At 49.4% G+C, this 121,896-nt stretch overlaps 5 protein-coding genes and 2 long non-coding RNA genes across 7 annotated transcripts; 5 read left to right on the forward strand and 2 right to left on the reverse strand.

Annotated features, from left to right (window-relative positions):
* Window positions 1-12,943: 12,943 nt before the first annotated feature.
* LOC128779583 (uncharacterized) lies at window positions 12,944-19,209 on the forward strand. Its single transcript, XR_008425626.1, has 4 exons — window positions 12,944-13,017; window positions 15,939-15,971; window positions 18,685-18,825; window positions 19,092-19,209. It is a non-coding gene; the product is annotated as an uncharacterized lncRNA (long non-coding RNA).
* Window positions 19,210-46,635: 27,426 nt separating this feature from the next.
* On the reverse strand, window positions 46,636-48,242 carry LOC139440467 (tetrapeptide repeat homeobox protein 2-like). The gene is made up of 3 exons (XM_071220093.1): window positions 48,134-48,242; window positions 47,703-47,872; window positions 46,636-47,238 (listed from the first exon to the last, which is right to left on the reverse strand). Exons 1-3 carry the CDS (start codon window positions 48,240-48,242, stop codon window positions 46,636-46,638), a joined length of 882 nt encoding a protein of 293 aa, XP_071076194.1.
* Window positions 48,243-49,806: 1,564 nt separating this feature from the next.
* On the forward strand, window positions 49,807-55,527 carry LOC128779746 (DNA ligase 1-like). Its single transcript, XM_053915862.1, has 6 exons — window positions 49,807-49,899; window positions 51,557-51,637; window positions 53,346-53,399; window positions 54,026-54,169; window positions 55,174-55,266; window positions 55,393-55,527. The coding sequence occupies exons 1-6, from the start codon at window positions 49,807-49,809 to the stop codon at window positions 55,474-55,476; spliced, it is 549 nt and encodes a 182-aa protein (XP_053771837.1). The 3' UTR covers window positions 55,477-55,527.
* A 2,412-nt stretch (window positions 55,528-57,939) lies between these two features.
* On the forward strand, window positions 57,940-65,853 carry LOC128779692 (calcium-binding protein 5-like). The gene is made up of 6 exons (XM_053915524.1): window positions 57,940-58,119; window positions 59,741-59,771; window positions 60,289-60,432; window positions 61,368-61,477; window positions 63,626-63,773; window positions 65,724-65,853. Exons 1-6 carry the CDS (start codon window positions 58,057-58,059, stop codon window positions 65,747-65,749), a joined length of 522 nt encoding a protein of 173 aa, XP_053771499.1. The 5' UTR covers window positions 57,940-58,056; the 3' UTR covers window positions 65,750-65,853.
* A 3,521-nt stretch (window positions 65,854-69,374) lies between these two features.
* LOC128779724 (epididymal sperm-binding protein 1-like) lies at window positions 69,375-91,765 on the reverse strand. Its single transcript, XM_053915767.1, has 5 exons — window positions 91,696-91,765; window positions 84,340-84,477; window positions 74,714-74,860; window positions 71,690-71,848; window positions 69,375-69,602 (listed from the first exon to the last, which is right to left on the reverse strand). The coding sequence occupies exons 1-5, from the start codon at window positions 91,763-91,765 to the stop codon at window positions 69,445-69,447; spliced, it is 672 nt and encodes a 223-aa protein (XP_053771742.1). The 3' UTR covers window positions 69,375-69,444.
* Window positions 91,766-100,553: 8,788 nt separating this feature from the next.
* Window positions 100,554-105,395, forward strand: BSPH1 (binder of sperm protein homolog 1). The gene is made up of 4 exons (XM_053915863.1): window positions 100,554-100,694; window positions 102,443-102,623; window positions 104,442-104,573; window positions 105,158-105,395. The coding sequence occupies exons 1-4, from the start codon at window positions 100,554-100,556 to the stop codon at window positions 105,301-105,303; spliced, it is 600 nt and encodes a 199-aa protein (XP_053771838.1). The 3' UTR covers window positions 105,304-105,395.
* An 8,816-nt stretch (window positions 105,396-114,211) lies between these two features.
* Window positions 114,212-120,482, forward strand: LOC128779801 (uncharacterized). Its single transcript, XR_008425876.1, has 4 exons — window positions 114,212-114,285; window positions 117,212-117,244; window positions 119,958-120,098; window positions 120,365-120,482. It is a non-coding gene; the product is annotated as an uncharacterized lncRNA (long non-coding RNA).
* Window positions 120,483-121,896: the final 1,414 nt, after the last annotated feature.

Raw genomic sequence — 121,896 nt, forward strand, 5'->3', positions numbered from 1 at the left:
TTATTGTTTCTAGAATATAATTTGGTAAAGTTTTCAATTTTATTTCCAAGGCTAAAACTAGTGAAATAAATATTTGTTTAAAATTATGTCTTTCAGGTGATGGTATGTCAAATGAAGGTGAGTCGATCAAAACTCTTTTATTATAATTTCTTTTTAAATTTTAGACTAAAATGTGAAGGTGTTGAATACTATCCTTCCTTTCCTGGTAAGAAATCATATTTTTCATGAAAAACTGCTATTTTTATGTCCTTGTATATAAGAAAAAGTACATCCTATGTTAAAATAGTTGAAGAAAAAGAAGAGAGCAAGTATAATGTCCCTGTAAATGTTACTGTAACTATTTTCGAGTGAGCAACTATTTCATTGTACACAACTTTACAATGGGATTTCCTCTTTGCAAAAAATAGTCCTCATAGAACATAATGAAACAGAAAATGTGTTTTGTCGCCTACAGATGAAATGCAGAAATTTCCATGTTCATTCATATCTCATCGTTATGAATGCCTATGTGATATTATAAAGCTATAGTTTATTTCAAAATTCCCTGGGTCATAGATATTTTTGGACTGATCTTAATTATTTTACTATTATGGACCATGCTGAAGTGAACATTCTTAACCTCTAAAACCAGGAAAGTACAGAGGTCAGAGGTATCTATTTTGACTAGTACAGGTTAACATTACTGGGGGAGGAGCTATTCTGACACATGTGATATTGCAAAAGGAAATAATCCCTAAGCCTGCAGAAAGTAACAGACAAATTATTTTATGATTATAAACTTAAAAATTCCTAGGAACACTAAGAAAGATTACTAATTTTTTTAATTAGTAATCTTTGATTTGAAACCCGAGGAGATGTTTATTGATTTGAGAGACAGAGAGAGAAACATTGATTGGTTGCCTCCCATATGCACCCCAACCGGAAATTGAACCCAAAACCCAGGTAAGTGTCCGGACCAAGAAATCCAACCTGCAACCTTTCGGTGTGTGGACGACCCTCCAGCCCACTGAGCCACCCGTCCAGGGCAGTAACTAGTTTGAATGAAAGAATCTGACTGTGTGGCTGGGTCTAAGACAAGTATACACAGCCACTAGTTCTTCTCTCTGCTGGTAAGAACCTACCACACGTTGACGAAAAGGGAAGCGTTCCACTTCACACCCGCGACAAAAACCATTTGGGGGTTCAGTCAGCGAGAAACGTGCAGGACTTCCGTGAAGTAACCGATAAAGTCGAGTTGAAGAACTTACAGCAGGTTCTGAAAGAAGATCGTGCCGTCTTCTTGGATGGAGGACATAAGAATAGTAAAATCAATGTCAGCTTCCAATTTTCTTTTTCAGAAATTACGGTTTTCTTTCCAGAAGACAAAAGTAAGTTGATCATAAAACTTTTACTGCTAAAATGCGCTTTCTTTTCATGTTGTGAAAATGAGGAAATCGGTCGGTGCGTTTTCTTTTTTTAGTAAAAAAAGTATATATCTTTTTTCTCCTTTCACAAAATGTACTAGACATACCGTGTCAACAGATAAAGAGAACTGACAAGTAGAAGTTTTCTTGCATCTCACTGTTGCTGTTTCTACACTTTAATTTCTGCCAACCTGTTAGAGAATACTTAATGTGGAAGTTCATAGAAAATATGTCCAATAGTAATCAGGGAAATTCTGGAAAAATAGTGCTGAGGTGGAGAAGCACTATTTAAACCAACCAGAAATATAGTGTATTAAATAGCATGGTCCCAGCCCAGCAAGATTCAAAGAATAATAAGTGATATTTTCTGACGGGTCGTTGGCTGCTGACCCTGTTCGTTTCACCACCTTTCATTTCTTTCTTGCCAATAATTTCAATAGACTTGACAGAAAACGTAGGATGGACCTCAGGATAAGGTACTGGAATCTAATCACGGTTTTAAATGTATGGACATGTAAATGAAGAGTTACTTTATCTTTACTTAATTTGCACCAATTTATCTTTACCTAATAGCTACTCGAAAGAACATTAAGTTGCATTCCCCTCTTGCATCGTATGGAAAACTGAGTTGCTCTCTAATTAAATTTTCAATGTGAAGGAAACAAAATCATTGAATTTAAGAAGAAAATATAGGAAATGCGGGTGTGTCCTAGGACCAGGAGAGCTTTTCAAGCAAAACAAGAATCATCTGTTATCAAAGTAATATTTAAAAAGTGTGTAAATGTTTCATGCTGGTGAAGACTCCGGTAAAAGAGCCCATTCGTGGGCAAGAGGAACGGCTAGATCCCTAGAGAGAGCAATGCCGCCGGTGCTGCAAATTCACCTGCGCTTTAACCCCATAACCTTGGCTCTGGGGCTTCCAGCCTATAGAACCAAATGCTTCCGTGCAGAAGGACTTACGTACACTGTGCTCGTTTCGGCCACGTTTACAGATCGAAAAAGTCTGAATGTGACAAGTATTGAGTAAACTGTGGCAAGACCCAGATCACAGAAGGGGACCCAGCATCAGAAAGGAGATAGAGCTACAGAAGTTAGACGCATGCGTGGAAAAGGATCTCTATGATATATTACGTTAGAAACTGAAGTTATGGATGTAAAGGAGCATTCATTTGGGGAGAGAACAAAAATCTGTATGCATGTATATTATGTGTGATTACACATGCAATATATGTTGCAGGGATGGAGATACATGTCATCTATTACAGAAATAGATGGGAGACAGAGATGCCCATCTATCTGGAAAAACGTGTGGGATGCTGCAAACCAGGCCATATACATTCAGTGTGTCTGTGTGCACGTGTGTGGCAGGCATGTCTCTCTGTGTGCACGTGTGTGTGGCGTGTGGGTGGGTGGGTATGACGGTGGAAGAGAGTGAAGAGAAGAAATACAGGGGGAAATGGTTTAATAGATAAATGCCCACATTTATGTGTCTAAGCTGAGGGTAGATTTCTGGAACGGGGGCCAGATACTAACTAAGCAAAATGCTAAGGTCGTGCACGCCGGGGGAGAATGGGACAAGGCTGGGAGTCTGCCCCCAAAGCCTTTCTGGACGGAGGCCCCCAGCTCTGCTCCCGCACAACACCCCCCTCCACCCCCCATAGCGCTCGGTAGAACCCAGGCAGTGGCTCTGGCGGCAGCGAGCAACCGCCCTTGGGACAGAGGCAGCTTTGTTCCGTCCCGCCCAGCAGTCCCAGAGCTGGAGGAGATTTTGTTTTTCCCTAGATGGCAAGTGCGTCTTTCCCTTCCACTATAACAAGGGCGTGTTCTACGACTGCATCAACTTCAAGGCCAAACACAAGTGGTGCTCCTTAACTCACACTTTTAAAGGACGTTGGAAGTACTGTTCTGAAGATGGTGAGTGTCCGCCCTCTGAAGCCCTCCAGGTGGTCGTCCTGGGGGCTCGCTGAGGCTCTTCCGGGGGCCCAGCAAATGGAGTGCCCAGTCCATGAAACTTCAAAAATAGGTCAGGGCAGGCGTGAACATCCCATCGCACCAAAGATGTATTGTGAGTGCTTCCACCACATGACCTTGAAAGAAATCTTTTAGCTCTGGCTGGTGTGGCTCAGCAGACTGAGCGCTGGCCTGCAAACCAAAGGGTCGCCTGTTCGATTCCCAGTCAGGGCACATGGCTGGGTTGCAGTCCAGGTCCCCAGTAGGGGGCACGTGAGAGGCAACCACATGTTGACGTTTCTCTCCCTCTCTTTCTCCCTCCCTTCCCCTCTGTCTAAAAATAAATAAATAAAATCTTTTTTAAAAAAACAGATTTCAAAAAAATATTAAAGAAAAGAAATCTTTCAGCAGAACCTCAATCCCCCGCCAGTACTGTTGCCGTATGCTTTTAGTGGAATACAGCAGACTGAGAAACAGGTGTGTGTGAGAGATGCCGAAGAAGCACAGAAAGGAAAGCCTTCTTCTGACTGCTTCTTTCTTCTGTGTAGACTTGGCAAAATGCGTGTTTCCCTTCTGGTACAGACGCATGATCTACTGGGAGTGTACCGAAGATTCAGAGGCATTTGGGAGAAAGTGGTGTTCGCTGACCCAGAATTATAACAAGGAAAAAGTTTGGAAATATTGTGATCCATGATGAGATTCAGGGGGGCGGGGCTAAAGGGGTTGCATCGTTCTTGTGGCAAAGAATCCTCAGTTTTTATTGGGAAAGCAGGAGGGAGGGTTTGAAGGTGGTCTGGCTGTAAATAACTTGGGTTTTGATTATGGTTATAGCGTTTCTAGCCTCGGCACTCTTACTTCTTAACTGTGTAAAATTTGGCCCTTAAAAAAATAGTGTACGGACTGGGGGTGATCAGGAGGTGCCAACGCCATTGACTTTAACAAATGTCCCGGTCTGGTGGGGAGATATCGATCACGGGGAGACTGTGCTTACATGTGGGGTCAGCGAGGATGTGGGAGCTGTGTCTCCTGCTGGATGTTGTTGTGAACCTAAAACCACAGGAAATAAAGTCTGTTCTAAAATGCGTTACCCTGATGAAGACTTGTTTTTTTAAAGCTTTTATTTATTTATTTTTAGAGAGAGGGGAAAGGAGGGAGAAAGAGAGGGAGAGAAACATCAATGTGAGAGAGAAACATTGATTGGCCACACCCTGACCGGGGCCCGAACCTGCAACTCGGGCATGTGCCCTGACCGGGAATCGAACCAGCAACCTCTCTCTTTGCGGAACGATGTCCAGCCAACTGAGCCACACCAGTCGAGGCTGTTATTATTAATCTTTCTAGCAACCCCATGAGGTAAACATTGTCGCCATTTTCAGAAATTATGAGTCAGGTGGATTAGCTAATTTGGGGGCAGGGGGTGGGAATTAACTAACTTTTAAAGAGTCCATAGCTTTAAGAGTCTTATGATATAGCCCTGGCTGATGTGGCTCAGTGGATTGAGCACTGGCCTGCAAACCGTAGGGTCACCGGTTCGATTCCCAGTCAGGGCACATGCCTGGGTTGCAGGCCAGGTCCCCAGTAGGGGGTGTGCAAGAGGCAACCACACATTGATGTTTCTCTCCCTCTTTTTCTCCCTCCCTTTCCCTCTCTCTAAAAAAATAAATAAAATCTTTTTTAAAAAAGACTTTTATGATGTAAAATGGTGGTAAAAGTCAAAAGCTAAACAGCATTACCACATGACCCAGACATTCTACTTTTAGGCACATGTTCAAACGAATGGAAAGCGGGGACTCGAACAAATATTTCTACATCAGTTTCCTTCTCAGCCCTATCCACAATAGACAAAGGAGGAGGGAACCCAAATATCCATCAGCAGATGAGGGGGTGAATGGAATGCGGTAGAGCCATGCAGTGCAGTATTATTCCGCCTTAAAAAAGCAATGAAGTGGAGCCCTGGTCCGGCGCTCCGTTGGGTGGAGCATTCATAGTCCCGTACAGCAAAAGGCGGCAGGTTTGCTTCCCGTCAGGGCACATACCTAGGTTGTGGGTTTGATCCCCAGGGGGAGCACATACAGGACGAAACCAGTCTCTCTCTCTCTCTTAAAAAAAAAAAAATCAATTAAAAAAAGCAATGAACTTGATACATTCTACCACATAGATGAACCTTGAAATCATTACACTAAGTGAAATAAGCCAGACGCAAAAGACCACACATTGTATAACTCCATTTCCATAGGGAAATTCTTAGAGACGGGCGGTGGATGAGAGGTTACCAGGGGCTGGGAGGAGGGGAGCATGGGGAGTTATTGCTTAAGGGCACAGAGTTTCTTGCCGTTCACCAGAATAACAGTCTCGTTCTTTCCCGTGGCCTTGCACAAATACTGACCTGCTGTGGGCTCTCACTGGGTACCAGTATGTGCCCTGACTAGGAATCGAACCCTCAACCTTTTGGTGCACGAGATGACATGCCAACCAACTGAGCCACCCAGCCAGGGCTGGAGGGATATGTTTTGAATTCACTTATGACAGGTGATTTCCCCGAGCTCTCTAAGCCTCAGTTTCCTCCAGTGTAAAATAAGATTAGGGATGATAGACGTCTCGTGGCTCCATGTGCAGATAAAATAATATGTGCAATTCTTATTACTTGGGGTAGTTACGTTCTATAAAGTTGCTGCGAGCACTGAGTTAGTGAATACTGAACTATTGCTCGTAGGGGCAATACAGGGCTAGGCTCCTGCCAGCAGCGTTTTAACATTTGCATCAACTTTGTACGTGTGTTTCTGATACCTGTGTAACATATATTCTTGCCCTGTCCAGAGTGGCTCAGTTGATTGGGCGTCGTCCTGAAAACCGAAAGGTCACAGGTCGGATTCCCGGTCAGAGCCCCCAGTCCGGGCAGGTGCAGGAGGCCACCAATCAATGTTTCCCTCTCACGTGGATGTTTCTCTCTCTCTTTCTCTCTTCCCTTCTTTCTGGAATCAATAAAAAGAAAAAAAATACATATATTGTTGATTCATTAACACGGAACTCACAGTCAACACATCATGTAATTGGTGCCTGAACGGAACTTCTCTAACGCGGAGATTTTCTCCGCCGGACACAGCACAGCCTTCTTGTGCCGTGGGGGCATCTTCTTGTGCCGTGGGGGCATCTTGAACAGCAAAGTCACCAACAAAAAGCACCAGCCACCCCCCGCCCTCCCTCCCACACCAAATTACTCACAGGATGAAAGCTGAACATACACACTGAAGAGCTCAAAAGTTTTGTTGCTCTGCGCTTGTTTGAATTTCTGTCAGGGTGGACGGTTTGCAGTTTGTAAGATTCATAACTCACGCGCACCCTCTGCCGTCCAGGTGGGGAAGGGCAGTTAATTTCAAGGATAGCTTTGCTTTGTGTTGGGAGGAAGGGTGCGTTGGGACGGGAAGGTTTGTTTTATCCTATTGTGGAATGTCCTAACGTGTCTCCCTCCTTTTCCTCTTCCCAGCCAACCTCCAAAGGAGATCTTTCTCTTCCGTTTACCCCTTTCTCCTACAGAAGTGGTGCTTTCTAAGTGAACCACCTCACACACACGCACCTCTAAGTGCCCGCAACCATCCCGCCCCCCTTCTCTGACCTACGAGAACTCCTTCTCAGTATTTTCTCAGGGCGAGATGTCTCTCCTGGCGGAGATTGTCGCCATAGCTTTGCCTTTTCCAAGACGTCACAGGGTTTAAATCATACAGTACAGTCATCCCTGGGTACCCACTGGGGACTGGCCCCGGGATCCCTCACCAAAATCTGGAGACGCTCGTCTCTTACATAAAATGCTGTGGTATCGGCCTATAACCCAAGCAATCCTCCCGCGTTCTTTAAATCACCTCTAGATTACTTGTAACGCCTAGCGCAGTGGAAATGCTACGTAAATGGTTGTTAGCCCGTGTAGTTTAGGGAGTAATGACAAGGGGAAAATTCTCTACATGTTGGGCATAGATGCAGCCATCACCCATCATAGGCCTAACTGCACACTACACGTCAGCGACAATGTAACGTTTTATTTTGTTTTTATTTTTTGAGTATTTTTGATCTGCAGTTGGCTGAATCAGCCTATGTGGAACCCACAGATCCGGGGCGGGGGGGTGACTTAGGTAGCATTTCACACAGGGTTTCTTTCACCTTGCAATATGTATTCAACATTTCCCCACATCTTTTCATGGCTCGAGAGCTCCATCCCTTTCTGGTTTTGATTTCTAATTTAATTCCTTTGACATCAGAGAATGTGCTTTGTATGAATTGAATCTTTTTGAATGTATTGAGACTTGCTTTATGGCTAAACAGGGGTGTCCAACCTTTGGCGTCTCTGGGCCACACTGGAAGAAGAAGAGCTGTTTTGGGCCACACATTAAATACATAAACACTAATGAAAACTGATGAGCCAAAAAAAAAAAAAAGGCTTTAAGTAAATTTATGATTTTGTGTTGGGCTGCATTCACAGCCTTCCTGGGCTGGTCTCCAGGAGGGGGCGCTCCAGAGGCAACCACACGTGGATATTTCTCTCCCTCTCTTTCTCCCTCCCTTCCCTCTCTCTAAACATAAATAACTAAAATATTTTAAAATTAATTAATTAATTAATTAAAAAGATTGTTTATCTCGTGGCACGTTTGGCTTCCCCACATGTCTCACAAACCCTCACACCACACCCACGAGGGAGGCTCGGCCTACTCACTCAACAATGGCTACTAACTGTTCCTAGTGGACAGGCAACTGTTTTCTGTTAGCAGAGATAAGAATTGAACGGGAGAGAGTGCTCGCCGCCAGAGTCTGCCATGGACCCAGGGAGGAAGATAATAAGCAAATAAAACACCCACGTTCATAGCTATGGGTTTAGACAGGGGCGTGAATGTGGAATGTCAGAGGTCAGGTCAAGGAGGGGCTTTGGCCCAGGTGTCGGGAAGGCTATCAAGGATCCTCACCAGAGCAGCCACGCTATCTCGCTCTAACTACCGAGTGGAGAGGATGGAGGGGAGGCAAAGATGAAGGGGGGGCGTGGGTTAGGCAGGTGTCATGTACCCGGGAAGGATAGTGGTCGGATGAGAGAGCATTGGCAAAAATCAGAAGCAGCTGGATTCAGGATATAGTTCCATGGTAGAGTCTGTAGGATTGGCTGGCGGACTGGACTTCGGATGGGAGAGAGGACCCAAGGGTGACTCCTGTGTGACCCATGCATGCAGGTGAATGGTGGTGTCACCTGCTGAGAAGGGCCACAGGATGAGCAGGTCTGATGGGGAAATAAGGAGTATTTTGACACCCCGCCCCCCGGGCTTAGATGAGAAAAACGAGATTGACAGAGGTTAAGCCAGCTGCCCACAATCTCCCCGCGAAAAAAAGGTGGGCATTGAATTTAAACCCAGGTGTGGCTCAGTTTGTCGGGCATTGTTCCTCAAAGCGAAAGGCCTCAGGTTCGATTCCCAATCAGGGCACAGGCCTGCGTTGGGGGTTCGGACCCTTAACCCTAACCCCAGTCAGGGTATATACCATCGATGTTTCTCCCCCTCTTTCTCTCCCTCCCTTCCCCTCTGTGTAATAAATAAATAAATCATTATTTTAAGTTAAAAAAAATTTAAACCCTTAACAAAAGGCTCATCCACTCTCTCTTTGTTAACTTCTTTGTGTGCCCATGAATTTCCACGTCTCTAGCTCTCTCCTGAAACCCTCAGCTCCGTGAGCTATAGATAAAACTCTGAGCACGTTTTCTACACGTACGTGCAGTTTAACTTTCCCAAGAATCGAGACATCTTGGCTCTTCATGCTGGCTCTCAACTCATGCCTGTGATTCAAGGTTTAAACACGCGACAAGGCTGAGATCAACAATCTCATTTTGCAGAGATGAATCAGGGTGTTATGGATTGAACTGTGTTCCCCATATATTCATATATTGGGGAACAATATATATTCATATTCATATTCAACAATATATTCAACAACATATTCATATATTCCCCAAATTCATATATTGACACCCTGACCCCCCAAAGAGACACCAGAGATAACTCTTCACTTGTGCACGGAGGAAAGCTCATGTGAGGACACTGCAAGAAGGTGGCCGACTACGAGCCATGAAGAGAGCCTTCGCCAGAAATTTTGCGGCGCCTCGGTCGTGGACTTCCAGCCTCCAGAACTGTGAGAAATCAGTGCACGTTGCTTAAGCCACACAGTCCGTGGCATTTTGTTCTGACAGCCCTAACGGATGCGTGCAAGGGTCTCGGGAAGGCACATGTATCTTATGTGCAACACTCAACTCCTACAAAAGACAAGGGCCAGTGAAGGTTGAATGCCTGGTAATGACCTTGTGCTATGCATCTAGACATTAAATCACCCCCCTGAAAGGACAGTGGGTAAGTTATGTAGCCACCCTTCCCAGCGAGTAAGTAGGAAATCCAGGATTTGGAAGTTAGTCTATTTGATATCGACGCTCATGTATTTTTCCACTGGTTCCAGAGCCAGCATCAGAAGTTGGGATTCTGAGTCCTAACCCAGGGCTGTCTATCTTTTTCATTTTTGCAGCAGGTAAAACTGAGCTCTGTTTAGTCCCCTCTCTGCTGGAATCATCGGTCACTTCTGCCTAGTGACCTGTGATTGATGTTCTCCATGGAAAGCACTGGAGTCTACATCCAACTCTGCCACTGGGTAGGTCTATAACTTCGGTAGATTTTTCTCTTCCATTTTCCCCCAGCCCTCCCAATACTGTTGGCTAGATACCAACTTCAGTTCTGGAAACTTTATCACAGTGGGTTGAGTGCCTTGAGACTTAATGACTATTCAGTTGAACGAGAAAGGACTGATGGGTTCTCTCTGATGTCCCCGGCCACCCTGCCGGGGGGAGGGTGTTCTGGGTTCTGCTTGAAGTCTCCTGGCCATGCCTCCAGGGTGCGGGGTGGGTGAATCTCCAAAACGCCTCGCCGACTCAGCACATGCTCAGCGCCGCCTCCGCAAGTCGTGAATATTCAGGAATATAACTTCCCATTGTCTTCGGGAGAACTTACAATTAGAATTAAGGACATTGTGTAAAATTCACCACAAAAGAGAGAGAGAAATCAAAGATGCACTATCTTTCCTACTAAATAACAAAAGCTCAAACACCAGCCACAAATTTTACTTTACTAAATAAGAGGCACAGGAAACCGGTCTCACATCCTCATCGATTTTGTTTGTATGCACCCTGGATATAGTGATTGTTGTTACTTGGATACTGTGGCGTGACGGGAAATAATTAACTGGAATTAACTCAAAAAAAAAAAAAGAAAGAAAGAAAGAAAAAATATTTTCTGAGCGCTCAAACCCATGCTTGTAGCCCAGACATTTTAGAGATTTGCCTGCAGGCTTAGAAATCAGAAGCAACTTTCCCCAGTCACTGAGCTGGCAAGTGTCAGAAACCGGGGCAGTTCTGTCTTGGGGACCAGTAGGAGTGAGAGTTGAGCCTGTGACCCTGAGAAGACCGGCTTCCTCTGCTGGGTCTTTGCCTGTGAGGCCTCCGTGACCATGCGGTGAGGAGAACCAGGAGTCCTGGCATCAGACCCCCTGATTGAGTCTGCGCTGCCACACTTTCATTCAAGCCACGTAACCTGGACGGATGCTGTGGCCTCTCTGAGCCTCAGTTTCCCCAGATAGCACACGGGGGACACGATTCCACGTCTTGAAGCTATAGGGGACTTCTCCCAGCTCTCGCAGGGGCAGCACTGACGCCGACCCACGGGATTGCTCTGGGGCCCACTAGGTTCCCCGCCTGTTTGTTGGTTCTCACTCTCCCTACCTCTTCTCTCTCCTATAAGGCGCTCTCACCTCTTCTGTTCTCCCCAGGCCCCTCTGTGCGTTCCACGCACCGGCTGACCGCAGCCACGGAGCTTGGCCTTTCTGGGCCTTACGTGTCCAGGAAGCTAACACTGGCTTTGCCTTTCTCACTGGACTTCCTTTTCCTTTTTACTTTTTTAGTCTTCCCTCAAGGATATGTTTATTGATTTTTAGAGAAAGAGGAAGGAATAGAGAAAGAAGCATCGATCGGTTGCCTCCCTTTTGCACCCCAACCAGGCAGCAAACCCACAACCTCGGTACGTGCCCCGACCGGGAATGGAACCCGCAACCTTTTGGTGTACGGGACGATGCTCCAGCCAACGGAGCCACCTGGCCAGGGCGGACTCTTGTTTTTAAAGACTAATCAAGCCCTGGCTGGTGTGGCTTCATGGACTGAGCATGAATTTTCTCTCCCTCTCTTTCTCCCTCCATTCCCCTCCACTCTAAAAATTAATAAATGAAATCTTTAAAACAAATTTTAAAAATAAAAAATAATGAAGGGAGTCAATGAGATGAAGTGGACATGAAAGTACTAAGCCGGAGCGGTGGTTCTCAAACTTCGGCGAACATCGGGCTCAGCTGGAGGGCCCCTTACAACCCCAGGCCTGGCCCAGTCTCTGCCCCAGAGTTCCAGCAGCTCTGGAGCCGGGCCTCAGTATTTGCATTTCTAGCGAGTTTGCAGGTGAGAGGGGTGGAACTGGTCCAGGGGCCTCGCTCTCAGCATGCTTCTCAGAGGGTTGTCCCTAGTTTCTGTGTGCACCGGAGAGTCGGGGCACCGCATCGGACAAAGCGCTCTGGGGTAAGTCTGTGCGTGGTGGAGCAGGTAGAGTGGGAGGGGCAGGGATCAGAGAGCATAAAGTCAGAGGCAGCCTCTCCTCTGGCCACCTGTGGGTAAATGGAGGTGATGAGAAAGCTGGCCGGATGGGTGTCCCTGGTCCTCTGTGTGCATGGGCTGAGAGCAGGTGAGAGGGCCAGGGGAGGGGAGAGGAGGGGGAAGGGGAGGGGAGGGGAGGGGGGAGGGGAAGGAGAAAAGGGAGATCTAGGAGGCAGTGGTTTGGGGCAAGACAGGCGGGAAACAGGTTCTACTCACTGTCCCTAACATCGTTTAAGTACAGCACAGGGGGCGGTGTGGAGCAGAGGGTTTGGAGAGTCATGAGTTCAAAGCCTTGCTCTTCCTCCTCTCGCTGGTTGGGTGAGCGTGAGTCGCTTTGCCTCTCTTTAAGCCTCGGCCTTCTCACCTATGGAGTGGTTGTAGCTGTGAAGACGGAGGAAGCTTCAAAGCTGTGACAACATAGATGAACCTGGGGGACATTATGGCAGTGAAGTTAACCAGCTACAGAAGGACAAATAGGGCATGACTCTAGCCCCGTGGAGTGTCTCAAATAGTCAAACTCGTAGGCAGAGAGTGGACGGCGGGTGGCCAGGGGCAGGCGGGAAGGGAAGAGGGGGCTGTGCAAGGGGCACCCGTGTCAGGCACGCAAGATGAGCAGGTTCTAGAGCCCTGCCCTGTGACTTGCGTGCCCGGAGCCAGCGATGCCGCGCTGAGCGCCCCATTTCCTAAGAGGGTAGATCTGTTAGGTGTTCTTACCACAATTTAAAGAAGAAGAGGAAGAGGAAGTTTGATAGCTATTGTGTGGGAAAGTTCTCCAAGGTCTTTCATTACAGGATCAAGATTCAAAATAAACAGTGTGGAGGCTGGGCTATGCTTTGTGTAAAATAGAAGGAGTGAATCAGACCTGGCCAGGCAGCTCAGTTGGTGGGGGCGTCATCCCAATACGCCAAGGTTGGGGGTTCAATTCCCGGTCAGGGCACGTACAAGAAGCAACCAACGAATGCATCAGTAAGCGGGAAACAAATCGATGTCTCTTTCTCTTTCTCTCTCTCTCTTTCTCTCTCTCTCTCTCTCATCTCTCTCTCTCTCTCTCTCTCTCTCTCTCTCATTCTCTCTCCCTTTTTTTCTCTCTCCCCCTTTCTTTCTCTCTCTAAAATCAATTTTAAAAATACTTTCCTTGAATATTCATAAATTGCCTCTGAGGGTCTCACCGGAATGACAACACCTGTTATCTGTGTGTGTATGTGTGTGGGGGGGGGGGGACAGGGTGGTGGGGGTCAGGTATGGCTGGGAGGACTTTTATGATTTCCCTTTTATAACTTCTCTGAAGTTTGAGCTGTGTGAATTGCGTCCCCAGAAGGCAAATAAATTCAGCCAAGAGAAAGTGATCTCTCTCTCGGTGTCATTGGAAGGGTCGGAGTAGGAAAGGTGGGCAAACCCAGGGATGGTCACTGCCCCACACCACGCAGATTGGTGCAAGTCGGGTTTACCCCTCCCTGGAGTCAAGAAGACCACGCATCTTGGGGTGCCATGGAGCACCTCGGAGTTCTAAACAGACAGCGTTAGAACAGATTCTAGGGTTTGGGCTCTGGTTGGGAGGTTTGGGGGAATTAATTTAAGGAAGACGGGTTCGCTCAACAATGGACGTGGTCAGAAAGCGGGGGTGACCCCGGGATCTCCATGGGTCTCATGGGGAAGACAGACCAGAAGGAGAAGGCGTCCTCGCCACCCGTGAGGAAGCAGCAGTCACAAACGGGGAGGAGGCGTTTGCTAGTCTGTGACACGGCGACCTTGTTTTTGACTGTGTTTAGGCAAAACCCTGAAGTGGACTTGCTTTTTGTCTTGTTTTCTCACGGCCTGCGGAGCCGGCTTGTCCAGGTTGTGATTCTGGGGGAGAGCTTATGCCCAGCAGCTGGGGTGTCAGGTCGGCTTTTGGATGGGGGTGGGGGTGGGGGCAGGGGGAGGGCTGCCTTCTGTATTATCTGTCTCAGAGCCCAGCGGACAGGCTGTTAATCCTCAGTCAGAACTGGGGGTGGCGTCTCTTCATCCTCGTTAGCTGGAGGGGAGGAGGGAAAGAATCAAATGGTAAAAATCGCAATGTTTGGCGGGAGGTGCGATGTGGTAGCAACATAATGGGCGAGGAGAGAAGACCTGCGAGGATTTGGCCGTGTTCCGCGATATCAGTAAAGGAAATGGCAAAGGACCATTTCTGGGGGCACCCGGGTCTGAAATAAGTAGCTCATTCCTTGGAACCAGAGGTCCCCGGAGTCCAGGCTGCGCCCGTTTCTGGCCAAGCAGACAGCGTTTCAGTGGAAGTATCTCTCTGCTCTTTCATCTGTAAAACGAGGAGAAGGCTGTGGGGAATACAGAGAGTAGAGACGGAGGTTTTAAAGACTCACCGCTGTGACAGGACAAAGCAGAAACCCATCCAGAGCCGGCTAGCCTGTATAGCACGGTGTAAGTGCCCATGCGTTTACCCTAAACTGACCCTAACCGCAGGACCAGGAGGCTCGGCTTGGCGGCAGCACAGCTGAAACAGTTTCGGGGTCAGAAACAGTGCCACTCCCCCACCCCCCAACAAAGGCAGAGTTATTTTAGAGGCTCAGTTTCTGGAGCCAGAAGAACTGAACTACTTCTTTTCTTTTCTTTTTTAAAAATGCATTGATTTTAGAGAGAGAGGAAGGTGGAGAGAGAGAGAGAGACAGTGAGCGTGAGAGAAATGACTTGTTCTACTTATTCATGCACTCACTGGTTGATTCTTATCTGTGCCCTGACAAACCCACAACTTTGGCCTATTGGGATGAGGCTCTAACCCACTTAGCTAGGCAGGCAAAGCTAGAAAAAAAAATTTTTTTAATGTTGACATCAGCCCCCGCTGGTGTGCCTCAGTGGACTGAGTGCAGGCCTGAGAACCAAAGGGTCTCAGGTTCTATTCCCAGTCAGGGCACATGCCTGGGTTGTGGGCCAGGTCCCCAGTAGGGGGCGCACAAGAGGCAACCACACATCGATGTTTCCCTCCCGCTCTTTCTCCCTTCCTTCCCTTCTCTCTAAAAATAATTAAATAAATCTTTAAAAAATGTTTAAAATTCTTATAAATGTTGACATCTTGTTAGCTACTTTCTCAAGAGCAGGGCCACTATCAGCTAACACGATGCCTAATCACCACCTAGTAGCTCCCAGTTCAAGTCTGACGCAAATTCTACATTAACGTCACATGGACGAGGAGGAAAGTGAGACACAGGCTTTCGGTCACCACACGGGTGTGTGGCAGTTCCGACGTCACGTTAATGCTGCGTTCCCATCGCAGTCTCCGAAGTCGGACTCCTAGAATGCAACCTCGCTCCCACCAGTCAGGGGTCACATCACTTCCAGTCTTTCTCAGTTGCCTGTGACCTCTCAACTGTGAACCTCTGAGGGATGGAAGGAGAAGAGAGCCCTCAATTATAATCTCTCCTCCATGGTGCGGCGGTGAAGGTCCACTGAGGACAATGACTGGAACAGAGGAATGGCTCTCGCACTGAACAAATAGGTTGTTTTCCTGAAATGTTGATATGGGCAAAAGCTAGGACGGTCCCTCTAACGTGCAGACTTGTGGCATTTCAACCATGGGTGGGGGGGCGGCGGCGGGAGTTGCCTGACATTGGGTTTATTCTGACTTACTCAGAGAAAGACCTTTGGATGGGTCGGAGCTCATACTGAGCTAATGGGCTGTGTTGTAGGTGGATGTGAGATCCGCTCCCCCCCCCCCACCAACTCCTTTACCAGTTAGAAGGAATCATAAGTCATCCAAAATGTGCCAGCAAAACTTTTTCTGCAACAGGAGAACAATTGGCTGCATGAACTTCAAGGTACTTTTAATAGCCATTAGCTTAGGAATGGAGTATTTTTGGGAGTGGTCTTAATTTTACCCATTTTTTTTACTCTTTCAGAATTTATTGAACGTTCAAAACCTCCGATTCCAGGTAGGAATATATTTCTTTTATTTTTTTTAACTTAGGATCAATAATGGGGAATATCTTCTGTCTAAATCTTCCTCTCTCTTTTTTTTAAGTTTTTATTTATTTACTTTTAGAGAGGGGAAGGGAGGGAGAGAGAGAAACATCAATGTGTGGTTGCCTCTCACGCGCCCCCTACTGGGGACCTGACCTGGCCCGCAACCCAGGCTTGTGCCCTGACTAGGAATTGAACCCGCAACCATTTGGTTCTCCGACCCGCACTCGATCCACTGAACCACACAAGCCAGGGCTATTTCTTTATTTGTCAGCGTTTCAAATGTAAGCCCCCACCGATGAAACAATTTTATATTCCTGAAAGTTGCTTGCACTTTTCTGCTGTCTTACGCTTTCCTTTGCTGAGGACAATGACTGGAACAGAGGAATGGCAAACGAAAGGCCCTCCCTGGCCCAGGCAGCCACATCCTGCATTTCAAGACCCATTCCAGCCAGCTCCCCACCCCCCCGACTTCCTCCCCTGCCCTTTCAGAAAAGATCTCTCTTCTCCTGTGGTACTAACATCAATATTTGCGGCTCTTGTTGTTTGGTTGGTTGTTTCTTTTAGCAGCCTTCTGTGCAGAGGTCTAACCTACGTGGCATAAAATTCATCCATTTTAAATGTACCATTTGATGATGTTTTAATAAATTCTCAGAGTGGTGTAAACATCAGCTCAGTCCAATTCTAGTACATTTTCGTCAACCCCCGGAAGATCTCTTGTCTTCATCTGCTGTCACCCCTACCCCCACGCAGCCGCTAGGTTGCTCGCTCTTTCTTTGGATTGGTCTTTTCTGGACACTGCGGATGTGTATGATCTTTGGTGTCTGTTTTTCAAGTCGAAACGTTAATCACGGAGCTCATGTGGGTTCACCATGGATTACTGTGTCTCAGCATCTGTTCCTGGAAGACGTGAGCGATATGTGTATATGGACGGCTGGTGCTCAACTTTAACCTATTCAGCTCTCATGACGCTGGGAGTTTTAAGAGAGAAGTAAAGATGTCGGAACACTTTATGGGGATAGTAGTCAAGCCAGTGAAAGGGGAACTTTGGTTACAGAATGTGTTGCGTGGCCCCGGCTGGTGTGGCTCAGTGGATTGAGCGCCAGCCTACAAACTGAAAGGTGGCGGGTTCGATTCCCAGTCAGGGCGCATGCCTGAGTCGCAGGTCAATGTTTCTCTCCCTCTCTTTCTCCTTCCCTTCCCCTCTCTCTAAAAATAAATAAAATCTTTTTAAAAAACAGAGTATCATGTAGCGAGGTCACTGAGTGCCAGAAATAGGCCTGGATCTTTAAGGAGAAATATGTTGATTGGTTCTTAAAGCTATTTCAATCAGCAATCACTTGTGTGGAGTTAGGCCATTAACGTCTGGAGCATATGGTGGGGAAATGTGGCACGTCAGCGCCCTTGCTTTTGGGGTCAGAAGGAAGCTATTTTCAGAGCAGCGGACGTGAGGATTTCTCGGTGTATAAGGATCACATGCTGGGGACCAAAGTCGTCCCTGGGAAGAGCCTGTGACAGCACCCAAGTCAGGGGACTGATGTAAGGACACCCCTAGACGTGCCAGTGTTTGTAAGCTGTGCACAGAGTGTCCAGGAGAGTAAGCCCTGTAATCGCTTTTTCCACAAAGAAGTCATAGCTAATGAATAATGAACATCGTAACAACTGATGCTAATGAAATGATTAAATAATAATTTGACCTATTAAGTGATAACTATTTTAACAATATAGTTAAATAAGAGAAGAATAAAAGTTCTGACATAATTGTTAAAAATTATAATACCATTACTATTCAATAATTAATGTATACTGATAAGTAATAAAAGTTGCTAAATAATCATAACAATAAATGAATCTCATATCAAAATGATTCCAGGCTTAGGAAGGACCAACGAATATTTATTAAGCTTCTGTTTCTGTACCGGTTCCTACCAGTCGATACCCTGGGTTTAGCTTTGAACAGGTTGCCAGTGGTCATTTCTGACAAACCAGAAAAACTCTGAACAGGTCCTCACGCGTTCAGTAAGCGGAAGAAAAGGGAACTAGTGAGGAAGCTCAGCACGAATGGATCTAGCATGGTCTAGGTGTTCGAGGAAGTCCCGTGAAGGTTCACATGCGGGCTGAAGGGAAGAGGAGCAAAACAGGCAGCGGGGAGGTGGGTGTTGTTCCGCCAGGCAGAGAAGGTCCCGCCTGTGCGTCAAGACAAGCATTACGGCCACACACTCGGAGCCTTCCGAGGCCTGAGCAGAGAGAACACAAGGAGAGGCGCTCCCTGGTGAGGTGTTTTGGGGAACCAGATCGAGCAGGGCATCATAGCCACTTCAATGCTATTTGTTGTCCTGAGAACAACAGGTCAGTGGCAAGGTCAGGCTAGTATTTAAGAGAGAACATCCCGCCCTGGCTGGGTGGCTCGCTTGGCTGGAGCGTGTCCTGTGCACCAAAAAGTTGAGGGTTCGATTCCTGGTCAGGGCACATACCCAGGGTGTGGGTTTGATCCCCAGCCCAGATGTTTTCGGGAAGGCACGCAATCATGTTTCTTTCTCACATCGGTGTCTCTCTCTCCTTCTCTACCCCCATCTCTTAAAGCAATGAAAAAATGTCCTTGAGTGAGGATTAAAATAAAAAAGAAGAAGAACGCCAATTCCCTTTGTAAGCTTGCCCCCGCTCGGCATGTTTGCTCTTTTCCAGAATTCGTTTACACTCCCTGCGTCTTTCCATTTACGTACCACGACGCGACCCACTACAACTGCATCTCCGCCCACAGCGACTATGCCTGGTGTTCCCTGGACGAGAAATTCCGAGGCCGGTGGCGGTACTGCACGGGGCAGGGTGAGCGCTCCGACTGGCCGCCGTGTCTGGGATGCCTCGGACCGAGAAGCAGTTGACAGTAGCGGCGGCCTACGTGATTTGGGGGACCTGATTTGGGGGACCGCGTACACCTGAGTCCGAATCCTGACTTTTCCACACGTTTTAACAGCTTCGAACATAGTTTCGGGCAGTCGAAAAGGCACGCGCTGTTAGCTTCCCGGGGGTCATCCGTGAGACTTACATTTCTCCATTCACGTTGCTCCCTCTGCTCCTCTCTTTCCCTGCAGACCCCCCCAAGTGCATCTTCCCTTTCACCTTCAGAGGAAAACACTTTCAGAGTTGCACGAAGGAGCACTATATTTTCAATCGTAGTTGGTGTTCGCTGACCAGAAATTACGATGCGGATGGAAAATGGAAACAATGCTCCCCTTACAAGTAAGCTGGCTGGGGAAGGATGGAGTTGAGTGGGGGCCGGGGTGGGAGGCGAATCTTAGAGATCTCTTCGAGTGGGGGGCCCTCTGGATCAACGGAAAGGGAAGTTGGGGTCTAGACGACCTGTTGATGGGTTGATTAGATCAAGGGCCAGCAAACGTTTCCTGTAATGAGTTCAATAGTGAGTATTTTAGGCTGCAAAGACCATAGGGGTCTCTCACATACTCAACGCTGCCCTGTGCCATCAAGGCGACCCCAGCAATTAAAAAAAAAAAACGCACCACAAATTAACGTTACTGTGCTCCAACAGAACTTTATGTATAGAACTTTATAGCAATTTGAAATCTCATCATGTCAAATTTCAGGTGTCACAGAATAGTTCTTGTCTTTTGATTTTTGTTTTTGTCAACCGTTAAAGTATGAGAAAACCATTAGCTCCCAGACCGTACAGAAGCAGGTGGTGTGCGGGTTGGATTCAAACTCTGGGCTCTGGTTTGCCGGCCACTGGCTTGAATGATCTGCCCTTGACCCCGTGCCAATAAAGGAGTTCAGTTTCCTTTGAAAAGAAGATGTGGGAAGGGGAGAAGGCCTGGGCAAGAGACGCTGTAGAGTTCCTCCGTCTCCCTGCTTGAATTATAGGGAGGGTTTTCATGAGTACACGCAGTGTCTCGTTTGACCTCCGTGATGACCCCAGGAAGTGATTGTAGGCGTCATTATGCCCATAGAGATATGAGGAAACTGAGGCTTAAGAGGCTAGATTGTGTCCTAACCCAGTGTCACATTTTATCATCTTAAAGACACTTGGTGAAGAGACCACCAACTAACCAGTTCCATTAAGTAGCCCCGATGGTAGGCTCTGTGGTGAACTTCCCACCCCTTCTCTCTCTCCCCATCAAAATTGCCATTTTGTGGGTGTGCGACCAGACACTGGGGACTCGAGCATCGTAGCCAATCCGCCAGTGAGACGCGAAGCCCCCAGCCCGGCTCCGACTCGGTCATGGCTAAAATCAGCATTCATTTCTGCCCCACTCCCCACGGCTCTATGTAAGCATTTGTCAAAATGCATACGCCCACTCATTCGGAAGCGCCTTTGGGGTCACTGTCTGCAACATCAGTGACACCCAGATAAAGACCCTTGTGGGACATTTTCTTCTAATCTGGGCTGAGTAACTGCTTCTTCCCTCTCTGCCTTGAAACCTTTCTGGTCGGGCTTCCAGGAAAGTCTCAGCCCTATTAGGGACCCAGACACAGCAGCTGTGTTGTTCTGTACAGGCAAGCAGTTCTACTTCCTCCCGGAGCCTGACCCTGACCCTGACCCTCCAACCCACATCTGCCTTTGTTGAACCTGAACCTTCTCTGGAGCTTGGCCAATAGTCAAGCCCTGAGCTGGTCTGCACATGCGCTCCTCGGTAAGACGCCAGGAAGGGTCTGTGGCCTCCACACATGCCTTTCGATTGCCTGTTACTCACCTGAAGCCTTTGATTACCTTAGGGTATCAGTGGTGCTTAGCTACAGGCAATCAATTCATTATATAGTTGCCGTTTCCTGGGACTTCTCAACTTCCGGAAACACTGGACCAGCTTGTGGGTATCCCTTCACTGGGACACCATCCAGTTCAAGTTCAGCGAGAGTGTTAACAGTTGGACCACCTCCTGGAGCCAGGGCCTGTGTGGCCTTTGCCTGCCCCCAGGGATGGGGTCTCCTTGCCACCACAGGTTGGGAGTGACCCAGCTCCGAGTCCCCATCATGTGCCTCCTCTCCTGGACCGCTCCCAGAACCGCCACACGCTGGATTCTCAGCAGTGGACATGCCACCTCTCCCTCCCTTCTTTCTTCCCTCCTTCTTTTCTTTTTTACTGCTTTGGCCCAGAAAGTTTAAGGCAGCTGATGAAAATAACTAGGTAATAATAATAAAATGAGTAGATTAAAAATCTAGGAAATTCAGAGTAATATAGCAAGAGGTCAAGTTAGCAGTGCACACTTTGTACAGGGTGAGACTGTACAGAGCTGAGCTTCCTAGCAGCCAAGTAAATATGAATACATGTTTAGTTCCATTAAATACATTGTCCACAATGTTGAAATCCTACTTTGTAGAGAAGACTTTCAGGGGGATTAGTTGTTTGTTGATTTTAAAGAGAGAGGGAGGGATGAGAGAGAGAGACAAACACATCATTTGGTTGCCTCTCCCATGCCCCCAACAGGGGACCCAGCACACAACGCAGGCATGTGCCCTGACCGGGAATTGAACCGGTGACCTTTCAGTTTGTAGGACGACACTCATCCCACTGAGCCACACCAGCCAAGGCTGTCATATGTTTTGACCTTCATTATGGAGAGTTTTCCATGTGAATGCAGAAATCTACCTCATCTTTCCTCATGCTTTCCCCAAATTTCAAACTATGGATATACTATTCCCCTATTAAAGCATACTTCGCCCTGGCTGGTGTGGCTCAGTGGATTGAGTGCCGGCCTATGAACCAAAGGGTTACAGGTTTGATTCCCACTCAGGGCACATGCCTGGGTTGTGGGCCAGGTGCCTAGCAGGGGACATGTGAGAGGCAACCACACACTGATGTTTCTTTTCCTCTCTTTCTCCCTCCCTCCCTCCCTCCCCCTCTCTAAAAGCAAATAAATAAAACCTTTAAAGCATAATTTGATGGGTTTTAATACTTTGATACGACCATGACCAAAGGGGTACCTGCCACACTGATTTTTGAGTAACCGTGTGAGGGTGTTTTTGTCTGATTTTTGATCATCTGAGTGAAGTCACCAGGTCAGTGGATATGTACAGTTAAGTGTACGTGCGTTAGATTTTAAATTATTCTAAATCATCCTCAGGCAACATATGAGACTGCCCACTTTTAACAACTTCCTTGACCCTGACAACGAAAATTTAATAAATTTGCTCCAAATAACGGACGGCATAGCTTATGTTAAAATGTTCCATTTTAAAAACCAAGCCATACAATAATCAACAATGACGTGTTGTATTTGAGAGAAATAAATACTTCCACCGTCCCCAGGCCACTGCTCCCTAACGCCCTTCTGTCCCTCCCCTGTTCCATGCACTCATGCTTGGTCCTTGGGGGTAGACCAGATCTCCCACCAAGGAGAGCGGCTCATCCTGGAGGCTGAAAGACTGGTCCTGACCCTCACGCCTGTTTTTTCTTCCACAGTCTGTAGATCAGTCTTGGCATTCCTGAAGGGTCAGAGGTTATAGGATTCCTCAGCTGCCTGTCAAAACAAAGCCTTTCCCTGACCACTCTGGCCAGTGAAGAAGTGATTGCTCTTCACGTGGGCGACGCCTTTTCTCCAAACAAGGCGCAGCCAAAGCTCCATGGTGACCGATGCAGCGCTGGACGTGGTGGGGACCCAGCAGGGCATTTGTGGGGAAGAACTTGCATTCAAATCCAGGTCCTGGTGAATCGCTTCCAGTATACGGGGTCCGGCAGAAGTCCCGCCTGCTTGAGTGTGGTTGCTAGGGTGGTAAGATGGGTATAATAATTTATAGATTCCATTTGAACATTTCACCGAAAATGTCACATGATTGTTGTTACAGAATTTCACACTTATGATTTTGTAAAAAAAGGGGGGCGTTATTTGTGCCAGACCCTGTAGATAGTCTTTGGCAAGTCAACGAAATTCTCAGAGAAACTCAAGCTTCCCCTCATACATATAATCCTTAAAATTTCTAATTAAAGTACGATGTAGCCCTGGCTGGTGTGGCTGAGTAGATTGAGCGCTGGCCTGCAAACTGAAAGGTGGTCAGGTTAATTCCCAGTCAGGGCACGTGCCTGGGTTAGGGGCCAGGTCCCCAGTAGGGGGCGGGCGAGAGGCAACCGATTGATGTATTACTTACACATGGATGTTTCCCTCTTTCTCCCTCCCTTCCCGTCTCTCTAAAAATGAACAAATAAAATCTTTTTGAAAAGAATCTATGGTGCTCTGTGTACTGATGAGAGCTGTTATGAATGTCCTTACATTCCAGAAGGTAGGGAGCAGTTTGATGCCTTGTTTGAGCTCTCAGAGGCCTGAACATTCTGTTCAGAGATGGGACTCTCTCTGCGCGGACCATTGAACGGCCCATCACGGTGCCCTGGGGGCGGACGACGGCCTCCGGCCTGGTCTCTGCTCCACTGGCTCCCTGCTCTGACGTTTGCGTGCACTCAGTCTCCCCGACAGGGGTACTCGCATATCCTGCAGGTGCTGGGGCGGGGCTGTTGGAGTAAAAATATCTGGATTTTTTTTCAGACTCAACAGTTTTGTGCTGTAAACATCAATATAAGCAGAGCCACTTTAACATGGAGCCAGAGCGGCCACCTTAGAGGAACAGGTCTTGTGCCTCAAACCTCTGGATGTTAAAACTGGGCAAAGCGACCTAGAACAGGGCCTGAAGCAAACAGTTCTTTGCAAAGGTAACAAGAAAGCAGATATTATGACTCCTGGACTGATGACTACTGGACTGAATATTTAAAACATTGTTTAGAAATAAGATCACTACACCCTGGCTGGTGTGGCTCAGTGGATTGAGTGCCAGCCTTCAAACCAAGGGGTCGCCGGTTCGATTCCCAGTCGGGGCACATGCCTGGGTTGTGGGCCAGGTCCCTAGTAGGGGGCACATGAGAGGCAACCACACATTGATGTTTCTCTCCCTCCCTTCCCCCTGTCTAAAAATAAATAAATAAAATCTTTAAAAAAATTAGCATCGCTTTTAGCTTATAGATGCCAAGAGATACCTCATTGTCTTTTGTCTCCTACTCAGAACACTTTTTTTGCCTTCTGCCTGAATCAATGCTTCCCCAGTAGCTATTCCTCTTTTTGTTCGTTTGATCTGAAATAAACGCTTGTTGGCCCTCACTTGGAAAGCCCTTTTGTTTTTAGGTTAATGGTGTGTTAGTTTTGTATGTGCGGTTTGAGGATCGTACGGAATAGAAGCTCTGAATTCTGCACTGAGAACTTGCTGTTCCTGGAGGATGTCCTTCCCTCCCAGCTCCTTACACAGCCTAGACTCCGAGACCTCCACCCGGGTCGTGTGAGATTCTGAGTGGTGTCAGCTTCGGCTCTGCACGTCGGAACTGATGGGCGTTACAGGGCGAGGAAGACGCCTGTAGCTCCGGAGGGAGCCATGTGGCGTGGGATCAGAGAGCACTGTGTCCGTGGCCAAGGCTGCTAGTACCAATCGACACAACCTTGGGGGCGTAAATCAACAGAAGCTTATTCTCTTACAGTGGTGGGGGCCGGAAGCCCAAATCAAGGTGCACGCATGTGTGTGCCCCCTCTGAAGGCCCGAGGGGAGGGTCTGTCCGTGTCTCTTCCAGCTTCTGGTGGCTGCAGGCATTCCGCGGCTTGTGAATGCAATCCCGGCCTCTGTCTCCACATGACTTTCTCCTCTGCATGTCTGTCTTTTCCTCTTCTGTCTCTCCCTTTTAAACAAGGATTTTATGTATTTATTTTTAGAAGGAGGAAGGGAGAGAGAAAGAGAAGGAGAGAGACACTGCCTCTCGCATGCCCACAGCTGGGGACCTGGCCTGCAGCCCAGGCATCTGCCCCGACTGGATTCATGTGTCGTTGTCCTGATTTTGTTGAATTTTCTTCCTTAAGGATGTGGGTTCCATCCCCAGCTGGGGTGCATATGGGAAGCAACCAATGGGTGATTGTCTCTCACATCGATGTTTCTCTCTCTCTCTCTCAACAGCAGTAAAACATATCCTTGGGTGAGGACTTAAGTAAATAAATATCACCTCCTCTTGGCACTTCGCCTGTCTCCTAAGTCTTAGTGAGCTGCTCTTCCATGTGTTTTTATAGGTCCCTTCACTTTCACCTTCCTGGAAGTTAATACACTGTTAAATATCGTCTGGTTTCTTGTCTTTCTCCCTCAAAGGCCAAAAGGAGCCTAAGGAGACATAACAGACAACTTGATGTAATGTGGTGTCCTGCAGGGGATCCTGGGACAGAAAACTGACATTTGGTATAAGCTAGGGAATTCTGAGTAAAGTATAGATTATGCAAATTGTCTATACTATCTTTGCAATTTTTCTGCATATCTAAAACCGTTCTGCCCTGGCTGGTGTAGCTCAGTGGACTGAGCGCCAGCCGGTGAACCAAAGGGTCGCTGGTTCAATTCCCAGACAGGGCACATGCCTGGGTTGTGGGTTGGGTCCTCAGTGGGGGGCGCTCCAGAGGCAACCACATATTGATGTTTCTCTCCCTCTCTGTCTCTCTCCCTTCCCCTCTCTAAAAATAAATAAAATCTTTAAAAAAAAAACCCTGTTCTACAAATAAATTCCATTAAAAATATTTTTAATTCGCCCACATTTCTACATCCTTGCTTGGGCTTGTTGAATTCCTGCTTCCGTCCCATGAATTCAAAGCCAGGTTACCCCATCATGATGTCTTCACACTTGCTCGATCTCATTGGCCTTGCGATCACCCCTCGTTACAATATCCGCTCCTCTTTATCATCAGGCAACTGCTCAACAAACCCGGGAGGTTAATGGTTATTTTCTCTTTACTATAAAACGTGATGTCTCGGCAGCTGCCGCAGGCTCTCACTGTGGCTACGGCTGGAACTCTGAACGCCAGTTTCAAAGAGCTCGCTGTAATGTCACACGGGTACACGTGGTTTGAAGGGACCCCTTCCCTGTTGTGGGTTACACAGGGGAGCACCCGAGAGCACTGCAGAATTCTGTGTTTAAGGATGAAGGTGTCTTAACACTGTCTTTCCCCAAATCAGGTGAGGGAGCGGATCAGACGCCGAGACAGGCCGTGGCTGCCTCCCCCATCCATTCGCAAGTGCTTTCTCTTCGTCAGCCCATGTGCAGGGCTTGGGGGGCGAAAGCTGGGCCCTAATACCAATCGCATTCAGACAAAAGGAGTTAGCGAGGCACTTACATGGTAGGAGGAGTGTTCAGAGGGGGTAATCGAAGGTGTTGGGGAACCCGGACGAGCAAATCCCAAGGCAGATCTGGGCGCTTGTGTGGAGAAGTGGAGGGCGATGACCAGCCAAGTCCCCACAGAAGAGACAGGAAAGGAAGTAATTACGTGGGATGATGGGTCTGTTCATTAGCTTGAGTGTGGTAATCATTTCACAACGTATACATACAAACACCAACTCACCGAACCGTACTCTTTAAATGTGTGCCATTTTCATTGGTCAGGTACCTCTGAATGAACCTGGGAGGAAGGGGTGAATGAAACACATCCACCAGAGCCAAAAAATAAGGAGTAGATTAAAAAAAAAAAAAAAGCATCTCAGTCGAGATGAAAACAATGAATGTGACACTGTGTAGTGCAAAGAGGGATTTTCAGTAAAGGCTCAGCATGGACAATGGGCAGGAGCTGGAAACGAGCCTGGCCAATTCGAGGGCCTGAAAGGGTGTGGATCGTGTCTCTAGGAGAAGAATGGGGAGCAGGAAAAACTGCAAGATGGGCACGGACTGAGGCTGGAGACGCTGGAAGAGGCGCAGTAGTGGAAAGTCAAGGGTGATGGATTTAGGCAAATAGCCAAAAGGTGGGAGAAACCTAAATGTCCTTTGGCAGATGAACGGATGACCGAAACGTGGTGTATACACACAATGGAATACTATTCGGCCTGAAAAAGGAGCAAAGTCCTGACATAGACTTCAACATGGGTGAACTCCGAGGACATCAGCTAAGTGAAATACACTGGTCACAGGAGGAGAAATACCACCCGATCCACTTTCATGAGCTCTGGAGAATAATCACACGCTAAAGAGCAGGAGGGTGGAGGTTGCCAAGGCCTGAGGGGAGGGGAAAATGGAGAGTTGTTGTTTAACGGGTACAGAATTTCGGTTTTGCCAAATATAAAGTTTCTGAAGATCGGTCGTGCACCAGTGTGAACATGCTTAACACCCCTGGACTGTGTGCTCAAAAATGGTTAAGGAGGCAGTTTATGTTACATTTTATCATGATATTTTTTAAAAAGTCAGATTAGCTCTGGCTGGTGTGGCTCAGTGGATTCAGCTGCGAACCGAAGGGTCGCCGGTTCGATTCCCAGTCAGGGTACATGCCTGGGTTGCAGGCCAGGTCCCCCCCAGTAGGGGATGTGCAAGAGGCAACCCCACATTGATGTTTCTCTCCCTCTCTTTCTCCCTCCCTTCCCCTCTCTAAAATAAATCAATAAAATCTTTTTTTAAAAAAAAGTCAGATTCCAAAAATGAGTGACCATCCTTTTTTCTTCTTTATCCAGGAACAAACTGATTGATTGAAATTCTCTGCCTGATTCACTCCAAGGGGGTTTCCACATAGATCCCATCTGTGCCCATTTGGGAATGCTCTCCCTGGTTGGAGACCACGCACGGCTGCAAAGTCCTAAAGGACAAGGGAGGCCCGCGCCTCATCACCTCCCACGCCCCGTCCAACTCTTCCCCAAGTCTCTCTTCAAGTCCAAGACCAAGGTCAGTGCACAATGGTTAAGATATGTTTGATTAACGCTTTTCAAATGTTAATGAGCCTGGGAATCACCTGGGGGTCTGGCTGAGGTGCAATCTCACTCAGTAGGTCTGACGGGGGGGGGGGGGGGGGGGGGGGCGCGCAGACCTCAGATTCTGCATCGGGCGACGCCACGGTCCAAACCAGAAGCAAAGCGAAATGGTAATGCCAGAGTCTTAGAAAACTATGTTTTAAACCCAAGCAGAATTTATAACGGTGTTACATACCAGATAACCCCCCTTTGTTGCTGTAAAAAATAATAATAATTAGCCTGTTTTAATTAAATAAATACCTCCTGCCTCTCAGGCAGATGAGGCAGGCATAGAGCTGGCCATTTGGGAAGCAGAAAATTCAAAAATCAAGACTGAATCCAGGGTGATTGCTTCTTCATCGTGACTGGTTTCACTCAGCACTGTGCTTTGTTTAGGGGACAAAGACAAGAAACTACACCTAGCTGTTTGTTGAGCTTAGCAGCCCCATGAGCCTCTCCTGGGGCTGTGGATGCCCCCGGAAGGGATCTCGGAAATCTTAGCACATCTCAGATGCTGTTTAGAAGCACACTGCCCTGGAAGGTGCTAACTGGTTTGTGGGGTTTTTTAAAAAGTGTTTTGTGCTTCGATTAGATTGCCAAGCTTAGAATAATATTCTCTTCTCTTGGAAATTTCACAATATGTCACAGCACGGGGAAGATTTTTTGTCAATTTTATTTTTCAATTACAGTCGGTATTCAATATTGTATCAGTTTCGGGTGTACAGCCTAGTGCTAGACATTTGTGTAATTTATGACGTGATCCCCCAGTAAGTCTAGTACCCACCTGGCGCCATACATAGTTATCATAATACATTGACTAGACTCCCTAAGCTGTACTGCGCATCCCCAAAGAAATCCAAAACACGAATTTGAAAAGTTACGCAAATCGCTACGTTCACTGCGGCCAAGACAGGGAAGCAACCTGAGTGTCCTTCTATAGAAGATTGGATAAAGAAAATGGAGGGGTTTTTACAACCCATCGCTTCTCAAGCTTATTTATAACACACCTATTGTAGTGTTACTCGCATTCACATCATGATTCCTCCGTGCTCTTTTGAATCCCTGCGTGAGGAAACCGAGGCTTAGAGAGTTGAAGCCTAGGATCATGTCAGGAAGAAAGTTGGTGCAGAATCCAGGGTGTATCTTCAATGTTCAAATGCCGAGGTTCTTGCAGGTGTGTGTATATTTGCACTAATCTGGAGTATTAGGTTGTCGAATCTTTACGTGTGTGCACGACTGGGCAGCTCCCTTCCAGATGCTGGTTTAGGAGATTGTTGCCCCCTGACAACATTCCCTCGGCACCTTCCCAGTCAATGCTCACCCACAGAGGAGATTACTCCACTGACTTCTAACTCAACAGATTATTTTTCCGCATTCTTTTTTTTTAATCCTCACCAAAAAATATGTTCATTGATTTTTAAATGATTTTATTTATTTATTATTTTAGAGAGAGGGGAAGGGAGGAAGAAAGGGAGGGAGAGAAACATCAGTGTGTGGTTGCCTCACATGCATCCCCAACTGGGGACCTGGCCTGCAACCCAGGCATGTGCCCTGGGCTGGGAATCACACCTGCAACCCTTTGGTTTGCAGGCCGGGAGTCAACCCACTGAGCCACACCAGCTGGGGCCCATTTCTTACAATCATTCTCTTTACAACACTTGATTCTTCTCTCTCTCTCTCTCTCTCTCTCTCTATCTCTCTCCCTCTCTCTCTCTCTCTCTCTCTCTCTCTCTCTCTCTCTCCGTGGATTCTGCAAAGGGATAACCTGATAAAGCAATTTTGAATTTTCTATTCACAAACTCCACTCTTGGTGTGGTCTTCATGCTGACAGCTCTGTGTCTACTGAGTATATCTGCTCCTCAGCAGAGCAGTGACTGAGGTTTGCATGTAGGAAGGAATCCCTTCATTCTCACTCCCAGAGACCCTGCTGAACCGGCCTGGGGCATAAGAATATTAAAAAGACAGAGGACAAAGTCAAAGCCCATGGCATCTGAGATGAAGCAAATGGCTAAACCTGAAGGTCCCCTGTGGGGTGCATGTCCTCTAGGGAAGAGCCTGGCAGACTTGGAGCTTGGAGGTGCCAGGTAATACGTCTGCTTGGAAGGGGCACCTGTGAGCAGACTCCAGGTGAGGTGTCCAATGCCCACCTTCCCCCTCGCCAGGATGAGAAGCAAGCACCCCTGGGTTTCAGACAGTGATTCTGTCTACTTCAAACAGCTCTCCATCCTCGGCACCACTCAAGGACCCCACTTGTCACTGCTGGAAAAAGGCTTACCTCTTCAATTTTCTCCAGTTGCCATCTTTGCATCCGAGAAACACAAGCTAGAAGCTGATCATCTGCCTGCCTGGCCCTGCAGTCCCTCGGATCTGGCTGCCTTCTTACAGTCTGGTCCAGATTCATTCCATCTGGAGAGTGGGACACCCCCTATCTCCGGGTCCCAGTCCATACCACGCTGTTCCCTAGCTATTTCTGCTGACTCAGACCTGCTGAATTCAGAGACCCTTCTGGCCCCTTCTGCCCCCTCATTCCTGGGCTCTCCGGATTTCCCTTTGGCTTCCTCCTCCCCTCTCTGATCGTCTGACCAGGCAAGGACCCTTCTACCCGCACCACTGCCCTCTCCACCCCACTCACCCAGAACGGCCTTAAGCTTGAACTTCACCCGTGCGTTCAACGTACAATGAACTCTCTTCCTATATGCCCTGAGTCTAAAAGCTTCACTTTCTCCACAGCAAAACGCACAGATTCACATCTTTACCATGGATGCCATGGAGACCACCTATAGGTCTGCAAGGACTGCCGTGGCTACCATCAGAGACGGACCTGTGTGGTGCGCAAGGTCCCCGGTAGGCGTCAGCAACTTCAACAGGGAGCCCATAGCCATGTGACTGAGGGCGCAATTTTTTTAAATTAATTAATTAATTTTGCTACAGCTAGACAAACAGAAATTCTTGCTCTGGCACTACCCTGGAAGACACAGCTATGGGGAACTTAAGACCTGAACTGAGGGAGAAGCCCAGGCATTGCTATTGGGAATGGTCGGGGCACAGCCTGGGCTTGTGAGGAGACCCAGGGTGGAGCTTCCTAGGAGTTGGTATTATCCCGCGTGCAGAAAAAGGGTGTGTGGGGGGGAGGAGGGTTGGGGAAGGAGGTGGAAAGGAACTGAGAAGATGAGCAAGGGACGTACCCTGTTTCACTTAATCCACTTACTTTCTACTCGGTCAGTCCGGACTTCTGCAAACTCTATCTCCATTCTTTAGAAAATTAATCCGGTTTCCATCCACGCCTGGTCGTTGCCTATCTGCATCCAGCTGTGGGCTCTACTCTCCCTCCCCCACCCCACCCCCGCCTCTGCCTAGGGTGCAAATCCGAAACTCAGATCCTACCTCCTGCCCTCAAGAACTTCCCCAAGGACTCCCCCACCTGAGCTCCCTCTAGAGGGATAGATGGGAAATTCTTAGATTTCTTCCTGCGCCTCCTACGATGTCACGGTCAAAATGGAGTTGTGGTTCTACTGGTGTGGGTGTGTGGGTGTGTGTCCTTGCGCGTGCGTCCGTGCGCGCTCCAGTGGAACCCTACCTGGGTCTCTCTGGTAAGCGGGAGGGGCTTTCGTTGCATCCCGCCAGTCCGCCTGTCCCTCCCGCACCCCCAGCACTCCCCGCCCGCAGTGCGCCCGAGACCGGCCGCCAAATCTGATCTAACTGTCTCTGTGCTCCGACGAGGCTGGCCTGGCCTGAGAGGGTTGGAGCGTTTGCTGTGTGGGACCAGGACCGGGTCAGGGAACCGGCTGGGGGAGACGCAGGGGCCAGCACGGCCACAAGGAGGCGGCAGAGGAAGCGGGAGGTGAGGCAAAGGACCAGAGACAAGGGGTCAGGGGCGCTCCCACCCTGCTGGACTGGGGGTACCCGAGGAGGAGGCAAACTCGCAGTCCCTGCAGGAAACAGTGTTTACAAGGTAACCATGCACTTTATTAATTTTCAAATCACAAATCCCCCCGCAATGTCCAGGTAAGCCATTAGCACTTGAACAATTGGAGTCAGGTCCCTGCCTCAAAATAATAGTATCAACTGATAACAAAGTCGGTCAACTGAGTCCTATAAATAGGGCGTATTTGAAAATACCTTCCAAAAAGTCAGGCAATAATCCAGCGCTAGAACTGAACCCACATAAATCTGTGCCTAAGCCCATGACGATTAAAATCAAAACACTTTGTAGGGAACCTTTGTAAAATTCTAATGAAGAAACAAACGATACACTTAGATTGGGTTTTAAATTCTTTTTATGAATTTATTTACTTGCTTATACACACAGGGGAGGGAGGGAGAAGGAGCCAGAGGGATACATCCTTGTACAAGAAAACACGGGTGGGCTGCCTCCTGTACGCCCCCACGTGGCCCTCGACCCAGGCATGGGCCCTGACACTGAATCACACGGGCCACTCATCAGTTCCCAGGCAGGCTCTCAATCCACTGAGCCACACCAGCAAGAGCTGAATGTGATACTTAGACTGTAAATCTCAGCAGCGGATCTCTAACTCCCAAAGTTAGAGAAATACAAGTGGATTCACGCTGCACCAGAGTAACCCACCACCAAGCCCCGCCAGCCCTGCTTCCCACACCCGCCTGGGCCCACGGTGCTGGAACAGACACCCTGGTCACTTCTGGTCCCACAGGGTCTGGAGGACTTCGCTGGGACAGATGCCCCGTTAGATCCAGGGACATCCTGGGGTCAGAGTCCTTCCCATCCACAGAGTCCATTCCTGGGTGCCCGGATGGAGGAGGCGAGGAAGAGGGTCCCTTCAATTGGTTTACAGGGAAAGCAGATTCATGAGATCACGGTCTTGCCAGAGATCCCCGTCGTTTGAGTCCTCAAGACTGACTGGGACCTCGGCTGGAGCTGGAACTGGAGCTGGAGATACAGCTGGAGTGGATGCGGCAGGGACCGGAATCTGGGCGTCCTGGGCAGGAGCCCCCCAGGTCTGCAGGGGGCTAGAGGCACTGGTCTCTGCTGCTGCGACACCTCCCAAGGTGTTGTGGAAACCTGAGCCCCCAGGAAGCATAGAGCCCCCGGAGGACTCGGGATCCTCGGGAAACAAAAGGTCCAAAAGGGACTCCAAGTCCTCAGTGAACCCGGGACCTGAGGACAATACCGGGTACTCTGCAAACCCAGGACCCGAGAGCTGTACTGGGTCCTCAGCGAACCCAGGACCTGAGGGCAGTACCGGTTCCTCTGGGAACCCAGGACCCACAGCTGCAGGTGCGGGCCCGGGGACTCCTGGGCCCTGGGACGAGGTGGGGGCTTTGGAGCCTGGCTGCCTGGTTCTGGTTCCTCTCTGCAGCCTAGTCTGTTTGGCCCGGCGGTTCTTGAACCACACCTGGGGTGAGAGGGCACAGGAGCAGGTGTAAGAGGACAGGGCCTTGGAGGACCCTGTTGTGCCCAGGGGTGAGGTGGCCCAGGTGAGGAAGGCCATGTGGCCTCACACGTCTCCCTCCAACCCCAGACCCAGCATTTGGCTCTGGGTTTCAGTGGCCACAGGAGGGGACACCCAGGGGCCAGGATGAAGTCTGCCCCAGAGCACCCCGGGTTCAGAGAGGCCCTGAGGCCCAGGCATGGGGAGACTCCAGGGCATTGCTTTGGGGATAGTTGCGTTGGCCGGTTTGCACCACACAGGGTGAGGTGGGCTTGGGGCTGGGCCCTGGGTCCACACGGGTGATCCCTTGCTATCGGGGTGACCCCGGGTGCACTGGGCTCTCTGGCCCCTCGTCCGCCCCACCTGCGGCCCAGAGAGAGGGCAGGCGGCCTGTGGTCTCGACGCCCTGGGAGCGGGTCGGGTGGTACCTGCACTTGCTGTTCCTGGAGGTTCAGCCTGGCCGCCAGGGTCTCGCGCTCGTCGTAGGATGGGTAATGGTTGTTCTGGAAGAACCTCTCCAGCTCATCCCGCTGTACCACGCTGTACACCGAGCGCTGTTGTCGCTGCCGCTTTGGGGGCTTTAGGGGAAGCGAGAAGCCTGGAAGAAGAGGAAAACAGGATCAAAGGAGCCTCACAGACAGCCCCCAGGTAACCCCACCTGGGCCAGGCCCTTGACAGCAGGTGAGGATGGGAGTGGGGGCCGAGGCCAAGGTCGGGGCCGCGCTGTGGGTGCAGCCTGGCATCCAGACCAGCCGCCCAGACCCTCCATCTTCCTGACACAGCCCCTCACCCGTCTATGCCTCAGTCTCCACATCTTCAAAATGGGCACAAGAACAGCGCCCGCAGCCCGCACAAGCATGCAGGGACCCAGGCTCACGAAGCCTGGCGCTAGGGGGTTCCTGCCTCAATCGCTTCACCACCCTCCACTCGCTGCAGGGAGCCTCCCGCATGTGCAGGAGGCCGCAGGATCCAGGCCCTATTCTCATCACGCTGCTCCCAAATATCCTTCCTGCCCCAAACTCACTAGGCCCTCCCAGACAAGGGGTCCTCTTCTGCACATACAAGAGCCGGCTGGCACAGCCTCGGCCCTCCGCCTCTTCTCCCTTCCTGCCTCGGTAGGCCCAGACTCACCCTCCGAAGACCTGGGTTCTTTCATCCTGGATGCTGCTGAGTCTGCCGTGTTTGATGCTCTGTCTTCCAGGTCTGGGCTTTAAATACCCCCGAGTGGGACCTCAGGGTTCTCGGAAACCACTTTCACCCTTGGCCACGCCCCCTCAGGAGCCGCATTCCTGGACTAATCCTTTTATTGAGGACCTACTGTGTGTGGGGCCTATCTAGGGGACAGGAACCTGAGAGTCCAGATAGCCTGGGGCTGTAGCTCGGGAAGGGGGTGGAGTAAGGTAGGGTGGGGTCAGGTGGGGTGAGGAGTGGCGGGGACCTAACCATTCCTTGGCGGGGGGTAGGCATTGCTGGAAGCGTCCCCCCCGGGGTCCAGCCAGGGCCGCGGGCTCACCCTCTCCCTGGCCAGTCCTGGGCGTCCCACCTGCCCCACCACTCAGCAGCCTCCTCCCAGGTGCCCAGAGCCCACGGGCATTTCTCCACGCTGTTGTCCGGTGGTCCCCAGGCCCGGGAGACGGGCAGGGTTCAGACACACTGGCCCTGACCGTGGCGTGAATTCGTAGGGGCTGGTTTTCCTCCCCGGTGGCAGTGCGAGGGGGCCAGGTGGACAGTGAGCCGATGTCGGCCGTGAACGAATGAACCGGGTCTGGTCTGTGTGTCTCTGTTCACCGCTTCCAGCCCCTGCGAGCGGTGCAGACCTGCGTGGAAACATCAGGCCGGGCTCCTCTCCTGTCCAGGGTCTGCTGGGGACTCGGGTCAGGAGACAGTTCAACTCACAGCGCTCACCCCCTGGGGACTTTTATTATCCTCGGTGCGAGTGGCGGCTCACTAGGGCTCAAGTACCGAGAGAGAAGCGGCGGAGCGATCTGGTGGCTGGGGTCACCTCCCGCGCCCAACCGCGGCTTCCCGGCTCAGGGCGGCTTTCCTAGGTCCTCCCACGGTTCTCCCGCTTCTCGGGAGCGCGCTGGTCGCCAGACCCGAGGCGGGCCCTGATGGCAACGCGGGAAAACCGAGCAATTTCCGTGGTCTGCAACGTGTGACGAGAGGCCCCCTCTCGCTGCTGTCGAAAGGAGATTAAGTGTAACGTCGTGCTGATTCGATGGGCAAAGATGAGGAGAGGGGTCCACCCTGGGCTTGGCGGCTGAGGGGGTGGGGAGGCGCCAGTAAACCTCCCTCTGTCATATTTGGAGGGTGGGTTGTTTCTGCGAGGGACTCGGTGGTATCTGTCCGCGTCCCTCCGCCAACGACTATCAGGAAGACAGCGGAGATGAATCTGTTCTGGCCAGACCCCTAGGCGACCTCATCTTGTGGCAGGACCCTGGTGGGGCCTAGGGGTCCATTGTCAGGCTAAAGCCTGGCTCACAAGGCTCACCGTCGGCGAGCTACAAATTTCTCGGGAGATCAAATTCAAACTGAATAAACCATACAGACATGTTCATTGAGATTTCGCTCCTAATTTTGGCCTGCTACCTCACGCTCTATGCTGGCAAATTCCGCAAGCCATGGCCAGTGCTCGTCAAACAGGTTGACACGCCTATGACCCTGTAACCAGGCTGGAGGGGGGAGGGGCGGGAAAGCCCTCAGGGATTTGGGAGTGCAGCACTGTAATGGGCAGGGAAAGGTGTGGGTGGATGGACAAGTTGACAGTTCACAATCGCCAGAAAAGCAAAAACAAACCCAAACCACTATCAACTGGGGAAGGGAGAAACCAAGCCTCGTGTATTCACGCAAAGGAATATTAGTCAGCCATGAAAAGGAACGAAATGCTGACCGATTCCGCAAGGCGGGCGAGCCTTCCAACAGATCACAAAAGGGCGTATAGTGTCCGGCTCTGTTCGCACAAAATCCTGGGACAACTCCCTAGAGGCGGGGGTGGGAATGGTTGCCGGAGGCTGGGAGGAGGGGAAGTGGAGAGTAACTGGTGACAGGTGTGGTTGGGTTGGGTTTCTACCTGGGGTGACTGAAACGTCTTATCGTTGCTGGTGGTGGTGGATGGGAGACTCTGCGGGTGAACTGAAAAACTCTGAATTGCGTGCTTTAAACGGGTGGCTCTTGCGGCAGGGGCATGTAGCAATACCGAGGAAAAGCGGACGTCACGCTCCTTTTCCTGTCCACTGGGCTGATCGGGGTGAGAGCAATGGGTTGCGTGCAGACCCGGCGGGGTGCGGGAGGAGGGAGTGGCCTTCGCTTCCCATCCATGGAGTGTAGGCTGGTGGGGGAATTTCTTCAGGGATGTGGGAGCCTGAGTCAGTTAAGGGGGGATGAAGGATCAGCTGTGGATAGTATCTTTGTCCCAACAGATTTATCATCAAAAGAAAAAATTGCTCTGGGAGAATTCCTGTCCACTGGGAACAGGCACAAATATACATTTTTCGACATATCAGTGAACTGCGTTCATTGAATTAATTCATGTCCGGGAGCAAGAGAAAAATTAAATCATGCTTGGCAACGCCAGACTAATGAAGGGTTAAAAGGCGTAAGAGGAGGGACTTTTAGCAACAACTGAAGATTTTCCGCGTGCTGTTTGGGCTGTGCGCCTGGCGGAGGAGGTCTGACTTCCTGTTTCCAGCGGGTTCTGGGTCCTTGGGAGACTTTTGCTCCCTAAGTCCGTTGTTTAGAATGAGAAAAGCTCCAGGTGACCGCTAATGATGAGTTGTTGCCAGCGAGTAATGTCTCATTTCTGAGAAGGGACACATTTAATTAGCACATGCAAAAACAAAAACAAAAACAAAAACGCATGTACGCAGACACACCTAAGGTATTTGTGCGCACTCCTGGATTCTGCGCCACCCCCATGGTTGACCCACCTCTTGCCCCCAAGATGCAAACCTCCAGGAAAAGAGCTAAGGGCAACGGAGATAAGCAATCTATCAGATGCAGAGTTTGAAATGCTGTTTATAAAGATTCTCCAGGAACTCAGTGAGGACCCCAGCAGCATAAAAAAGACCTAGTCAGAACCCAAGGATACACTAATTGAACTAAAGGACCATATACAGGGAAACAACAGTAGAGTGGATGAAGCCAAGTATCAAATCAATGATTTGGAACATAAGGAAGCAAAAATCAACCAATCAGAACAACAAGAAGAAAAAAAGAATCCAAAAAACCTGAAGACACTGTAAGCATCCCCTGGAACACCTTTAAGAGGTCCAACATTTGCCTCATAGGAGTGCCAGAAAGACAAGAGAAAGAGCAAGAAATTAGAAATCTCTCTGAAAAAAACAGTGAAAGAAAGCTTCCCTAAGTTGGTGAAGGGAATAGACATACAAGTCCAGGAAGCACAGAGAGTGCCAATTATGATGGATGCAAAGAGGCCCACTCCAAGACACATCATAGTTACAAAACCAAAGGTTAAAGAGAAAGAGGAACTCTTAAAAGCAGCAAGAGAAAAGAAGTTAGTTACTGGAAGGTTGCCAGCTGTGAGGTGAGAGGGGCAGAATGGGGGAAGAGGTGAGGAGATTAAGAACAGATAGGCAGTTACAGAAGAGCCAGTGGGAGTGTAAAGTGCAGTGTAGGAAATGGAGAAGCCAAAGAACTTCGATGCACGACCCAGGGACGTGAACAATGGTGGGGGGATTGCCTGAGGGAGTGGGAGGCACTGGGTAGAGGGAGGCAAGGAGGACAAGTCAGGACAACTTTAATGACATTATCAATAAAATATACTTTTAAAAAAGATCTCATAAACCTCCATTGGTATTCAAATGTTCCTTATGACGAACCATGTTCCTTGATGGGACATTCAGCATTTGAAATCAACCCTTTACGTCTTTGTCAAGTCCTCCCTAAACCTCCCCTCGCTTAACCCACCTCGTACTTGTCCAGACGACGTTCTAAAAGTCTCGTAAGAAAACCTACGCCGCCCTATATTTTACTGGCAAGGTGTCCCGAATTCAGTTACACTGGGAAATTCATGTGGACTCGGCCTTTTACATAGTTGTTCTCTTTCTGTTTCCCTTCTTCCCTTTCTCCCTCCTGGTCACGTCCAACTGCACACTTCTGTGCTCTCCCTCTCCTCCTCTCCCTCCTTCTGCTCCTCCTCCTGCCATTTCTCCTTCCCGTCTCCTTTCCTTCGCCCTTTCCCTTCCCTACCCTCTCTTTGGCATTTTCTTCTTCCAGGACACAAGAAGCACTCTACAGAACATCTGCCGATGCCTGGGCAAGACATTAGAACCAGAAGAAGTTAACTTAGTCCTCAAGAATAGCCCCTTCCTGGTCATGAAGGAAAAACAAGATATCCAGTTACTTTCTCCCGCCCAATTGGCTTTTAGATGGGAAGAAGGGATCACTTACTCGAAAAGGCCAATGAAAACGGCCCTCCTTCAGAAGGCAGCGGAGTACGCACAGGGCATTCTTGTGCTCAGAGTAGGGCACTAACAGTCGGGACCAGGGAGTGTTTGAACTTGTCAACTTTAACTGCTCATCCCCCCAGAGAATTCACGTGATTGTTTTAAAGATTGTATTATTCATTTATTTTTAGACAGAGAGGAAGGGGAGGGAGAGAAACATCAATGTGTGGTTGCCTCTCTCGTGAGCTCCCTGGAGACCCGGCCTGCAACCCATTTGCCCTGACTGGGGATCGAACCAGAAATTCTTTCCTTCTCAGGCCGGTGCTCAATCCACTGAGCTACGCCAGCCAGGGCTCTTCATATACTCTTATCAGGGGGTCTCTTTTCCAAGGACTGGTGTGACCTGCAGACACTTGGAGGGGGTTGATTAGACCTGGAGTGGTCACCTGACTTTGCAGGCCATTCAGATTCTGTCTCCTGTGATTCTGGCGTGGGGGTGTCCGCTGTACACAGTGTCCGGGTGAACTTGCCACACCTGCCGACTTGCCAGCTGGGATTGACCAGGGAGGCGAGGACAGGAGTGGGGATGGTCGTGTTGGTGCTGCCGCGTTGCTGAGTTAGCACAAAGTCCCAGCCTGCACAGGGACGTGTGTAAACAATGACTCAGCTGGACAAAGGAGAGAGGAGAGACCTTGCACGCAGCTGAGAGCCGGTGTTGCTGTCAGACACTGTGGTGAGCGATTACTCACATCCATGCCTCTGGGCTAAAGGTGAATGAAGAGTGTCCCCTGCACCGGATAGGAGGAGCCTGAAATTCCCAGAGCCCTGAAATTCAAGACCGTCCAGGATGACCCATGGAAGGAAGAATGTAAATGATTCAAGAGACCACAAATGGTGGGGGCTGCCCCTCAGGGCAGATGGGATGCGGGCCACCACCCCAGTGGGCCAGAAGGTCAGAGCAGCGGGACAAAAAGGCGAATTCCCGATCCTTAAAATCTAGAGGGAGCCCCAGCGGGTGTGGCTCAGTGGATTGAGTGCGGCCTGCAAACTGAAAGGTGGTCGGTTCGATTCCCAGTCAGGGCACACGCCTGGGTTGCAGGCCAGGTCAGGCCCCAGCTGGGGGCGTGTGAGAGGCAACTGCGGTATATCCAGTCCATCGACGTTTCTTTCCCTCTCCTCCCCCCTCCCTTCCCCTCCCTCCAAAAATACACAAACAACACCTTTAAGAGAAATCTAGAGGGTTACGGGACTTACCATGATCACTCCATAAGATATATAAATGTCTCACACCTGAAACAAATATAATATTACATGCTAACTACACTTTAATTTAAAAAAATTTTAATTTAATGGACGATGACCTGCTAGATTGGATTGGCTTGGGACCCACGATGCCTTTCTTCTTTCTGATTTCTCCCTTTTGCAGTGGGACTGTCTACCCTGTGCCTTTCATACCATCGCATTTTGGAAGCAGACAACTTGTTGGATTTCTCAGGTTCGCCTGCCCAGAATCGTTCTCTCGGCTGATGTTTCCTCCGGGGCAGCCATACTGAATTTTCCGAGATTCTGGTACCTCAAGAGCTGCTTGTGGCTTACGACAAGTCGGGCGTGTTATGGAGGACACGTGAGCATAGGAAATCGATTCTAATAAGAATTGTTCCAGTAATGATGTTGATGAGCCCGAGAGTGGCAGCACATGCGTATAGGACAGCAATTATTTATCAGAGATTCTGCTCAATTATTTCTATGCACATAAGTGTATAATTTATATTCCTAATTTATATATAAGTATCTATCATTCTGTTGTATGTTAATTTAACTAACGTGTTAAATTAGTTACCATATTAATATAATGCCCAAGTATTCACTTATAGGACCTGCAAAATAATAATATGATCATAAATTAAGAGTACGGCTTCTGGTGTCAAAATCTTTTGCTTCAAATCCACATCTCTATCGCTTTCTACCTGTGCAGCCTCTCACGGCCTCCGTCTCCTCACCTGTGTGTGCAACGGGGTAATAATAGAACATCCCCGATTCTGCCGTCACCCTGCCAACAAACATTGGAGTACACGCCGTGCGTCCGTGCCTCGGAACAGTAAGCCTTTGGCGATTCAGAAAGCAAAGTGTATGACTTCCTAAAACACACAGTGGAGATACGCGCCACCCACTGAGAAAACCGCAATGGAGCGAAGACTTGGAAGAAGCCAACGGGCACCACAGGGCTATTCCCGGACGAGCCGCACCCCAGGAAGAAGGATGGGAACTGCAAACCGTCTGAGAAGGGAGCGGCGCCTAGCAGGTTGGGGGCCAAATCAGAAGACTCAGCGTGAGGGAGTGGCGTGAGCAAGTGGACTGTCATAAGAGGCGGAGTCAGAGAAATGAGAGGGACCGAGTCACCTTAAGCCACCTGGAAGCCGTGGCACTTTCTCCGACTGACCCCAGAAGTCCTCGGAGAACCTGAGCAGGAAGTGACTTGTTGCTCTGGAGGAATCAGATGGCCACCATGCTGAGAATGACTTAGAAAGGAGAAAGATCCTAAACGGAGAGACTCATTACAAGTCTAACACCCTCCTAGTCCAGGTGAGAAATGGTGCTGGCGTGGGCCATGGTGGTGGTGGAAAGAGAGGTGGTGAGAAATGGCCAGATTCTAGATGCGTCTGAATGAGAGCTGCATTACTGTCGGTGAGTGGTGCGTGTGCAGGGTAGGCTGGGAGAGAGGAGAATGGAGGAGATCGTTTCCAGATGGAGGGAAGTGGGAATGCACCGCACAGGTGTGGCTGCAGGCAGGAAGAGGCCCACCAGTGGCCCACTGGTCATTCTGCGACATTAGCTACCGAGCAGATGCGTTGGGGACTTGAGACCTGCCCCTATTCTGATCTGAGTCTTGTTTTACATTTTTCAGGCACTGCTGGGGACTGGAAAAGTCACTTCACGGTGACCCAAGCTGAAGTCTTTGAGAAAAGATTCCAGGAGAAGACGGCAGGTCTTCCTCGAGAGCTGTTCCCATGGGAATAATGTTGAAGGACTTCTACGTCTCATAAAAATAAATATTTGTTCTCCTGCTGTGAAAGGCTGGCCAAATCTGCGGGAAACCAATTATTTCATCCCGGAGGCTTCAATGATGAAATCTCTGGACTTTGACAACTTGATTGTTAAAAATTAACAGGCCACCTCTAGTTCACTGTGTGACATCCAAGCTCTTAAAAAACATGTAATACATTTAGAAGGATACAAAATAATATAAATATTACCAAAGCTATTCCCAAAATTATTTTATAAAAATGAGAAATAAAATTACAAAAGCAGCTAAGGCTCCTTTTCTCTCCATCGCCTGTATCTCCCCAGTTGTTCATTCCTGTGACCTTGAGGTCTGTAAGTTCCAGCCTCACATGACTGGACCGGAACCGATATATAGTGTCAGTGGAAGCCTTGGAAACTTACATAAATGGCGTACCGTATGGTGCTGTCACCAACCGGCATTTTTACCCCGTATTTTATACGTGCTTTGCACCATGTTGACTACGTAACTAGTTCAGTATTTACTATGGAGACGCGTTTCAGTGACCCATGCTCCCGTGGGTGAATCTGGGCTCCTTCCCCACCAGCTTTTCCCTGTTTAAAACACGGCTTTGGCCAAAACGTGGGCTGTCCCGGAAAATGTTCGAGAGACGGATGGATATAGGCCATGCAATGTACACACAAATGGAGGATTATCGAGCCTTAAAGGAGGAAATTGTGCCATTTGCCGCAACATGGATGAAACTGGTGGACGGTAGGCTAAGTGCCAGGAGCCAGAGAGAAGGACACGTAGTGCACAGCTTCCCCTGGGTGAGGAATCTAAAATAGGCCAGCTGCTGGACAGAGGGGACAGTGCGGGCTGCCCAGGGCTGCGGGTACCAAGTTCCGGTTACACCAGGTGCTTAAGGTCCAGAGACCGGCTATAGAGTTGTACCCACAGGTAACGATACCGTATTGTCCATCTACGATTCGTTAAGGTGGCGGATCTCACGTTAAGTGCTTGTGCTCACAAACAGTATGTTACGGAGCGACTGGAGCAAAATTTACTTCATTCGTTAGATGGTTGATGGGCGATTTGGAAGTTTCCAATTTGGACTATAATCCCTCACGCGCCTCGGAATGTGTGTCTCCGTGTGTCCCTCGGCGGACACCCCCATTGGGCAGACGCCCAGGGCTGGGACTGTGGATTCCAAAGGCGTGCGTGCAACAGGTGGTTCCAATTCAAATTCCCGGGTGACAGGGTTCCCAATCCTTGCCAAATTAGCATCCTCTGGCTCTTTTCGTTTTAGCTTCACATTAGACTCACAGAAACAAATAGAATCTTATCTGCGTGTCTTTTCTCCCACTTGAATGTGGAGCGTCTCCCCCATCCCACCCAAGGTCCCCGGCTCCGGAGCAGTGGTGTGGCGTTGCCCCCTAGTGGTCCAGAAGCATTACCACAGGTATGGGGACACCCGGTATCTCCCGGCCCTGTGGGTTCCCCTGAATGAACCACATCTTCATCTGACCCAGCTGTATCTCTCGCAATGTTTTCACGGCAACAACAATTTTGAAAGTCCACTACTTCAGGGTTATTTTCTATTAGGCATTTTATTTAGCAGAATTTCCAGTACAGAGTCAAACAACGGTTTAAATTTCTTTTTACAAGCAAAATTATGGGCACATAGTGTACTCATTTACTACAAAAACAACGATGGCCATTTTTAAACATTTTATTTATTTATTTTTAGAGAGAGGGGACGTGAGGGAGAAAGAGAGGGAAAGAAACCAATGCGTGGTTGCTTCTCCAAAATCCCTTACTGGGGACCAGGCCCACAACCCAGGCATGTGCCCTGATTAGGAATCGAAGGAGCAACACTTTGGTTTGCAGGCCGGGAGTCAACCCACTGAGCCACACCAGCTGGGACCCATTTTTTAAAATCTTTCTTTTTTGGCATTTAATTTGTGTGTGTGCCTCTCTCTCCCTTTTTTTAAATTTTTTGTGGGGTGTGTGTGTGTGTGTGTGTGTGTGTGTGTGTGTGTGTGTGAATTCTGCACAAGGATAACCAGATACAGCAATTTTGAATTTTCTATTCACAAACTCCACTCTTGGTGTGGTCTTCATGCTGACAGCTCTGTGTCTACTGAGTCCATCTGCTCCTCAGCAGAGCAGTGACTGAGGTTTGCATGTAGGAATGAATCCCTTCATTCTCACTCCCAGAGACCCTGCTGCATAAAAATGTTAAAACGGCAGGAGACAAAGTTGAGGCCCACGGCATCTGAGACGAAGCAAATGGCTAAACGTGAAGGTCCCCCTGTGGGGTGCGCGTCCTCTAGGGAAGGGCCTGGCAGACTGGAGTTGGAGGTGCCAGGTAATACGTCTGCGTGGAAGGGGCAACAGAGAGCAGATTCCAGGTGAGGTGTCCAATGCCCACCTTCCCCCTCGCCAGGATGAGAGCCAGCACCCCTGGATTTCAAACAGTGATTCTGTCTACTTCAAATAGCTCTCTATCCTCGGCGCCACTCAAAGACTCCACTTGTCACTGCTGGAAATCGGCTTGCCTCTTCAATTTTCTCCAGTTGCCATCTTTGCATCCGAGAAACACAAGCTAGAAGCTGATCATCTGCCTGCCTGGCCCTGCAGTCCCTCGGATCTGGCTGCCTTCTTACAGTCTGGTCCAGATTCATTCCACCTGGAGAGTGGGACACCCCCTATCTCCGGGTCCCAGTCCATACCACGCTGTTCCCTAGCTATTTCTGCTGACTCGGACCTGCTGAATTCAGAGACCCTTCTGGCCCCTTCTGCCCCCTCATTCCTGGGCTCTCCGGATTTCCCTTTGGCTTCCTCCTCCCCTCTCTGATCGTCTGACCAGGCAAGGACCCTTCTACCCGCACCACTGCCCTCTCCACCCCACTCAACCAGAACGGCCTTAAGCTTGAACTTCACCCGTGCGTTCAAGGTACAATGAACTCTCTTCCTATACGCCCTGAGTCTAAAAGCTTCACTTTCTCCACAGCAAAACGCACAGATTCACATCTTTACCACGGATGCCATGGAGACCACCAATAGGTCTGCAAGCACTGCCGTGGGTACCATCACAGACGGACCTGTGTGGTGCGCAGGGTCCCCGGTAGGCGTCAGCAACTTCAACAGGGAGCCCATAGCCATGTGACTGAGGGCGCAATTTTTTTAAATTAATTAATTAATTTTGCTACAGCTAGGCAAAGAGAAATTCTTGCTCTGGCACTACCCTGGAAGACACAGCTATGGGGAACTTAAGACCTGAACTGAGGGAGAAGCCCAGGCATTGCTATTGGGGATGGTCGGGGCACAGCCTGGGCTTGTGAGGAGACCTAGGGTGGAGCTTCCTAGGAGTTGGTATTATCCCGCGTGCAGAAAAAGGGTGTGTGGTGGGGAGGAGGGTTGGGGAAGGAGGTGGAAAGGAACTGAGAAGATGAGCAAGGGACGTACCCTGTGTCACTTAATCCACTCACTTTCTACTCGGTCAGTCCGGACTTGTGCAAACTCTGTCTCCATTCTTTAGAAAATGAATCCGGTTTCCATTCACGCCAGGTCCTTGCGTATCTGCAGCGCGACGTGGGCTCTGCCCTCCCTCCCCCCACCCCCACCCCCACCCCCGCCTCTGCCTAGGGTGCGAATCCGAAACTCATCTCCTACCTCCTGCCCTCAAGAACTTCCCCAAGGTCTCCCCCACCTGAGCTCCCTCTGCAGGGATAGGTGGGAAATTCTTGGATTTCTTCCTGCAGTTCCTACGATGTTAGGGTCTAAATGGAGTTTTGGTTCCAGTGGTGTGGGGGTGTGCGGGTGCGTCCTTGCGCGTGCGTCCGTTCGCGCGCTCGCGCGCAACCCTACCTGGGTCTCTCCGGGAAGCGGGAGGGGCTTTCATTGCATCCCGCCAGTCCGCCTGTCCCTCCCGCACCCCCAGCACTCCCCGCGGGCAGTGCGCCCGAGACCGGCCGCCAAATCTGATCTAATTGTCTCTGTGCTCCGACGAGGCTGGCCTGGCCTGAGAGGGTTGGAGCGTTTGCTGTGTGGGACCAGGATCCGGTCAGGGAACCGGCTGGGGGAGACGCAGGGGCCAGCACGGCCACAAGGAGGCGGCAGAGGAAGCGGGAGGTGAGGCAAAGGACCAGAGACAAGGGGTCAGGGGCGCTCCCACCCTGCTGGACTGGGGGTACCCGAGGAGGAGGCAAACTCGCAGTCCCTGCAGGAAACAGTGTTTACAAGGTAACCATGCACTTTATTAATTTTCAAATCATAAATCCCCCCGCAATGTCCAGGTAAGCCATTAGCACTTGAACAATTGGAGTCAGGTCCCTGCCTCAAAATAATAGTATCAACTGATAACAAAGTCGGTCAACTGAATCCTATAAATAGGGCGTATTTGAAAATACCTTCCAAAAAGTCAGGCAATAATCCAGCGCTAGAACTGAACCCACATAAATCTGTGCCTAAGCCCATGACGATTAAAATCAAAACACTTTGTAGGGAACCTTTGTAAAATTCTAATGAAGAAAGAAACGATAGACTTAGATTGGATTTTAATTTTTTTTAATTATTTCATTTACTTGGTTTTACACACAGGGTGAGGGAGGGAGAAGGAGCCAGAGGGATACATCCTTGTACAAGAGAAACACGGGTGGGCTGCCTCCTGTACGCCCCCACGTGGCCCTCGACCCGGGCATGGGCCCTGACTGTGAATCAAACGGGCCACCCATCAGTTCCCAGGCAGGCTCTCAATCCACTGAGCCACACCAGCAAGAGCTGAGTGTGATACTTAGACTGTAAATCTCAGCAGCGGACCTCTAACTCCCAAAGTTAGAGAAATACAAGTGGATTCACGCTGCACCAGAGTAACCCACCACCAAGCCCCGCCAGCCCTGCTTCCCGCACCCGCCTGGGCCCACGGTGCTGGAACAGACACCCTGGTCGCCTCTGGTCCCACGGGGTCTGGAGGACTTCGCTGGGACAGATGCCCCGTTAGACCCAGGGACATCCTGGGGTCAGAGTCCTTCCCATCCACAGAGTCCATTCCTTGGTTCCCAGATGGAGGAGGCGAGGAGGAGGGTCCCTCTAACGGGTCTCACAGGGACAGCAGATCCAGGAGATCAATGTCTGGCCAGAGATCCCCGTCGTTTGAGTCCTCAAGACTGACTGGGACCTCGGCTGGAGCTGGAACTGGAGCTGGAGATGCAGCTGGAGCGGCTGCGCCGGGGACCGGATTCTGGGCGTCCTGGGCAGGAGCCCCCCAGGCCTGCAGGGGGCTGGAGGCACTGGATTCCGCTGCTGCAATGCCTCCCAAGGGGTTGTGGAAACCTGAGCCCCCAGGAAGCATAGAGCTGCCGGAGGACTCGGGATCCTCGGGAAACAATAGGTCCCAAAGGGACTCCAAGTCCTCAGTGAACCCAGGACCCGAGGGCAATACCGGGTCCTCGGCGAACCCAGGACCCAAGGACAATACCGGGTCCTCGACGAAACCAGGACCCGAGGGCTGTACTGGGTCCTCAGTGAACCAAGGAGGCGAGGGCAGTACCAGCTCGTCTAGCAACCCAGGTCCCACTGCAGCAGGTGCGGCCCTGTGGACTCCTGGGCCCAGGGACGAGGCACGGGCTTTCGAGCCAGGCTGCCTGGTTCTGGTTCCTCCCTGCAGCCTAGTCTGTTTGGCCCGGCGGTTCTTGAACCACACCTGGGGTGAGAGGGGACGGGAGCAAGTGTAAGAGGACAGGAGCTTGCAGCACCCACTTTTGCCCAGGGGTGAGGCGGCCCAGGTGAGGAGGGCCACGTGGCCTCACACATCTCCCTCCCCCCACAACCCAGCTTTTGGCTCCTGGGTTCAGTGGCCACAGGCGGGGACACCCAGGGGCCAGGACGCGGTCTGCCCCAGAGCACCCCGGGTTCAGAGAGGCCCTGAGGCCCAGGCATGGGGAGACTCCGGGGCATCGCTTTGGGGATAATTGCGTTGGCCGGTTTGCACCACACAGGGTGAGGTGGGCTCGGGGCTGGGCCCTGGGTCCACACGGGTGATCCCTTGCTATCGGGGTGACCCCGGGCAGCACTGGGCTCTCTGGCCCCTCATCCGCCCCACCTGCGGCCCAGAGGGAGGGCAGGCCGCCTGTGGTCTCCAAGCCGTGGGATTGGGTTGGGAGGTACCTGCACTTGCTGTTCCTGGAGGTTCAGCCTGGCCGCCAGGGTCTCGCGCTCTTCGTAGGACGGGTAATGGTTGTTCTGGAAGAACCTCTCCAGCTCATCCCGCTGTACCACGCTGTACACCGAGCGCTGCCGTCGCTGCCGCTTTGGGGGCCTTAGGGGCAGCGAGAAGCCTGGAGGAAGAGGAAAATGGTGTCAAAAGAGCCTCACAGACAGTCCCCAGGTAACCCCACCTGGGCCAGGCCCTTGACAGCAGGTGAGGATGGGAGTCGGGGCCGCGCTGTGGGTGCAGCCTGGCATCCAGACCAGCCGCCCAGACCCTCCACCTTCCTGACCCGGCCCCTCACCCGTCTACGCCTCAGTCTCCACATCTTCAAAATGGGCACAAGAACAGCGCCCGCAGCCCGCACAAGCATGCGGGGACCCAGGCTCACGCAGCCTGGCGCCAGGTGGTTCCCGCCTCACCTGCTTCACCACCCTCCACTCGCTGCAGGGAGCCACCCGCACTTGCAGGAGGCTGCGGGTGCCAGGCCCTATTCTCATCACGCTGCTCCCAAATATCCTTCCAGCCCCAAACTCACTAGGCCCTCCCAGACAAGGGGTCCTCTTCTGCACGCCCAAGAGCCCGCTGGCACAGCCTCGGCCCTCCGCCTCTTCTCCCTTCCTGCCTCGGTGGGTCCAGACTCACCCTCCCAAGACCTGGGTTCTTGCATCCTGGATGCTGCTGAGTCTCCCGTGTTTGATGCTCTGTCTTCCAGGTCTGGGCTTTAAATACCCCCGAGTGGGACCTCAGGGTCCTCGGAAACCACCTTCACCCTTGGCCACGCCCCCTCAGGAGACGCATTCCTGGACTAATCCTTTTATTGAGGACCTACTGTGTGTGGGGCCTATCTTGGGGAATGGAACCTGAGAGGCCAGATAGCCTGGGGCTGTAGCTCGGGAAGGGGGTGGAGTAAGGTAGGGTGGGGTCACGTGGGGTGAGGAGTCGCAGGGACTTAACCATTCCTTGGTGGGGGGTAGGCATTGCTGGAAACGTCCCTCCCCGGGTCCAGCCAGTGCCGCGGGCCCACCCTCTCCCTGGCCAGTCCTGGGCGTCCCACCTGCCCCACCACCCAGCAGCCTCCTCCCAGGTGCCCAGAGCCCACGGGCATTTCTCCACGCTGTTGTCCGGTGGTCCCCAGGCCCGGGAGACGGGCAGGGTTCAGACACACTGGCCCTGACCGTGGCGTGAATTCGTAGGGGCTGGTTTTCCTCCCCGGTGGTGGTGCGAGGGGGCCAGGTGGACAGTGAGCCGATGTCGGCCGTGAACGAATGAACCGGGTCTGCTCTGTGTGTCCCTGGCCACTGCATCCAGCCCTTGCGAGCGGTGCAGACCCGCGTGGAAACGTCAGGCCGGGCTCCTCTCCTGTCCAGGGTCTGCTGGGGACTCGGGTCAGGAGACAGTTCAACTCACAGCGCTCACCCCCTGGGGACTTTTACTATCCTCGGTGCGAGTGGCGGCTCACTAGGGCTCAAGTACAGAGAGAGACGCGGCGGAGCGATCTGGTGGCTGGGGTCACCTCCCGCGCCCAACCGCGGCTTCCCGGCTCAGGGCGGCCTTCCTAGGTCCTCCCACGGTTCTCCCGCTTCTCGGGAGCGCGCTGGTCGCCAGACCCGAGGCGGGCCCTGATGGCAACGCGGGAAAACCGAGCAATTTCCGTGGTCTGCAACGTGTGACGAGAGGCCCCCTCTCGCTGCTGTCGAAAGGAGATTAAGTGTAACGTCGTGCTGATTCGATGGGCAAAGATGAGGAGAGGGGTCCACCCTGGGCTTGGCGGCTGAGGGGGTGGGGAGGCGCCAGTAAACCTCCCTCTGTCATATTTGGAGGGTGGGTTGTTTCTGCGAGGGACTCGGTGGTATCTGTCCGCGTCCCTCCGCCAACGACTATCAGGAAGACAGCGGAGATGAATCTGTTCTGGCCAGACCCCTAGGCGACCTCATCTTGTGGCAGGACCCTGGTGGGGCCTAGGGGTCCTTTGTCAGGCTAAAGCCTGGCTCACAAGGCTCACCGTCGGCGAGCTACAAATTTCTCGGGAGATCAAATTCAAACTGAATAAACCATACAGACATGTTCATTGAGATTTCGCTCCTAATTTTGGCCCGCTACCTCACGCTCTATGCTGGCAAATGCCGCAAGCCATGGCCAGTGCTCGTCAAACAGGTTGACACGCCTATGACCCTGTAACCAGGCTGGGGCGGGGGGAGGGGCGGGAAAGCCCTCGGGGATTCGGGAGTGCAGCCCTGTAATCGGCCAGGAAAGGTGTGGGTGGATGGACAAGTTGACAGTTCACAATCGCCAGAAAAGCAAAGACAAACCCAAACCACTATCAACTGGGGAAGGGAGAAACCAAGCCTCGTGTATTCGTGCAACGGAATATTATTCAGCCACGAAAAGGAACGAAATGCTGACCGATGCCGCAACGCGGGGGAGCCTTCCAACAGGCCACAAAAGGGCGTATAGTGTCGGCCTCATTTAGCAAAAAATCCCGGGACAACTCCCTAGTGGCGGGGGCGGCTGGGGGGGGAGGGGTAGTCGGGAGTAACTGGAGACAGGTGTGGTTGGGTTGGGTTTCTACCTGGGGTGATGGAAATGTCCTCCGGTTGCTGGTGGTGGTGGTGGATGGGAGACTCTGCGGGTGAACTGAAAAACTCTGAATTGCCTGCTTTAAACGGGTGGCTTTTGCGGCAGGGGCATGTAGCAATACCGAGGAAAAGCAGACGTCACGCTCGTTTTCTTGTCCACTGGGCTGATCCGGGCGAAAGCAATGGGTTGCCTGCAGACCCGGTGGGGTGCGGGAGGAGGGAGTGGCCTTCGCTTCCCATCCATGGAGTGTAGGCTGGTGGAGGAATTTTTTCAGGGATGTGGGAGCCTGCGTCGGTAAGGTGGGTTGAGGGATCAGCCCTGGATAGTATCTTGCCCCAACAGATTTATCGTCAAAAGAAAAAATTGCTCTGGGAGAATTCCTGTCCACTGGGAACAGGCACAAATATACATTTTTCGACATATCAGTGAACTGCGTTCATTGAATTAATTCATGTCCGGGAGCAAGAGAAAAATTAAATCATGCTTGGCAACGCCAGACTAATGAACGGTTAAAAGGCGTGAGAGGAGGGACTTTTAGCAACAACTGAAGATTTTCCGCGTGCTGTTTGGGCTGTGCGCCTGGCGGAGGAGGTCTGACTTCCTGTTTCCAGCGGGTTCTGGGTCCTTGGGAGACTTTTGCTCCCTAACTCCGTTGTTTAGAATGAGAAAAGCTCCAGGTGACGACTAATGATGAGTTGTTGCCAGCGAGTAATGTCTCATTTCTGAGAAGGGACACATTTAATTAGCACATGCAAAAACAAAAAGAAAAGCAAAAACGCATGTATGCAGACACACCTAAGGTATTTGTGCGCACTCCTGGATTCTGCCCCACCCCCATGGTTGACCCACCTCTTGCCCCCAAGACGCACACAAGTGGCAGACGCCTCCCGCCCTCTCTGCTGGGAGAGGCGTCACTCCGTGGTGGGGGAGGGGGCGCTGTAACAAGGGGGAGGGGAGGGAGGTCAAGCTGGGCTTTGAAACAATGATGGGCTGCTGAAGAGATGGTAGTCGGCTTCTGGCCTGGCTTTGTCCATTGGGGTTCCTCCCGATGTCTGTAGACATTGCCCTCTGCCTCTTCTTTCACTCAGAAGTACGGCCGCTCCCCCATATTTGTGGATGCCATACTGGGGTGTTCCCTGCTGCCAGGGGACACGCAAATAGTCTGCCTTCCTGCACTGGAGACACGGGTCCTCTGGGTATATTCAGTGCTGAAATGTTTGCATTTCTGGGCCAGGGGAGGCGGGCCGGCCACTACTGGGGCTTCCTGCTGGCCTGCTACGATGAAGACAGCGAGGGGCTGCAGGCCATCTGCAAGGTTGGTGCTGGGGGCGTGGCTAAGGCGCAGGCGGGGGTCGATGCCGCTCCCCCTGGGGAGGGCCTCCCTGCAGTGGATAATTCTTTTTTCTCGTTCCTCTTCACTTTTTCTGATCCTATAAAGTAACTCTTGCTTCACATAGAAAAGTGGGCTGGTATAGAAAGATGGGAGGAAGCTGTGTCGCTTAGGAATTGAGTTCAGATAACAGTGGCTTATGTGAGAGAAGAATTTCTTTTTCTCTTGTGTAATGAGAAGTCTAGAAGGGGGCAGGCAGCTCTTCAGTGTCATTAGGGACCCAGGCGGCTTTCCCCACAATGGTTTTTGTCATAAGCTTCAGGCCTCTTCTGCACAAGGTGGCTGCAGAAGCTCCAGCCACCACAGCCACACATGCTCGGCCCATAGGCAGAGGGAGAACAGGCTGCCTGAGTCAGCCTTAGCCAGTGAGCAACTTCTGCTACTTCTGCTTAAGTTGCATGGGTCGGAACCTTGCTCTGCGGCCCAGCCCTGCTGCAAGGGAGCCTGGGAAATGTAGGGGTTTTTCATTTTGTTGAAAGCCACACACATTGTTGATCTAACAGATTTGGGGTTTTTGCCACAGAAACAGAATATCACCCACAATTCCACTGCCAGAGGCAACCCCTAATCACTTTTAAGGGAATGCTTTTTTCAAAATTTTTATCTTTTTAAGATTTTATTTATTTATTTTTAGAGAGAGTGGAAGGGAAGGAGAGAGAGGGAGAGAAACATCAGGGTGTGGTTGCCTCCTGCGCACCCTCTACTGGAGACCTGGCCCACAGCCCAGGCATGTGCCCTGACTGGGAATCGAACCGGCACCCTTTGGTTCACAGCCTGCGCTCAGTCCACTGAACCACACCAGCCAGGACAGGAATGCTTTATTTTTATAAAATTGTGTTCCTTCTCTACAAGTAATTCTGTTTCCTGCTTTTGGCCCTACAAGTACTGTGTTTTCCACACTGTCAGATGTGTTTGAGTCACAGTGATGAGGAATGTGAGCGGGTTTTCACGCGCCATCCAGGACCCTTACGAACGAGGCGCTGAGAGCTCCGTGAGAGTCCCGTGTAGTCGGGCCGTTCCTGAACCACCCCTGCGGGTGCCTGGTCGTTGTTGCGGCCTTGTTCTTGTGAACCGGTCCGCAGGTTGCGTGTGCTCACTCACGGCCGTGGTAGGAGTGATTTTACATTTCACAATTGTCTGTGGCCACCCGTCTGTCACCATTTTACGTTATTTACTTAGAATAGTTTTCTGCGGGAGCCGCTGCCTGGACAAAAGGTGGGAAATTTTACAGCTGCCGGTACAGAAGTTGTCCGTCTTGCTCTTGTGCCGGCACCAGGGAATATTCTTTAGCCTTTTGCGTTGGTGGGCGAGAGAAAACTCTTGGTGGTGTTCAGGTTGGACATGACAGCAGTTACGGGGCGGGCGGGATGTCGGGGGCCCCAATACCAAGACTTCCGGGCCAGGGAGACGGAGCAGGAGGAGCAGGCACGGTGGCCCAGATGGTAGGTCCCCACATCCAGGGTGTGTGAAGGGGTAGGCTGGGTGCTCAGCACCCCGGCCCTTCCTCAGTGGCTTCTGTGGGTGCTGCCGAGGCTGGAGCGGGGTGGGGGCCACTGGTGTACAGATTCCGGTCCTCAGGGGCGGGAGCAGGGAGGCAGTGCCCAGCCTCTGACCCTCCCTGCCCTTCCCACAGCTTGGCACCGGCTTCAGTGACGAGGAGCTGGAGGAGCACCACCGGAACCTCCAGGTGAGCGGTGCAGCGCACTCTCCGTGCGTGTGGGGCTCCCAGCCTCACTGACTCGTTTCGGGGCTCAGGGTACAGACAGGGCAGTGGACAGTGAGCTGGCTTTGGAGCCCAGCCGGTCCTGGTTCAAGTCCCAGCTGTGCTGGCCACTAGCCAGTGACACCAGTCAGGGACCGGGGGGCAGTCGTGGGGCAGGGCGCTGTTGCAGGGTTCCCTGAGTCAGTCCGTAGGGTGCTAGCTGAGCCCTTATTACTAAGTGGGAGTGTTTGTGGTCACAGGTGTTCGGGTGTGACTGTCCTTCTGTGTGCTGGTGTCTCTGGTTCTGTTTCTGTTCATTCTGTGGTTCTCTCTCTCTCTCTCTCTCTCTCTGTCTCTCTCTCTCTCTCTCTGGGTCTCTGTCCCTCTCTGTATCTCTGTTAGTCTTTAATTTCTTGTCTCAGTTCCTGGGGTCTCCATCTTTCATTTCTTCCCTCCTCCCATTTCTCCCCACCCCCATCCCTGACTTCATACTTTGAGTGTCTGTGTGTCTGTCTGTCTTCCCCGCCCCATGGTTTTACTTCCCAACCCCCAACCCTCAGCCTTGACTCAGACCCAAGACCCTCTCTTCCATCTCCCGCCGCTCACTACAGGCCTTGGTGCTGCCCACCCCGCGCTCCTACGTCCAGGCAGATGGTGCCGTGGCCCCCGACCACTGGCTGGAGCCCCGCATGGTGTGGGAGGTCAAGTGCGCCGACCTCTCCCTCTCCCCGATCTACCCTGCAGCCCGGGGCCTGGTGAGTGGCCAGGGCTGGGGTAGACCCTCCAAGGGAATTCAGATGGGAGAGTGGTGGTCTGCCCTTCCTGGGTGATGATTGGGAAAACTCGAGCTTGCGTTTTATTTGGGTGTCAGATAATGGGGTCAAAAATCTCATGGTTTTTTTTTTTTAAAGAAATGCCCGAGGGGTAGAAAGAAAACAGTGAAGGGGCTCCGTTTCCTATCATAGCCTCACACTGGGCTCTGCGGTAGTTTTTGAAAACAGTTCTTCTAACTGGAAGCTTATGGCACAACCGGCGACCAAGTTGTAAATCCCTTCCCTCACAAGCGGCTCAGTCCTCCCCCGCTACAGCGGCAGGCGCCCGCTGCCCCACACTAGGGCGGCTCCAGCCTCCTCCCTCAGGAGAACCGGGGTCACGTTTACCAGGGGACTTCCTCTGGGCTCTCTTCTCATCCCTCAAAACCTAGCAGACGCTTTTCTGGTTAGAAGCGGACTTCCATTTAGAGGCAGAACTCGTGTTTTGGATCAAATTTCTTTCCTGTGTCTTCTCATTGGCGAAGTCAGGGTCCCCGGCTCGCACGTCATGGAGCAGGGCACAGGCGCCTGTCCCCACAGAAACGCTGCACAGCCCCGGTGGACGATGGGGAACAGAGTCCCAGGGAGCTTCGGCACCTGGCCTTGGGCCTCACGGCCCTGGGAGTTGGGAGTTGGGACTTGACACCCCCCCACCCCCCCCCTTCTGGCTCCAGGGTCCACACCCTGACTCCGCTGCTGTGCCTCTCGGCCCCAATACTACTAACCACTGTCACCGCTGGCGTTTCTTACACTTCCCGTGCGCCAGCTAGGGCCCGAGGTCTTCACTACCTTCTGTAATCCTCGCAGCAGCCCGTTGCTGAGCCCCACGGTGGGCCCCACTGTGGGCATCACAGGTACGGGAGCGGGGAGGGGGTGTTGTCAGGGAGCTGTTCGTGAGGACCGAGGGCGGGACCCTGGAGGTGCCCATCGTCCCCCTGCCTCCCCAGGTGGACAGTGAGAAGGGGATCTCCCTTCGCTTCCCTCGGTTTATTCGTGTCCGTGAAGACAAGAAGCCAGAGGCAGCCACCACCAGTGCCCAGGTGAGGCCCCAGGGAGGGGGCAGGCTTGCCTGGTGGGGCCAGCTTCCTGGAGAAGTGGGCGCTGGCCCAGGATGGCAGGCGGGCGGGCAGCCCCTGGCTCTGACCACTTCCGGCCCCTCTCCCCAGGTGGCCTGTCTGTACAGGAAGCAGAGTCAGATCCAGAACCAGCAAGGTGCAGACGCAGACTCCGACCGGGAGGACTTCTACTAGACCCTGGGCAGCGCAGGGCAGCCGGGGCGGGCCCCCCGGGGACAGCCCTCTGGGGAGCAGACCCCGAGTGCAGTCACAGTGCGCGGGTCTGTGTGGGGGGGGGGGGGTTTAAGCTGGGGGGGTTCTTCAGTCATTTTTCTGTCAATAAATAATTATTAACACCTACTGTGTGTCAGGGTCTGTGCTGAGCCCTGGGGTGCGCTCTGTGAGTTCACGCTCGGCTAGCGTGTGACAGCACCAGGCCCGACTGTCTGAGCCAGCGCCTCCAGCACAGCTTTCTGCAGGGACGGAAATATCTTCCGTCCGGCTGTGCAGTGTGACAGCCAGCAGCCAGCGGCAGCTGGTGAGCACTTGAAATGTGGCCGGTGCAATTGAAAACGCATATTCTGCCCTGGCTGGTGGGGCTCAGTGGATTGAGTGCCTGCTTTCAAACTGAGGGGTCACCAGTCCAATTCCCAGTCTGGGCACACGCCTGGGGTGCGGGCCAGGTCCCCAGCTGGCAGCGCACAAGAAGCGAACACACATCGATGTTTCTCTCCCTCTCTCCTTCCCTTCCTGTCTCTCTAAAAATAGATAAATAAAATCTTTTTTTTTAAAAAAGGAAAAGAAATTGTTGAAACCAGTCCAGGGGGATGATGCTTGGCGCGGGCTCTGGGGCGGTGTCTGCAGTCCACACGTGCATATAAATGAAGTCGCTTTCCACATGACACGTTGCTGATGGTGTTCATTTCGATCACCTGATTCAGGTAGCGTCCGCCTGGTTTCCCCACTATGAAGCAACTCTCCTTTGAAATTGGTATTTTGTAAGGGGGTATTTGAGCTATGCAGATATCATCACACTTTCCACTGATTTTTAAAACAATCCGTGTGGACTCCTGGTTTCCTACCTTACCCGGTATAATTTGATATTACTTTGACTTTCAAACCGCCCCTGACGTGCCCAATGGCACTCCTTCGAGCTGCCCTCTGTCCCCAAAACAGCATTCCCGCTTTATGGCAGGACGGGGTGTTCTGGGCTCACCTCCCACTTCCTGCTACAGATGCCTGATCTGAGGTTTCTCCCAGGAGTCTGGCTTCCTTCCAGCAGAGAGTGGGGTTCAGGGGTCAAGACCTGGGGGCAAGAGGTCATCAACAGCAGGATGCTGTGTCCTCTGACAGCTGGAGGTCAGACGTCCAAGTTGCCTGCACACACAGCGGCCGGGAATCCCTGACCCTCACCTCCCAGCGCCGTGGAGCTCCCCCCTTCCCTGCTCCTGACTTCCCGTTCCAACTGAGAACACGGACTTCATTGTCCTTAACACAATGCGAGTGTGGAGCCAGCCTCCCTTCTCCATCGCCATCCCCTCTGCCGGGACACCTTTCTCACCCTGACCTGGCTTCAGCGCCCTCCACCGTGCCACCCCCACGAGTGGATGTCCTCGTACACACCCCCATGCCAGGCGAGGACACCTGCGTCGCGCCCCCCTCACTCAGCTCCTGCCCCAGTGTGCACCCCAGGCTGCCCGCCCACCCGCCCTTGGTTCATCCTTCCCAGGCCGCAACCCGCGGGCCGGGCTGCCCCTCTGTGGGGACACCTCCCTCACTCCAAACCTGATGTGAGCTCTGGCTGGCCTCAATGTTGCCCCCGCCCAGTCCTCTCCCACCCTCAGGCCCTCCTTGGGCTCTGACACCAGCATGGCCTCTCACGTGACCCCCGCACCAGCATAGCTGCCTGCCTTGCTCCCACCTCTCCCCTCCCCTGACCCCAGATCATTTGGGATGAAAGGAAGGGAAGAGATGAGCAGGGATGTGCAAATACCAACCTCTTAGCCGCTACACACGCCTCCTTCCTGGGGTCAGACTGTCACCTAATTCCTGCGGCCTGCTCATCGGTGCACTTTCCGGACTTCCTCAACAGCTCCTTGAGACCTAACTAAAGGTGCCCACTGGAACCAAACAGCCCTGGCCCTGCCGCTGCCTAATTCCAAAAGCTTAAAGCAAGCGACTTCACGGCTCACAGCCTCCGTGTCCTCATCTGTAACATGGGAATGACAGTGATCCCGACCTCGCGAGCAGTTCTGAGGATTAAATGGCATCCGGAACGCAGAGCCCTTTGCACAGGGCAGGGCGCGCAGCAAGCTCTGCAAAGTCACTGCGGTGGGACGTCCTCGCGGTGTCTGCGCGCGCAGAGGCCCGCAGAGGCCAGCAGAGGCCGGGTCTCGAGTGAGCCCTCGTCACCCTTGCTGGAGCGCCGAGTGAACGAACAGACGCCCTCCGCTCTAATCCCCACTCTTTAAACTCTTTCCAATTCCATGCTGCTAATAAAAGGTCAGAGCCTGACACCGGCTGCCCTCCCGGCTCGCTCAAGCCAGATGGGGAGGCACGAACCGCTGTGACCCCTCCCCGTCCCTCCCGTCCCGAGGAGAGATTTCCTGCCCAGCTGTCACAGCTCTGCGACACAGGGACCTAGGGAGAGGCCAGGAGAGGCAGGAAGGGTTGGCAGAAAAGTGGTAAGAGAAGGAGATAAGGAGGCTGAGCCACCGAGGGGGCTGAGAAGGAGGGGACCCGTCTAGAGAGCAGTGCGTGCTGCCCGGCCCCTCCATGCAGTTCCCCATGGGCCCCGCCTGCATCTTTCTGCGGAAAGGCATCGCTGAGAAACAGCGGGTGAGGTGGGGGACTCTGGGGATGGGTGGCGGGCAGGGCCAGGGGAGCTGGACCCGTGAGGAAGAGAAGGGGCGGGATGGGCGCAGGGAACGAGGGGAACAGGCTGGGGGAGCGTAAGTTAGGAAGGCAGGAGAATCTGGGGAGCGCGGTGGGGACTTGGCGGCTCCGCCAAACGGGTGAGGGTGAAATTGGGAGTCAGGCGCTAAAGGAGGGAGGTGAAGGGGGTGAAAAAATGAAGGAGGAACTGGGGTGATGTCAGTACGGGCGACCGTCATCAGTTTTCTACATGGACAGCCACCCGTACTGGCGGCGGTGACGATGGTGATGGTGATGATGATGATGGGATGATGACGATGATGGCTGCCACTTACGAAGTCATTGCTGTGCGCCCAGCCCTGGGCAAAGGGCTCTGATGTCATTTAACCCTCAGAACTGCTGGCGAGTCGGGAACACTGTCATTCCCATGTTACAGATGAGGACACGGAGGCTGTGAGCCGTGAAGTTGCTTGCTTTAAGCGTATGTGATTAGTCAGTGGCAGAGCCAGATCTGTTTGGTTGCAATGGGCATCTTTGTCTGTCTTTAAATCAAATAATAATAATTAGCCCTGGCTGGTGTGGCTTAGATTGAGCACAGGCCTGTAAACTAAAGGTTCACGGGTTGGATTCCCAATGAGGGCACATGCCTGGGTTTCAGGCCAGGTCCCCAGTAGAGGGCGCCCCAGGCAACCACACATTGATGTTTCCATATACTGATGTTTCTTTCCCCTTCTTTCTCCCTTCCTTCCCCTCTCTAAAAATAAATAACTACAATCTTTAAATAATAATAATTATAGCAATAGAGGGAGGAGCTATAGGGGGACGGGGATAATAAGAAAAGAGGCTAGGGAAGGGCTCCAAGGGTAAAGGGAAACGGGTGAAAGAGGCCGGAGGTTGGTGGAATTCCCCAGGTGTGGGGCCTCATAGCCAAGCCTGTCCCTTCAGGTATGCCGCGAGTGGGTGGCAGCAAAAATGATTGCAACTTCTTAAAGCTTTTAGGAATTGGTCGTGTGGCCCCAACCACCCCTCCGGATGCGGCTGACACTGGCCCCCACACAAGGGCGACGCCAGCTCTTGGGAGAAAGACTCCATGGGCTCCGTCCATGGTGGAGAGAATTCTGACCTGGGAGTCAGGGGCCCTGAGTTCAAATCACAGCACCCGCTGCAGCTGGCTTGCTGCATGCACTGTGAGCTGTGTGACCTTGGGCAGGTTCCTTAGCCTTCCTGCTCCTCAGCTTCCTCTTAAATGAGACGGGAATGGTGTTCGGATTGACATCACAGAGCGGTGCTGAGGTTTAAACAGAAAGATTATGGAAGCTGCCCGGCTCGGTCAGCGCTCTGAACCTGTCGCTGGGATTGTGAGGTTCACTTTCTTCCTCTGCAGCAGGAGGGGGTGGATTGGATGGCAGAGGAGAGGGATCAAGGCTCAGGGATGGGAGAGAGGAAGTGAGAGGCGTACGGGGGAGCAAGGATTGGAGGAGGAAGAGGAAAGGGTGGGAGAACGTGGGGACATGTTTGGAGAACTAACTGCACGTTGGACCCCTGACCCCTCTCCAAATTCCATCTCCCGCGCATTCCCCGCCAGGAACGACCGCTGGGACAAGATGAGATCGAAGGTAACACTCTCCTCCCCAAATGCCCCCACATCACCACCCACCCGCTCGCTGTCTCTGCCCCTTTGTGCATCTCAGTGTGAGTCCCCTGACCTGAAAATTTCACATCGCTCTCTTTTCGCTCAACCGTGATTTTGCGGAACTCTTTCTCATGGCGGTGTAGGCACTTCCCAGTCTTTAGAAGGCATGCCCACCCCCGAGTGTCTCAGAGACCCAGGAGGGACACGTTAGTTTTAAGATGAATCCAAGATTATTGGTTTTTCTGTCGATGGTTTGGGCATTTCCCATAACTTATTTTCACCCAACACTTTGAAGGACTTCAATGCTGTTGTTTGGAGGCCTCAGGAATCATTTGTCTTCTAACACATTTCGTACATCATTCCTTATTGAAATTTTGATTTTAAAAAATGTGTTCTCCTGTGAGTAATCTCTAGTCTGTGCCTCACCGGTGGTTTCAAGGGATGCCACTCTTCCCCATTGACGGTTTCAAGTTCCTCCATAGCTCTCTCCTAACTTTCAGAGCTTCGGGAGGCGTTTCTTGAGTTCGACAAGGACCGAGATGGGTTCATCTCTTGTAAGGATCTGGGAAATCTCATGAGGACAATGGGCTACATGCCCACAGAGATGGAGCTGGCTGAACTGGGCCAGCAAATCCGCATGAACCGTGAGCCGGGGAGTGGGAGGAAGCACTGGGGCAGGGGAAGGCGAAGAGTGTAATTGGTGAGGATACACAGGCTGAGAGTAGAGGTGGAGACAGGGAGGAGGGTGAGAGGGACTAGAGGTCTGGAAGGAAACGGATCAGCGTATACGTAGGGAGGCAGCATTTGAAGAGGTTGAAACGGTGACTCAGAGGTAGATTGGGTTCAAGTCCCAGGTCTATTATTTGCTAATTGTGGTCATTTTGAAAAAGTGGCGTTAACCCCCACTCTCGAGTCTCAACTTCCCCATCTGTTGAGTGAAAACGATATCACTCCTTACTGAAGGGGATTGTGGGAAGGAAGGGATAAAGGCGCTCACGCAGGTCAAGGCTTAGCCTCCAGTAAATGCGTGTTAAAGGTTGGTCGTAACATCACCGCTCAGACTCACCAGGACCACAAGACCTGCTGTTGATGCAGGAAACAAACTTGGCCTTGGGGGTAACGTTGGTGAGTCATGTTGCAGAGGATGGGTCTTCTTAGCGGCAACCAGAGCTGATTTTGAGATGAAATTTGGGATAACATTTGTATTGGGTTTGCTTCTGGGCCTGTTACTGAGGGAACAAGGCTGAATGCAAGGACGGGGTAGGATTCGTATCTGGAAGAGACGCTGGTGCTCATTTAGTTCATACCCTTCCTTCTATAGACCTACAGTGAGGGAGCGTAGGTGTGAGCCAATGAGGGGATTGGTTCCAGGTTACTCGGACAGTTAGGTACTGCCGCCCCTGTGTGCTCGCTCCCGTTCAGATTCGGGAGACGAGAGGGCTTGAGCTGGCCGAGAGGGAAAGCCCCAGAAGGCAGAGCCTGGAGAAGAGCTATGTCTTGAGCAGACGTGATGGGCAGAGTGAGGGAATGGAGGGTAGGGACCTACAGAATCTCACTAGACCTCCTTCCCCCTCCTCAGTGGGGGGCCGTGTGGACTTTGACGACTTTGTGGAGCTGATGGCCCCCAAACTGCTTGCGGAAACGGCGGGGATGATCGGCGTCCAGGAGATGCGCGAGGCCTTTAAGGAAGTGAGTTGAGAGAGTTTCACAATGCTGGTGGGGGCTGACGGAGACCCAGAGGTCCCTGATTAGTCATGGGCAGCACCCACCCAAACCAGCTTTATTTCCTCACTCTGGTGGCATTCGTAGGAAAGGAAAAGAATCTATGCCAAGCTCTTGCAATGGACGGGGTCCTCCCCCTATTTTATCCAATGTGACCCTCACAAGTAAGGGTAGGGGTTAGTGTTCACTGACCTGACCCTCATACATGAAGAAACTGAGGCTCACAGAGATTACAGATCTCACCCAAGATTCTGCAGTCTCCAGAACACATTAGGGCCACACACCTTCCAGCCTGTAATAAGAAGACGGAATCCAAACGTGAGATCCCAGGTGGGAACTCAAAGATCATGTGGTTTAACACACTTGTTGAAGACATGCTTTAAAAATGAGATCCAGCCCTGGCTGGTGTGGCTCAGTGGATTGATTGCCAGCCTGCGAACCAAAGGGTCGTCGGTTCAATTCCCAGTCAGGACACATGCCTGGGTTGCGGGCCAGGCCCCTCAGCTGGGGGCATGCAATAGGCAACCGCACACTGATGCTTCTCTCCCTCTCTTTCTCCCTCCCTTCCCCTCTCTCTAAAACTAAATAAATGAAATCTTAAAAAAAAGTGAGATCCAGGCAGTGCGGGATGGGAGACTTGCTGAGGTTCACTTCTATCCCCTGATAAAATGCTTTGCTCACTCAGAGAGCTTCCAACTCTGTGAGACAAAAACAAAGAACAGGACAGAGTTTGGAAAGAAAGACCTTGGAGCCAGGGAAACACGGGTCTGAAACCAGGAGATCTCCACCTACTGGCTGTGGGATCGGCTCTCCCAGTTCCACAGAAAGGCCTGGAGCGGCAGCATCCCACCGAACTTCCTGTGGTCATGGAAACGCTCCGTCCTAGCCGGTAGCCGCCGGCCACTTCACTGTGGCAATCGAGCCTTTGAAATATGACGAGTATGACTGAGGACCTGAAATTTTAATTTTATCTACTTTTGATTAATTTCACTTGTCATTTATTTAATTCCCATGTAGATTCAGTTGACTATACATTCAATTTGTTTCAATTTTAAAAGAATACTCGATGCAATTACTGGCAAACATTTGCGGAGAACAACTTGGGTGTGCGCGTCTCCCTTTTGAGTACAAATTTTGTGAAGCCTACGCACAGACTAGGTGTTTCTGACAACATTTGGTGTCTGAACTGAGAAAGGCTATAAGCGCCCAGCACACTCCAGAGGCAGCTCAGTCTCCTTAGCTCAGGAGGCCCTGTGGGCCGAGTTGGGTGACTAAGCACGTTAAGTACGTACTGCACTGCATACACCTTCGGTGTGGAAGTGCGCTGAGCCTGAGAAACCCAGTCTGTGGGAAGAGAAGGTAACACAACTCACTCATAATTTTACAACTGATTGCATGCTGAAGTGGTAATATTTTTGAAATATGGGGTTAAATAAAATCAATGATTAAAATTAATTTCGCTTGTTCCTTTTAACTTAAAAAAATTGTTTTTTAAAACCCTCATCCAGAGATACGTTTATTGACTTTAGAAAGAAAAGCAGGGAGGGAGAGAGGGAAACATCGATTGGTTGCCTCCCACCCGTGCCCCAGCTGGGGCTGGAACCTGCAGTCCTCTCGTGTACGGGATGGTGCTCCAACTGACCGAGCCGCCTGGCCAGGGTGTATTATTATTATTATTATTGTTATTATTATTATTATTCATTATTGCTAATACAGTTGACCCTTGAACAACATGAGTTTGAACAGCACGAGTCCACTTATATGCGACTTTTCTTCAATAAACATATTGGAAAAGTTTTTGGTGATTTGTGACAATTTGAAAACCTCACAGATGAACCTTGTGATTTTCTGCATACCCACTTTCTTCCCTCTGGTCTGCTCCGTGGTAAGAACACAGTGCAAAACACACGCAACATGGAAAATGCGTGTTAATGGACTGGTGTATGTTATCAGTGAGGCTTCGGGTCAGCAGTAGGCGGTTCGTCGTTGAGTTTGCACGGGGGGGGGGGGTGTCAAAAGTTATAGGTGAATTTTTGACTGCACAGGGGTTTGACGCCCCTTGCCTCCGAGTCATTCGAGGGTCAACCGCATCGTCCCCCTTCTGCCCCTGTTCAGTTTGACACCAACGGCGACGGGGAGATCACCCTGGGAGAGCTGCGGCAGGCCATGGAAAGACTTCTGGGGGAGCGGCTGACCGCCCGGGAGATCGCCGAGGTTGTCCAGGAAGCCGATGTGAATGGGGACGGCACTGTCAACTTTGAAGGTGACGCTTTCCACTCCAACACCCCGTGTGACTTTCCAAGTCGGCTGTCCCTTCTCACCTGTCCTCCAGTTTTAGGTTGGGAGGGGGGCGGGAGGGCAGCAGGGTTGGGAAGGGTTTTTATTGCAGCCCTTTCTGCCCACGTCATTTCAAAGACCTCAGGGTCTCTCCCTGCCTTGTTCCTGCCCCTGGCTGCTGCTGGGAACACCGTGTCCAGGACCACAATCCTGTGCGTGCTGGGGCAGGACTCACGTCCACCTCCCCTGGTCCCTTTGTGTTCACTGGGCACCTTTGTCATTGGAACAAAATGTCCCATCAGAAGATCATACTGGTTAGTAGCTGAGACTCTGGGGTCAGATTTGTGGGGTTCAAATTCAGTCTCTTACTAACTCCGTGGCCTTGACCTATGGCTTGTTCACTGTAACTGTTGTTTCACATCTGCAAAATGGGGTAATGACGATACCTTTCTCCGGAAGTTCTGGAAGAAGTTGAAAGGAATCATATGCCACCTCTCCTTGTCCTCACTCCTGTCGCCATTCTGTCTGGAGCACCCTTTTCTCTTTCTGCTGGCTAACTCTTAGCTGTGCTCCTGGAAGGCGTCCCCACCTCGCAGACCGGGCTCGGTGACCCCATAACCCCCGTGCAGGCCTCTGCAGTAATCCTGACCCACGGCGTCACGATGGCTTATGTTAGTTTATAGCCTGTTTCCTCCTGGGCCACCGACTCAGTCTTTCACCATGTCCCCAGTCCCCAGCCCAGAGTAACTGGATTGAGTGACTGGAGGAATGAAAAAGCCTGGAGACCCAGGTGGGTGGGGGCGGAGGCCGTTTTTGTGGGAGACAAGGTGGGCACATCAAGTTCTCCTTAAGACACTCTCTGGTCCAAAAATCGTAGCATCTGACGGCTGCCTGAAGACCCAAGTCCAGATTCTTAGTCTGAGGTTCAAGTGCATCAGAGACCCGACCCCGTCCCTTCACCGTATCTTCTGTGACCACCCTGTGAACTCCCACATTCTGGTGCACCCTGGGCACGTGCTCTGCTCTCCCCAGCTTCTGTCCCCTTCTACCCGGTGTGTCCCTTCCACACACCACACCCTTCCCAGGCCATCCGGACCTTATCCATCGCTCAGGAATTGATGCCAGTGAGCCCTCTGCTGAGAAGCGCCCCTTCGTCCTTAGCTGGGTGTATTAGTCCCAGCGCTGGGGTCGTACAGATCTTCCTCTTCCTCCCCCCAAGGAAGCTACCGCTGCAGGCCTGGGTGTGTCGGCTGTGTCTGCCTCCTAGGCTGTGAAATCCTGGGAGGTGGGACGTGAGGGGTCTTCCCTGAACCGTCTCTGCTCGAGAACTCCCAATGCTTAGTCCACATTTGTTGCATCGCTGCGACGTAGCCAGCGTTGTGGGTGCTGCTGGGTCTGGCCAGGCTCGGCGGTGCCGTGGGCATCAGTGAAGCTCTGGAAGAGGCAGGACATAGACCGTAGCAGAGACAGAGCCTCAGGCCCACCACGGGCAGGGGAAGGACAGACCGACCTCAAGAGCTGGGCGGGACCAGTAAGTTCAGGGGACGCGGGGTCCCAGCAAAGTCAGAACAACCTGCGTTCATTCCGGGGTTCGCCATTCATCCCCCACTCGACCTCATTGGTCAGCCTCACTGGCCTTGGCTTGCTCATCTGCGACGTGGTGCCTACCCCTCTAGGATGGGTTGCAATGGTGAAATGAGGCACTTGTCATTATTATTTACTGAGCACTTACTGTGACTTATAAGCATTATATTGTTTAACCATCTCACAAACCATATGAGGTGGCTTCTGATTGTATCGATGAAGAAATCAAGGCACTGAGAAGCCGAGTAATTTCCCAAGGATCACCCGCCCTTCCCGACACGTAGGAGAGACACAAAAAGGTAAGGTCGCTGCTGTTACGAACAGACACCTCACCAGGGGCTTTTCTTCGCAGAGTTTGTGAAGATGATGTCTCGCTGAGGAGGTTCGGAAACCCCAGTCTCTCCCCACCTGGTGGATCAAGCGTTTGTGGAGGACTGAACCCCTAAAAGGGGGGAGGGGTGTGGGGACCGGAGAGGTTAGGCTGACAGAGCTTTGCCAGGATTGGGGCGGGGGAAGGGCATTACATCTCTAGAACTAGATTAAGGAGGAAGAATCTACATATGGAAATGGGAATGGGACTGGGGTCCAGTTGCTGTTGCAAAAATCCCGAAGACTCACAGCATCTTTTGAGTTCATGTAATCGTAAGTCCCTATGACCAGTCCATCTCTTCCCCAGCTTCCTCTTGCATTAAAATAGTCTATTCTGTTAGATTCAAAAAGTTCATCAGCCCTGGCTGGTTTGGCTCAGTGGAAGGAGCGCAGGCCTGAGAACCAAAGGCTCACTGGTTCATTCCCAGTCAGGGCACATGCCTGGGTTGCAGACCAGGTCCCCAGTAGGGGGCACACAAGAGGCAACCACGCATCAATGTTTCTCTCCCTCTCTTTCTCCCTCCCTTCTCCTCTGTCTAAAAATAAATAAAGAAAGAAATCTTAAAAAAAAAAAAAGTTCATCACAGCCCTGGCCGGGTGGGCCGGTTGGCTGGAGCGTCGTCCCCTACACCAAAGTGTTGCAGGTTCAATCCCGGTCCGGGCACCTACCTAAACTGTGGGTTCCATCCCCGGTCAGGGCGCACACGAGGAGGCACCCATCGATGTTTCACTCTCTCTCCCCCCTGTCCTCTCTCTCTAAAATCAATAAACATATCCTCGGGTGAGGATTTCTTTTTTAAAGCCAAACATAGTTCTACCTCCCCCCTTCCTACTCCATCTGCCTCAATCACCTCCCTCTGTTTCCTTCTCTGGGCAGCAGGGAGGTGCACCAGCCAGGGGGTGAGCCACAGGGTACTGGGTGAGACTGTGCTTGGAAACGGTTCATTCAACAGGCATGAGAGGGAGCTCACCCCGCTCCTCCTTGATTTCCTGGAGGCTCAGTCTGCTCTTTCCCCTCTGGCTTCCTACCTCCTTCTCCCCGTGTAAGATACTCAGGCCACTGAATTAAACCACAAATCGGGATTATCAAGGTTTAGGACAAGCTGATCCCCAGGGAATTAATCCCCTGCAAAATGTCATTGTGCAGAGAGAGAGAGAGAGAGAGAGGGGATGAGAGCATGCAAATCCTGGGCTCAGCCAGGTTCCCCGAAGCCCTTGCTGGAAGCCCCCTGCCCTCACGCTGTCTGCCTGGGCCATGGGGCGGGGCAGAGGAGGGGATGGGGAGAGATTCCTCCTGGTCCCTGGGAGTCGACTCCATCCCCAATGACTGCGCTGCACAACTGGAGGCCACCTTCCTCCTCACCTCTACCTGGGAGCAGGCCACCTCAGCAATGCCAAGGTCCCCCAAATCAAGAGTTCAGTTCATGCCTTCCTCCGAGGTTTTCTCACTTTTGAAACCCCTGAGGTAGATGTATAGGGTGGCTCATCGGGTTCAACGGCTGCGTTCCACAGACTCAAAGCTTCAGTTTAAAGAAGATGGGATCAGACCAATGTACGTCCTGGCCCCTTACTGTGGCCTCTCCTTATTGTCACCGTCACCATCCCGAGTCCATTTCATGTCAAGCTTCCTACCAGCATTCCCTTTCCCCTTCCCTTTCCCCTCCGTCCACCCTTCGTTCCTTCAACCGCGTCCTAGGAGCTGCTAGCTCTGCACACACATTGATATTTCGCTCCCTCTCTTCCTCCTCCCTCCCCCTCTCTAAATAAATAAATAAAATCTTTAAAAAGGAGAGAGGGAGCAGCCCAGATCAGGAAGATACTATGAGGAAGACAAAGTGGGGTGGTGAGGTACCACGAGATTTGGGGGAGGAGCCCCGCGTGGTTGTAGAAGGCTGTACTTCCTTCCCAGGGCCCCGGGGCTGCCAGTCTGATCTGCCCACCGGGAGTCTCCCCGACTCTGTCACCGGCGTTTCTGTCCCCGCGCATGCACACCCCTCACCATCTCTCTCATTCCAGGAGGCCGGAAGGGCAGCCCGAGTAAATTGGGGGCTCCTTTATTGGTGGCTAGGCCCCATGCTCCCTCTGCGTTTCACAAGTGACCACGTGCTTAAGCAAGATTGTGGACAGGGTATTTCGAAAGGGGATCAATCATCCAAGCTCGAAAGAGGCCATTAAAGACACGAGGCTGGTTCCAGCCTCCACGGGTCCGTCTTGCTCTGAAGACGTTTCTTGTCTCCTTGAAAAGAAAATCAAAAGCCAGCGATGAAGCAGTAGGTCTGCGTGATATCAATTGTATTGATTTTCGAGACTCCGTCAGAAGCACCTGAGTCTCAATAAGGGTTTAGACACCCCCCGCCTGTCACCTGACTCATGGGAGCCAGTCAGCCAATGAGCAGTGAGTGCCTCCACCTCCCCTCCGTTGACAAGGGTTTGGCGGGAGAGGGACCTGCAAGAGGAGAGTTCTGCTCTGGCGGGTGGAAGTTGGAGGATGGCCCTAAAAATGCTCTTAGTCCCAGACGCAGACTGGGGCCCACTGCGGGTGTTTTCGAATGTCCACCCTGTTCAGATCGCACCCGGAGTTCCAAACCCATCTCATTGCCTCTCCGCCACGCAGGGGAGAGCCTTTTCACAGCCAAGCCAAAACTGAAGAAGGGCCACTGATTTTGGCGTCATCCATAAGCCACATGCTTTATGGGGAGAAGGGGAAATACTGCCAGAGTTTTCCACCCTGGAAGGAAGGGCCGGGGGAGTTTTGTGCACACATCTGATGAAAGGGCTTCTCTCTATGTGTAAATGCCAGAATTTCAGCCCTGGCTGCTGTGGCTCAGTGGCTTGAATGCTGGCCTATGAATCAAAGGGTTGCTGGTTCAACTCCCAGTCAGGGCACATGCCTGGGTTGTGGGCCAGGTCCCCAGTAGGGGGTGCGCAAGAGGCAACCACACACTGATGTTTCTCTCCCTCTCTCCCTCCCTTCCCCTCCCTCTAAAAATAAATAAATAAAATCTTTACAAAGTAAGTAAAATAAATGTCAGAATTACAGAGTGATTAGGTCAGCTGATTCCTGCAGGAAGTCTGGAGAGAATTTCCATGGGCTTCAGAATGCTGAAGCCAGAAGGAAAGGCGAGAAAGAAGGAAGGACGGAGTTGGTCCTGTGGAGATAGCTAACTTAATGTGCTGAAGTTGGGTGGGGCCCCAATGACAATGAGGACAAGGGAACCCCACCTTTTCCTCTGTGAGCTGCTCAGTCATGGGCATAATGGGCCAACTGCATGGTGCCGTGGCCTCTGGGGACCAGAGAAGTTCCCGTTATCACCCTTCAAAGTGGTCTTCCCATCTCACACTCCAAGCTCAAAGCTCTCAGACTTAAAACTTGGAAGGACACCCTTCTGGGTCTGAAAAGATTTTCCGAGCTCCTACCCCTGCTCTCCCAATTTCTTCCAGACTTCCAATCTGGGAAGTTGTCCCAATCTCCTCCTCCACCGCCCCCCCTCCCCCACACAACACCCTCTATCTCTGAGAAACAGAGTTCACCTTGCTGGGAACAGCAGCCCTGCTGGAAGGAACAGACCCGGCCTTCGCCCCAGCAACGCCCCAGCTGTGCTCCCTCGCCTCCCTTTCCCATCAGCCACGCCCTCCCAGCCGGTGCCTGCTCCAGCCCTGGCGTGCAGGAGGCACCCAGGCAGAACACCTGTCTTACCTCTGCATCAGCAGTACACCCAGGTGCCGTCCTCCTCATAGTTGTAAGAGGTTGCACACCAGGAAAGGTTCTCCTTGGATCCTTTGCTAGTGCAGTTAAAATAATTCTTGTTTTTATAGTTGAATGGGAAGTGGCAGGGAGAGCCGGGAACCAAGGAGGAAATTCCTTGGAAGAAGCAGAGGAGAGAGGGTGGTTATCCCAGGCCTTTGTGCTCCGGCAAAGCTTTGGGAACGTGGTCGGGTGTCCTGGCACTGCCCCGGTACTCCCGTTGGAGGTGGAGAATGCTGACCTGAACCTAAATGTCAGAGGAATTCTCTTCCTTCCGAAAGTTATTTGGGTTCCGAACTTGGGGAAGGGTGGGGGATGGTATTGGGGACCAAGGGCAGAGTGAAAAACGCAAGGGGTTCTGGGGGTGTTGGGGGGAAGAACTGGGGAGCAGCAGAGTGGAGGCACTCAGAGGATAAATTCAGGTGGGTCCTCTTTATTCACAGATCTCCAATTGTGGATTTGCCTCCCCGCTAAAGTTTACTTGGGCCCCCCAAATCGATCCTCATGGTAGGTCGTTTGTGGACAGCAGAGCGGCGGGCAATTTGAGCCCCCCACACCCACGCTCCTCCCTGAAGCCCGGAGGCAGCCCTCTGCCCTCTGGTCTCCCCCTCGAATTGTGAACAGGTTCCTCCTGGTTGTGGCCCACGTGGTCCTTCCCTTTTTGCATTTTTGTGCTTTTGGTAGGGGGGAAGGGGGAGCAGATTTCACTGTTTTAAATGGCCCCAAGTCGGAGTGCTGGCCAGCGTTCCCGGGTGCAAGGGATGGTGCTGTGCCTCCCAGAGAAAATGCACATGTTAATAATGGGTGAGCTTCCTTTAGGCACAAATTATAGGCTGGTAAGAAAAATGTTTCTTGAAAAGGGCTGCCCTGGCCGGGTCGATTTGCAGGCTGGAGCACCGTCTTGTACACCAACAAGGTCGTGGGCTTGATCCCCGCTCGGGCACAGAGAGGAGGCACCAATTGATGTCTCTCTGTCTCTGTCTGTCTGTCTGTCTCTTTCTCACTTTCTCTCTAAAATCAGTACACATACCACATATCCTCGGGTGGGGATTTTTTTTTTTTTTTAATTAAGAACTTGAAATAGGGCCAAAAGTTTGGCACATGACCTTTTCATGTCACTCTAGACCCTTGTCTGCTGACAAGGTCAAGCCCTGTGAGTCACCCGATTCTCTGGCGCAGCGTCAACAAGCTTTGTGGAAAGGGCCGGGCGGCGGGCATTTTCAGCTTTGCCCATCACGCAGTGTCTGCCTCGATTTTTCACTCGCCATCAACCGCCCCGAAGTAAATGGGCGTGGCTGTGTTCTAATAAAATCCTCTATCGATGGACCTTGAACTTCAAATTTCATGACACTCTCACCCGTCACGAAACAGGATTCCTCTTGTTTTATCCAACCATATTAAAAAATGGAAAAACTATTCTCAGATTTCGGACTGAACAAAAACGAGCGTTGGTCAGGATCTGGCCCATCGGCGGGTGGAGTTTGCAGACGCCTGCTCTAGGAAGCAGGACTTTGTCTGACCCCCTGTCTGCTGTGATTGGTGATTGGAGGCCCCAATGCTGTAACTTGTAGAAGATTAATACCCTGTGCATGATTTTTGTTCAATAGTGATGCCGATAATTCCTGTCTGGTGGACGAGACAGCCCCAAAGGTTTGGTAGCCCTTTAGATATTAATGGACGTTGTATCTAACATAACAACCTTGCTTCTGCTCAGCGTTCTTTTCTTCACTGGCTAGAAGTGTATCTCCTAACATCCTAAGAGCTGGCTTTCTTACTCTTCTAGTTTTCTTAGTTTTCTTAGGAATAGATTTTTTCAAATTTTATTTATTTATTTTTAGATAGAGAGAGAGGAAGGGAGGGGAAAGAGAGGGAGAGAAATATTAATGTTTGGTTGCCTCTTGGGCACCCCCTACTGGGGACCTGGCCTGCAACCCAGACACGTGCCCTGATTGGGAATGGAGCCGCAGACCCTTTGGTTCACAAGCCGGTGCTCAATCCACTGAGCCACACCAGCCAGGGCTAGAAAAAAATTTTTTTTAAACCTTAGAAATAGTATCGTTTATGCTACCTGTTCATCAAACCACGGAGGGCAGGACTCTGCCTTATTCCACACAGTGTCCCCAGAGCCCCACACAGTGGGCGTTTGATGAGTGAATTAACGAAGGGGTCTGCCCACACCCGCTCAGTCCCCGCCCCCCGATTACGGGTGTCGGCGCAGAGACTCCACTTCCCGTCCTTGTCCATGTTCTCCGTGGTTGGGCACCAGAGCTTGTTGTTTTCGTCCTCGAGGCACTCAGAGATCACGCTATTTCTGTAGGTGGAGGGGAAGATGCACGGCTTGCTGACGGAGTCCCCCCCCCCCACTCTGAAAATGACCGCGCAAAGGTGAGCGGGCACGAAGAGGCGGTGCCGAGGGCTCCCGTTCATCACGCGCCAGCGATGGGCCACGCTTTGTCCCGCGAGAGGAAGTGTAACACTGAACACTCGCGAACATCCTCCTGTGATGTTATTATCCCCGCTTTACAGGTGAGCGAGAACCCCAGCTATTGACGCACACTCAGTTTACTAAGTAACAAGGCTAAAGCCTGTTCCCCTGGGCTTCCTCAACACCGCTCTACTCTTCTAGGGAATTCTTGCCCGCGAAGAGAAAAGCTGCAAATAACTTTATGGTTCATCTTAGGAACTTTCAAAAAAAAAAAAAAAGCCATTTACATAAACATCGGACCTTTCAACTTTTCAATAAATTGCATCAAAAGACGACTTACTCTTCAAGTGTAATTGAAAAATATATTTTAAAAAATGGCCCTGGCTGATGTGGCTCAGTGGATTGAGTGCCGGCCTGCGAATCAAAGGGTCGCTGGTTCGATTCCTAGTCAGGGCACATGCCTGGGTTGCAGGCCAGGTCCCCCGTCCAGGGCATGCAAGAGGCAACCACACATTGATGTTTCTCTCCCTCTCTGTCTCCCTCCCTTCCACTCTCTAAAATAAATAAATGAAATCTTTTTAAAAAAAGTTTTAGCCCTGACCAGGTGGCTCAGTTGGTTGGAGCATTGCCCCGTGCCCCAAGGGGTTGCAGGTTTGATCCCCAGTCAGGGTATATACAGAAGGCAAATAATTGATGTTTCTCTCTCAGATCAATGTTTCTCTCTCTCTGTCTCTCTCTCTCTCTCTCTCTCTCTCTCTCCATTCCTCCCTCTATAAAATCAATAGAAACATGTTCTTGGGTGAGGATTAAAATTTTTTTTAAAGACTATTTATTCTTCAAGACACTTTGAATCCTTCTCAGAAACTTCACCATGTCAAGACCACCGACTCTAAACTATTGTATTATTACCCACACCCAATTTTCATCACATCCCCACATCGAAAGACCCCCAAACCTCATTGACATCCCGACCTCTCTTTCAGGTGCTATTAAGACCCCGTGAATTGTCACCCTCCCTTACTCTGGTGTGTGATAAACCCCACATTGCCTAGTTAGCAGGCTGCTTCAGTGGGGTTCCAGGAAAAGCCTGAATTAGACTAAGGGGACTGGGGTTTAAAGGCAGAACCACCTAGTGATTAAGAGCAAGATTTCTGGCCCTGGCTGGTATAGCTCAGTGGATTGAGCGTGGGCCTGCGAAAGCAAAGGCTTGCAGGTTTGGTTCCCAGTCAGGGCACACGCCTGGGTTTTGGGCCAGGTCCCCGGTGCGGGGCGTGCAGGAGGCAACCACACATAGATGTTTCTCTCCCTCTCTTTCTCCCTCCCGTCCACTCTGTCTAAAAATAAATAAATAAAATCTTTTAAAATATATTATCATAGGTTGACTCTACCTTTAATATCTAAACTTCTGTTTATCCTTCATGTGATCCAAGCTCCTCAGACCCAAATTAGATGGGGGGAGACATTAGGATTTGCCTAAAGCACCAGACAGATGCTCAAGAATAGGTCCTGAAAGGGAAGGTACATTTTAGCTCTGGCTTCTTCCTCAGCCTTGGGAAAGCCATTTCTTCTCTTAGTCAGCTTGTTCCCTGCAAAATCAGGACACTAAGGCTGACTTCAAAGGTTTTTGTAACGATTAGAGTTCATTTTCATAAAAGGCCTGTCGCGGTGTTTCGAACATACCACATGACGAAGAAGTAGGAGTGTTCCACCTTGCCTATCCACCTGCCTACTGGGGACCTGGCCCGCAACGCAGGCCTGTGCCCTGACTGAGAATCGAACTGACGACCCTTTGATTTGTAGGCCAGTGCTCAATCCAATGAGCCACACCAGCCAGGGCAAGTTGACTTGCAATAAGATTTGAGGTGGATTTAGAACTGTACACAGTGTTATGATATTATCATAAAATTGATATCTTAATCCATTTGGTTGGTTTAGGATTTCAAAATACCTAAAATAATGAGTGTGTGGATAGAATTTAGAGTTAAGAATGGAAATGGACTTGGATGAAAATTGAGTTCAGAGGTGAGATTTAAGGATAAGGCTGGTTTAGCGTCAAGGACACGAGTGGTGGGTGACTAGGGCTAGGATAAAATTAGGTTGTGTTGTGTGCTAAGGGAAGAACACAACTGGCATTTTATACAGGAATAAGTGTGCTCGTGAGTTGAGTACCTCGCATGCATTTTCGCTTCTATGGAGGGAACGTGGTGAGCAAACGTGGGCCTTGGATCCTTAGGGACTTGAATTCAAATTCTAACTCTGACTTCACCTAGGAGTGTGACCTTGGGCAGGACTTAATTTTACTGGGGCCGTGTATTGACTTAGGGGGAAAACAGCATCTCATAACAGAGCTTCCCTGGAAAGATGCAATGGGATCGTGTGTAAAGAGCTCCCGGACCACAGTCTAATACAGAGGGGGCGCTAGAACGAATGGAGGTCATTATTAAGTGAAGAGGAGGCGTAGAATGGAGATTAGATGTTAAACTGCGCTGAAATGCAGGTAAGGTTTGGCACTGTCCGAGGACTCTGGTTATTGTCAATCTAGAAACAGAAATACTTGAAAACCAATATCAGGACTACCGCCCGTGGGTTTGGTTGTCGGGGCAGCTGGCTTGTTGGGACTCGGGAGAACGTGGCCTCAGGACATTCCTGTGCCCTGTGGCTGTCACTGTGTGCTCTCTGAGAAGACCCCTGGTCCTTGGAAGTATCTCTCCTAGTGCTTTGCTCCCCACCTTGCCACCACGCCCCTATGAGGTTCACCGCTTGCCACCCACCTGTCCACCACGTGCCCCATCCTGGCCCTTACCGTTGACTTCACAGTATTTCCACTGATGCTTCTCATCAAAGCTGGAGGTGACTGAGCACCACAGCTTCCCAAAGAAGCTGCCCTCTGTGATGCAGCTCTGATAGGACTTTCCTCGGTAGATGAAGGGGAAGACGCATCGTGGGTAATCTGTATGGGAAGCAGCCCACAAGTGCTTTCACTGTCTGGTCGTTCACAGGACAGTCAATCAATCACCAATCAATCCATCAATCAACAAACACCAAAGCACAGGACCACACATCAGGTTTTATACATGCGTTTGATCCATTCGTTTCATCACGCATTTGGTAAAGAAAGCCTACTCCATGTGCTTTCAAAGCTTCTCCAATCAGCCCTGGCCACTGTGGCTCAGTTGGCTAGTGTGTTGTCTCGAAACCGAAGGGTTGAGGGTTTGATCCCTGCCTGGGTGACCAGGAGGCAACTAATCGATGCTTCTCTCTGTCATCGATGTTTTTCTTTCTCTCTCTCTCTTTCTTCCCTCCCCCTTCCTCTCTCTCCAGAGGTGGTGAAAAGGTGTCTTGGGGTGAGGACTGGAAAAAAAAGAAACCCCAAAACCTTCCCCAGTAGAGTTCCCAATCTCAACCCGTGGCGTCCCCTTTGAACAAACCTAGTGTCTTATAAAACTAATCTGTCACAATCACCAAAAGATCAGTGGGAATAAAGTCAAGACCAGAGCTTTTTAGTGGTTTATGATCAACAGATGAAGTCAAGATGTTGATATAAGAAAAAATCTGAGACTGCAGAACAACGTCAAATGTCAGTGAAGTCAGATATAGGAAGTTACCACGTGGGCGCTGGTGCCTTACTGCAGCTTCCATGAAACAGACTGAACTTCCCGCCACAGAGGCACTCCAACAAAGGGAGTTTCTGACATGACGTTTATCGTGGGTGGATTTGCTCCCACACAGTGAGGGCTTCTGGCTCATCTGGGAATGATGGAGGGGCTGTCATAGGTGCAGGGGTGAGGGAAGGAACAGGTGACATTTGAGAAGAGACCCAGCCATGCAAAAATCTGGGGGAGTGACTTGCAGGTGGAGGGAATAACAGTGCAAGGAGTTCACAGATGGGAAGGAGTTCAGAATGTTCCAGAAGCATGACAACAGCTGCAGCTGGAGCTCAGCAGATAAGGATTTGAGGGGTAGGAGATGAGGATGGAGAAGGACAAGGTCATGCAAAGCAAACCAAGGTGGGAGGGTTTCTTTCTGTCTTTTTCCCTTATTGAGTTGTATGTGTTTTTTATATAGTTGGAATAATAACCCCTTTTCAGATATGTGATTTGCAAATATTTTCTTCCATTCCATACGTTGTCTTTTCATTTTGGTGATGGTTTCCTTGGCTCTAGGGAAGCTTTCGAGTTTATGAAACCCCCCTTGTTTTTGTTGCCTTGGCTTTTGGTGTCAAATCCAAAACATCATTTCCAAGACCAGAGTCTAGGAGCTTACCGCCTATGTCTTCTTCTGGGAGTTTTATGATTTCAGGTCCTACATTCAAGTTTTTAATAATTTTGAATTCGTTTGTGTGTATGGTGTAAGATATGGGGTCGAGTTTCTTACTTTCCTTTTCTTTTCTTCTTTTTTTTAATTTTTATTTTTACGTGCAGCTGTCCCATTTTCCCAACACCAATTATTGAGGAGTCTATCCTTTCCCCATTTTATCTTCTTGGCTCCTTTGTCATAAATTAATTGACCATATGTGCATAAATTTATTTCTGGGCTCTCTATCCTGGCCCATTGATCTATGTGTCTGTTTTTATGCCAGTACAATCCTGTTTTGATTCCTATAGCTTTGTAACATAGTTTGAAATCAGGAAGTGTGAAGCCTCCAGCTTTTTTTTTTTTCCTCAAGATCGCTTTGGCTATTGGGGGTAAGGACATTCTCCTAAGTGTGATGGAGGCATGGAGGGGCGTGAGCATTCTAAAAAAGGTGTCTTTGGCTGATGGGGCTAGATTAGAGGAAGGTGAGTGGAATTTGGAGCAATCAGTTAGCAAATAATTTTTCAAGCAAAGAGCTGATGGTGGTTTGGAGAAGGGTGGAAACTGGAGAGATGGGAAGAAGCTGGTGTCGGCATCTGTTTTGAAGGCAGAGCTAACAGGCTAGTTGGCGGATTAGACGTGGGGTTGGAGGAAAAGAAGAATCAGGGATGATGCCCGCGTCTCTGGTCTGTGCAGTGGGAGCATCTCGTCCTCACTGAGGAAGCCTGCCAATGGGCAAGACAGCGCCGCGCAGCACTCACGAGGCAGTGCTTGGGAATGCCCGGGGACCACCGCTTCCCCGCCTTTGGGGCGCACAGCTGAGATGTGAAAGCTGTTAAGAGGTGGTGAGAAAGCTGTCCGTTACAGTCCAAAGAGCCTTGCTGGCTCAGAAACCAGAGCTGAGAAAGAAGATGCAAAGGCCAGCCTTTATCCACACAGGAGCCCCGGGTGGTTGGGCTGAGGGGGACTTAATCAAAGGCAGGTGGTTGGCTTCCTTAATTTGCTCGCCATGGTGTTATAGTGGAAATAAGTCTCTCTAGTCCCTGGGTGTGTCTACATGTCCACTTTGGGCAGAGTTTTGCCCCCTTTCATGTGTCTTAAGAATGTTTGGGGACCTTCGTTCGCCCCAGAATTAAAAGCAAATGCCTATTTCTAGTTTTGTAATTCAGTTTCAACCAGGGGATCCAGATTTGCATGGTTGGAACTGGAGTGGAAGTCTTCGAGTCTGGAGCGGTGGTGTTGCTTCCGGGTTAGGATTTGGTTTTTCCACGTATGAGGGCTTTTCTAATGTAGTCGTTTTTAGCTCTTGTGATCAAAGAGATTCTGCTTGGAGGCTCAAGTCTCTGGCTTTTAATGTCTTTTAATATCTTTCAGGTTAGTTATAGTCATGCACGCTTATTCCTTTAGGATCAATTGCTTTCATTTTATTTGTCTTATATTACAGTTGAGTAATTATGTGATTTTATTCTGAAACGATGAGTATAGATAGGTAATGTTATTTATAAAATCCATGTCAAAATGGTAAAAGGGATGTTATATTTATTATAAAACAGGGGTATGTGATCCAAAAGTCAAGGACAGTGATACCAGAGAAAGTAAATCATAAATATTCAAAAGCTGGACACTAGGAGAACAATTGAAATGTCCAACAATAGGATATCGGTTAAAACAAACTAAATATCTTTTGTCCTGTGCACGAAAAAGAGAACTCATGTAACCGTCGGACATGTCTTGGTCTCCGAGAAAAAGTGAACTGAACCTCTCCTTTCCCTTTTCTTGGGCAGTTTGTTTCATCTTTTCCGTATTAATTTAGAAAATTAAGAAAGAGACAGAGAATACTATGGTTCTCTCTGGTGACTGGGTTTATCATCCCTCCATTTAGAAAGCACGGTTTTTGATCCTAACCCTCCCCTAATCTCCTCCCCATCCTCTTTCTCTGGTCACTGGATGACTTTCCAGTTCTTCCAGGGCACTACTATGACCCTGAGAGAGTGGCTGTGAACTCAACGTGAGGACTACTTACTTCATGTCTCTCTGCAGCTGACAGTCACTCAGAATTGTAGTAAGTGGCTGGATAAGGTGGTTTCCAGATGTCTGCGACAGTCACGTGGACTGAAATGAAATAATTGGAGCTAGCACTTTAGCTGCACACACTACTACAGGTTCTTTCAGCACCTTCCTTCCTTCAGTCTTCACAGCCTCCTCCAGAGAAGAGAAAGTTCTAAACTTTAACCTATTTCTAAAATCAAAGCCTTGGGACTTCAGAAGATGGCGGCAACATAGGTGGGAGCGGAGTCCACTTCCCCTCAACGCCAGGGAAATACCTAGCTGATCTGAGGAGCAGAGCGAACAGCCAACAGTATTCCAGCATATACGAAGATCAGAGACCAAAGATAGAGGACACTGAAAGATCTGACGGTGAGACAACAAAACCTGGAGTGCTGAAAAGACTAGAGTTAGACCGTGTTAAACACATAAACGTCAGCTCAAGACCAGTGAGCACAGGAGAGTAAGGAGACAGCACCACCGAATCCCATTGGCATTCTACCATAGAAGTTCATATCATAAATCCAGGGAGTCAGAACAAAGCAATTTAAGACGCAGAGGCCAACAAGAAGAGCCTCACAAACAATGGGAAGACAAAGAAACAATTCCCAAATGAAAGGAAAGGAGGAAGTCTCAGAAAGAATACTAACCGAAAAAGAGGCAAGTCAACTATCAGATACTGAGTTCAAAGCAATGGTCATCAGGAAACTCACTGAGCTCTCTGAGCTCAAAGAGAACTACCAGAAACTACAAGGAAACTACAATGAACTCACTGCAAACTATATCAACATGAAGAAGGAAATAGAAAATATCAACAAGAGCCAAGAGGAAATGAAGAATACAATTTCTGAATTGAAGAACACAGTAGAAGGAATTAAAAGCAGACTTGACGAAGCAGAGGATCGGATCAGCGAGCTGGAGGACAAAGTAGAAAAAAACACCCAGAAGGAGCAAGAAAAGGAAAAGAGGTTCAGAAAGAATGAAGAGGCAATAAGGGAAATGCAGGACAACATGAAACGTAACAATATCCGTATAATAGGAATACCAGAAGGAGAAGAAGAAGAGCAAGGGATAGAAAACCTGTTTGAAATAGTAATGATGGAAAATTTCCCTAATCTGAGAAGAGAAAAAGTCACCCAAATCCAGGAATCACAGAGAGTCCCAAACAAGAGGAACCCAAAGAGACCCACTGCAAGACACATCATAATTAAAATGGCAAATTTCCAAGACAAAGAGAGGATCTTAAAGGCAGCAAGGGAGAAAAAGGAAGTAACATACAAGGGAGCCCCAATAAGGTTAGCAACTGACTTCTCAATGGAAACGCTCCAAGCCAGAAGAGAATGGCAAAAAATATTCCAAGTACTGAGAACCAGAGGCCTGCAACCAAGACTACTTTACCCAGCAAGGCTCTCAATCAAGATAGAAGACCAAATAAAGAGTTTCCCAGACAAAAGAAGTCTAAAAGAATACAGCTCCACCAAACCAGCTCTGCAAGAGATGCTAAAGGGACTGCTTTAAGGAAAGGAAGGAAAAGAGAAAGACAGAGGAACACAGGTAGGAAATAATGGCAATGAATAACTACCTATCGATAATAACCTTAAACGTAAATGGATTAAATGCTCCAATCAAAAGACATAGAACAGCTGAATGGATAAGAAAACATGACCCACACATATGCTGCCTACAAGAAACCCATCTCAGGACAAAAGACTTACACAGACTGAAAGTGAAGGGCTGGAAACAAATCTTCCAAGCAAACGGACAGGAAAAAAAAGCAGGGGTAGCAATACTCATATCTGACAAAATAGACTTCCAAAGAAGGGCCATAAAGAGAGACCCAGAAGGTCACTTCATAATACTCAAAGGAAGAATCCACCAAGAAGACATAAACATTGTAAATATATATGCACCCAACATAGGAGCACCCAAATACATAAAGAAAATCTTGGAGGATTTTAAGAAAGATATTGACAGCAACACAATTATAGTAGGGGATTTTAACACCCCACTATCAAAAATGGACAGGTCTTCCAAACAAAAGATCAACAAAGATATTGTGTCACTTAACAATACCTTAGAGGAAATGGACTTAACTGATATATACAGAGCTTTTCATCCCAAAGAAGCAAAATACACGTTCTTTTCAAGTGTCCATGGAACTTTTTCAAAGATAGACCACATGATAGGACACAAAGCAAGCCTCAACAAATTCAAGAAAATTGAAATCATATCAAGCATCTTCTCTGACCACAAGGGTCTGAAACTAGAAACCAATGCCAAGGGTAAAAACCCAAAACACTCAAAAGCATGGAGACTGAATAGCATGCTATTAAACAATGAATGGGTCAAGAATGAGATTAGGGAAGAAATCAAAAACTTCCTGGAAACAAATGAAAACGAACTCACAACAACCCAAAACCTATGGGACACAGCGAAGGCAGTCCTGAGAGGGAAGTTCATAGCAATACAGGCCTACCTTAAGAAGTTAGAAACAGTTCACACAAACAACCTAACCCTACGCCTACAAGAACTGGAGGAACAACAACAAAGACAGCCCAGAGCAAGCAGAAGGAAGGAAATAACCAAGATCAGAGCAGAACTAAATGACATAGAGACTAAAAGCACAATTGTAAGGATCAATGAATCCAGGAGCTGGTTCTTTGAAAAGATAAACAAAATCGACAAGCCTTTAAGTAGGCTCATCAAGAAAAAAAGAGAGAGGATCCAAATAAACAGAATTAGAAATGAAAGTGGAGAGATTACAACTGATACCACAGAAATACAAAGGATCGTAAGAAATTACTATGAAGACCTGTATGCTAAGAAATTTGAAAACCTAGATGAAATGGACACATTTCTAGAAAAATATAATCTTCCAAAACTGAATGAAGAAGAAGCAGAAAACCTGAACAGACCAATATCAGCAAAGGAAATTGAAGCAGTCATCAAGAAACTCCCATCACACAAAAGCCCTGGACCAGATGGTTTCACAGGAGATTTCTACAAAGCATTTAAGGAAGAACTAACCCCTATCCTTCACAGACTATTCAAAAAAATCCAAACTGATGGAAGACTCCCAAACTCTTTTTATGAAGCCAACATCATCCTAATCCCAAAACCAGATAAAGACACAACGAAGAAAGAAAACTTCAGGCCAATATCGCTGATGAACATAGACGCTAAAATTCTCCACAAAATATTAGCAAACCGCATCCAGCAATATATTAAAAAGATCATCCACCATGACCAAGTGGGATTCATCCCAGGGATGCAAGGATGGTACAATATTCGCAAATCAATAAACATAATACATCACATCAACAACAGCAAAGACAAAAATCACATGATCATATCAATAGATGCGGAAAAAGCATTTGATAAGATACAGCACCCATTTCTGATAAAAACACTCAGCAAAGTGGGAATAAAGGGAGCAGTCCTCAACATAATTAAGGCCATATATGAGAGACCTACAGCCAACATCACACTCAATGGACAAAAACTTAGAGCTTTCCCACTAAGATCAGGAACTAGACAAGGATGCCCTCTCTCACCACTCCTATTCAACATAGTATTGGAAGTCCTAGCCACAGCAATCAGACAAGAAAAAGCAATAAAAGGCATCCAAATTGGAAAGGAGGAAATGAAACTGTCACTGTTTGCAGACGACATGATAGTGTACATGGAAAACCCTATAGACTCCACTCAAAAACTACTCGACCTAATAAATGAATTTGGCAAAACAGCTGGATACAGAGTCAATACCCAGAAATCAAAGGCATTCCTGTACACCAGCAACGAAACTGCAGAAACAGAAATCAGGAAAAAAATCCCATTCGATATAGCAACAAGAAAAATAAAGTACCTAGGAATAAACCTAACCAAGGAGGTAAAAGACCTGTACTCAGAAAACTACACAACACTGAAGAAAGAAATTAAGGAAGATACAAACAAATGGAAGCATGTACCATGTTCATGGATTGGAAGAATCAACATTATCAAAATGGCCATACTACCCAAAGCAATTTATAGATTCAATGCAATCCCTATTAGAGTACCCATGACATATTTCACAGATATAGAACAAACATTGCAGAAATTCATATGGAACCATAAACGACCTCGAATAGCTGCAGCAATTTTGAGAAAGAAAAACAAAGCAGGAGGGATCACAATACCTGATATCAAACTGTATTACAAGGCCACTGTAATCAAAACAGCCTGGTACTGGCATAAAAACAGGCACATAGACCAATGGAACAGAATAGAGAGCCCAGAAATAAACTCAAGTCTATACGATCAATTAATATTTGACAAAGGAGGCAGGAGCATAAAATGGAGCAAAAACAGCCTCTTCAACAGATGGTGTTGGGAGATCTGGACAGCTACGTGCAAAAAAATGAAACTCGATCACCAACTTACGCCATACACGAAAATAAACTCAAGATGGATAAAAGACTTAAATATAAGCCGTAACACCATAAAAGTCCTTGAGGAAAACATTGGCAGGAAAATCTCAGACATTCCACGCAGCAACATCCTCACAGACACATCCCCTAAAGCAAGGGACATAAAGGAAAGAATAAACAAATGGGACCTCATCAAAATAAAAAGCTTCTGCATGGCTAAAGAAAACAGCACCAAATTACAAAGAGTACCAACAGTATGGGAAAACATATTTGCCAACGATACCTCAGACAAGGGCCTGATCTCCAAAATATATAAAGAACTCACTCGACTCCACTCCAGGAAGACAAACAACCCAATTAAAAAATGGGCAAAGGACTTGAACAGACACTTCTCCAAGGAAGACATACAGAGGGCCCAGAGACATATGAAAAGATGCTCAGCATCACTAGCCATCAGAGAGATGCAAATTAAAACCACAATGAGGTATCATCTCACACCAGTCAGAATGGCCAACATAAACAAATCCACAAACAAATGTTGGAGAGGATGCGGAGAAAAGGGAACCCTTGTGCACTGTTGGTGGGAATGCAGACTGGTGAGGCCACTGTGGAAAACAATATGGAATTTCCTCAGAAAACTAAAAATGGAACTGCCCTTTGACCCAGTAATTCTGCTGCTGGGATTATACCCTAAGAACACTGAAACACCAATCCAAAAGAATCTGTGCACCCCAATGTTCATAGCAGCACAATTTACAATAGCCAAGTACTGGAAGCAACCGAAGTGCCCATCAGCAAACGAGTGGATCCAAAAACTATGGTATATTTACACAATGGAATTCTACGCAGCAGAGAGAAAGAAGGAGCTTATACCCTTTGCAACAGCATGGATGAAACTGGAGAGCATTATGCTAAGTGAAATAAGCCAGGAAGTGAGGGACAAGTACCATATGATCTCACCTTTAACTGGAACATAAGCAATAGAAGAAAAAAGCAAACAAAATATAACCAGAGACATTGAAGTTAAGAACAATCTAACAATAGCCAGGGCGGGGGTGGGGGGGTGGGGGCGGGGATAGTGGGAAGAGGGTATTACAGGAACTACTATAAAGGACACATGGACAAAACCAAGGGGGAGGGTGGAGAGGGGGGAGGGAGGTGGGTTCACCTGGGGTGGGGTAGAGGGATGGGGAGAAAAGGCATACAACTGTAATTGCATAACAATAAAAAAAAAAAAATCAAAGCCTTAAAAAAAAAAAAAAAAAAGAAAGAAAGCACGGTTTTTTAGAAATCCTCACCCAAGGACATTTTTCTCATTGCTTTTACAGAGAGGGGAAAGGAGCGAGAGAAAGAGAAACATCAGATGTGAGAGAGAAACATCGATTGGTTGGCTCCCATACGCGCCCCGACTGGGGATCGAACCCGCAACTGTCTGATGTAGGAGACGACATTCCAACTAACTGAGCCACACCGGTGGGGGACAGTGTTTTATACACTGTCTTGTGAACATTAGTACCCATTGCTAACATTCAGTGTTTGGCTTCCCAGAGCATTTCCTAGGCACGCATGCGTTATTTTAATTTCTCCACGAAAACGTGACCCCGTTACGCGCATTCACACAGTCTCCTTCGAAATCCCTCATTTCCAGAAACCCGCCAGCGGGACAGCGGGCTCCACTCACCTTCCACCAAGCACGACTTCCACTGCCCGTCGTACACGGCTCTGGTTGCACACCACGGCGAGAAGCTCCTGCTTCTGGTGCAAGAGAAGTAGACAGACCCCTTGTAGGTGAAGGGAAAGACGCACATGGCCTTGTCATCTGAAGAAGAGAAGGACAAAACAGGAGGGCGCCCGTCACCATGCGGGAGCCAAGGCTGAGTCTGGGCTTGGCTCTTACAGTCGTCCGAAGGCTGCCCCTGCGGTCCTGGCAGCCAGCTTCCTACAGACGGATGAGGGCGTGCCCGGTTCCCGTTCGCAGCCAGAGTATCAGGGAAGCGCTTCATAAACAGCGAAGGCAGCCGAGCTAGGCTGTTTCTCAGAGTGGGCCCCACCGATGCCGCATGGCATCCATTTGGTGGGTCACAAGGTCACACGTTAAATCATTTTGAAACACAGACTGAAAAGCAATTTCCTTTTCCAGTCCTTCTGATTCTACAAAAGAGAAAGCTCCCATGTAATGCTGGTCTTTCTACATCACACCTTGGATACTTATTAATCTCCCCTTTTAACAAAAAGGAGGGCGGGGCTTGGACAAAAGTATCTAGTAGAGTTTGATCACAGGATTTTGGGTTTTTTAAAAGGTTTTACTTACTTATTTTTAGAGAGAGGTGAAGGGAGGGAGAATGAGGGAAACACCAATGTGTGGTTGCCTTGAACACCCCCCCTACTGGGGACCCAGCCCCCAACCCAGGCATGTGCCCTGACTGGGAATTGAACTGGCAACCCTTTGCTTTTCAAGCCTGTGCTTAATCCACTGAGCTACACCAGCCAGGGCTGTAGTATTTGTTTTTATTTGCACTTCCTATTTATGGCAAGCACTAGTGAATTACAGGGCTGAGGTTAACTCTTCTTTTAGAATAAATGTATTAAAGTGAAGAAAATGAGCTCATTTACAGGGGCGGGCACTAACATTATCGGGGGGATCATTTTGCAAATTGCAGAGCTGTCTCATCACCATGCTGTACACCTGGAACTAATATAAAATAATGTTGAATATCAACTGGAATTGAAAAATAAAACACTAAATTTAAAAAAGAGAGTGAGCGCCTTTAACACAAGTGTTGAGTAAGTAAGGGTGCTGGCGGTGTGCAGAGGTGGCAAATATTTGGGGAGCACAACCTTTGACCTTTCTATGTTTCTGTAGGAAGATGGGAACTTTGTCTTTTACACAATGTATCCTCAGAACCTAAAACAGTCACTTGCTCACAGTAGGTGCTTACAAAGTAACTGACGGAATAAAATAAGTTTGGGAAACACCGTGGGAAATAAGCAGGTTTCTTTCCTGAAGGGCTCATGGGAAGGGTCAATATGCAAATGGGTAGTGGGTTTGCAAGGGAGGCACAGAGTATACTGGGTTGTCTTTTATTTATTTATTTATTTATTTATTTTTTAAGGTCTTATTCATTTACTTTTTAGAGAGGCAGGGGGAGGGAGAAAGAAAGGGAGAGAAACATCAGTGTGCAAGAGATACATCCATCAGTTGCTTCTCGCACGCCCCCTACTGGGGATCTGGCCCACAACCCAGGCATGTGCCCTGACCAGGAATCCAACAGGCCATCTTTTGGTTCACAGACCGGCACTCAATTCACTGAGCCACACCAGCCAGGGCTTGCTCCTTCTCTCTCTCTCCCCCCCCCCTCTCTCTCCCGCCCCCTTCTACTCTCTCTCTTTCTTTCCCTCCCTCCCTCCCTTTTCCCTTCCTTCCTTCCTTCCTTCCTTCCTTCCTTCCTTCCTTCCTTCCTTCCTTCCTTCCTTTCTCCTTCCCTCTCTTTCTTTTTCTACCCAATAGCACTAGAGACTAATGGTCCCTGAAACACATCTTGAGAAGTGCTTGTCTAAAACTGGTTGTTGCCAGATGGGTGGGGGATAGGGTATCGGGGTGAAAAAGGCGAAGGGAGTCAGAAGTACAAGCTGGCATTACAAATAGTCACGGGGATGTAGAATTCGGCACAGGGACGTGGTCAGTAATACTGTAATAATTATGTATGGGGCCAGGCGGGTACTTGAATTATCGGAGGGATCATAAATTCTCTAACTGTCTAACCACCATGCTGTACACCTGGAACTAATATAAAATAAAACTGAGTGTCAACTGTAATTAAAAAGTAAAATTTAAAAAAAAAATGCTGTTCTAGCCCAAAGTCTTGATTTCATGGAGAAGGAAATGAAGACCCCCATGAGATAAAGAATCATTTAAAGTTAATGCCTATTTATTTACTTTTAGAGAAAGGGAAAGGGAGGGAGAAAGAGGGAGAGAAACATTGATTGGTTGCCTCTCACACTGGGGACCGAACCCACAACCCAAGCATGTGTCCTGACTGGAAATTGAACCCATGGCCTTTTGCCCTGTGGGAACGGCGCCCAACCAACTGCGCCACACTGGTCAAGACCAACGCCTTCTTTCTTTTTTTTAACCAGAACTAGGATGAGAACTTGGACTTTTCGTCCACTGGTCCAGGATCACGGCTTCCCGCTGGCCTTTGTTTAGGCATCTCCCCCTTTCTCTCCCCATATAAGGACGAGTTACCATGAGTAAGACGCTGTGATAGGTTGCGTGTGTGGGTGTGCACACATCTGTCCGTGTGCCTGTGTGTGCCCAGGTGTTTGCTCACGTTACAAAGATGGCGAGGCAACGCTTCCATGTGCTTATCAACCCAGCGTCCTTTTCTTTCTGGGCTCATAGCTCGGATCTACTCTTCAGCTTCTTCATGGTTCCGTGGGACCACGTGACTAAATTATAACTCATAGAATATGGGCAGAAATGGTAAGAAATAAACACTCCAAGCCGTGCTCCACGCTCCCATCTTCCTCTGTCTGCCAGCTGGCTCCGATGGAGAAGAAAGGGCGGTCATGCTCCTCCCCAGGGGCCACCAGACAAGGTTTGGGGACACTTTGGCCTGTGATAGCTGGGAGGGAGGGATGGCAGCTGGGCTGCTGGTATCTACTGAGACAGGGATGTTGCTAAACATCTTCCCAGGCATGGGACAGCCCTCCAGAACACAGTCACCAGCCCCAGATGCCAAGGCTGAAACATTCTAATAAAGAGGACGCTGCCGAGAATGCTGCGGCCCTCGGGGATGGTGGGGCCACAGTACAGAAGGATCCCGTGTCTCCGAATCACAAGAAAAGAGGCGTCCCACCACACACCCACACTGAGTGTTCACTGAGTCCAACCCGAACTCCATTTGGTCCAGCCACTGACTGCCGTGAGCTGCTTGTTACAACAGCTGGCCCCTCACTCATACAGGTGGGCAGGGCACAGCCTCTGTCTTCAGCCTAGGAGTCCCCTCTTGTCCTGGATCAGATTCTTACCCTGACAACCTGGCAAAGACCATGACGGGGATATGGGAGGTTTGGGGAGTGAGTGGGAGAGGCGGAGCTCCATCTTTGTGCCTCGCCAATGGGGGATACTCTAGGGTTCCTTAAGTAATGCTGCCCTTTCCGCCTCTGGGTCTCCTCTAGATCTCGGACCTGTTTGGTCTTGGCGCTACCAGGTTTAAACCAGTTACGATTTGGAAAGTGCCCGGCAGAGCACCTGGAGCGTGGCTGCTCAACAAATGCAAACTATCCCTGTCATCGTCATCACCATTGTCATCGTCACCACCATTGATGATGTTCCTCAGCCATGGGCATCACTGAGTCTGCGGGATGCTGGGGGGGAGGGGAGGGCAGGCAGGCAGATGCCCCCTGTGCCGAGAATGAAGGTTATCCTTGGGACTTGTTCGTAAACATCAACATGTAATAGGCACTATTAGCCATCTGCAAAGTAATCCAGCAGATGGCCTCATCTTCTTAACTGGGTCAAAATCCTCCATAATCGGGGCCCTGCTGCCCTCTTGGTTCTCAATCCCTGGTTAACATTTCCTTGACCTTACTCCCCACTCTCCTGCCTTTGGGGTTTTGCTCCTGCCCTTTGCCCTGCCCCGAGTGAGTTTCCTCTCTTCCTAGCTTCCCTCCCTGCCCCCCACCCATTGAGGCTTGGTCCAGTCTGGTTTAACACCCTTCTTCACTCTTACAGTACTCAGAACCAATCTCCATAAGTGTACTCACCAATTCTTAAAAGACTATAGTTATCACCCTGGCCAGGTAGCTTACCTGGTTGGAGCATCATCCCATGCACCCAGTAGGAGCACATACAATAGGCAAACGACTGATGTTTCTCTCTCACATCGATGTTTCTCTCTCTCCCCCTTCTACTCCCTCTAAAATCAATAAAAACATATCCTAGCATGAGGATTAAAAAAGAAAAAGAATATAATTACCTATTGGCATATCTGTCACTCCAAGTCAATGTGAGTTCCCTGAGTGTGAGGCTTGGGTTTTATTTATTGCTATGTTTCTGGACCCTAGTTATGTGCCAGGCCCTTAGGAATCACTCAACAGATACATATGGAATAAATGAGTTTAGGACTCCCGGCCAAGATGGACGCGTAGGTCCTTGTAGAACCAAAAGAAGGACAACAACAAATTTAAAAGCAAAAAACAACCAGAACTGCCAGAAAATCGAACTGTATGGAAGTCTGACAACCAAGGAGTTAAAGGAGAAACATTCATCCAGACCGGTAGGAGGGGCAGAGATGGGCAGCCAGGTGGAGAGGACACACAGCAAGGTGGCATCTGGCAGAGCAGGCCATCCCACATTCACGGGCAGATGAACCAGGAGGAACAACTGGGGAGTGAGACAGACCCACAACCCAGGGCTCCAGTGCAGGGAAATGAAGCCTCAAACCCCGGACTGAAAACCCCTAGGGGGTTGAGGCGGCAGGGGGAGAAACTCCCAGCCTCACAGGAGAGTTTTCTGGAGAGACCCACAGGGTCCTAGAATGTTCACAAACCCACCCACCCAGGAATCAGCACCAGAAGGGCCCAATTTGATTGAGGGTAGCAGGGGAAGTGACTGAAAACCCGCAGAGATGGAGCAATTACCACTGTTCCCTCTCGGACCCTCCCCCACATACAGTCACAATGCAGCAATGTGGGTTGCCCCGCCCTGGTGGACACCTAAGGCTCCACCCCTTATTATGTAACAGGCACCAAGACCAAAAAAATGGCCCAAATGAAATAGCACATCAAAGCTCCAGAAAAAATACAACTAAGTGATGAAGAGATAGCCAACCTATCAGATGCACAGTTCAAAACACTGGTAATCAGGATGCTCACAGAATTGGTTGAGTGTGTTCACAAAATAGAGGGAAAAATGAAGGCTATGAAAAGTGAAAAAAGGAAAATGTACAGGGAACCAACAGTGAAGGGAAGGAAACCGGGACTCAAATCAATGGTTTGGACCAGAAGGAAGAAAGAAACATTCAACTAGAACAGAATGAAGAAACAAGAATTCAAAAAAATGAGGAGAAGCTTAGGAACCTCCAGGACATCTTTAAATGTTCCAACATCTGAATCATAGGAGTGCCAGAAGGGGAAGTAGAAGACCAAGAAATCGAAAACTTATTTGAACAAATAATGAAGGAGAACTTCCCCACTCTGGTGAAGGAAATAGACTTCCAGGAAGTCCAGGAAGCTCAGAGAGTCCCAAAGAAGCTGGACCCAAGGCGGAACACACCAAGGCACATCATAATTACATTACCCAAGATGAAAGAGGAGAGAATCTTAGAAGCAGCAAGAGAACAGTTACCTACAAAGGAGTTCCCATAAGACTGTCAGCTGATTTCTCCAAAGAGACCTTGAAGGCAAGAAGGGGCTGGAAAGAAGTATTCCAAGTCATGAAAGGCAAGGGCCTACATCCAAGATGACTCTATCCAGCAAAGCTTTCATTTAGAATGGAAGGCCACATAAAGTGCTTCCCAGATAAGATCAAGTTAAAGGAGTTTATCATCACCAAGCCCTTATTATATGAAATGTTAAAGGGACTTATCTAAGAAAAAGAAGATAAAAAATATGAACAGTAAAATGACAACAAACTCACAACTATTAACAACAGAACCTAAAAACAAAAACAAAAACAAATTAAGCAAACAACTAGAACAGGAACAGAATCACAGAAATGGAGATCACGTGGAGGGTTATCAGTGGGGGAGTGGGAGGGAGAGAGGGGGGAAAGGTACAGAGAATAAGTAGCATAAATGGTAGGTAGAAAATAGATAGGGGGAGAGTAAAAATAGTATAGACAATGGAGAAGCCAAAGTACTTATATGTATGACCCATGGACATGAACTAAAGGGGGGGAATGCAGGTGGGAGGGGGTGTGCAGGGTGGAGGGGAATAAAAGGGGGAAAGTAGGACAACTGTAATAGCATAATCAATAAAATATGTTTTAAAAAATAAATCAATGAGTTATAAATATGTGCAGAGGGAGCTCCGGCTGGTTTGGCTCGGTGGATTGAGTGCCGGCCTACTAAGCAAAGGGTGGCTGGTTTGATTCCCAGTCAGGACACATGCCTGGGTTGCGGGCCAGGTCTCCAGTAGGGGGTGTGCGAGAGGCAACCACACATTGATGTTTCTCTCCCTCTCTTTCTCCCTCCCTTCCCCTCTATGAAAGAAAAAGAAAGAAAGAAAGAAAGAAAGAAAGAAAGAAAGAAAGAAAGAAAGAAAGAAAGAAAGAAAGAAAGAAAGAAAGAAAGAGAGAGAGAGAGAAAAGGAAGGAAGGAAGGAAGAAAGATAAAAAATTTGACACAGGCTACAACAAAGGCGAACCTGGAGGACATCATTCTCAGTGGAGTAAGCTGGTCACGAAAGGCCAAATACTGCGTGACTCCATTTATATGAGGTACCTAGAGTAGTCGACTTCATAGAGGCAGAAAGTTAAGTGGCGGTGGTCGGGGTCTGGGGTGGGGAGGGGCAAATAGAGGTGGTTTAATGGGGCAGAGGTTTAGTGTTGCAAAATGAAATGAGTCCTGGGTGTTGGTTACCCCACAATGTGAATGCACCTAACACTAGTGAGCAGTACCCTGAAAAATGATTAAAGTGGTAAACTTTATGTTCTGTGTATTTTACCACAATTTTTTAAAAAAGAGTGTAAAGGGAGCCCAAGTTGGGGTCTGTGGGTTCAGTGCACTGAAATTGTGAGCCCCCCTTTTAATGAACATAGTACCGGCATTCCCCTTCCATGTGCTGAGCATCACGGGAGATGCGTGTGTCCATTACTCTATTCAGTCTTCCAACAGCCGCAAGAGGTCAATGCCATTGTTCCTCCTTCCAGGTGGATTGCATTCCTGGATGAAGGTGACCCAGACAAAAAGGGTCCAAACCCCAGGTCTGTCCCAGATTTCTACTAAGCCATCTTGGATCCAGGAGTCGTTACGTTGGCCCATTCACTCTTTCCAGTTTCCAAATCCACCCCGTTATTTTCCGGTATACTCACTTCCCCTCGTCTCGCAGAGGTAGAGGAGGAAGGTCGTCCATCCCAACAGGTGAAAGGACCATTGGTTCATCCCCGCTGGCCTCTTCTTTCTGTAGTGAAGGAAGACAAAAACTGTGCTCCCGTGGATCCCTTGGGACTCTTCCACTAAGCCCCAAGTTTGACGTCACACATGCCGTTTTTCTTTCTACTGCCAGAGAGGAACAAAGAATGACATTCTTGCCCTGGCTGGTGTTGTTCAGGTGGTTGGGGATCGTCCCACAAACTGAAGAGTCACGGGTTCGATTCCTGGTGAAGGCACATGCCTAGGTTGCAGGTTCAGTCCCTGGTTGGGGTGCGTACCGAGGGCAACCAGTCAATGTTTCTCTCTCATATTGATGTGTCTCTCCCTCTCTTTCTCCCTCCCCTCCCCTCTCTCTGAAAACAAATAAGTAAAATCTTAAAAAAAAAAAAAAAAAAAGTGGAGCCTTTCCCCTGGCCAGGTAGCTCAGTGGGTTAGAGCCTTATCCTGATACACCAAGGTTGTGGGTTCAATCCCCGGTCAGGGCTCGGAAAGATTCAACCAATGCATGCATAAATAAGTGGAACAACAAATCAATGTTTCTCTCTCAAATCAATACATTTTTTTAAAAATTTTAAAAAGTGGAGCCTTTGAGAGGTGATTAGGTCACGAGGGTGGAGCCCTCCTGCATGGGATTCGTGCCCTTAGAAAAGACACCCCAGGGAGCCCCCTTGCGCATCCGCTATGTGAGGGTGCAGTGAGAGGACAGCCGTCCATGAGCACGGGACACCACCAGACACCGAAGCTGCCAGCGCCACGTTCGAGGACTTCCCAGCCTCCAGGACCACGAGAAAGAAACCCCTGTTGCTTATAAGCCACCTGGTCCACCGGAATTCTGCTACAGCAGCCTGAAACAACTAAGACAATGTGTTTCCCGCTCTCTCATCACCTTGGAAACAAAGCTGTGCTCTTCTTGTCCCCTCCCTGCATCCTATCAGTCACCAAATCCAGTTGACTCTGCTTGGTGAATCCCTTCCTTTCTCTCTGTCTCCCTCTAACCGACCAAAGCCCAGCTCTTCCCATCTCTGCCTCTGCTGCTTTCTGTTCCCCTCACTGGATCCCTGGCCTCCAGCCTCTCCCCTGTCCGGTCCTCTGAGCGCTTATAGGATCTCTCTTGGAGCGTGTTTTTATGCACTCGGGGCTAGATGCTGAGTGTAGAGCAACATGTGGACCAGGTTTGCTCCCTCCCTTCACTGGGCTGCCTTCCTGTGAAGGACACAGGCAGGAAGTGAATGAACCAGGGACGAATATGTGACTCTTAGTTGTGACCACTGTCCCGGAGGCTACGAACAGAGGCTGCAATTGAGAATAACTGTGTCCAGGTCAGTTTTGACTGGGAGGTTGGGCAAGTGCCTCTGGGGAAATGATGTATGAACTGGAGGAAGAGAAGGATGGGGCAGATTTGAAAGGTGCTTGGGGGTGGGGGAGAGAGGAGGGTGGGCCAGACCCCACAGAGCAGCCTTCTCATTCTAAATTCAACTGGCAACTACAGAGGGATAAAGTGGGGAGAGGTGGCCTTCACTAATTCAAAACTCTCCATCAAATTGATGATAATATAACCCATGTCCACACCATGGCCTTCCTCTCCCAGCCTCTCCGTTCTCTCTTTTCCTCCCTTGATCTGCCCCAGCTACACCGCCTTTTCAGTTCCTTGTACAAGCCAAGCTGCCCTAACCCCAGGGCCTTTGCACCTCCTCTTCTCTCCGCCTGGGATCTCACCCCCCAACCCCCGGATGTCTGCATGGCTTGCTTCTTTGTGCCATAAAGGGTTCTGTGCAAGCGTGAGGAGTTGGTATGGGCTGACGTTCTGCATCGCTAATGAGTCCACCTGGATCAGGTCACGGGTGTTAATAGAAAATATACTGGAGGCGTTCAAGACAAAGATTGAACTGTAAAGTGAGGCTCCATAGCCAGACACCCACGTCTGGAACATTCCGTTTAGGATTGAGGACATTCAGACACTCGGAGGAGCCTTTGTCCCAGGCTGTGGGGTGGCTGGGGCTGGCCTCCTGCCACTGTCACCTCGCTGGTGGCGGCTCAGAGAGAGGGGTGCTGCGGCTGGGGAGCCAAACCACGGTCAGACATGGCTGCAGCATCCCAGTCATCAAATGTGGGAGAAGAAAACCCACCTCAAGATCTTTTTAAAAAGTAATTTAAGTCCACAAGGATCCATTTAATAGATAAGTGATATTGAAAAAAGCTGTGAGCTGCCCTGCCTGGTGTGGCTCAGTGGATTGAGTGCCAGTCTGAGAACTACAGGGTCGCCGGTTCGATTCCCAGTCAGGGCACACACATACCTGGGTTGTGGGCCAGGTTCCCTGGTGGGAGGTACGCGAGAGGCAACCACACATGGATGTTTCTCTCCCTCTCTTTCTCCCTCCCTTCCCCTCTGCCATAAAATAAATAAATAAATAATCTTTGAAAAAATTATAATCTTAAAAAAAATGACAACAGCCAATACAAAAATCGCCATCCAGTGTGAACAAATCACAATTAAACCTAATTTTTTTGTGAGACCGGCAGAAAATATACTTTTTGGTTTGCTGTCGGATTTTAGTGATTAGTTTATGTGTGCCTTGAAATGAAAAAAGTTGAAAATCGCTGCCTTAGAGGGCTGGTGCAAAGCCTCGCAGAACCACAAAAGTATTAGTCCACCACCAGGAACTTAACAGCCAGAGGGAAGGAGGATGGGAGGAGGTAGAGGGAAAGGGGCGGGGGAGGGGGCGGGTGAATGGTGATGGAGGGAGACTTGACTTGGGACACATGGTACAGTGTACAGATGACGTGTTGTAGAAGCAGAATTGTGCCCCTGAAACCTATACCATTGTATTAACCCTTGTCACCCCAAAAGATTCCATTTCAAAACAGAACTCCATAGGCAATTTGCCCAGACTAGTTCTCTTTCCTTCCATCTCTTTCCCCAAACTTAGGGTACAGGCAGCCTCCCACTCCCTCAAGGGTCTTAGCAGAGAAAGGGACCCGTCCGCCCCAGGCTGCCTTCCTGCCTCCTCTGGCCCTTCCTTCCCAGACCTCTGAGCCGCGCTGCCCGAAGTCTGACCCCCCGCCACTAACATGAAGCCAGCACCTAAAATGCGGTGAATTCTAATTGTCAGATGTGTCAAATGAGTGTAAAATACCTACTGGAGCCCTGGCCGGTGGGCTCAGTTGGTTGGAGCGCCGCCCAGCGCACCAGAGGGTTGCAGGTTCGATCCGCGGTCAGGGGGCACACGGATTGATGTTTGTCTCTCACATTGATGCGTTTTCTCTCTCTCTTTCTCTCTCTCCCTTCCTCTCTCTCTAACGTCAATACACATATCCTCAGATGAGGATTAAAAAAATAAGATAAAGCCTGAAAAAAGAATGTAAATATACCATGATTTTTTGTGTTGATTACATGTTGAAATGATAATATCTGGGACATCATGATAAAACAGAATACATTATTAAAACACATTGCACCTGTTTCTTCTTACGTTTTGAAAACCGTGGCTACTATAATATTTACAGTGAGTGATACAGACGGCTTGCCTTCTATTCTCTCTGGTGGAGCAGCCGCTTTACACCCTCCTTCCCGGCTGGGGGCGGGAGCAGGGGAGGGGGCGCCCAGGCCTTGCTCCCCACCCCCTCCCAGGTCTCTAGGTTGAGCTGTACCTTTGAGGGAGTCCTGCTTGACCCTACCTGTCTCCACGGCCCACTTTAAGGCTCTGCTCCCACGATCTCTGGATTATCTGGGGATCCGCCCGACTGTTTGGGCCTCAGCCTGCCTGTGGGCCCAGGCGGCCGCTGCCCCAAGGAGGGTTTGGGGGGAGTGGTTACAATCGTCGCAGGCTGGATGGCAGGGCCCCAGGGTCGAGGATGGCCCGAGGTGCGCTCATGCGCGTTGGCGAGGCCCACGACATTCCCTCCTGTGTGCGTTACGGGCCCCTGTGGGGGCTGGAGTCAGGGGCCAGAATACTGATGAACAAGCAGCGAGGAAAGCGCCCTCCTCGCCAGCAACCAGGAACAGACAGGTTTCAGCTGCAGGACGAACGTCCACGACCCAGGGAAATTTTTAGTGAGAAGGGAAGCGTGGGAAACTCGAGACTCGTTCTCTGAAACACATCGTCTGATTTTTCCTCATGTTGAAATACTGAAAAAAATTTGTTCAACGTCCCTATGCCCGCTGTCGGTGTCGTTCAGGGTGGGCACGGAGATTTCCCCACCTGTGCCCCTGAGCCCAAACACCACTCCCTGGTTTACAGAGGAGGAGTGAGGCACAGAGGTGCCAGGGACCCGTCAGGAGGCACACAGCCAATTGGTGGAGGCAGTGGCACTTGCAGCAATGCCTTTGGGGTCTCATTTTACTGTCCCTTCCCTGCCACTTGCCCTTTCACAGGCTTGGGTGGTTTCAGAACCAGAGGCTTTGAGGCTGAATTTTCTCACGTGGCCTCCTCTTCACCCCCATTTTCTCAGCCTCTATGTGTCTACCTGCCTTACTTCTTTCTCTGCCTTTCTTGTACCGTCTTTTGTCTTCCCTCCGTCTTTCCCTCTCTGCCCCTGTCTCTTTTCCCGTCTTTTTAAAAAAGATTTTATTTATTTTTAGACATAGAGGAAGGAAGAGAGACACGGAGAGAAGCATCAATGTGTGGTTGCCTCTCACGTACCCCCTGCCAAGGACCTGGCCTGCAACCCAGACATGTGCCCTGACTGGGAATCGAACCTGTGACCCTTTGGATCGCAGGCTGGCACTCAATCCACTGAGCCACACCTGCCGGGGGCAGCTGTTTTCATTTTTTTATATGCATAACCTCAGTAATACTAACAAGGCATGTCTTCAATTCATCTTATTAGGTTAATATTCACCTTTAAATACGAGTCTGTATTCTAGATATATTGGCAAGTAAATCTTACACAGTTTATATGTAGAAATTATGTCAGTAACATGATATGTCCAATTAGTTTGTGCAAAACGCAGCAGCAGTCAACGCTATTGTGAAAGCAGCATGAAAAAGTGAGTTATGGAGAAGTCTCAGCTATATGGGATAAGGAAATGGATCAATAATTTGTATGAAAATTGTGAAAGTTAACCAGTCAACTTTCAGGAGAACATTACATCCCTTTAGGGTGAAATACGGGTGTGATTTAAATCATAAACAAGGCAGAATAATGGAGATTAAGAGTTTGCCTGTACCTACACCCGTGCCTGTGCAGTTATGCGGAATTTCAGATTCCTGCTATTACACAGAATCTTTAGGGATCCTATTTATTCCACTTAGGCCATGGATCTCTCTCTTTTTTTTTTTAAATCTTGTTTTAGAATTCTTCCAGTATTGTGAGCATAATTTAAAGGCATAACTATAATTTTGCCATTCTTCACATTAATCACGCGAGACCCTCTTTTCTTCTAGATGTCCTCAAGAATACAAAGAGCATGAAAAAAAGAAAGAAAAATATGGCAGAGAAAAATAGGATATGCTAATCCATTTTCTTCTCATTTATCAAACCTCCAAACAGCAGACTTTACCAAAAATATTTTGAGAAAAGCATTCTTGTGAACCTATGAAAGCTAAGAATCTAGACAATTTGTCAATGATTGCTCCGCATGGCCAACAGGTTTGAGTAGCTGAAGGTTTTTGAGATGTGCGCAAATAAATCCGAGATACGATGTTCCGGGGCGGCGGGGGGAGGGGGGCGCGGATGGGATTCAAAAACCTTTCTCCTGAATTACACTCCCCTGTGTGTACAAAAAGTTTGGTGACCCGATTAGATATGCTCATCCTTAACCCATTCGTCGATACGCAGACGTGCAGAAATAGCATTTCTGCACAGCATGAATAAAAGAAGTTAAAAATAAACAGCAAGATGGGCGAATGAGAAATTTAACTCTCTTCTGCTTCATTTGCTTTCTAAGGGACTCTTGGCTCTCCTCTGCCTAATAACAAAGTGAACCCGATTAAGGACACATTTGCAGAACGGGGAATTGGTGACGTGCCTTCCAATTGCGACTGATGTGGAAGAAAGATGGTGATTTAGGGATTGCAAGTGGAACAGGCCCTGGTTTTGTGCTCATAAAGAATCGACCAGAATAGCAAAAAGATCGTGAGCCAAGGACCAACGGTTCTGTTGTGGAATGTATCCCAGACCTGCCTTATCCTGTTTGGGTGAAAGATATTCAGACAAGAAGGGGAAGCAGCTCTGACGGTGGAAGGCTTTGTGAACAGTGAAGATGCTTGACCGGGGCGTGCCCTGGCTGCCTGGGTCACCGGGGGAAGGCTGGCTGGCACAGCGTAGTCTGTGCACGGAAAGGCTGCAGAAGCACTAAACTCTGAGGATGGAAGGATTTCTGCCAGATCCTCGCTGATGGCAGAACAAGGCCACAGATCGTGCAGCCAGACAGTCAAAACGCGCCCTGAACACTCATTTGAAAGACGCTCTGCACCCTTGTGTTCACTGCAGTATTATTTACAATCGCCAAGTTAAGGGAGCAACTTAAATGCCCATCCACAGACGGCCGGATAAAGAAGAGGTGGTACATATGTGTAAGGGAATATTACTAGGCTGTTAAAAAGAATGAAATGTTACCGTTTGCGACAGCGTGAATGAATGCCTAGAGGGTATTATGCTAAGGGAAATAAGTCAGACAGAGAAAGACAAACACCGTGTGATTTCATTTAAGTGTGGAACTAATGAGCTACATAAAATAACAATCGGAAATATAAATACAGCAAGCAGGCTGATGGTTGGCAGATGGGAGAGGGGCGGGGGGCTGGGTGGAAAAGGTGAAGGGATTAGGAAGTACAAACTAGCAGTTACAACATCGTCACGGGGATGTGAAGTACAGCACGGGGAATCCGGTGAACAGTAGTGTAGTAACTATGTGGAGTGCTAGGTGGGTGCCAGATTTGTGGGGAGAACGCTTTGCAAATCATATAAATGTCTGACCACCGTACTGTACACCTGAAACTGATGTAAAATGGAATGTCCACTATAACTGACAAGTAAAATAGAACAAAAGAACACTACTCACTGTAATAAAGGAATGGACGTTTATCATTTAAAAAAGAAAGAAAGCATTCACCCTAGCATTGTCTATCCTATGGCACCAGTCAAAACCCACACACAGCACAGGGGACCACATACTAACACCCCGCCCCCAAACCCGCCTTTGCAAGAAAAGCCCTGATCCCCTGGCGCCTGCGCAGTAAACTCTCATTCTGTTACAATAATGGAACTCTATAGAACGAGCAGACTCCCTTTTCCTCTCTTTCAACGCACCCCAACACGAGCCCAGGAGGAGACTTGCTGGATGGCATCTTGCCTCCTGTCTCCTGACTGGTGGACTTTGCAATAAAAGACTTGCCTTCTCCCAAAGGCCGGCGCCATAGAATTGGCTTCCGCGCGGGTAGGGCAGACAGCCCTTGCTGGTCACAGAAGTTCGCCTGGGTTGCAAGAATGGACGCCGAGATGCTGCCAGGAAGTCCCAAATGCTGGTTGCCCTGTGTTTGGACACATCTGTAGTTGCAAGATTTAGGGACAAAGTTGCCCACGTAGTTGTAGGGAGCAGCACACGCCCACAGAAATGTTTGAAGTCAGCGAAGGCACCGACTCCTCCAATGTCTTAGGTTTCCCAGAGGTAGGTTAGCCAAAAGGAAAAATCTGCTGGGCCAGGGCCGAAGTCCTGCAGGGGAGAGCATCCGATTTGACAGCTGTTGACGTGTGCGTGGTCGTAACATCAGTCGCTTTGCCATTTTTCCAAAGGAAATTCTTGCCTGACGTTTAAAAATGACAGAGACAAAATGACAGACATGCTTTCAACATTTAAAAATCTTAGGAGCACAGGAGAGTGCGTTTCAGACTTCACGATTTATCTTCCTCTGCTGAGGTGGGAAACGCCAGTGAGCAGAAATCTTGCCTCACTCAGCGCTGAGAACCGCAAGCCCGCCTGCAGCTGGGGAGGAGAATCTCCGAGGGCGGCCAGGTCTGCACGCTCGGGTCCGGGTCAGGCTGGGTCCTCCTCCGGAGCCTCTCCAGGGGACTTCGGCCTCGGCGTTCAGACACTGAGGAGGTCTAAGACACAGACAGACCTAGGACTGCCGTTGTGACCCTTGAAGGTCATTGTCTTGGCAACAACCTGAAATTCCTCATTGGGACTGTTCTTATCTTCATCTATGTTACATGCCAGTTACCTTAAGGGTGTTTTTTTTTTTTTCCTGTGTTTCTTCCTACACGAAGTAGGTGTCTAGCTTTGTGGCAGAGAGGGGGAGGGAGGAAAGGTGAAAACGAAGAATAAAGAGGAGAAAGAGGGAAGGAGGAGGGGCAGGGAGAAGAAGATGGAGGTAGAATAGGAGAGAGAGCAGGAGGAGGAGGAAGGAGAAGGGAAGAAAGAACATTAGAAGTAGGTAGAGGCTGCCGTGGCTGGGGTGGCTCTGTGGATTGAGGGCCCAAACCGAAAGGTCACTGGTTTGATTCCCAGTCAGGGCACATGCCTGGGTTTCGGGCCCAGGTCCCCTGTTGGGGGCGTGAGAGAGGCAACTTGCCTCTTGCACATGGAAGTTTCTCTCCCTCTTTTTCTCCCTCCCTTCCCATCTCTCTAAAATAAGTAAATAAATTAAGTAAATAAAATCTCTAAAAAACAAAACAAAACACCAAACCTTCAAAAGTAGGTAGAGGAGAAGGAGCCCCGGGACAATGGAGAAAGGGGGGAGGAGCAGGAGGAAGGGGAGAAGTGGAAGGAGGAGGGAGGAGGGGACCAGGAGGAGGCGTGGCCGTGGCTATAAAGCCCTGAGGAAGATCTGGCATCCCTGTCGCTGGAAGGCGGAGCATGGGGCTGCGCTCCGGGCTCCTGCTGCTTTGCTTCTGCGGGCTTCTCTGCGTAGCCGGTCAACACTTCGGAGGTGAGGAGCTTGGCCTGGGGTTGGGCACATCTGCTGCCTCTGTCATCAAGTCTGAGATGCTGTGGAGGGTAAGAGTCACCCCAGTTTCACGTGCTCTAAGAGAGAAAAAGACGCTCCTACCAACTGAGCCACTTTAAGAAGAGAAATCTTTGTCTTTGCAATAAGATCGTGACCACACGCTGAGTGCTTTCTATGCGCAGGGCCGAGATACCGTTTCCTGGAGCCCCCACAGCAAACCCGTGGAGCCTTGAATGGCAAAGGCTTTCTTTAACAGGTGCGAAATTAATTCGATCTTATTGTAAAGGTCAAGGACACATCAATAAACTTTTCTTCAACTTGTACCTTTCACATAAGACTGAAAAGAAATAAAATAAAATGAAACAAAAGAATGGTGAAATGATAAAAACAAAAAGTCTTCCCTATTATAGTGTGATTAATTTTGCAGGAAAGTGTGGAAAAAAGTAAATCACTCACTTTGACCTGCTGAATTATTTTTGTTTTTAAAATGATTTTCATTGTTTTTGTTCAATGACAATATTTGGAAAATACAGGTGAGGCAAAAGGAAAAATTAGAAATCACCCCCAATCATACTATTAAAAAGAAGCAGTAATGAAATCTGGATGCACCACCTTTAAAATATTATTATTGTTTCTAGAATATAATTTGGTAAAGTTTTCAATTTTATTTCCAAGGCTAAAACTAGTGAAATAAATATTTGTTTAAAATTATGTCTTTCAGGTGATGGTATGTCAAATGAAGGTGAGTCGATCAAAACTCTTTTATTATAATTTCTTTTTAAATTTTAGACTAAAATGTGAAGGTGTTGAATACTATCCTTCCTTTCCTGGTAAGAAATCATATTTTTCATGAAAAACTGCTATTTTTATGTCCTTGTATATAAGAAAAAGTACATCCTATGTTAAAATAGTCAAAGAAAAAGAAGAAGAGAGCAAGTATAATGTCCCTGTAAATGTTACTGTAACTATTTTCGAGTGAGCAACTATTTCATTGTACACAACTTTACAATGGGATTTCCTCTTTGCAAAAAATAGTCCTCATAGAACATAATGAAACAGAAAATGTCTTTTGTCGCCTACAGATGAAATGCAGAAATTTCCATGTTCATTCATATCTCATCGTTATGAATGCCTATGTGATATTATAAAGCTATAGTTTATTTCAAAATTCCCTGGGTCATAGATATTTTTGGACTGATCTTAATTATTTTACTTTATGGACCATGCTGAAGTGAACATTCTTAACCTCTAAAACCAGGAAAGTACAGAGGTCAGAGGTATCTATTTTGACTAGTACAGGTTAACATTACTGGGGGAGGAGCTATTCTGACACATGTGATATTGCAAAAGGAAATAATCCCTAAGCCTGCAGAAAGTAACAGACAAATTATTTTATGATTATAAACTTAAAAATTCCTAGGAACACTAAGAAAGATTACTAATTTTTTTAATCCTCACCCGAGGAGATGTTTATTGATTTGAGAGACAGAGAGAGAAACATTGATTGGTTGCCTCCCATATGCACCCCAACCGGAAATTGAACCCAAAACCCAGGTAAGTGTCCGGACCAAGAAATCCAACCTGCAACCTTTCGGTGTGTGGACGACCCTCCAGCCCACTGAGCCACCCGGCCAGGGCAGTAACTAGTTTGAATGAAAGAATCTGACTGTGTGGCTGGATCTAAGACAAATATACACAGCCACTAGTTCTTCTCTCTGCTGGTAAGAACCTACCACACGTTGACGAAAAGGGAAGCGTTCCACTTCACACCCGCGACAAAAACCATTTGGGGGTTCAGTCAGCGAGAAACGTGCAGGACTTCCGTGAAGTAACCGATAAAGTCGAGTTGAAGAACTTACAGCAGGTTCTGAAAGAAGATCGTGCCGTCTTCTTGGATGGAGGACATAAGAATAGTAAAATCAATGTCAGCTTCCAATTTTCTTTTTCAGAAATTACGGTTTTCTTTCCAGAAGACAAAAGTAAGTTGATCATAAAACTTTTACTGCTAAAATGCGCTTTCTTTTCATGTTGTGAAAATGAGGAAATCGGTCGGTGCGTTTTCTTTTTTTAGTAAAAAAAGTATATATCTTTTTTCTCCTTTCACAAAATGTACTAGACATACCGTGTCAACAGATAAAGAGAACTGACAAGTAGAAGTCTTCTTGCATCTCACTGTTGCTGTTTCTACACTTTAATTTCTGCCAACCTGTTAGAGAATACTTAATGTGGAAGTTCATAGAAAATATGTCCAATAGTAATCAGGGAAATTCTGGAAAAATAGTGCTGAGGTGGAGAAGCACTATTTAAACCAACCAGAAATATAGTGTATTAAATAGCATGGTCCCAGCCCAGCAAGATTCAAAGAATAATAAGTGATATTTTCTGACGGGTCGTTGGCTGCTGACCCTGTTCGTTTCACCACCTTTCATTTCTTTCTTGCCAATAATTTCAATAGACTTGACAGAAAACGTAGGATGGACCTCAGGATAAGGTACTGGAATCTAATCACGGTTTTAAATGTATGGACATGTAAATGAAGAGTTACTTTATCTTTACTTAATTTGCACCAATTTATCTTTACCTAATAGCTACTCGAAAGAACATTAAGTTGCATTCCCCTCTTGCATCGTATGGAAAACTGAGTTGCTCTCTAATTAAATTTTCAATGTGAAGGAAACAAAATCATTGAATTTAAGAAGAAAATATAGGAAATGCCGGTGTGTCCTAGGACCAGGAGAGCTTTTCAAGCAAAACAAGAATCATCTGTTATCAAAGTAATATTTAAAAAGTGTGTAAATGTTTCATGCTGGTGAAGACTCCGGTAAAAGAGCCCATTCGTGGGCAAGAGGAACGGCTAGATCCCTAGAGAGAGCAATGCCGCCGGTGCTGCAAATTCACCTGCGCTTTAACCCCATAACCTTGGCTCTGGGGCTTCCAGCCTATAGAACCAAATGCTTCCGTGCAGAAGGACTTACGTACACTGTGCTCGTTTCGGCCACGTTTACAGATCGAAAAAGTCTGAATGTGACAAGTATTGAGTAAACTGTGGCAAGACCCAGATCACAGAAGGGGACCCAGCATCAGAAAGGAGATAGAGCTACAGAAGTTAGACGCATGCGTGGAAAAGGATCTCTATGATATATTACGTTAGAAACTGAAGTTATGGATGTAAAGGAGGATTTATTTGGGGAGAGAACAAAAATCTGTATGCGTGTATATTATGTGTGATTACACATGCAATATATGTTGCAGGGATGGAGATACATGTCATCTATTACAGAAATAGATGGGAGACAGAGATGCCCATCTATCTGGAAAAACGTGTGGGATGCTGCAAACCAGGCCATATACATTCAGTGTGTCTGTGTGCACGTGTGTGGCAGGCATGTCTCTCTGTGTGCACGCGTGTGTGGCGTGTGGGTGGGTGGGTATGACGGTGGAAGAGAGTGAAGAGAAGAAATACAGGGGGAAATGGTTTAATAGATAAATGCCCACATTTATGTGTCTAAGCTGAGGGTAGATTTCTGGAACGGGGGCCAGATACTAACTAAGCAAAATGCTAAGGTCGTGCACGCCGGGGGAGAATGGGACAAGGCTGGGAGTCTGCCCCCAAAGCCTTTCTGGACGGAGGCCCCCAGCTCTGCTCCCGCGCAACACCCCCCTCCACCCCCCATAGCGCTCGGTAGAACCCAGGCAGTGGCTCTGGCGGCAGCGAGCAACCGCCCTCGGGACAGAGGCAGCTTTGTTCCGTCCCGCCCAGCAGTCCCAGAGCTGGAGGAGATTTTGTTTTTCCCTAGATGGCAAGTGCGTCTTTCCCTTCCACTATAACAAGGGCGTGTTCTACGACTGCATCAACTTCAAGGCCAAACACAAGTGGTGCTCCTTAACTCACACTTTTAAAGGACGTTGGAAGTACTGTTCTGAAGATGGTGAGTGTCCGCCCTCTGAAGCCCTCCAGGTGGTCGTCCTGGGGGCTCGCTGAGGCTCTTCCGGGGGCCCAGCAAATGGAGTGCCCAGTCCATGAAACTTCAAAAATAGGTCAGGGCAGGCGTGAACATCCCATCGCACCAAAGATGTATTGTGAGTGCTTCCACCACATGACCTTGAAAGAAATCTTTTAGCTCTGGCTGGTGTGGCTCAGCAGACTGAGCGCTGGCCTGCAAACCAAAGGCTCGCCTGTTCGATTCCCAGTCAGGGCACATGGCTGGGTTGCAGGCCAGGTCCCCAGTAGGGGGCATGTGAGAGGCAACCACATGTTGACGTTTCTCTCCCTCTCTTTCTCCCTCCCTTCCCCTCTGTCTAAAAATAAATAAATAAAATCTTTTTTAAAAAAACAGATTTCAAAAAAATATTAAAGAAAAGAAATCTTTCAGCAGAACCTCAATCCCCCGCCAGTACTGTTGCCGTATGCTTTTAGTGGAATACAGCAGACTGAGAAACAGGTGTGTGTGAGAGATGCCGAAGAAGCACAAAAAGGAAAGCCTTCTTCTGACTGCTTCTTTCTTCTGTGTAGACTTGGCAAAATGCGTGTTTCCCTTCTGGTACAGACGCATGATCTACTGGGAGTGTACCGAAGATTCGGAGGCATTTGGGAGAAAGTGGTGTTCGCTGACCCAGAATTATAACAAGGAAAAAGTTTGGAAATATTGTGATCCATGATGAGATTCAGGGGGGCGGGGCTAAAGGGGTTGCATCGTTCTTGTGGCAAAGAATCCTCAGTTTTTATTGGGAAAGCAGGAGGGAGGGTTTGAAGGTGGTCTGGCTGTAAATAACTTGGGTTTTGATTATGGTTATAGCGTTTCTAGCCTCGGCACTCTTACTTCCTAACTGTGTAAAATTTGGCCCTTAAAAAAATAGTGTACGGACTGGGGGTGATCAGGAGGTGCCAACGCCATTGACTTTAACAAATGTCCCGGTCTGGTGGGGAGATATCGATCACGGGGAGACTGTGCTTACATGTGGGGTCAGCGAGGATGTGGGAGCTGTGTCTCCTGCTGGATGTTGTTGTGAACCTAAAACCACAGAAAATAAAGTCTGTTCTAAAATGCGTTACCCTGATGAAGACTTGTTTTTTTAAAGCTTTTATTTATTTATTTTTAGAGAGAGGGGAAAGGAGGGAGAAAGAGAGGGAGAGAAACATCAATGTGAGAGAGAAACATTGATTGGCCACACCCTGACCGGGGCCCGAACCTGCAACTCGGGCATGTGCCCTGACCGGGAATCAAACCAGCAACCTCTCTCTTTGCGGAACGATGTCCAGCCAACTGAGCCACACCAGTCGAGGCTGTTATTATTAATCTTTCTAGCAACCCCATGAGGTAAACATTGTCGCCATTTTCAGAAATTATGAGTCAGGTGGATTAGCTAATTTGGGGGCAGGGGGTGGGAATTAACTAACTTTTAAAGAGTCCATAGCTTTAAGAGTCTTATGATATAGCCCTGGCTGATGTGGCTCAGTGGATTGAGCACTGGCCTGCAAACCGTAGGGTCACCGGTTCGATTCCCAGTCAGGGCACATGCCTGGGTTGCAGGCCAGGTCCCCAGTAGGGGGTGTGCAAGAGGCAACCACACATTGATGTTTCTCTCCCTCTTTTTCTCCCTCCCTTTCCCTCTCTCTAAAAAAATAAATAAAATCTTTTTTAAAAAAGACTTTTATGATGTAAAATGGTGGTAAAAGTCAAAAGCTAAACAGCATTACCACATGACCCAGACATTCTACTTTTAGGCACATGTTCAAACGAATGGAAAGCGGGGACTCGAACAAATATTTCTACATCAGTTTCCTTCTCAGCCCTATCCACAATAGACAAAGGAGGAGGGAACCCAAATATCCATCAGCAGATGAGGGGGTGAATGGAATGCGGTAGAGCCATGCAGTGCAGTATTATTCCGCCTTAAAAAAGCAATGAAGTGGAGCCCTGGTCCGGCGCTCCGTTGGGTGGAGCATTCATAGTCCCGTACAGCAAAAGGCGGCAGGTTTGCTTCCCGTCAGGGCACATACCTAGGTTGTGGGTTTGATCCCCAGGGGGAGCACATACAGGACGAAACCAGTCTCTCTCTCTCTCTTAAAAAAAAAAAAATCAATTAAAAAAAGCAATGAACTTGATACATTCTACCACATAGATGAACCTTGAAATCATTACACTAAGTGAAATAAGCCAGACGCAAAAGACCACACATTGTATAACTCCATTTCCATAGGGAAATTCTTAGAGACGGGCGGTGGATGAGAGGTTACCAGGGGCTGGGAGGAGGGGAGCATGGGGAGTTATTGCTTAAGGGCACAGAGTTTCTTGCCGTTCACCAGAATAACAGTCTCGTTCTTTCCCGTGGCCTTGCACAAATACTGACCTGCTGTGGGCTCTCACTGGGTACCAGTATGTGCCCTGACTAGGAATCGAACCCTCAACCTTTTGGTGCACGAGATGACATGCCAACCAACTGAGCCACCCAGCCAGGGCTGGAGGGATATGTTTTGAATTCACTTATGACAGGTGATTTCCCCGAGCTCTCTAAGCCTCAGTTTCCTCCAGTGTAAAATAAGATTAGGGATGATAGACGTCTCGTGGCTCCATGTGCAGATAAAATAATATGTGCAATTCTTATTACTTGGGGTAGTTACGTTCTATAAAGTTGCTGCGAGCACTGAGTTAGTGAATACTGAACTATTGCTCGTAGGGGCAATACAGGGCTAGGCTCCTGCCAGCAGCGTTTTAACATTTGCATCAACTTTGTACGTGTGTTTCTGATACCTGTGTAACATATATTCTTGCCCTGTCCAGAGTGGCTCAGTTGATTGGGCGTCGTCCTGAAAACCGAAAGGTCACAGGTCGGATTCCCGGTCAGAGCCCCCAGTCCGGGCAGGTGCAGGAGGCCACCAATCAATGTTTCCCTCTCACGTGGATGTTTCTCTCTCTCTTTCTCTCTTCCCTTCTTTCTGGAATCAATAAAAAGAAAAAAAATACATATATTGTTGATTCATTAACACGGAACTCACAGTCAACACATCATGTAATTGGTGCCTGAACGGAACTTCTCTAACGCGGAGATTTTCTCCGCCGGACACAGCACAGCCTTCTTGTGCCCTGGGGGCATCTTCTTGTGCCGTGGGGGCATCTTCTTGTGCCGTGGGGGCATCTTGAACAGCAAAGTCACCAACAAAAAGCACCAGCCACCCCCCGCCCTCCCTCCCACACCAAATTACTCACAGGATGAAAGCTGAACGTACACACTGAGGAGCTCAAAAGTTTTGTTGCTCTGCGCTTGTTTGAATTTCTGTCAGGGTGGACGGTGTGCAGTTTGTAAGATTCATAACTCACGCGCACCCTCTGCCGTCCAGGTGGGGAAGGGCAGTTAATTTCAAGGATAGCTTTGCTTTGTGTTGGGAGGAAGGGTGCATTGGGACGGGAAGGTTTGTTTTATCCTATTGTGGAATGTCCTAACGTGTCTCCCTCCTTTTTCTCTTCCCAGCCAACCTCCAAAGGAGATCTTTCTCTTCCGTTTACCCCTTTCTCCTACAGAAGTGGTGCTTTCTAAGTGAACCACCTCACACACACGCACCTCTAAGTGCCCGCAACCATCCCGCCCCCCTTCTCTGACCTACCAGGACTCCTTCTCAGTATTTTCTCAGAGCGAGATTTCTCTCCTGGCGGAGATTGTCGCCATAGCTTTGCCTTTTCCAGGACGTTACAGGGTTTAAATCATACAGTACAGTCATCCCTGGGTACCCACTGGGGACTGGCCCCAGGATCCCTCACCAAAATCTGGAGACGCTCGTCTCTTACATAAAATGCTGTGGTATCGGCCTATAACCCAAGCAATCCTCCCGCGTTCTTTAAATCACCTCTAGATTACTTGTAACGCCTAGCGCAGTGGAAATGCTACGTAAAGGGTTGTTAGCCCGTGTAGTTTAGGGAGTAATGACAAGGGGAAAATTCTCTACATGTTGGGCATAGATGCAGCCATCACCCATCATAGGCCTAACTGCACACTACACGTCAGCGACAATGTAACGTTTTATTTTGTTTTTATTTTTTGAGTATTTTTGATCTGCAGTTGGCTGAATCAGCGTATGTGGAACCCACAGATCTGGGGGGGCGGGGGTGACTTAGGTAGCATTTCACACAGGGTTTCTTTCACCTTGCAATATGTATTCAACATTTCCCCACATCTTTTCATGGCTCGAGAGCTCCATCCCTTTCTGGTTTTGATTTCTAATTTAATTCCTTTGACATCAGAGAATGTGCTTTGTATGAATTGAATCTTTTTGAATGTATTGAGACTTGCTTTATGGCTAAACAGGGGTGTCCAACCTTTGGCGTCTCTGGGCCACACTGGAAGAAGAAGAGCTGTTTTGGGCCACACATTAAATACATAAACACTAATGAAAACTGATGAGCCAAAAAAAAAAAAAAAAAGGCTTTAAGTAAATTTATGATTTTGTGTTGGGCTGCATTCACAGCCTTCCTGGGCTGGTCTCCAGGAGGGGGCGCTCCAGAGGCAACCACACGTGGATATTTCTCTCCCTCTCTTCCCTCTCTCTAAACATAAATAACTAAAATATTTTAAAATTAATTAATTAATTAATTAAAAAGATTGTTTATCTCGTGGCACGTTTGGCTTCCCCACATGTCTCACAAACCTCACACCACACCCACAAGGGAGGCTCTGCCTACTCACTCAACAATGGCTACTAACTGTTCCTAGTGGACAGGCAACTGTTTTCTGTTAGCAGAGATAAGAATTGAACGGGAGAGAGTGCTCGCCGCCAGAGTCTGCCATGGACCCAGGGAGGAAGATAATAAGCAAATAAAACACCCACGTTCATAGCTATGGGTTTAGACAGGGGGCGTGAATGTGGGATGTCAGAGGTCAGGTCAAGGAGGGGCTTTGGCCCAGGTGTCGGGAAGGCTATCAAGGATCCTCACCAGAGCAGCCACGCTATCTCGCTCTAACTACCGCGTGGAGAGGATGGAGGGGAGGCAAAGATGAAGGGGGGGCGTGGGTTAGGCAGGTGTCATGTACCCGGGAAGGATAGTGGTCGGATGAGAGAGCATTGGCAAAAATCAGAAGCAGCTGGATTCAGGATATAGTTCCATGGTAGAGTCTGTAGGATTGGCTGGCGGACTGGACTTCGGATGGGAGAGAGGACCCAAGGGCGACTCCTATGTGACCCATACATGCAGGTGAATGGTGGTGTCACCTGCTGAGAAGGGCCACAGGATGAGCAGGTCTGGTGGGGAAATAAGGAGTATTTTGACACCCCGCCCCCCGGGCTTAGATGAGAAAAACGAGATTGACAGAGGTTAAGCCAGCTGCCCACAATCTCCCCGCGAAAAAAAGGTGGGCATTGAATTTAAACCCAGGTGTGGCTCAGTTTGTCGGGCATTGTTCCTCAAAGCAAAAGGCCTCAGGTTCGATTCCCAATCAGGGCACAGGCCTGCGTTGGGGGTTCGGACCCTTAACCCTAACCCCAGTCAGGGTATATACCATCGATGTTTCTCCCCCTCTTTCTCTCCCTCCCTTCCCCTCTGTGTAATAAATAAATAAATCATTATTTTAAGTTAAAAAAATTTAAACCCTTAACAAAAGGCTCATCCACTCTCTCTTTGTTAACTTCTTTGTGTGCCCATGAATTTCCACGTCTCTAGCTCTCTCCTGAAACCCTCAACTCTGTGAGCTATAGATAAAACTCTGAGCACGTTTTCTACACGTACGTGCAGTTTAACTTTCCCAAGAATCGAGACATCTTGGCTCTTCATGCTGGCTCTCAACTCATGCCTGTGATTCAAGGTTTAAACACGCGACAAGGCTGAGATCAACAATCTCATTTTGCAGAGATGAATCAGGGTGTTATGGGTTGAACTGTGTTCCCCATATATTCATATATTGGGGAACAATATATATTCATATTCATATTCAACAATATATTCAACAACATATTCATATATTCCCCAAATTCATATATTGACACCCTGACCCCCCAAAGAGACACCAGAGATAACTCTTCACTTGTGCACAGAGGAAAGCTCATGTGAGGACACTGCAAGAAGGTGGCCGACTACGAGCCATGAAGAGAGCCTTCGCCAGAAATTTTGCGGCGCCTCGGTCGTGGACTTCCAGCCTCCAGAACTGTGAGAAATCAGTGCACGTTGCTTAAGCCACACAGTCCGTGGCATTTTGTTCTGACAGCCCTAACGGATGCGTGCAAGGGTCTCGGGAAGGCATATGTATGTTATGTGCAACACTCAACTCCTACAAAAGACAAGGGCCAGTGAAGGTTGAATGCCTGGTAATGACCTTGTGCTATGCATCTAGACATTAAATCACCCCCCTGAAAGGACAGTGGGTAAGTTATGTAGCCACCCTTCCCAGCGAGTAAGTAGGAAATCCAGGATTTGGAAGTTAGTCTATTTGATATCGACGCTCATGTATTTTTCCACTGGTTCCAGAGCCAGCATCAGAAGTTGGGATTCTGAGTCCTAACCCAGGGCTGTCTATCTTTTTCATTTTTGCAGCAGGTAAAACTGAGCTCTGTTTAGTCCCCTCTCTGCTGGAATCATCGGTCACTTCTGCCTAGTGACCTGTGATTGATGTTCTCCATGGAAAGCACTGGAGTCTACATCCAACTCTGCCACTGGGTAGGTCTATAACTTCGGTAGATTTTTCTCTTCCATTTTCCCCCAGCCCTCCCAATACTGTTGGCTAGATACCAACTTCAGTTCTGGAAACTTTATCACAGTGGGTTGAGTGCCTTGAGACTTAATGACTATTCAGTTGAACGAGAAAGGACTGATGGGTTCTCTCTGATGTCCCCGGCCACCCTGCCGGGGGGAGGGTGTTCTGGGTTCTGCTTGAAGTCTCCTGGCCATGCCTCCAGGGTGCGGGGTGGGTGAATCTCCAAAACGCCTCGCCGACTCAGCACATGCTCAGCGCCGCCTCCGCAAGTCGTGAATATTCAGGAATATAACTTCCCATTGTCTTCGGGAGAACTTACAATTAGAATTAAGGACATTGTGTAAAATTCACCACAAAAGAGAGAGAGAAATCAAAGATGCACTATCTTTCCTACTAAATAACAAAAGCTCAAACACCAGCCACAAATTTTACTTTACTAAATAAGAGGCACAGGAAACCGGTCTCACATCCTCATCGATTTTGTTTGTATGCACCCTGGATATAGTGATTGTTGTTACTTGGATACTGTGGCGTGACGGGAAATAATTAACTGGAATTAACTCAAAAAAAAAAAAAGAAAGAAAGAAAGAAAAAATATTTTCTGAGCGCTCAAACCCATGCTTGTAGCCCAGACATTTTAGAGATTTGCCTGCAGGCTTAGAAATCAGAAGCAACTTTCCCCAGTCACTGAGCTGGCAAGTGTCAGAAACCGGGGCAGTTCTGTCTTGGGGACCAGTAGGAGTGAGAGTTGAGCCTGTGACCCTGAGAAGACCGGCTTCCTCTGCTGGGTCTTTGCCTGTGAGGCCTCCGTGACCATGCGGTGAGGAGAACCAGGAGTCCTGGCATCGGACCCCCTGACTGAGTCTGCGCTGCCACACTTTCATTCAAGCCACGTAACCTGGACGGATGCTGTGGCCTCTCTGAGCCTCAGTTTCCCCAGATAGCACACGGGGGACACGATTCCACGTCTTGAAGCTATAGGGGACTTCTCCCAGCTCTCGCAGGGGCAGCACTGACGCCGACCCACGGGATTGCTCTGGGGCCCACTAGGTTCCCCGCCTGTTTGTTGGTTCTCACTCTCCCTACCTCTTCTCTCTCCTATAAGGCGCTCTCACCTCTTCTGTTCTCCCCAGGCCCCTCTGTGCGTTCCACGCACCGGCTGACCGCAGCCACGGAGCTTGGCCTTTCTGGGCCTTACGTGTCCAGGAAGCTAACACTGGCTTTGCCTTTCTCACTGGACTTCCTTTTCCTTTTTACTTTTTTAGTCTTCCCTCAAGGATATGTTTATTGATTTTTAGAGAAAGAGGAAGGAATAGAGAAAGAAGCATCGATCGGTTGCCTCCCTTTTGCACCCCAACCAGGCAGCAAACCCACAACCTCCGTACGTGCCCCGACCGGGAATGGAACCCGCAACCTTTTGGTGTACGGGACGATGCTCCAGCCAACGGAGCCACCTGGCCAGGGCGGACTCTTGTTTTTAAAGACTAATCAAGCCCTGGCTGGTGTGGCTTCATGGACTGAGCATGAATTTTCTCTCCCTCTCTTTCTCCCTCCATTCCCCTCCACTCTAAAAATTAATAAATGAAATCTTTAAAACAAATTTTAAAAATAAAAAATAATGAAGGGAGTCAATGAGATGAAGTGGACATGAAAGTACTAAGCCGGAGCGGTGGTTCTCAAACTTCGGCGAACATCGGGCTCAGCTGGAGGGCCCCTTACAACCCCAGGCCTGGCCCAGTCTCTGCCCCAGAGTTCCAGCAGCTCTGGAGCCGGGCCTCAGTATTTGCATTTCTAGCGAGTTTGCAGGTGAGAGGGGTGGAACTGGTCCAGGGGCCTCGCTCTCAGCATGCTTCTCAGAGGGTTGTCCCTAGTTTCTGTGTGCACCGGAGAGTCGGGGCACCGCATCGGACAAAGCGCTCTGGGGTAAGTCTGTGCGTGGTGGAGCAGGTAGAGTGGGAGGGGCAGGGATCAGAGAGCATAAAGTCAGAGGCAGCCTCTCCTCTGGCCACCTGTGGGTAAATGGAGGTGATGAGAAAGCTGGCGGGCTGGGTGTCCCTGGTCCTCTGTGTGCATGGGCTGAGAGCAGGTGAGAGGGCCAGGGGAGGGGAGAGGAGGGGGAAGGGGAGGGGAGGGGAGGGGGGAGGGGAAGGAGAAAAGGGAGATCTAGGAGGCAGTGGTTTGGGGCAAGACAGGCGGGAAACAGGTTCTACTCACTGTCCCTAACATCGTTTAAGTACAGCACAGGGGGCGGTGTGGAGCAGAGGGTTTGGAGAGTCATGAGTTCAAAGCCTTGCTCTTCCTCCTCTCGCTGGTTGGGTGAGTGTGAGTCGCTTTGCCTCTCTTTAAGCCTCGGCCTTCTCACCTATGGAGTGGTTGTAGCTGTGAAGACGGAGGAAGCTTCAAAGCTGTGACAACATAGATGAACCCGGGGGACATTATGGCAGTGAAGTTAACCAGCTACAGAAGGACAAATAGGGCATGACTCTAGCCCCGTGGAGTGTCTCAAATAGTCAAACTCGTAGGCAGAGAGTGGACGGCGGGTGGCCAGGGGCAGGCGGGAAGGGAAGAGGGCGCTGTGCAAGGGGCACCCGTGTCAGGCACGCAAGATGAGCAGGTTCTAGAGCCCTGCCCTGTGACTTGCGTGCCCGGAGCCAGCGATGCCGCGCTGAGCGCCCCATTTCCTAAGAGGGTAGATCTGTTAGGTGTTCTTACCACAATTTAAAGAAGAAGAGGAAGAGGAAGTTTGATAGCTATTGTGTGGGAAAGTTCTCCAAGGTCTTTCATTACAGGATCAAGATTCAAAATAAACAGTGTGGAGGCTGGGCTATGCTTTGTGTAAAATAGAAGGAGTGAATCAGACCTGGCCAGGCAGCTCAGTTGGTGGGGGCGTCATCCCAATACGCCAAGGTTGGGGGTTCAATTCCCGGTCAGGGCACGTACAAGAAGCAACCAACGAATGCATCAGTAAGCGGGAAACAAATCGATGTCTCTTTCTCTTTCTCTCTCTCTCTTTCTCTCTCTCTCTCTCTCATCTCTCTCTCTCTCTCTCTCTCTCTCTCTCATTCTCTCTCCCTTTTTTTCTCTCTCCCCCTTTCTTTCTCTCTCTAAAATCAATTTTAAAAATACTTTCCTTGAATATTCATAAATTGCCTCTGAGGGTCTCACCGGAATGACAACACCTGTTATCTGTGTGTGTATGTGTGTGTGGGGGGGGGACAGGGTGGTGGGGGTCAGGTATGGCTGGGAGGACTTTTATGATTTCCCTTTTATAACTTCTCTGAAGTTTGAGCTGTGTGAATTGCGTCCCCAGAAGGCAAATAAATTCAGCCAAGAGAAAGTGATCTCTCTCTCGGTGTCATTGGAAGGGTCGGAGTAGGAAAGGTGGGCAAACCCAGGGATGGTCACTGCCCCACACCACGCAGATTGGTGCAAGTCGGGTTTACCCCTCCCTGGAGTCAAGAAGACCACGCATCTTGGGGTGCCATGGAGCACCTCAGAGTTCTAAACAGACAGCGTTAGAACAGATTCTAGGGTTTGGGCTCTGGTTGGGAGGTTTGGGGGAATTAATTTAAGGAAGACGGGTTTGCTCAACAATGGACGTGGTCAGAAAGCGGGGGTGACCCCGGGATCTCCATGGGTCTCATGGGGAAGACAGACCAGAAGGAGAAGGCGTCCTCGCCACCCGTGAGGAAGCAGCAGTCACAAACGGGGAGGAGGCGTTTGCTAGTCTGTGACACGGCGACCTTGTTTTTGACTGTGTTTAGGCAAAACCCTGAAGTGGACTTGCTTTTTGTCTTGTTTTCTCACGGCCTGCGGAGCCGGCTTGTCCAGGTTGTGATTCTGGGGGAGAGCTTATGCCCAGCAGCTGGGGTGTCAGGTCGGCTTTTGGATGGGGGTGGGGGTGGGGGCAGGGGGAGGGCTGCCTTCTGTATTATCTGTCTCAGAGCCCAGCGGACAGGCTGTTAATCCTCAGTCAGAACTGGGGGTGGCGTCTCTTCATCCTCGTTAGCTGGAGGGGAGGAGGGAAAGAATCAAATGGTAAAAATCGCAATGTTTGGCGGGAGGTGCGATGTGGTAGCAACATAATGGGCGAGGAGAGAAGACCTGCGAGGATTTGGCCGTGTTCCGCGATATCAGTAAAGGAAATGGCAAAGGACCATTTCTGGGGGCACCCGGGTCTGAAATAAGTAGCTCATTCCTTGGAACCAGAGGTCCCCGGAGTCCAGGCTGCGCCCGTTTCTGGCCAAGCAGACAGCGTTTCAGTGGAAGTATCTCTCTGCTCTTTCATCTGTAAAACGAGGAGAAGGCTGTGGGGAATACAGAGAGTAGAGACGGAGGTTTTAAAGACTCACCGCTGTGACAGGACAAAGCAGAAACCCATCCAGAGCCGGCTAGCCTGTATAGCACGGTGTAAGTGCCCATGCGTTTACCCTAAACTGACCCTAACCGCAGGACCAGGAGGCTCGGCTTGGCGGCAGCACAGCTGAAACAGTTTCGGGGTCAGAAACAGTGCCACTCCCCCACCCCCCAACAAAGGCAGAGTTATTTTAGAGGCTCAGTTTCTGGAGCCAGAAGAACTGAACTACTTCTTTTCTTTTCTTTTTTAAAAATGCATTGATTTTAGAGAGAGAGGAAGGTGGAGAGAGAGAGAGACAGTGAGCGTGAGAGAAATGACTTGTTCCACTTATTCATGCACTCACTGGTTGATTCTTATCTGTGCCCTGACTGGGGATCAAACCCACAACTTTGGCCTATTGGGATGAGGCTCTAACCCACTTAGCTAGGCAGGCAAAGCTAGAAAAAAAAATTTTTTTAATGTTGACATCAGCCCCCGCTGGTGTGCCTCAGTGGACTGAGTGCAGGCCTGAGAACCAAAGGGTCTCAGGTTCTATTCCCAGTCAGGGCACATGCCTGGGTTGTGGGCCAGGTCCCCAGTAGGGGGCGCACAAGAGGCAACCACACATCGATGTTTCCCTCCCGCTCTTTCTCCCTTCCTTCCCTTCTCTCTAAAAATAATTAAATAAATCTTTAAAAAATGTTTAAAATTCTTATAAATGTTGACATCTTGTTAGCTACTTTCTCAAGAGCAGGGCCACTATCAGCTAACACGATGCCTAATCACCACCTAGTAGCTCCCAGTTCAAGTCTGACGCAAATTCTACATTAACGTCACATGGACGAGGAGGAAAGTGAGACACAGGCTTTCGGTCACCACACGGGTGTGTGGCAGTTCCGACGTCATGTTAATGCTGCGTTCCCATCGCAGTCTCCGAAGTCGGACTCCTAGAATGCAACCTTGCTCCCACCAGTCAGGGGTCACATCACTTCCAGTCTTTCTCAGTTGCCTGTGACCTCTCAACTGTGAACCTCTGAGGGATGGAAGGAGAAGAGAGCCCTCAATTATAATCTCTCCTCCATGGTGCGGCGGTGAAGGTCCACTGAGGACAATGACTGGAACAGAGGAATGGCTCTCGCACTGAACAAATAGGTTGTTTTCCTGAAATGTTGATATGGGCAAAAGCTAGGACGGTCCCTCTAACGTGCAGACTTGTGGCATTTCAACCATGGGTGGGGGGGCGGCGGCGGGAGTTGCCTGACATTGGGTTTATTCTGACTTACTCAGAGAAAGACCTTTGGATGGGTCGGAGCTCATACTGAGCTAATGGGCTGTGTTGTAGGTGGATGTGAGATCCGCTCCCCCCCCCCCCCACCAACTCCTTTACCAGTTAGAAGGAATCATAAGTCATCCAAAATGTGCCAGCAAAACTTTTTCTGCAACAGGAGAACAATTGGCTGCATGAACTTCAAGGTACTTTTAATAGCCATTAGCTTAGGAATGGAGTATTTTTGGGAGTGGTCTTAATTTTACCCATTTTTTTTACTCTTTCAGAATTTATTGAACGTTCAAAACCTCCGATTCCAGGTAGGAATATATTTCTTTTATTTTTTTTAACTTAGGATCAATAATGGGGAATATCTTCTGTCTAAATCTTCCTCTCTCTTTTTTTTAAGTTTTTATTTATTTACTTTTAGAGAGGGGAAGGGAGGGAGAGAGAGAAACATCAATGTGTGGTTGCCTCTCGCGCGCCCCCTACTGGGGACCTGACCTGGCCCGCAACCCAGGCTTGTGCCCTGACTAGGAATTGAACCCGCAACCATTTGGTTCTCCGACCCGCACTCGATCCACTGAACCACACAAGCCAGGGCTATTTCTTTATTTGTCAGCGTTTCAAATGTAAGCCCCCACCGATGAAACAATTTTATATTCCTGAAAGTTGCTTGCACTTTTCTGCTGTCTTACGCTTTCCTTTGCTGAGGACAATGACTGGAACAGAGGAATGGCAAACGAAAGGCCCTCCCTGGCCCAGGCAGCCACATCCTGCATTTCAAGACCCATTCCAGCCAGCTCCCCACCCCCCCGACTTCCTCCCCTGCCCTTTCAGAAAAGATCTCTCTTCTCCTGTGGTACTAACATCAATATTTGCGGCTCTTGTTGTTTGGTTGGTTGTTTCTTTTAGCAGCCTTCTGTGCAGAGGTCTAACCTACGTGGCATAAAATTCATCCATTTTAAATGTACCATTTGATGATGTTTTAATAAATTCTCAGAGTGGTGTAAACATCAGCTCAGTCCAATTCTAGTACATTTTCGTCAACCCCCGGAAGATCTCTTGTCTTCATCTGCTGTCACCCCTACCCCCACGCAGCCGCTAGGTTGCTCACTCTTTCTTTGGATTGGTCTTTTCTGGACACTGCGGATGTGTATGATCTTTGGTGTCTGTTTTTCAAGTCGAAACGTTAATCACGGAGCTCATGTGGGTTCACCATGGATTACTGTGTCTCAGCATCTGTTCCTGGAAGACGTGAGCGATATGTGTATATGGACGGCTGGTGCTCAACTTTAACCTATTCAGCTCTCATGACGCTGGGAGTTTTAAGAGAGAAGTAAAGATGTCGGAACACTTTATGGGGATAGTAGTCAAGCCAGTGAAAGGGGAACTTTGGTTACAGAATGTGTTGCGTGGCCCCGGCTGGTGTGGCTCAGTGGATTGAGCGCCAGCCTACAAACTGAAAGGTGGCGGGTTCGATTCCCAGTCAGGGCGCATGCCTGAGTCGCAGGTCAATGTTTCTCTCCCTCTCTTTCTCCTTCCCTTCCCCTCTCTCTAAAAATAAATAAAATCTTTTTAAAAAACAGAGTATCATGTAGCGAGGTCACTGAGTGCCAGAAATAGGCCTGGATCTTTAAGGAGAAATATGTTGATTGGTTCTTAAAGCTATTTCAATCAGCAATCACTTGTGTGGAGTTAGGCCATTAACGTCTGGAGCATATGGTGGGGAAATGTGGCACGTCAGCGCCCTTGCTTTTGGGGTCAGAAGGAAGCTATTTTCAGAGCAGCGGACGTGAGGATTTCTCGGTGTATAAGGATCACATGCTGGGGACCAAAGTCGTCCCTGGGAAGAGCCTGTGACAGCACCCAAGTCAGGGGACTGATGTAAGGACACCCCTAGACGTGCCAGTGTTTGTAAGCTGTGCACAGAGTGTCCAGGAGAGTAAGCCCTGTAATCGCTTTTTCCACAAAGAAGTCATAGCTAATGAATAATGAACATCGTAACAACTGATGCTAATGAAATGATTAAATAATAATTTGACCTATTAAGTGATAACTATTTTAACAATATAGTTAAATAAGAGAAGAATAAAAGTTCTGACATAATTGTTAAAAATTATAATACCATTACTATTCAATAATTAATGTATACTGATAAGTAATAAAAGTTGCTAAATAATCATAACAATAAATGAATCTCATATCAAAATGATTCCAGGCTTAGGAAGGACCAACGAATATTTATTAAGCTTCTGTTTCTGTACCGGTTCCTACCAGTCGATACCCTGGGTTTAGCTTTGAACAGGTTGCCAGTGGTCATTTCTGACAAACCAGAAAAACTCTGAACAGGTCCTCACGCGTTCAGTAAGCGGAAGAAAAGGGAACTAGTGAGGAAGCTCAGCACGAATGGATCTAGCATGGTCTAGGTGTTCGAGGAAGTCCCGTGAAGGTTCACATGCGGGCTGAAGGGAAGAGGAGCAAAACAGGCAGCGGGGAGGTGGGTGTTGTTCCGCCAGGCAGAGAAGGTCCCGCCTGTGCGTCAAGACAAGCATTACGGCCACACACTCGGAGCCTTCCGAGGCCTGAGCAGAGAGAACACAAGGAGAGGCGCTCCCTGGTGAGGTGTTTTGGGGAACCAGATCGAGCAGGGCATCATAGCCACTTCAATGCTATTTGTTGTCCTGAGAACAACAGGTCAGTGGCAAGGTCAGGCTAGTATTTAAGAGAGAACATCCCGCCCTGGCTGGGTGGCTCGCTTGGCTGGAGCGTGTCCTGTGCACCAAAAAGTTGAGGGTTCGATTCCTGGTCAGGGCACATACCCAGGGTGTGGGTTTGATCCCCAGCCCAGATGTTTTCGGGAAGGCACGCAATCATGTTTCTTTCTCACATCGGTGTCTCTCTCTCCTTCTCTACCCCCATCTCTTAAAGCAATGAAAAAATGTCCTTGAGTGAGGATTAAAATAAAAAAGAAGAAGAACGCCAATTCCCTTTGTAAGCTTGCCCCCGCTCGGCATGTTTGCTCTTTTCCAGAATTCGTTTACACTCCCTGCGTCTTTCCATTTACGTACCACGACGCGACCCACTACAACTGCATCTCCGCCCACAGCGACTATGCCTGGTGTTCCCTGGACGAGAAATTCCGAGGCCGGTGGCGGTACTGCACGGGGCAGGGTGAGCGCTCCGACTGGCCGCCGTGTCTGGGATGCCTCGGACCGAGAAGCAGTTGACAGTAGCGGCGGCCTACGTGATTTGGGGGACCTGATTTGGGGGACCGCGTACACCTGAGTCCGAATCCTGACTTTTCCACACGTTTTAACAGCTTCGAACATAGTTTCGGGCAGTCGAAAAGGCACGCGCTGTTAGCTTCCCGGGGGTCATCCGTGAGACTTACATTTCTCCATTCACGTTGCTCCCTCTGCTCCTCTCTTTCCCTGCAGACCCCCCCAAGTGCATCTTCCCTTTCACCTTCAGAGGAAAACACTTTCAGAGTTGCACGAAGGAGCACTATATTTTCAATCGTAGTTGGTGTTCGCTGACCAGAAATTACGATGCGGATGGAAAATGGAAACAATGCTCCCCTTACAAGTAAGCTGGCTGGGGAAGGATGGAGTTGAGTGGGGGCCGGGGTGGGAGGCGAATCTTAGAGATCTCTTCGAGTGGGGGGCCCTCTGGATCAACGGAAAGGGAAGTTGGGGTCTAGACGACCTGTTGATGGGTTGATTAGATCAAGGGCCAGCAAACGTTTCCTGTAATGAGTTCAATAGTGAGTATTTTAGGCTGCAAAGACCATAGGGGTCTCTCACATACTCAACGCTGCCCTGTGCCATCAAGGCGACCCCAGCAATTAAAAAAAAAAAAACGCACCACAAATTAACGTTACTGTGCTCCAACAGAACTTTATGTATAGAACTTTATAGCAATTTGAAATCTCATCATGTCAAATTTCAGGTGTCACAGAATAGTTCTTGTCTTTTGATTTTTGTTTTTGTCAACCGTTAAAGTATGAGAAAACCATTAGCTCCCAGACCGTACAGAAGCAGGTGGTGTGCGGGTTGGATTCAAACTCTGGGCTCTGGTTTGCCGGCCACTGGCTTGAATGATCTGCCCTTGACCCCGTGCCAATAAAGGAGTTCAGTTTCCTTTGAAAAGAAGATGTGGGAAGGGGAGAAGGCCTGGGCAAGAGACGCTGTAGAGTTCCTCCGTCTCCCTGCTTGAATTATAGGGAGGGTTTTCATGAGTACACGCAGTGTCTCGTTTGACCTCCGTGATGACCCCAGGAAGTGATTGTAGGCGTCATTATGCCCATAGAGATATGAGGAAACTGAGGCTTAAGAGGCTAGATTGTGTCCTAACCCAGTGTCACATTTTATCATCTTAAAGACACTTGGTGAAGAGACCACCTACTAACCAGTTCCATTAAGTAGCCCCGATGGTAGGCTCTGTGGTGAACTTCCCACCCCTTCTCTCTCTCCCCATCAAAATTGCCATTTTGTGGGTGTGCGACCAGACACTGGGGACTCGAGCATCGTAGCCAATCTGCCAGTGAGACGCGAAGCCCCCAGCCCGGCTCCGACTCGGTCATGGCTAAAATCAGCATTCATTTCTGCCCCACTCCCCACGGCTCTACGTAAGCATTTGTCAAAACGCATACGCCCACTCATTCGGAAGCGCCTTTGGGGTCACTGTCTGCAACATCAGTGACACCCAGATAAAGACCCTTGTGGGACATTTTCTTCTAATCTGGGCTGAGTAACTGCTTCTTCCCTCTCTGCCTTGAAACCTTTCTGGTCGGGCTTCCAGGAAAGTCTCAGCCCTATTAGGGACCCAGACACAGCAGCTGTGTTGTTCTGTACAGGCAAGCAGTTCTACTTCCTCCCGGAGCCTGACCCTGACCCTGACCCTCCAACCCACATCTGCCTTTGTTGAACCTGAACCTTCTCTGGAGCTTGGCCAATAGTCAAGCCCTGAG

Source organism: Desmodus rotundus, chromosome 12 (assembly GCF_022682495.2).
Source record: "Desmodus rotundus isolate HL8 chromosome 12, HLdesRot8A.1, whole genome shotgun sequence".
NCBI classification, from domain to species: Eukaryota; Metazoa; Chordata; class Mammalia; order Chiroptera; family Phyllostomidae; genus Desmodus; species Desmodus rotundus.

What these genes read in the sequence shown, in the direction of transcription:
- LOC139440467 (XM_071220093.1), bottom strand. Translation starts at nt 48,242, where the DNA reads ATGAGAATAGGGCCTGGCACCCGCAGCCTCCTGCAAGTGCGGGTGGCT. An exon ending in ACCACCTGGCGCCAGGCTGC is followed by an intron (nt 47,873 to 48,133) that starts GTGAGCCTGGGT and finishes CTCTTCCTCCAG; the next exon opens with GCTTCTCGCTGCCCCTAAGG. An exon ending in TCCAGGAACAGCAAGTGCAG is followed by an intron (nt 47,239 to 47,702) that starts GTACCTCCCAAC and finishes CTCTCACCCCAG; the next exon opens with GTGTGGTTCAAGAACCGCCG.
- LOC128779746 (XM_053915862.1), top strand. Translation starts at nt 49,807, where the DNA reads ATGTTCATTGAGATTTCGCTCCTAATTTTGGCCCGCTACCTCACGCTC. An exon ending in GGCCAGTGCTCGTCAAACAG is followed by an intron (nt 49,900 to 51,556) that starts GTTGACACGCCT and finishes TTTCTGGGCCAG; the next exon opens with GGGAGGCGGGCCGGCCACTA. An exon ending in ACCCTGCAGCCCGGGGCCTG is followed by an intron (nt 54,170 to 55,173) that starts GTGAGTGGCCAG and finishes CTGCCTCCCCAG; the next exon opens with GTGGACAGTGAGAAGGGGAT.
- LOC128779692 (XM_053915524.1), top strand. Translation starts at nt 58,057, where the DNA reads ATGCAGTTCCCCATGGGCCCCGCCTGCATCTTTCTGCGGAAAGGCATC. An exon ending in GCATCGCTGAGAAACAGCGG is followed by an intron (nt 58,120 to 59,740) that starts GTGAGGTGGGGG and finishes ATTCCCCGCCAG; the next exon opens with GAACGACCGCTGGGACAAGA. An exon ending in GGGACAAGATGAGATCGAAG is followed by an intron (nt 59,772 to 60,288) that starts GTAACACTCTCC and finishes CCTAACTTTCAG; the next exon opens with AGCTTCGGGAGGCGTTTCTT.
- LOC128779724 (XM_053915767.1), bottom strand. Translation starts at nt 91,765, where the DNA reads ATGAACCAATGGTCCTTTCACCTGTTGGGATGGACGACCTTCCTCCTC. An exon ending in GAAATACTGTGAAGTCAACG is followed by an intron (nt 71,849 to 74,713) that starts GTAAGGGCCAGG and finishes TCATTTTCAGAG; the next exon opens with TGGGGGGGGGGGACTCCGTC. An exon ending in GAGTCTCTGCGCCGACACCC is followed by an intron (nt 69,603 to 71,689) that starts GTAATCGGGGGG and finishes GCTTCTTCCAAG; the next exon opens with GAATTTCCTCCTTGGTTCCC.
- BSPH1 (XM_053915863.1), top strand. Translation starts at nt 100,554, where the DNA reads ATGGGGCTGCGCTCCGGGCTCCTGCTGCTTTGCTTCTGCGGGCTTCTC. An exon ending in AGTCTGAGATGCTGTGGAGG is followed by an intron (nt 100,695 to 102,442) that starts GTAAGAGTCACC and finishes TTGGGGGTTCAG; the next exon opens with TCAGCGAGAAACGTGCAGGA. An exon ending in TTTCTTTCCAGAAGACAAAA is followed by an intron (nt 102,624 to 104,441) that starts GTAAGTTGATCA and finishes GTTTTTCCCTAG; the next exon opens with ATGGCAAGTGCGTCTTTCCC.